The sequence below is a fragment of the Liolophura sinensis genome, chromosome 4 (genome assembly GCF_032854445.1).
Source record: "Liolophura sinensis isolate JHLJ2023 chromosome 4, CUHK_Ljap_v2, whole genome shotgun sequence".
Classification (NCBI taxonomy): domain Eukaryota; kingdom Metazoa; phylum Mollusca; class Polyplacophora; order Chitonida; family Chitonidae; genus Liolophura; species Liolophura sinensis.
Window position 1 is genome coordinate 11,635,862 of NC_088298.1, and position 144,179 is coordinate 11,780,040.

General features: G+C 39.9%; 4 protein-coding genes and 1 long non-coding RNA gene across 7 annotated transcripts in view; 3 read left to right on the forward strand and 2 right to left on the reverse strand.

Annotated features, from left to right (window-relative positions):
- Positions 1–8,352, forward strand: part of LOC135464345 (microtubule-actin cross-linking factor 1, isoforms 6/7-like) — a 49,235-nt gene extending 40,883 nt beyond the window's left edge. The window contains exons 35-41 of the mRNA XM_064741770.1: positions 200–362; positions 669–781; positions 1,275–1,406; positions 1,599–1,713; positions 3,252–3,422; positions 4,843–4,950; positions 5,926–8,352. Coding sequence (XP_064597840.1) covers positions 200–362; positions 669–781; positions 1,275–1,406; positions 1,599–1,713; positions 3,252–3,422; positions 4,843–4,950; positions 5,926–6,197 — 1,074 coding nt within the window. The 3' untranslated portion in view covers positions 6,198–8,352. The remainder of the gene's footprint in view (positions 1–199; positions 363–668; positions 782–1,274; positions 1,407–1,598; positions 1,714–3,251; positions 3,423–4,842; positions 4,951–5,925) is intronic.
- Positions 8,353–9,458: 1,106 nt separating this feature from the next.
- LOC135464631 (inositol-trisphosphate 3-kinase homolog) lies at positions 9,459–59,241 on the reverse strand. Of its 3 annotated transcripts, none has more exons than XM_064742089.1 (11): positions 59,181–59,241; positions 53,026–53,168; positions 31,209–31,293; positions 22,132–22,281; positions 19,867–19,939; positions 19,215–19,350; positions 18,760–18,816; positions 16,680–16,733; positions 15,407–15,526; positions 13,616–13,786; positions 9,459–13,028 (listed from the first exon to the last, which is right to left on the reverse strand). In XM_064742089.1, the coding sequence occupies exons 2-11, from the start codon at positions 53,062–53,064 to the stop codon at positions 12,939–12,941; spliced, it is 975 nt and encodes a 324-aa protein (XP_064598159.1). In that variant the 5' UTR covers positions 53,065–53,168; positions 59,181–59,241; the 3' UTR covers positions 9,459–12,938. The 3 variants fall into 3 exon arrangements, with proteins under 3 accessions (XP_064598159.1, XP_064598160.1, XP_064598158.1); XM_064742090.1 differs by lacking the exon at positions 59,181–59,241 and adding an exon at positions 54,201–54,283; XM_064742088.1 differs by lacking the exons at positions 53,026–53,168; positions 59,181–59,241 and adding an exon at positions 46,184–48,447.
- Positions 59,242–63,202: 3,961 nt separating this feature from the next.
- On the reverse strand, positions 63,203–84,982 carry LOC135464779 (DNA primase small subunit-like). The gene is given in 14 exon segments (XM_064742325.1): positions 63,203–63,810; positions 65,611–65,709; positions 68,106–68,170; positions 68,930–68,999; positions 69,745–69,877; positions 70,211–70,311; positions 71,217–71,329; positions 74,914–74,972; positions 77,590–77,697; positions 77,699–77,727; positions 78,594–78,667; positions 81,092–81,198; positions 82,488–82,645; positions 84,640–84,982. Coding segments are annotated over 14 exon segments (1,239 nt in total). The 5' UTR covers positions 84,743–84,982; the 3' UTR covers positions 63,203–63,790.
- Positions 84,983–98,173: 13,191 nt separating this feature from the next.
- LOC135464421 (WSCD family member CG9164-like) lies at positions 98,174–107,076 on the forward strand. Its single transcript, XM_064741848.1, has 3 exons — positions 98,174–98,291; positions 99,989–100,237; positions 106,763–107,076. Exons 1-3 carry the CDS (start codon positions 98,174–98,176, stop codon positions 107,074–107,076), a joined length of 681 nt encoding a protein of 226 aa, XP_064597918.1.
- Positions 107,077–136,741: 29,665 nt separating this feature from the next.
- LOC135464587 (uncharacterized) lies at positions 136,742–140,078 on the forward strand. The gene is made up of 3 exons (XR_010443667.1): positions 136,742–136,807; positions 137,779–138,027; positions 140,039–140,078. It is a non-coding gene; the product is annotated as an uncharacterized LOC135464587 (long non-coding RNA).
- The last annotated feature ends 4,101 nt before the right edge of the window (positions 140,079–144,179 follow it).

Genomic DNA, 144,179 nt, shown 5'->3' on the forward strand with positions numbered 1-144,179 from the left:
AATAATTTTTGGTCATCAGCAACCATATATATATTCTAGCAATTTTGTCGCGTGCATACACATAAAATATACATACAATAACGGTTCTGTTGAAATGCGGGTTACACAATCTTTAAGAGGGATAAGAAAAAATATTCCCATTATTGATATTATGAAAAAGAATGTTTCATTAACCTGATTTGGTTTTCTTTTCAAACAGTTGGAGAGTTTTAAGACATTTGATTTCGACCTGTGGAGACAGCGTTACATGAACTGGATAACTGCCAAGAAACTGAGGATCACGGACTTCTTTCGGCGGCAGGATAAGGACTGTGATGGGGCACTCACCAGAGAAGAATTTGTGTTTGGAATGTTACAAGCGAGTAAGTGCATTAGTTGGGTTTCTTGTTAATATTAGCCTGTGTATCATGAATAAACATCTGTTTTCTTGCACTATCGTGAGGCAAGCTACTAGTTAGCTGTTTGCATCTTGTTGGTTATCTGATAGGTGCGATGGCTTCAAAGTAAATCAGGCTGGGTTCTGCTTCTCTGTAAATGATCACAGGCTAAACAAAGAAAAAATATTTGATTCAGTATGGTGAAAAAATCCAAATGCGGTAAAGCATCTGGTTATTTTAAACGTTTTTCATGTGGGTAATGTTTTTATTTATTTGTTTTTTTCCTTTCAGAATTCCCTACTAACCGCACAGAGCTGAATGCGGTTTTTGACATTTTTGATCGTAATAACACGGGTTATATTGAGTATAAGGAATTTGTTGAAGCCCTGAGACCAGAAAAACACGTAAGTAAACATGTTTTACGCCAAACTTCGCTTATATTACGGTGACATTATTATGGTTGGAGGGGACATAGTTGAGGGAAAAGCCTATCAAAAATAAAAAATCCTCTAAAAATGAAATCTCTCAAAGTTTTTAATACTTTAGCAGCAACATTTGAATAATTGATGTGGGAATTCAATGTATACTGGTAGTAGTTGCCATTTATGGTACAGTCTGATGTCCGTGATACACTGTAAAAACTAATTGGTGACATTGACAGAATACTACATCAAAGTCATTGTTACATACGACAGATTTGGACACTGAGTCGTCAACAACAAACTATTATAGGACAGATTTCTGTCGGCCTTGCTTCACTCAGAAAAAATATGTTAAATTTAACAGATAAGAATTCACAGTGTAACGTGAAAAAAAAACAGTTTGTTTCTTGTTAAATGTTTGTTGCCGTCCTGATTTGCTTGTGAATTCAAGAAGACATCTCTGTAATCATTTCAGCGACGTGGTCAAAGGGGCAAAAAACCGAAGACGGAATCGGAGCTAATCCACGACGACATTGAGAGAAATGTCTCCCAGTGCCAGTGTCGAAGACAGTTTAGGGCAGAAAAGATAGATCAGGGAAAATATAAAGTGAGTGTGCTTTTCACATTAAACTTATTTTATTTGGCAGACCATCCAACATATTTTGGAAATATTTAACTTTGATCTATTTCCATCTTATATGTTGTATTGAAACCATGTTTGAACTTCATGTAGAAAGTTTGAAAACGTTAACATCGAACTGTATTTTAATCAGATACGTCTGTTCTCTTTCTTACTAAGTTTGGAGAAAATCAAATCAAGTTGGTCCGATTTTTGAACACGACGGTGATGGTGCGAGTGGGCGGTGGCTGGGTGACGCTCTCCCAGTTCCTAGAGCAGAATGATCCTTGTCGTGGTGAGTTAACTCTGTCTTAACTAGCGCCTACCTGTAGCATACCTAGTACACATGCACACTTCATCCTTTCCTTAGCACACTGCACTCACCTAGGCAGCACAAAAGGTATCCAACAAGGAGTCCTATTAGGACATCAAGTTTTCTTAACCTTTATGCCTCACTAATGGGTTAGTGTTCATAAATGTTTCATTATTTCATTTTTGGAATTTATTTTTAGGTGACCGTGAAATACAGTAAAATTTTAGTACCTTGATGAATTACGCATATAATGGTATACGTGAGATTCAAAGTTTTCTTTTCTATTCCACGAAAACTGTGTACATGTTTCTGACTGCATCGTAAGTACAAGTAGACAAAGTCCCCAGTATTTGGTCATTTGAGCATTGATCTATGTATCACTCTGTAAATATCTGGAATGAGCCATAGAACCTAGTGGCCAAAAGTAGATATCTGAATCGGTAACGGATAGATACTGTGAACAAAAACACTTATAATTTCAAATATTTTGGACTTAAGACTATTGTGTAGACATGGCAAAATTTTATTTGCATTTGTTGTTTCACTGAGACCGATTCACGACCATGTGTCCATTAAGTCAGTTTGGCAGAAAGCATTCTTGTTTATGGTGTTTATTTTACTTTACTCATTTTTATTTCGTTTTTGTTGCGACGTATTACCGCTATATATCTTGTATCGTCAGCCTTCATGATTACCCAGATGCCCTGTACTCTTGTTCCATATGAAATACACATAATCTGTGGACATTATTGGACATCAGTTATTGCATATCCTTCTGAAGTATATTATCAGTTAAGACACGTATCACCTAGTAATTAGCCCAGCAAATAACACATACTCATTGTCTTTAGCTTCTGTCACTTTAGAAACATAGAGAACTCCGTACTTAAATAGCTGTTTCATCACAAACAAGCTGGATAGATACAGGTCTTCACCACTCTGGGATAAACGCAAAAAACGCAAGATAAAAGAAACATATCGTTATGCAGTTAGAGACATATCTAGTCGATAAAAGAAACATATCGTTATGCAGTTAGAGACATATCTAGTCGATGCATTGATATTATTCACAAGACCACTAGTGTGATATGGAAAAAAGCTTACTGTTGTATTTATTGACAACAAAATATTGTTTATCCAGGTCAGGTGTAAGAGATTAAATTTCCTTCTTAGATACGTCCGAGTATGAATAACCATACAAGTGTTCTTTTGCCCTCAAAAATCTCTGTGAAAATAGCCCCTAATTCCAATCTGGGTCAAAACTGGACCACATCTGATGTTTCGTTCTGGACTCGTTTTTCAAACTTCTATACATGTGCCTTGAGTTATTGAGAGGAGTACCTTGGATATGATGTGCACAGCACCGGACTGGTTGGTAACAGACATACTAAAGAGCAATGTGCTATCAGGAAAATTTCATCTCTTAATTAGGTTTCATGGCCTAATTCTTTATGTCAGTGAACATAGATCAAATAAATGAATAAATTCAATTTCCTTCTTCCTTTCTCGCTGATGAATAGCTAAAGGTCGGACAAACCTAGATTTAAGAGATCAACTTCAGCTTCCCGATGGCACGGGCGAGAGAGGTACTCCGCGGAGGTACGGGGCACCCCGCAGTGTCACCCCGTCCTCCACACGATCTCATAAGAAACACACCACAGACACAGGCTACGCCTCCTCCAATTCCTCAGGTATTACGTCATTTCCTGTATTCTCCCCGAGCATGCGTACTAACCTATCTCTAAATTGTTTTAGAGCTCGTGTGTGCCAAGTTTCCGTTTCCCAATGTATGGGTACTCACGTGACTCTCTACAGTGATCGTGTGTGTCTAGTTTTCGTCTTCTCTGAGCATGTGTTCTGGTTAGGTATCATAACTGGAGGCCAGGATTTGAAGATTTATGGCTGAAGTTTTGTAGAAGCGATAAACCATAATTGTGGTAATACGGTCCAGCGACAGGAACCGATTCCCAAACGTTAACCCCTTCTGATGATTGCAGAATCAAAGTTACTGGAACATCACGCGAGAAAACTGTGTTTGGGTGCCAGATGTTACTAACTTCCGTCTCTTCTGGTATATATATATATACATATATATACACGTCACTTCCTGGTCTCCACAAGCATGAGTGCACACTGAGCTATATCCGAATATGTGTTAAATAGTTGATGAGTTTGCTTTTCTGCATGGTGTGTTTAGCTCCCTTTTAATTGTACTAAAACCATTGAAAGACACTGATTACTTTAATCCTTTGGGATATCAACTAGTTTTTAATCTTAGGGATGTCTGCTTTGTTGGCTTGATGTTTTATTTTTTTGTTTGGTTGCGGTTTTATTATTTTGTTATCTTGCTGTTTTATTGTTATCTTGCTGTTTTATTGTTTTCTTGCTGTTGTATTATTTGTTTGCTATTTTATTTTGCTTGCTGGTTTATCTTGCTTGACGTTTTCCTATTGTTTTCTTAGACTATCTGTTGTTCTGACCATGTCGCATAGTTATATGTAGTTGGTCATAACCTTCTGTTATGTCTAATCAAGAAGGAAGTGTTTATATTTATATCCTAACGGTGTTTGATGTACTGTACACATGATTTGCATAAATCCTGAACTTGAATGAAGTACTTTTCTGGTCTAGCGATAAAACACGTCTTTACTCAAGGGCACAGAGCGTCGACCAATGAGGCAATGGCTGATATGACTGAAGCAGCAGGGAACATCCTGGAGCAATCAATGGATGAATCAGCTAGTATTGTGGGGCAATCACTGGCATATTCTATCGAAGCTAAAACAATCGTTCCCTACCAGCGAAGTCACAGATTCAAATCTATCTCTCGCTGTTTCGCTTCTGATTAACACCAAAGGAAATTCATTAAGTACATGTACATGGTAAAGTGGGTTTTTTTACAACGGGCATTGCGGCTTCCTCCGCCCATAAACCTCGTCAAAGGCCGTCGTATAAGTGAAAAGTCGTGTGGAGTTAATCGAGTGAAGAAAACCAGTGTTGTCTTATTCAAGAGAAATGCAATTCAGAATATTCACTGTTGGTCACACTGGATATTTGTCCTAAGTTAGAGAGGCTGTAACCGTAAATGTGTCGATTTTTTTTTCTTCTCAGCTGGTAGTTCAGGAAATCTGTCAACATCTAGGAGAAACAAAACGACCACTTCTATGATTAACTTGACGGACATGGGCGGTTCCACGCCGAGGCGGAAAACAGAATTCGGTAAGTATAAGAGAATCGGGAAGAAGATGTGCGTTCAAAACCGGAATTGAACATTTAAATTTGTAAATTCCCCTTTGACCACAGTCTGTGGGCCTTGGTAACAATAAGCGATCGACCACGTTAGTGTGGGCGTTGCTGCGTTCTAACGTTCGTTGAAGGGCACTTTTCCTTTATCAGTATGATGAGCATATTTGTATTTGTGAAAAGGTCGTCAGTCACTTGTCGAAAGTGGACAGTGTATCCCGAGCAGTCCCATTTATTCCAACCATGAAGTCGGTTAGCGCGCTAGCGCAGCGTAATGACCCAGGAGCCTCTCACCAATGCGGTCGCTGTGAGTTCAAGTCCAGCTCATGTTGGCTTCCTCTCCGGCCGTAAGTGGGAAGGTCTGGCAGCAACCTGTGGATGGTCGTGGGTTTCCCCCGGGCTCTGCCCGGTTTCCACCCACCATAATGCTGGCCGCCGTGGTATAAGTGAAATATTCTTAAGTACGGCGTAAAACACCAATCAAAAAAAAAAAAAAAAAAAAAAAAAAAAAAAAATCCAACCATGAAACTGCCAGCATCGTATAAGAGAAAACTTCTTGAGTACGCAGGAAACAGCAGTCAAATAAAACCGTAAACAGATGCTGCCTTATGGAATAACCCTTTAGATGGGGACAGCAAGACGAGTGAGAAAGAACAAATCTGTCTTTTGCTCAATCTTTAAATGACTACCATCACCAGTACCTTAACGGCTATGGCAATTTTGTGGCCAGCTAGACTAGGACAAGATGAATTGCAGTAGTCACCGAAGATGTAAGAGACGATCATAATGATACTGATTGGGCACGGGTGCAATTACAGCTATAAAAGTAACTATTTAGTTGAAGCGAAGTAACACTAGTTATGTCTCCCCGAAGTTTCTTTACCCAAAACCATAATTTTATTGTGCAATATTCGTTCTGGTTATCAATCTATTTCTTCTTTCTGTCATTAGGATCTACTAGTGATCTTAACAGGACTCGTCGGCTGAGCGATTCCTCATCAAGTCTGGCTTCAGGAGTGGGGAGACCAGCTAGGAACATAAAGTCGCCGGCACCTTCCTCTAACAGGCCGAAGACTCCGAACTACATGAGTCCACGGTCGACTGCAGCCAGCCCAAGTCCAAGAACGAGCACTCCGAACAGGCCGAATACGCCGTCTAGTGGCAAAACAGGACGAAGATCAAGGCCGACAACTCCTGTACAGCACCATTATGGCTGGAGGTGATAGCTCACGGCTGTGTTCATAGACATCTTCAGAAGTGTTCCTTCCGCGGGATTTTTTAATTAGGTGAACATGTACAAATTTTGCTTTCAGGGCTTGTGAGAATTCATATGATGTGTGGATGTTACCCAAAGGAATAAAAAACTGTGAAAATGTTGAAGTGTGGAAACCCTGCGGTTCAGTAAGTCACGCTGAATTTATTAAGGTGTAAATCACAGTGTAAAGCGAAACAGCACGATCGGTTCTTCTGTTATTGAAACTTTCCATGTGATTACCAATGTTAAGGAATCCCTTTTGTCCAAGAGAGTTTTCTATTTTTGTATGATTACCCATATAACATTCCTATGAAATAAGTGTATTTTTACGTATATTAATGTCTTAAATAACAAAAACACTGACACAAAATACGGAATTCGCTTTTTAACGCCGTTAAACTCTCGCCTATTTCTGTGTTTAGTTAGTGCTTATGGCTACGATACGAATATTGTATTCTTCTAAAATATGCTTTCGGTAATTTTATAATCACACATATCTATGAATACATTCCAGCGCGCCAGAAGTAAAATCGTCGGAAAATGTCCTTTTGGCATTCATAAAAAGGCGTTTCCAGCATGTCCTTTAACTGCTTATTTTATACCGTGCAACATGTATGTATACTACAAACAATGCGGGTCTGCCAGCAACATGCGGATGGTCGTGGGTTTCCCCCTGGGCTCTGCCGGGTTTCCTTCCACCATAATGCTGGCCGCCGTCGTGTGAGTGAAATATTCTTAAGATGGCGTAATAAACCAATCAAATAAATAAATAAATACAGACAATACGATGAATGACCAAGGACAATAATTTGGTAAGCGTGGATGTATCTCATGAAATATTCAGTGTATGAAACCTATTTGCTTTACATTTGGTGGGAATGTTGACAACGGCCACGTTGGAAAGTTTGCGAGTGCAAGGTGGGAATGTCATTCGATCCAAACTGGAAATGACCAGCACGGGCAATCAACCATTTGATATTATGCACAAAACTAAAAATCTGTGCAAAACGCTTATACCTCGGTTGTGACTTTGCAATATTTTTAAAAACTTCAAGCAACATTTTTGTTTAAATTTGATAGCTAAGGTTAGATTAGATGGATCTTACGTTCAGCGAATTTGGTTTAGGGTTTTTGTTATTATGGATGTTTAGTTATATTTTTCATTTCCACGTCTTCAGTGACAAGTATTTTATTTGCCATATTTAAGTTAGGACATAAAGGCAAATGTGTTCGTGGAAAGTCCGAATTTGTTTTAAAAGGTTTTGTTTCCCCAAACTGGACTATTGGTTATTCTCAACTTTTGCAAACAATGATGTATTGTTGGAAGCAAGTGTCCAAAAATTTTTAAAAGGATTTCAGTGTGGTAAAATTTTAATGATTTAAATTTATCAGTGATTCTTTTTTATTTTCCCACTATAACTTTTTTTTAGTAAAATCTGTTTTTCTTGTTTTCTGTTAAGATTATCGTTGCATATTGAACTATTGCATGCAGATCATTGTGCTGCGCCACTATATGATATGCAGGAATCAGCATAAAGGTGACTGATGTTGTTGTTTTACTTTTGGTTTCATTTTAGCAAATACTAGCCAAGTAAAAGAAAATATATCATATGGAATAACATGGTTACCTGGTTCATCTAGTAAGCATTGAAACGTATCCATTGTTTAGGCTGCCAAAAGATAGCAATCTCGATGATGTTATCGATGAGTGATTAGCATAATCCTGGTTATACCGAATTTAAGGATTTCAAGGCGAAAACTTCGAAATTAAGATTTTCTGAAGGTATCACACACTGTGCACAAGACGTAGATATAAATTTGAACCACAGTTTGTAGGTATGTCAAGCGCTGGCCGAAGTTCCTCATTTTTATTTTACACGAAATAGATATCAGTTACGCTTCGTAAGCATCGTATCACTATTTTATCTTCTGCGTTTATGTTCTTAATCATGCATATATCATATTGTACATATCAAGGCTGTATAGAATGTATTTATTAACACTATATATTTTTTCGTCTAGCTTTTAATCGTTTATCATATTATACGCTCATATCATTTCCAGTGTTAATAAGTATGAATTACGCACGCAAACTGTATCAGCAGTGCAAGGATGGACGCAAATAAATCATTTCATATTGATATCGTTGTTTTTGGCAAATGTCTTTTAACAGACCAAGCTGTTTACATGACTGAGATTGCCTCTTCTACCTTATCCCCAGCTCATGCTGGCTTCCTCTCCGCCCGTACGTGGGAAGGTCTTGCCATAATATAGATAAATAAATTTTACCTTATCCCCACCATGGATATAGACGCGTGCTTTAAAGGGAAGCACGAGGTGCGGGTTTTTTTTTTTTTTTTTTTTTTTAAAGTTATTAACAATTTAATGCCACCCGGTCACATCACACTGACACCGGGCCAACCAGTTTCTTTGCTATAACCCTTAGCGCCGAGCAAGGCAACAGCAAGTTTCATTTTCACTCTTGGGTAACACCCGATCCGGGAAGCTCGAACCATTAAGCCACCGAAGCGACAGAGAGTTTCGTTGGCTTTTAAGTAATTTATTTGCTTGCCAATGCCACTGCATGGTGCTTGTACAACAGTTATGCTTATTTTTTTTCCTTTTAAGTGAAATAATCCTGTGTACGGCGTAAAACACCAATAATATAAATAAATAAATTTTACCTTATCCCCACCATGGATATAGACGCGTGCTTTAAAGGGAAGCACGAGGTGCTGTACAACAGTTATACTTATTTTTTTTCTTTTGCCACTGGGGGTCTCCGTGGCTCAGTCGGTTAGCGCGCTAGCGCAGCGTAATGACTGAGGACTCACCAATGCGGTCGCTGTGAGTTCAAGTCCAGCTCATGCTGGCTTCCTCTCCGGCCGTACCTGGGAAGGTCTGCAGCAACCTGCGGATGGTTGTGGGTTTTCCTCCCACCATAATGCTGGCCGCCGTCGTATAAGTGAAATATTCTTGAGTACGGCGTAAAACACCAATCAAATAAATAAATAAATCTTTTGCCACTCATATTCTTCCATTGTGCGCATGTTAGCTCGAAAACGTTGTATATCCCAAACAAGCCTTTGGAAACCTTATCATAACGTAGGTAAAACAAAGCCAAGTTCGATACATTAGCAGCTAACCGCTTCTCTGGAAAGCGTCTATCGTAACTGAAAACACTGGAGTTTTGCACCTAACTCTCCTGTAACACAAGAAAATCCATATATGAAATATACTATATTTATTTGGTCTTAAGAACTTTTAAAAGCAGTCAAAAGGTTACCCTATAGAAATGACATACAACGTACACTGAAAGGTTTCTTTTGTGTTGAGGACCATAACAATATTCTGACGTAAATTACGTACAATTTTAGTCACAAAGAAACTGTTTTAAAGGAGGAGTAGTAATACGGCGGACCAAATTTAATACAGAATAATCAATTTCGTGAATCAACTTGTTCTTATCGGTAAATCCTATATCGACACTGATATCAAATCATTACAAAAAAAAAAATGATCTTTAGCCCTCTGCATTCATTTCTCTCCGAAACGAACAGAACATAATATACAAATAACAATTCAGGTAAAACAGACTTTTTGAAACAATTTTCGCTTGAAAACGCTTGTGTATTGTTACATTGGGTAAATCTCGGTCATTATGCAGCATTCTCGCTGTACCAAAGGTTATATCCCTTCATCTGTTCAAGGTTGATTCTACCATCTTTGGTGGGTTTCTCGAGTTCAGTCCAATTACAGGTAGCCCATTTCAACCAATGAAGTACTAGAGCGGTGCTGTGACCAATCAGCTTATCCGTCTTACGTGTACACGGCAGATTCGAGTTCACATGATCAACCCATTTGGGATTCTGTAGCAACATGCGACTGAAGATTTCGTTGATTACATATTTAGGATTCACTGAGGAATTGAGTAGAACTACCTGCAGTCAAGGGTCTTGCTGCAGTGACACCAGAGAACCACTGACACGCTGGAGGCGCTATAAATATGCACATGGTTAAAAAAAACGATCAAGAGTGTAAACTACTTGACATATAATGGGGACATTTCCTGACGCAACTGGCCACAGTTGTGACCAGGTTATCCATGGACACTGTGCAAATTCCCATGGCACAATACATGTAGTAATTACCCTTAGATTGTAACGGATCACAGATGTCACCTCGAACTGAAAATTTACTCCGTGAAAACTTTGGCCACAATTTCATCAGCCCTGTGTAAACATCAATTAAATCCTGCAAGCTGCAGCAGCTTTGACCACAGGCGTTACGCAAATATCAAATAAATCCTGCTATCTTCCATGGATACTGTGCAAATTCTCATGGCGCAATACATGTAGTTATTACCCTTAGATTGTAACGGATTACAGATGTCACCTCGAACTGAAAATTTACTCCGTGAAAACTTTGGCAACAATTTCATCAGCTCTGTGTAAACATCAATTAAATCCTGTAAGCTGCGGCAGCTTTGACCACAGGCGTTACGCAAATATCAAATAAATCCTGCTATCTTCCTCCTTTCAGGATCCCCCTTTTACCATATTGTTGCTAGAAATGGTTGAGTTGATAGGAAAGCAACACCGGGATACACTGAATTCGACAGTAGCAACCGTTAACCCACGTTCACATCACGCGAATTGTATCGAGTGAAATGAAAATGGGAGAAGTCTATTTTATAAGCCTCGTTCAGACGGTGTGATCTGCAACAATGCAATGTTGAAATGTGCTGAAATATGCAACAATGCAACAATAAAATATGCAACAATGCAACAATGAAATAGTTTGTTTAGATTAAAGAGGGCACCGAACCACCTCTGGTACACTTTTAAACAACCGTGTCCTGGCTTTTGGCTGACTTCAGTTCTTTACAACTTGAGAAGGTCTGATACTACTGCATAGTGTATAAGCACACCATGAAACATATTAAACAAAAACTAGAGATACATATATATATATATAGATACATATCGTTATGTAACTAAAACAGTCTCATTTAACATCTGACCTCGCACAAAAGTTGCAAACATGCTGGGAAATCTTAACAAACAAAGCTTATCCGCTAACAAAAAATAAATTTATGGCAAGGCTTGAGTTCGAAGTATGGCCCCAAATAAAAACATGGAAATAAATGTTAAACAAAGTTACCTCCCTTATTACTGTCAGAAGTTCGTTCCAGTCAAGTGGAAGTCAAAACCTCTTACTTCAAACAAGCATACGGTACTTAATAAATTTATGTCTCCGGTATATCGCTTTTGGTATTCCTGGATGCACATTTTTAAAATAAAATCTTCACAATTTCCGCTCAAACGACTCCCTTTCTTTAGTTATTTTTAGCGAAGGATAATGTTACGTCCCGCCCTTCCAGAAACATTACAAACAAACACACTCGACAAAACGAGGACATAAAATACTCAAATCCAGGCTAATCAAAAATACAGATTCAAAAGTTACAACTGAAGGTCTGGAGAAGGTACATCTCTCTGGATCTAGCCTTCCATCAGTTGGCCTGGGACTTGTGCTTTTCAGTTGCGTATCCTTGGTGAAAACTGTAACGTGATACAGTAACACCTTCCATCACGACTGTACAGATCCGTTCACATAGGTATCCAACTAACAATACCAGAAGTGCGAGGCTGTCATTTTCGTCATCTGACTGGGCCAGTTTGACCACACGACGATTTTGAACAAGACATACTAGTTCCTGCATTCAGAATTCCAGCCTCAAAAGCACAGTTGTCCTCGGTGATTTGTTTGGAACATATCTTTTGTGACAAAAGAAACGTGAGACCCCGTTTATATTCCGCTATCCAAATAGATTCTCTACGCAGGGAGCAAGATGTCCATCAGAGTAAGGTTCAATCATATTTTGTCCCAGTGCTCCGTGTGACGTTACTCCCAAGTTTTGGGACGTAAACATAAAATCAAGGATTTCATAATCTTAGAGATCTTCAGTGATGGGCATCTTAATAAGATGGCACTGGCAGCTGACTTTTCACGAAAATATAAAATTCTTTCCTCATCCATCTATTCAACTAACGAACATTGTCTGATTTCGCCTCCACGTCGAGACTTGTCAACAAAAGATAGTCAGAGTGACACTTATCTAAGGATTAAATACTGATAAACCTACATGGTTAGATGAAACAACCAAAGCTGAAACGACAGGGTAACAGCGTATATTTTTATACATAAAACACAGTACGACCGCTTCGAACAGCTTGAACCCACACGATTTTGAAGAACGCACGATCCGACTGTTCCTGATTGTCACATCACACAGAACACGGTTTGAAAGAAACACAGTCAACATGCAGGCGGCCAAAAGAAGAAACCATAATAAACCCTTCTTAATAAGAAAAATAACTTCTTTTTTGTACATCACCAAAGCTGCCTCCCATGGAAAGGTCTAAGTATCACACAGCACTGATGATGGTAGTTAAAACACCGGTTGTTCGTTTCGTCTTTCAATTTGCTGCTTAAAAATAGTATGGCTGTCACTTGTTTATCACTTCTGCTGTGATCACCTGGAAACCGGAGGCCTGCGGGGCGATATCTCGTGGTAAGTCCCACAAGGGAGATAAGCAGAAGCGGGTTGCCAAGCTACTTCACCGCCCAAACAGGATCTGGGTGAAATAGAAGACACCTAGTGTGTTGGATAGGGAAAGCTTTCGGCGTCAAGGCAACCGAGGTATCACGTGACATCGCTTGCTGTCGTCTGCTCCAGAATTGATAATTGATGTTCGTTATGGTTTTGGCAGGAAGAAGAGAGGTCCGTAAACACCTGTAAAACGACAATGTCTGGAAACTAAGAGATCATCAGCCAGTACAGGCATCTAAACAATAATGGTTTCCTCTCCCGTCGCAAGTGGGAAGGTCTGCAGCAACTTGCGGATGGTCGTGAGTTTCTTCCTGCCTCTGTCTTGTATCCTGCCCACCATAATGCTGGCCACCGTCGTACAAGTGAAATATTCTTGAGTACAGCGTAAAACACCAATCAAATAAATAAATACTTGGAAACGGTAAACAAACCTTCAATCGCCAAAGAATCACCAAAAAACTTATTAAGTGTATAAAGAACAACATTTGGTACGAAAATCTCTTTCTGAACCATGTACAGATTAATACGCGAGGAAGTGAATAGGCAAGCCAAAAAGAAGACATATACATGTATCTTCAATCCAATGAATACATAGCTATTTTAAATTTCAGTGTTCACCCTTCACCCTACAAGTGGGATTTCTCATTACCTGTTAAAATGAATTCAATTCTCTGCGCAGGAAACTTTATTGAAAAGACTACAAAACCCATAAAAATATGCACTGAACACACACAAAAATTTGCATAAAAATAAGGAATCAGGCACTTTACCTGTATTAAATTGTCCAGGCCCGTCAAATAGCCATCCTCGTGATTGCCTAGTACCCAGGGCTCCCTGTGAGTCACTGTGTGCTCTACCGAGAGCGTTTTGGCAAAATCGATCATCCACACTCCAGTAGTACCTCTGTTGTCGAACATAACTAACAAGGAGCTGCCTATCAACTGTTAAATACAACAAAATAACCTGATTTTATAAGTTATACCCTTCTCAACACGCGGATAACGATTTTGTCCACACAATATTTATCAAACAGAAAGCCGTTCTTGAGTATATGTAAAGCTGAGCTAATCGACGCCATATCGCATGCAGACAGCGCTGTATGGTGGCATGACGTCACAATGACGCGCCATGAATGTAGCATCACAAGGAAAAATGACTTCATTTGAGCTCGTCATGCTCATTTACTTCACCAGACACTTTCTCCAACCTGGAACGAATCCTCTGGGTAGGGCCAGAGCCTGTCCAGATCGGGTGCAGTTCAACGATGTAAGTTTGAATGAAGCCACCAGGCACATGGATGAGTCTGGTTCTTCTCGCATGAAACCAGAAACATTATCTTTGTCACAAGCTCTATGATTTTTGTCAGTTCGTCCACAGCCTTATATACGTATTTCAGTCCAGTGGTACTGTCCACTTTAATTGCAAATGTGGCCTTAGTAATCTTTTCCATGTTTTCAAGTCCTCGTTGACAAAAGTACAGTCTCATGTCAAACATAACCTTTAATTACCCGTAAGGGATTTTGGGACTGAGGTGAGTGGTGGAATAAATGTTCTTCCTGTCACCTTCACAAATGACCGGGTAATGGGTTGTTGTACCATTGCCAAGTTGTTTCAGTTCATTAATGGCTGCCTTGATCATTTCACTTGCATCGGTAAATGCCGGGTCTCTGATGATGTCAAATTTCTGGAGGGGGTGGGGGGGTGGGGGTGGGGGGTCAAATACAGTGGGCGGAGCTTTCAGATAGCGATTTGATCCATACCGGAATCTGTTCTGTAGTGAGCACCGTCTTCTTTGCGACAGCCAATGTAAAAGTGCGCTTAAGCTTCATTAAGACTCACGGGCTTGTATGCCTAGAAATCCACATCTTTGTTTTTCGAGGAGGTATTCGCGAAACATTCTTGACGCGGTTGAATAACACTTTTTTGTCGACCGTAGAAAAACTTTGGCCTTTTTTCCCACCAATTCTTCGGTGGTATGAGATGTAAATCGTTTCTTGCCACCCAAAGACACATCGACGCTATCCTCCATTTTTACCAACAAACAAGTCCAGCAGACGACAGTAGGCAGAGTTATCCCCCTTATTATAATCCTGTGCAGTAATTCTATTGCGCAGGGTATATGCCATTTAAAGCTCCGATGTGATTTATATAACCTGTGTGGGGGTGTCCTGCAGTGTATGTCAACAGTTTGACCCGTCTGATCAGCCAATGACAATCGAGAACCACGCATTATGTAGGTATAAACGTGTATATTGCAGCGACATTACAGTCAATGTCTGTGAAATGTCTCCAGAACAAGTCCAAAAACATAAAGCATTTGTTCCACAAAATACAGTGAGAAATCTACCTTATCTAAAAACATTTCTAAACAACAAGTTTTTCATATCCTTTTCTTTGTGGATCTTTACTGCTTAATGCTAAGAAATTAACACTACTCTAGAGAAACTCAAAGATGTAAACAAGTGTGTTTTGTGACTTGCGTCTCAAGGCTACTTTAAGTCAAACAAAAAAAGCAAGTCGATAAAAGCGTTAACTGTACGGAGAAAAGTAACAAAAACTACCTCGTGTGATTTGAAGAACTCTGATTTTTCAAAGCACTGTCGTAGATGTAGCAATTTATCTTCGATAGATTTTCGAATTCCTTCAGAGCTGTTGATGAACCTCTCTATGACAGCTCCAACCTGTTGGCAAAACAGAATCCATTCACTGATTCGCTGAAGTATTGATCGAAAGTCACCAAGACGAACCCCGGAGTAACTGTTTGCTTAAAACAGATTTGCTCGATCCATTTAATACACGAAATATTTGGATATGGTAGTTTAGGGAGAATAAATAAAATTCAGAGGGTGAAATGTTATCATGGGTCGCGTTTGTCATTTTACTCATCATTTGCATGACTTCTGCAGGACTTGCCTCCTGCACTTCTTTCAGACACCTTAATCACCCTGCCAAGGTGAATGAACGCAATTCGTATCACCACCTTCATATATATTACTGATTGACTTACTGGTCTTTGCATCCATTTAAGCATTTAAATGAACAGGCAAACTGTCAGGAGGCCGGTTCCGTGTGAAAATTTGCCAACTACCACAATGCTTTAGTTTTACACTTTATGCCGCATTTCTTTACGTTCACTTCCCGTATTCTAAACTATTCTACTGTTCATGTACTACCTTCATACACCGATAGTCCGTATAGCGATAGAAGAAACCGGAGAGCTCAGAACAAAACACCGGGTTGTGGTCGTTTTCCACCGGAAGCTCAACATGTGTACGTATGTCATATTTTATCGTAGACGGCATCTCCATTTAAACTTCATGCAAGACCACGCAAACTGCTCTACAAGCGATGTCATCCACTCTTCGCCACAAAGACCTCGCGAGCAGTTGGTTGACTTGTCCCTTTATTATTAGCCTTTATTATTATTATTACTGATGGTGGATGGCTTACCGCGTGTACTCCGATTGGTTCCATCCTCAAAACTGAACGCGATCATTTATTTTGATAAATTTTGATTTATTTGATTGATGTTTTACGCCGTACTCAGCGATGATTTAAGAGAAAATGCTTAAGTGTGGTGTTAAAGAATAAAAAAATGACTAAATAAATAAAGAAATCAACTGTTGCTTAAGGAGATACAATTCGATCTAACCAATCGTTTGTCGTAAAGCCAAGTTTGCTATACATTGGCTACTAACATATAAAACAGACTAAAATTATCCATTCCCAGATATGATAATCGCGAGATAAGTGAATCTGGTCTTTTGACAGGCAGGTATCAAATGATTAAACAAACACTTGCAGGGACTATCAGTTGTCAGAGAAACATCTTACCTCTTCCTTCGTCTTCACCTTCTTAAGGTCCGTGATTGGTGTTTGTCCAGATACCTATTGTTAATAAAACTATGTTAACGTACAAAAGCTAAAACACAAAGTCGAACATTTTAACGTATGTATGAGACTTCTCAAGCTAGTAACAGGACATTTTTTGGGAAACTATATATAATGTGTTTTTTTTTTTAAAGTAAAAGTGCGGCCCGCATTCATTACGCCAGATGCAACACATAAAGGTTAAATCAAGTGTGCAAAGTTGCAAGCTTTTCAAAGCAAACATGCGGCCCATATTCATTATGCGCGATGCAACAAATAAAGGTTAAATCAAGTGTTCCACGTAGCTAACTATTTCAATGAAACGGTAATAAAATGATGGAAAAAAGCGCCCCTGTCGTATTTTATATGACATGCAATACACCTGTCCCTCGAGGATTGTCCCCCACCTTGGTTAAACTATTTTCCCTCACTTAACACGTGTAGCCTCAGAACACACAACACGATGGCCCGGAACAAATAGTCCCCAAGGAGCAAATGATGATCCATGAATGATTCAGAGAGAGAAAACAAGTTTCAGTTCATATGTGGGAGTGCAAGCTCTCAGTTTGATCTTACCACACTTAAGTAATAAACAAACGGTCGTGGTGCTAACTTCACAGCGTTGGTCCGGAAGGCAGTTTCAATAAGGCATGAGTCATAGCCATAAATAGCAACGCATTCTAAGAGGCACCTAGGGACATTATATAAATCATTCACTAGTGCAATCCTCGCCAAAGCATAAACACCTCTTGAATTAGAGAACAAACGATAGCCCAGGAAAGGTATGCAATGCCTTTCGAGCAATTTTGTCTTGAGGCCAAACTACTTTATATCATCATAACGTTTCCAGCGAGCTGGTCCATATGTATCTAACTTTGATCAGCGACACTAAATCGAACGGCGAATCATCTAGACGCATTCATACCGTATCACTGTATTTAGTGGATATAGTTCCACGGTACATCTGTCCGCACAGCCCTCATTTGTAATTCAGATAAAGTTTAAATACTCATAGTTTCTATTTTTTGGCTTTTTTTTAGAGGCGTTGGGTGGGGGAGGGGATAAGGGCAAGTGAAACCATATTCCTTGATTATCTTTGCATTGTTTGTTTGCAGGTTCGTTTATAGGTCAGTAGTTTGATTCCATGAATTTAACATGGGGGGGGGGGGGATAAGGGCAAGTGAAACCATATTCCTTGATTATCTTTGCATTGTTTGTTTGCAGGTTCGTTTATAGGTCAGTAGTTTGATTCCATGAATTTACTCAAATTAACACCTGAGTCGTCAAATCAAAGCGTCGAAACAATCACATACCAGCCGTTAAGCAGACTATTTCTGAGCAATTCCGTATATACTGTTGAGTTATGTAAGGCATAATTTTATTAATTAAAAATTTGAAGGGTCAACCTCGTTTGATCGATTTGGGATGTCATTGTATTAACAAATGAAAACCACAGTATTAAACCTGTCAGGCCATACGTTGCTAAGATACTTTATCATCTACCAAATCTTTCCATTTTGATGATTTCCAAACGAAAAGGACCGTCAACTATTGGCGCTAAATAATGAAAAAAAAAAATAACAACAGAAATGGGAAAAATGCACGTAAGAACACACACAAGAAAACAACAAATGTATGCTGTTAGGTCAAGTTCTGTGTTTGAATATCTTGCACGGTCGATACAAAACGTTGTGTTAATTGCAAATTGAGGATTTCGTATATGTTGTAAATACTTATGATGTGGATATACTTAAGACATAGATAACCTTGAGTCGATACAGTCGGTAGTTTGTATATCTAAAGCTTTCATATCTTTGTGTAAAGCAAAACCTTCGTTAAAGTACAAGGCTTCAAAATATAAATAGAACAGTTTTCTAAAATACTGAATGAAAATATGAAATTTTATTTCGGTACGGGAACACCTTATTTCACATTACCATTTAACATTCGCCTGAATCACTCACACCGACTCCTCCCTCCCTCCAACACACACACACACACACACCAAGATGTGTATTTAACAATTCTTAATGTTGCCACTTACTCTGATAGCCTCAATCCGAAATCCTAAAGAGGCAGTTGAGCTCTCCTGTTCTCTGAACTGATGGAAAAAAACAACAACACACGTCACACTGAAATAGTTTCGACCAGGAAGCATCTCAGACTAGTGTAAATACAAAGGCAATGATAATGAAATGTAGACACATTGCCATGCATATATTTGTACTTTCGTCAAATCTACATCACTCACATTTTACACACAATAAGATATGATTATCCGTGATAAGTGGCGACCAACAGAATTTCATCCAAACTGGTACGTGACACGATTCTAATAACATGCAAGTCTCGATCTAAAGCGTGATTTCGCCTTAAATGAATGCCAAGCCCCAAAATTATATCGTAACAGTGATTTTACCACCTTTTCTCACTAGTCATTTGGTGCAGGTACAGACTTTGTGTCCATGATTCGTGAACCACACAGCGGCGCACACTCACCTGCATGTATCTCAACTTGGTTATCGCCCTTTCGTCGTGCTCCTCCGGCGTAGGCGCGTCAGGATCCAACCTGATCATCTTCTCGTAAAGATCCTTCCGCATCACAGGGTTCTTTACCTCGGCCTCCAAAAAAGTTCTGAATAAAATTGGAACCAACCTCCTTGTTTTTTCTCATTCATGATTGGCATACATGTACTGGCGTCAGACATATAGCGTGTATTCGCCGTTTTTGTTATGAATTCACCTAACGAAGTTGTCAAGTTATGGGCTGTGTAAGCTCACTGCCCAGCTTGTCAAGAAACCCCCTGGCGTAAGCGACGACACCGGCTGGATTCTGACTCATTAATGGGGCTACGTGCCTCGAACAAAGTGTTTATGGATTTGTCTAATAACACTGCAGTGACGGTGCGATTTATGCTACAATCAGTGAAAACAAAACTTTCGTGAAGTAGTCAATCATACAAGACACAAAACCATAATTTCGAACTCCCTGAAAACCAAAGGATTGATGACAGGACCGGACAATTCCCATTTCATCAGGTTGCTCCAGACGTTAAGTTGCACGGCAAACTATGTGATTTATTCTGACTTCATCACTCGGTTTGCGGTCCAATTCATTCAGGTAACAAATAAGGCAAGAGAAGGAACTCACCTGCATCCCATCTTGATGTCCATTATATTGGGATCGTGAAAGTTGTGTAAAAGATCTTCCATCTCTATAAAAACTGTTAAAATGGGTTAAGAACAATTCCGTAGAACAAGTATTGTACGAAGAGATTACATGTCAAGTGTGTTTGAAAGTCAAGTTGAGTGTTTTAACTACCATATTAAAATCAAGAAAGGTTTTAACTACAATATTATCATCACCGTGTTTACTTAAGAACGAAATGACTGTTTCTATATTCCCTTATCCACAAGGTGTGTTTGGCACAGGTCCACTTTGGGCACTGAGATTAAAGGCATTGAGATTCATGGGCAATGATTTACTAGATATTGAAATTACTGGTTTTTGCATTCTTAGACCGAGAGATTGTGCATCAGTATTATTGGGCATTGGCATTCATTGACAGCGAGGTGATTAAACTTTACCATTACTGGACACTAATATTCAAGAACAGTAAAACGGCTTGTCATCATCATTTCCGCATGGGCATTAACGTGACTGGACAGTGATATTAGCTGACCGAGACAGTCTCCAGGGATCACCCCCACCCGAGACCCACATTAAGCTGCTCCCTGAAGATTACTTCAAACAACATAATTTATTACTGACTTGTTTCCAACACCTTTCTCGTTTCAATTAGTTAACATAAGGAATGCTTGCATTTGTTATTCCTGGGAGATACTGGGAGTCAAATCTTCCTAATGGACAAGACGGGTATTTCGAGGTGATGAAAACGAGTATCTATGAATAATACATTACAATGTTTCTGCCGCTAAGGACACCACTTAGAGAGTCCATTAGCATCTCACACATCTCCAGGAAACCTCTTTCAAGTTGTCACCTGGCATTAAAATGTGGGTAAATGATGAAAATGCCATTCCCCCCAAAAAATCCTTGTTCTAACGTTTACTAGCTGCAGTAACATTGCACAATTTATTGTTAACTGCTATTCTAAGGCATTTCTGAGCAATGCTTCCAACTATTCCCAGTAATCACACTAATATTGAACATACAAGAACAATACACCTGTCTGTAATCCACGATTCATTGTGGTTTAAGACAACCGGGGTTGATCAGTACATCGAGTATATCCCTTGCGCTACATACCTATCGGAGATTACAATGGCGTCGTATAACACTGAGGGTGAATTATAACAAAGCCACCATCGGTCAAGTGTCGTATCTATTGGGCTCAGTATGCTTTACCTGACTGTCATTTCTGTACTTTCCAGTACATTATTTGTTTGTTTTATTCATCTGATTGGTGCTTTACGCCATATTGGAGAATATTTAGTTGTCCCTATTGTCTCCCTTACTTTTGATACCGGATCCAAGACAAGATGAAAGATAGAGCGAGTCAGCCCAATCAATACAGCATTACATATGCAAGATACCCATATCACATTTCGCACTCGTTGGTCTGTGTCTTCATACATCACAGCAGCATTGCTCTATGTTTCTCTATAATATTCCGGGGCCTCCGTGGCTCAGTTGGTTAGCGCGCTAATGCAGCGCAATGACCCAGAAGTCTCTCACCAATGCGGTCGCTGTGAGTTCAAGTGCAGCTCATGCTGGCTTCCTCTCCGGCCGCACGTGGGAAGGTCTGCCAACAACCTCTGTGCTCTGCCCGGTTTCCACCCACAATAATGCTGGTCGCCGTCGTATAAGTGAAATATTCTTGAGTACGGCGTAAAACACCAATCAAATAAATAAATAAATAAATAACTATAATATTCCATATCTTTTCAACCGTAACACGTTTAACCACCTGATACTTTATAGACAATCCATAAAGCCGACAGGCCGCGCCATACCAATATTCACTGCGACACTGTCATTACACAAATTCTTCTATTCAACCTGGCTGAAAGAAAAGACGGCAGTATCTACTTAACTATTTCCGACAAAGCGTGGGAACAGACATAAAGAGCAGCAGTCATTTTGTCTAACGTGACAAAGCTCTGAAATTAGATTTTTAATCTCGAATTACGAAGCTAAGGAAACGTCATTTTGGAGAAACCAGAAACACGATATCGCTTCACACGTACCATATGGCCTTTATGTCTACAGGGCAGGAAAGCCAGCGCTGGGATCGCGTAGCGTCACTGAAATGGCTCGCACCTGATTAGTAAAAATTGATAACATTTACTCATATGTCCGCGTTTTTCCGTGAACGACCAACTTTGGATGGGATACGTTATCAATACACATGTGGTCTATTAATGTCTTTTTTTAAAGCATCATAAAGGATACAGTCTCCATTGAACTCCACCTCTCTGTAGAACGCAGGGACAACATCTTTCGCCGCATCATTCATCAGAGCCTGATAGGCCTTCACTTCACTGTTATCCTTCGTCAGCCGTTTCTTCCAAATAGTGTCTGGCCCGGCTGGAGCAAAAGACCCTAAAAACAGAGAAATTATGAATAAAAATTTATAAGGTACATATATATGGTGTTTAATTCCCACAGAACTTGATTGCCTGCGCTTTATCGGTTGTTTCAACATAAAGGCTGAAAGATCCATCACGACAATGCAAATGGAGAGTTTTGAAGTCGAACTCTTTTATCGCTGGAGGTTAAAAAAAAAGTCAATAGGCAGCTATTTTTATATGATTACATTTTTATAACATGATCATCTCAAAAAATTTCACAAATTTCACAGAGTATTTTAGTGTAGACCAAGGACAGAGGGAATTTAGCGACTAAACAGTTCGATCTCTAACCTCCCCTCTTCAAAGAAATTATGACCATACCAATAGAAACAGTAAAATAGAACATGTGTCTAATTGTGTCTAATTCCACTTAACCCGGGGCCAGAGGCCTTGTATACATCGTGTTGAATCAAATGTGAGATTGGTTGTGACGTTAGATATACGAAGAGTGCAATCAAAACGCAACTGATATACATATATTGACCATAGACAACTTATATACTAGCATGATACACGGTTTAGATACTGATTAAATACAGTGGACCAAAAACATTTCTTGCCTCTTACCCTAATCATTGAAAATCTTTCACAGCTTCTTTTTGCATTTATCCGTAAAAATTTCTTACTTTATACACTGTCTTTAGTTCTTTGGTGGCTTGTGTTGAACGTTGTTTTGAAAACTGGTCTCGCAATTTTTGACTCGGAACGTCCATTTTGGCAGACGGCTGGTATACGAATATCTGTTTTGATGCCTAGATTTTAGATGTGTAGTATACACTTTGTACACATTTTAACTGTGTACTAAAATATCACTTCACACATGAAATAATTCAGTTTGCATGGACATCATTCGCCGATAAATCTCAAGTACACACTATAACCTCATTCATTTGTTTGACATCGATCAGGGTTTAACATTGTATACTTAGAAAAACAATAAAACGTTTCACTTATATATAACACCAAGGCTGATTCAGATTCAGATTCAAATCTGAATGTTTCCGAAAACAAATCCCACACTTTATTTCATCAGGTAAATGTACCTAAGAAACTGAAGTCCGAACAGCAAAAGGTGGATTTGAACACCCGACCTTATTGGTCTAGGGAAAGATGAAGTATAACATAAGCGGATACTGTTAGCAAGAAAGAATACTAAAAGTACAGCTTAGCAATGCATGTGCCTTAATGATTTGAGCCGTCATTTCATGAAGCCTTATGAAGCAAAATCCTGAAAACAATTTCGTGATCCCCCCCCCCCTCCCAAGCAGCCCCCCTCCCGACACACACACCACAGCAACCCTTCTACTACCCGGGGTGCGGGTAGGTAATAATAATACGTGTCACAGACATCAAGATATTTTTCCGTGATCATAAAATATAGGTTGTCAGAAAACAAATACAACAGGGTGATACTTGATATTCGAACACAGATAAGCGATCAGTGTACTTGTAAACTTCCTGTTCAGCCGTTAATAAAGAGCTGTCGTTAGGAAATTTGATAATACTGTTAAAAAAAAATGTCCTTATATTTACTGCATATCCCTGGTACAGATAAAAGGGGCTTTGTGACAACGCAGTCATTTAGGAAGTGTGAACGCCACTTAGCTAAAGCTAATTCCGCAAGTACACCTTCAAGTTGTACACATACGTTTTACTACAACTTTAGGTGACGCCCGCCTTCTAAAGCTTTTGTTGTTCTTTTCAAAAACGAAATAATTCTTTGCAATTATTGTTCAGTCTGTAGCATTATAATGCAACAACATCAGTTTCGGAAGTGGATTGAGAAACTCATATCCGCACTTAATACAGTATATAAGGAATGTGAGCTAACCATTGCCTTCCAAGGACTAGAAGTATGACAGCCTGTGCTTTAAGGAGCTATATGCCATCGTGTCCGCCATACAATTCAGGCTCTTCTGACAAATAACTCTGTTCAATTATTGTTCAGTCTGTAGCATTATACTGCAACAACATCAGTTTCGGAAGTGGATTGAAAAACTCATATCCGCCCTTACTCTAGTATATAAGGAAGGTGAGCTAACCATTGCCTTCCAAGGACTAGAAGAAAGGTAGCCTGTGCTGTAAGGAACCATATGTCACCATGTACGGCATACAAATCAGGTTCTTCTGACGAAAGCTGGGTCTATACAGCTTACTGCGAGATAACAAACTCCTCTCGAAAGCGACTACAAACAGATTATATTCAAAAAAATTCTATGGCAGCCATGATGGCTGCATGCGAAAGTACAATTTCTGCATTAACCAAGATGAGTTCCGAAATCTTATATATCGATCCAAAACTCGAGGTAGGTATACCGTGGTAGTAGTTTGATTAGGCGTTGGTTTTGTAATCTTCTTTGCCATTTAAATACATTGCACTACTTGAGGCACAAACACACTGATCCACATTTAGTCATTTAACCTTTGATTACTTCTTTCGATCCATTAGGCAACTAAAGCCTTGCATGGTCAGCTTGGGCTAATCGGTGTTTAAGTCTCAGTTTTGTATAGCTATACAAACGTGAGTTAAAACTGGTCCGGCATTTTTTTTTCTAATATTGCAGTAATTTAATGAGGGTAGAGAATGGATGCAGATTGGTTGGTTGTTCAGATGTGATTTCCTAGATTAAATCCGTCAGCCTTGGGTACTCTTGTATTAACGTACCATGCCTAAAATTCAGCCTAAGCTGGGCATAACCTGTGCTTGCCTATCTCTCACCACAGCCAATAAGCGACGATTCTGTAACACTCTAAGTTATACCAAAGTCATGGAGACCTTAATTTCATCTCCATGAAGAGGAAAAGGTACTTCAAATTCGAAGACTTTTGAGGTTTTCAAGGCCTCGTATGAACCCTGCTGATGACAAGTAATAATAATATACACCTCAGACTTGGTAACAACGCTACCAAAGAGCTCGCCTGTAAGAGACACATGAATACAAAACTTTAGCTCAATAAATAAAGTACTAACTTGGTAATTTACAGTACTTAATATGCACAGAGCATCAGCGATGGAACATCCCCCTTGTGTCATTGTCCTTAATATACATGTAAAACTTCAAGTCAATACATGCTGGACTTTTTGAAAAATCACCCGTAACATTTTGTTTAACTTTGATTCTAAGTCACGAATTGGGTGTTTCATAGGCACACACCCTTTCAAAGATGGAATATCTCCCTCGGCTTTCATGTGTGCAAACAATGAGCTCAATAAATGCAGTACAATCATAACTCTTAACATTTTGTTTAACACTGATTTTAATACACAATGCACTAAGTCGGGAATTCAGTAATTTATGATATTTAATATGTACATACCGAATCAAGGATGGCATGTCCCCCTTGCGCTATTATGTGCAAACCCTGAGCTCAATATATGCAGTGCTTTTGGAGATACCACCCCTAACATTTTGTTTAACATTGATTCTAATGCACAATACACTAAGTGATTTCAGGAATTCAATAATTTACGGTATTTAATATCTATACACCGCATAAACGATCGAATATCCCCCTTGTGTTATTGTGCTCTACATGTGTGCAAACCCTGATCTCAATACTGGCAGTACTTTTTAAAATACCACCATTAAGGTTTTGTTTAACATTGCCTTCCCAGTTATTGGGCGCCGATGCTCTGGCTATGACATAAGCTGCAGGCGAGCTAAAAATGTCCTGATGATCTGATGAACTTGTGTTCTTGTGCTCCGTACATCTGTTTGTATTCCGGGCCCTGAGCGGCCTGTGGACACTCGCCTATGATTGACTGGGATAGTTGTTCCGCATGCCTACGTACGACCCCAACACCTCTCCACCTCGCTGTCTACAGGCCTAATTACTCTAGCCAATGTATAACAAACACTGTTCAGTTTATCCGCATGCGGTATGAGAGTAAATATTTCACTCACATAGGGCGTATCAGTATTTTAATGGAGTGACTGAGTGAGTGAATGCTGGAGGTTTAACGTCGTACTTTTTCTGTCATATGACGACGAAGGAATCCTTAGAGTGTATGTAATGTGCCTTCTTGTTGCAGGACGGATTTCCACCGTTCTTTTATCCAGTGCTGCTTCTCTGAGACGCTTTACCGGAGGAAAGTAAGCCGCCCCGCCCAAGCCAATATACTGATACGGGTCAACCAGTCGTTGCACTATCCCCTTCAGGCTGAACGCCAAGCGAGGAAGTTACAACTTCCTATTTTTTTAAAGTCTTAGGTGTGACTCGACCCAGGATAGACCCTGAATCCACCGCTCCCGAAGCGGACGCTCTACCAACTATCGGGGCCGGTACATTTCAAGTAAGTATATACATGTAAAATATGGGAGCGATCCGAAAACTAAATCTGTACCAAAATGTGCAGTATAGGCCTTCTTCATCACATCCTTGAGAATGGATACTTTTATCTCTTAAAACACGAATGCGGCTATTAGGGCCCAAGAGCTTCCGGGGACTTGGCGGCCCCTGGACCCTCGCCTCAATGCTTGGGATAATGGCCCCCGTTACTTTCCATTTGCTTCCTACGTCCCTGGAACATGTTTAAACCAAGGGACAGTAAACGGTTTTCCATGCGATGATACAAATGACTGTTCAGATGTTCCTGCCTATTTATCTCGCGTTAAGCAAAACATTCACCTCTACAATTTATTAAGAGTTCGGAAGAAATGACTCGGTACGGCGATCAGTCGGGGCGCGAAAATTGACTTTTTAATAATCTAATCAAATTGGCCGCCTGTACAAATGGTTGGTAAGTTCATTGCAAATCACAAAGATCACGATCGCAGCTTTAGCCGTTGTTGTTAGCATCTGAATATTATGATGTAGAACTCTTTTGAAAATGAAAGCAAGACAATGCTACTCACTTGCACGTTTCAATGCCAAATTTTGCGTATGATCGCGTTCATAGCTTCGAAAAGCTACAACTGTCCCACAGTTCTCACAGTGATTTATTTCTTTATTTGATTGGTGTTTACGCCGAACTCAAGACGACGGCGGCCAGTATTATGGTGGGAGGAAACCGGGCACAGCGAGGACACAGCTCCTTTGTGTTATTATTTTTACAGTCAATTGTAAATTCCGTTGTTTACAATGTTTACAATCGATAGTAGCTACCATCTCTTTGTGCATGCAGATCCGGAAAATTTGTCTGTCCACGAGAACCTTGGTAGGTCGTCAACAACTGACAGCTGGAAGTATGATCCAGCTACACGCCTCGGAAGGTAATTCCCCAACCCCAGCAAATCACTGAACATACCATATACATCATCCATACACAATCGAATCTCTAGAACTAACTGACCTTATGTGTCAGTCACGTGAATTTGCCTTGCATTGTGTCTGATGCTTAGGCACATCGATTAGATCGTTAACGCCATAATTAATTGATACATCGATGCAAACAGGCCTATTTCGTATAAATGTTGAGATAGAAGAATCGATGATGATGTACATCCAGCAACAGGTTTGGTCTTTGAATCAAAAAGCGAAACAAAACAAAAAACAAATGAAGAGACATACACGTAGACATATAGAGAAATGGACAAAGTGAATCAAGACATCAAGTCACTAGTTTTCATTGTGGAGTGCGGCCCTAATACAGTTTTCAAATACGACACCCATTCTGTTGTAAGCCCCTAAAAACGTTTTAAAATATATAACCCATACCGCTGTACGTCTCTAATTCAAAGTTTCAAATTTGTTGCAGAAGCCTTCGTAGCCAAGGTGATTAGCGTGCCAGCCTTTCACCAATGTGATCAACTCCAACTCATGCTGGCTTCATCCCCGGCCGTACGTGGGGAAGGTCCTGCGAACAATCTGCAGATGGTTGTGGGTTTCCCCCGGGCTCTGTCGGGTTTCCTCCCACCGTAATACTGATCGCCGTCGTATAAGTGAAATATTCAGCGAAGCAGTACAAATATGATGAAAAAAAGGCAAACAACAACAATTTTTCCCCCATAAAATAACAATAATAAAAACATCAGATAAAATATTAGGCCATGTATACCGATTTTCAAAGGATTTCATTCTTCAAAAGCGCTCCTCGAGGATATATTGATTATCTGGTAAAACGCCTTTGATCTGTAGTATTGTCTATGGCTGTGGGAGAACTGACTGAACTGATGACAATGATAATCATGAATCAGACTGTCTGTATACGTCGGTGGAAATCCATATATACCATCGATCACTATGGAGATATAAGACAGGGTATACGCGTGTTCTATATACAAATGCCATAAGTACAATCACCCCCTAGGTCCATGTCAGACAGGATCCATCCTATTTAAATACTTCAAGTGAATTGAAAAAAATTTGGAATTATCTTCCCTCATCACAACATCCGGAGTAAAGCAATGGTGCCAAACAAAGTGTTATTGATATCACTGCAATATTTTTCCTTACCTAATTTTGCTTCAGCCATAGTGATTAAGGGCGTGTAAATGGGTACCATTTCTCAATTGGCATTGACAGATAGAATAAAAACCCTACCTGAGCTAAACTGGCAAAAGGACGACTCTCACTCGTTAAGTGTGACCATTTGCCAACCATCATTTCTCCACTGACATTAACAGATAGAATAAAAACACTACCTGAGCTAAACTGACAAAAGGACGACTCCCACTCGTTAAGTGTGACCATTTGCCAACCATCACACTGTCGTCTCTGCCCTGGTTTTACTCTTCATGATGTAGTCTTATATTCGTTTTGAAATTTACATTTTATCATGTCTGTACTTAACGATGTGGCTTATATTGCCTATGATCTGCTACAATTTAAGAATTTGCACGAACAGTTAAAATAAACCCCTACTTGAGGTTAACTGACAAGAGTAGGATTTTACGGATTACATGTGAGCATTTGTCAACTATCACGCTGTCGTTACTGCTATAATTTCAGTCTTCAGGCTATAATTTCAGTCTTCAGGCTGTAGTCTTTATAACACAGGTGTCATTGTTGCACGTAAGGCGAAGAGAACGTCATATCTGGGGATGTTCACGATACCGCTACACTTTCTATATCATGGTCGCCATACAGACAGAGGTCTTTCAGACCTGTATCTGTCTCACAGCTGCAAACTTCAGACAGGTATGCGTATGCCATTTCTTAAATCTTTTGGAATGTAAAATGCTTACGACTTTGCAGGACCGATATCAGGGGGTTTGCTAAGTGGCTACAATAACAATGCAATATTACAATACTTTATGACTTCCAGTGCTAAAAGTACTGTAGTTTCACTAGAATTCATAAAAAGTTGTCTTTATTGTCAATGGGATAATGTCAATATGCACAGTCCAACATGAACTACTGATTTCAGCAGAAAAGCGATTGTCTGGCAAATTCCCGCTACCGATAGGCGATCCAACAATTTACTGATCAAATGACAGGAACAGGTCATTTGCTAATTAACTTCGAATTGTATTCTCCAAGCTCCGACGGTCAGTCGCGCAGGGAAAGTGTAAAACATGTCAATGACATTGATGGATGCTAGATGTATGCCTTACACCTTGCATGCTCACGGTTTCCCACGAGACCAGGGAATGACGATGTCGTACTTAGTGAAATCGATGGCTGATCGGAAAGCGACTATGACGACAATTGCCCAGCACAGATAATTCTATTCACACTTGTTTTGTCTGACACGTGCATTACCAAACATGAGTATTACGAATTTCAAACAACCGCAGTCCAACATGAGGACAGTTCTTAGACACAAATCATCGTCTGAATGTTGGAAAAATTTGTAAGAAAAATTTTCAGGTATTCAGTCCAATATCACTTGGCCTAAAAGCCTCAAGGTCATCAACTTCTCAAGAGAAGACAGATTCATAGTCTAGAGATCTGAGTGTTTTGTGTGACAATTTTGTCAAGCTATTATTCCGTCACTCTAGGTTTCTTCGGTTTTAAAAAGAGTTACCGTTACCTTTTAGGTGAATATGGACAGAGTGTCCAGAATCTCTGGAGCTCCGCTTAATATGTGAGTCTAATTCCGCTTTGACTCCAGGAACACTACCAACAATACGGGTAACTGCGTGAGATTGCGTGTTCGTTGAGCAGGAGACAGGAGATTTGTTAAGAACCTTGTGAGGTGCAGTACTTTTCTGTTAAGTGTGGTGCAGTGATTTTCTGCTAAGTGTGGTAGAGTACTTTTGTGTACTGTTATGTATGTACACGTATGTGGTCCATTATCACCTGCTGTTAACACACAGAATACAGAATGTGCATGTGTGTAGCCCATTATCACCTGCTGTTAACATACAGAATACAGAATTTATGTAGCTCATCACCACCTTCTGTTAACATCAGAATACAGAATGTACATGTGTGTACCCATTATCACCCCGTTAACATACACAATAGAGAATGTACATTTGTGTAGCCCGTTATAACCTCCTGTTACACAAAATACAGAATGTACATGTATGTAGCTCATTATCACGACCTGATAATATACAGAATGTACATGTATGTAGCCCATTATCACCTGCTGTTGACATACAGAATGTACATGTATGCAACCCATTATCACCTCCTGCTAATATACAGAATACAGAATGTGCATGTATAGATCATTATCACCTTCGCCAAAATTTTTACTGTCACCCAATCTTGAATTTTTCCTGCACGGACCGCTACGCGAGTAGGCATCCACGTATGAACCTAGACGTCATCCAGAGGAGGAAACTTTTAATTTAGTACAATATGCTATGTACAATGCTTCTACCAATTTCGTCCGTGTAGTAGCTAGGCGAAGAGAGGACGTTCTATTGATCGTATTACTGTGGCAATAACAATATATTAAAATGCGGTAAGAGGGGAAACCTTTTCGATGAGACCCAAGGATAAAAGGAAGAGGAAAAGGTGTTTCCTGAGCAGGAATCTCCATAAAGACCCCTTTAGGCTTACCCGGATGTCCGGCCAATTGTACCCAGGCATTCTTCCGGTTCTTCAGGAGGGCATCACTGGCTGGTGCAGTCAGGTCCAAAGCATTCTGTGGAGACAAAACACAAGCGGTCGCATAACACAAGTCCGACATTCGTATACCACTCGTATATACCAAAAAAGGACGTCCCACCTCCACAGCTGCAAGACCCATTTCCAAAGCATCTCAAAACACCAGTTCCCAAAGAGATATGTAAGAATATATTAATAGTAGGCATGGTCGAAATTTACTAATATCCATTTAAATTACGAAAGCACACATGAATGTTAGCCAGTATTAAAGTATATCTCACCATGGAATGTTTAATTTTTCACTTTAAAATCAGTATCGAAGCTCCCATGCAGACAAAGAAGGCAAAACTTAACACATAACATCCTGAACATGATGAAAGGGGTGTCTCACAACTGTTACAAGATATATATATATATATATATATATATATATATATATATATATATATATATATATATATATATATATAAATATAAAACCACAAAGTGTCTTCACCGATTTTAAATGTAAATTAATTCTCCCATCCAATGTTACTTCATCTCTCAAACGTCTCAAGATAACGATGTTAAGATGAAACACCTATCAGCATCGATTTGTCAACAGTACAAACGTGGTGGTCAGGAGTAAATACTCCTATTTAGAATTTCTCAGATTTCTCTTTGAGTCCCTTTTTGCGATCAGGATCTATTTAAATACTCCTCTTTAGAATTTCTCAGATTTCTCTCTGAGTCCCTTTTTGGGATCAGGATCTATTTAAATACTCCTCTTTAGAATTTCTCAGATTTCTCTCTGAGTCCCTTTTTGGGATCAGGATCTATTTAAATACTCCTCTTTAGAATTTCTCAGATTTCTCTCTGAGTCCCTTTTGGGATCAGGATCTATTTAAATACTCCTCTTTAGAATTTCTCAGATTTCTCTCTGAGTCCCTTTTTGGGATCAGGATCTATTTAAATACTCCTCTTTAGAATTTCTCAGATTTCTCTCTGAGTCCCTTTTTGGGATCAGGGTCTATTTAAATACTCCTCTTTAGAATTTCTCAGATTTCTCTCTGAGTCCCTTTTTTTGAATCAGGATCTATTTAAATACTCCTCTTTAGAATTTCTCACATTTCTCTCTGAGTCCCTTTTTTTGAATCAGGATCTATTTAAGGTTCACTGTGAGACATACCTGAACATATGAAATGGAACTGATAAAATATATTATGTGAATGATTCGATGATGTCCAACGATCTCAGCTGTTCTTCGCTCAAACACAGCCTGTTTCCATGGATTTTAACGTGTCTAGAGACTAAAAGATAAGTTCTGTCCATGCTTACGTTTCCACTTGAAAGTAAAATATTTTCTAACATGTTTAGGCGTGTTCCAGACATTGGTATAAAAGTGGACAGCCGCAAAATGCTAAGTGAGTAGATAGGCCTATATTAAAAATGATCGGTGTACAAAGAAATACATGTACAATCGATATTCCAGACGCTTCAATTCTGCTTAGTTTTTCAGTCGTATATATTGATCAGGTTGTGTTTGAACATGGATATAAGTCTTTAGGTGTATACAACCCAGAAAAAGGTCAAAAGAGATCCAGGGTGTACTTGTCATTTTTTTTTTATCCTTTATTTGTTCAGGGAAACCGAAGAAATAGTTCAACTTTTTGGTCTTAAACGCCGCACTCAAAAATCGATGGTGTTTATTTTGCAGGTCCATCTTTTAACATGTAGGTGACAAACCTACTGACTTAAAACCACAGTAGAATATTCTCGACCCTAGGGCTTAATTAAGCACGGGGCCATGCATAATCTGTGCCGAGAACAACGCGTTAGTCAACTGAACCAGCGATGGATGAAATAAACATTTAAATGAACTCAAATTTCGTATGGTATTAAATCACTCAATTATCTACCTTCATTTCCTTTACGATTCCAGCAGACCACCTCACAAGAATACCCTTATTTGTGTCCTAAGAACAAGACTACCAGGAATAAATTAACGACTTATCCAAACAGACGTTCTCGCAACTCTTAACAAGGCTTATTCCCCGCCAGACGATCTCCTGCTGACAGCACGGTGACACGGAAAGCCGGATACCTCCAACCACCATTTGTACAAAATCGTCCCTTCGGTTTATCCACAGAGCACGAAAAAGTTACTGTAGGAGCAGCTTAACAGAGTAAGCTCTATGTCATGTCGACTCTTCAGTTAATGGCTGAGCAGACAAAGAACTGTTTCCACGCAAATGGTTTTAGGGCTCAACATGAATAATACATTGCTGGAATGGTCTTTACTCTGCCTTCTGTAGTCTTTTTAACTGTTTATCTACATAAAGTGGGATTATGCTGGTGGACAAAACATACCCGAAGCCGAATCGCTGTGCATCGTTTTCAGGTTACTGTTTATTTCATGTGACGCCAACGCAGCAGTTTGAGTAATTCTAGACTAGCGACGTATAATAAATTGCTATTAACATCGCTGTATGTTTTTTTAACTAACAAATTGTGCTAGGGGGCGTGTAAGTCCTACTTTTAGCATTTACATGAAGAGTTAGAAAAAAAACCTAACTCAGGTAAGCACACGAGAAGTAGGATTTCCATGGATACGTGTGACCATTTGCCAGCTATCACGCTAATGTCGTTGCCATGGTTTCACTAGCGGAGCTGTAGTCTATGTTTTCTAAAATCATTTAAAGAAATCTTCATAGATCTTCTCTGTATGAAAAGCATTTCTGTTGGTATTTTCCACCTGAGCATCTGTCAAGAACGCCACAAAATTAAGGAGCTTAAACAGCAAGGAAAATCGTATATAACACGCGCGGGGGCTCTATCTTGCTCAATGTATGACGGTTTTGAATTTGGATCAAATAAGTAAAGACGTTTTACAGCTTACACCGTGCCATTTCACAGGGTATGTAAAAGCCACTTCAATATTTCAGCTAGATACAGCAACCATATGACGGTCTAGCCAGCAAGAAGATTACCCATTTACACACTTTGTTGGGCTAATAATAACGTACTTCATACCACATTCCTCAGCAATTGCAAGTCGCAATAGGACACGCTACAAAATTCGACAAACATCGATAATATACAACACACTGCCCTTTCTAATTCAAACAACTCGATATATAATAAACCAACACTGAGGTTACTGTAACTGCTATCAAACTTTGGAGGGCAAAGTCTCTAATATACTTCTCAGACTTAACTGTCCGCCGAATCCTGAAATACACAGCCTCGGTCAACTGCCCATCGAATCCTGAAGTATACACAATCTCGATTATACTTTTCAGACGGTCAAACGCTACCAAGCTTCGAAATAAACAATTTCGATGGCATTTCCAAGAGAGACAACTGCCACCTAAGGCTGGATGACAGTCTCTAGTATACTTCCGATCCACTGTTACCAAACCCCGAAATACAAACTCTCGATTATACTTCTTGAGGAGTCAATGGCGGCTAAACTCTAGAAGACACCGAGAAATTGACCTGTTACCAAACCCTAATCGACAGGGTCAGGATTATACTATTCACGTTGTCAACTGATACCAAACTCTGTTGGATACAGTCTAGATTATACTTCTCAGACAGCTAACTCCTGCCAGACTATGGATGACACGGTCTCCACTACACTTCTCAGAGCGTTTACTGGTTCTAAACTCTGCAGGACAAGTCTTGATTATACATCTTGGAAAGTCCACTACTGCCAAATTGTGGTGGACACAGTCTCGACAATACTTCTCAGAAATTCGGGTAAGTCAATTTCTAAACGACACAAGGCAAGGGTTCAAGCGCTGAGGAAAAGACACAGTAACTTTCCCTTTCTTGTCATTCGTAGAAAGCTTTCAAACCGAACTAGGCCGAGGTTAGATGAACGAGAACGGAAACATAACGGTAGTGCAGTAAATGCTCTGAAGATCCGAGCAATGCCACAATCCTGATGTGTGTATGTTGGACTCTGGCGTGACCTTACTATCACTGAATCCGATAAACACGACTTAAAGAAAGTTAAGAAGCCAGCACGTGACTAAGGTAAACATAGTTGTCAAATATTTACATAAACATGGCAGATGTGTCGTCCGCTGTGAACGCTGTCGTTCAAGTATGAGTAGAAGTTTGATAGGCTTATTTGGGAGGCCTATTTCGTGTCAAGGGTGAGATGTATGTCCTCTATTAATCGAACGCCATGACAACTTTCATGCAACGCGTATAGTGAAGCTTTCTAAAAGAGGCAATATCAAATTCCCTATGTTCCTGCAGGAACACCGTGGGTAAATTAGCCACGCTGAAGACAAGGTCGTTCAAGGTCGTTTATCTTTATATATTGTACAGGTCTTGAGCTTGGCGTCAAAAGAGACATTCGTATACCAACCGTCAACCAAAATGGACGGTCCAGAAGGCCAGACAAATTAAAAAAAAACAAACCAAAACATCGTTCTATACAAACCACGAAAGTATATACAGTATGGAATTATTTATTTATTTATTTGATTGGTGTTTTACGCCGTACTCAAGAATATTTCACTCATACGACGGCGGCGAGCATTATGGTGGGAGGAAACCCACGACCATTCGCAGGTTGCTTGCAGACCTTCCCACGTACGGCCGGAGCGAAAGCCAGCCTGAACTGGAGTTGAACTCATAGCGACCGCAGCATGGATTCATACAAAAAGAAGCAGTCAACAGTTTACAATGATGTTGGTACGCCGCAAGGAATATTCCAGGCGAATGAATGAGCTCTGTATAGAATCGTGTACCATGTCAGTTTACAGGTTGTCCATGATCAAAATATGCATCTTAGTTGCGCTTTGTTCGCAGCAGTTCATGTATGAACAGCCAATGTGACCGTTTAATTCAACACGACGAACAGTATGGTCACTAGCCCAGAATCCCTGGCTTTTCGGCAACTCTATATCCAAATTTTAAATTTACTGATTTAATCAGCATTAGGAACAGCTCAACAACGCCACATACAATTATATCCAAAGTTTAAAACGCCGACGAGAGTGACTGTAAATTATTTAGTCCAGATATGTTTATGACATCCGCGTTAATGTAGGCTGATCTTATTTGCTGTGCGCTTCCAAGTATAAATATCTTGTCCTAACCTTAAGCAATTCCAACAAGTGTTAATGCAATACAACATGGCGGCTACAGCAGACATGAGGTCGTGAGTTCCGAACATTTTTAGGTGTTTAATGTAGTTTAAAGCAGAACAGCTGTTGCTAATGATTGGAGTCGAGTTCTGAAGTACTATCGAGGATCCTGATAGAAAATCTGGCTTCAACACATAAAAGCTTTAACAACGTGGAGCAAAAATTCTTCTGGGCATTGACTTGCAAGCTAAGGATACTGCTAAAATGGCGACGATTCATAACCCACCGCCCCCAGTTAGTCCCGTGCAAGTGATTGGAGAGTTGAGATGCACGAGATCATCAACAGGCGGTAAGGGCTCCAGTTCCATCGGTCGAGCACACACAAAGCGTATGTCAACAAAACCTCTACATAACCCAAACTGAAACGACATTCCAGCCATTTCTCAATCTCTGTGCAATCCATCCGAGATGACTGCAAATCTAGAATCTCTGACTGATGAACGTATTCAACACAGACTAGAACAAGCGGTGACACGGGCTGTTGTTGCTGTAATGAAACACTAAGCCGAGCTAATCATGGTGAGTGACTCAAAAATAACTAGTCTTTCATCAGACTTGAAAGCCGCCATACAGAAGATCAATGAGATGGACGCACTTTTAGAGACTTATTCAAAAATGGTCGATAATCTTTCTGACGAAGTGTCATCTATGAAACTCCAATTACGCGAATCTCAAGTTGAGATTGCAAACTTAGAAAAGGAGAGCGATCGAGCCGAACAGTATAGCCGACGAGACAGCCTCAGAATTACTGGACTACAACTACTCGATGGTGAAACAACTGACGATGCTGTTTGTAGATTGGCAAAAGCTGCAAATGTACGCATAACGCAATGTAACATTGCTCGTTCTCACTTTGTCGGCAGAGAAAGGCAACAAATTATCGTTAAATTTGCAACTTACCGACAAAGGAAAGAATTTATTTCTGCGCGTAAGAGGCTGGGAGAAACGATTCTTTATCCAGGATATATGTGAACGAAGATCTCACAAAGGCCCGCTACACCTTGTTCAAGTCAGCTCTCGCCCAGAAAAGGATAGGGAAAATTCACAGAGTATGGACATTTGATGGCAATATTTTTGTGCGGAAAACTGAAAATGGAGAGAAAACTCAAATCATTGTGAAGATGACCTCCTTTTCTGAACAGTGCGATTTGACCTATTTATGCGTTCTTCTATCTGAATGCTGGTTTTATTTATTTATTTATTTATTTATTTGATTGGTGTTTCACGCCGTACTCAAGACGGCGGCCAGTATTATGGTGGGTGGAAACCGGGCAGAGTCCGGGGGAAACCCACGACCATCCGCAGGTTGTTGGCATACCTCCCCACGTATGGCCGGAGAGGAAGCCAGCATGAGCTGGTCTTGAACTCACAGCGACCGTATTGGTGAGAGACGAATGCTGGTTTTAAGTCTGCTTACTACATGTAACTTCCCACATTTACCTTGTACTTGTCAGTGAGTGTTACTGCAGTCTTCAGAGTTTGCCTAGCCATGCGAACTAATGGGCAGTGCTCTAGAGAAGCAGTTATATAATACAGACTTGACTGTTGTGAAAACATCAAGTTCTAAATTTACACAACACATGCCTTGAACGCTTTTCAAGGTGCCCTCTTTAACATCCTGGAGTAAACCTTCACCAGCTTTATTCGACATCTCTTGTGGATAACCCCTAAGCTCAAAATACTACGAGGCTTGTGTATGATGCAAGATCTACATATATTCTATCATCCGGTCGAATATCAATGTATTTCACGAATAAGGCAAGTAGTCTGTTTCACTGATGTCTTAATAACAATGCCTTCCTTGTAAACCCTTTCAACATATGTGTACATTTTCCTGTACATATACATGTATACTACTCTCCATTACATTACCTCATAAAGATAGTTTGCTAACTTACAGGAAAGGACATATTTATTTATTTATTTTATTCATTTATTTATCCTCGTATCTTTTGATGTATATTGTGATGTGTCCTCATAAAAACTCACATCTACAGAATCAGATTCGTTCTTGTATGTATATTTACACCTTCATCAACTGTCCTAATCACTTCCATACCCATGCTACTTATCTTCACTGCACCTATGCACATGCGCATATCGGCAGAATTTTTAAAATTGCTTTTTTATTTTATGATAGTTGTCGAATTCGCTCAAATGTGTAATTCGGCTTTGTTGTTTTTTTTCCGTATTTTCTCACAACACTTGTATGTTTTATCAAAGACTAGGCCGTCTTGAACCTGCTACTGCCTGCACTTAACAGTGAATTGTCAAGACATATTGACAATGGGTAATGAACTCATGCAGTACCGTGCGGCAATTGGCCTTTTCCAGCGCCTCTTTTTAAGGTCTGTAACGTTCACCTCCTTGTGAAACAAACGAAGTTATACCTGATACGAAATTTGCACTGCTTAACGCTACAGAACACTAACTTGCTCCGTTTTATCCACTGCGTTTTCTTAATATCTTTAGCGCTGAACTGAATATCGAACTGAACCCGGGTCCGCCAAACGCACCCTGTTTCACGGACCTGTCCATTGTACACCTTAATATATGCGGCCTCAAAAACAAATTGGACTTAGTTTTTGCTAATCTCAACAACTTCGACGTTATAGCTTTAACCCATACCCATTTTACTTCTCTTGTTCCAATAGTTGTCTTTTAATGCCCGGGTTTAAAGGGCCTCTAAGGCGTGACCGTGACCAAGCTTGGGGATGAGTCTGTGTTTATGTGTCCGACAGGATATCTTTTTCTCGTCACTCTGATCTGGAGCAAAATGACATGGAAATAATATGGCTGGAGCTATTCGACAAACCGCCCACAGCCATTGACGTCATATATAGACCTCCGAAAACAGAAGTAGGTTTACGGGAAGTTCTAAGAAACAATTTAGAATGTGTTATCAGTTAATTAACGAACCCACGAGACCTTCTTCTAACACGTTATTGGATCCGATCATTTTCGATAAACGTAGACTGGTATAGGAGTCTGGGACCATATCCAACTTCTGCAGTGACCATTGTCCTGTTTTTGCATGTTTAAGATCTTCAATTCCGAAGTTGCAAGAATATAAGAGATTAATCTGGCATTATAATACAGCAAATTGGAAGGGGTACAGTAATTTTCTATCCAATGTCGACTGGAAGGAAATTACCTCGGTTGATAATGTCGACGAAATGTGCTCACTACTTCAAATACTATCTTAGACTCAGCACATATGCATATTTCAAATCGTACAATCAAAATTAATCCTAACGATAAACCATGGCTATTAATCACGGCTATTAAGACAGAAATAAAACTCAGAAACAGACTCTACAAAAAATCACGTAAATTTCCGTCTGAAGTCAATCGGAATGCTTTCAAAACACAAAGGAATTAGGTACATTCTCTGATTAAGAAAGCAAAACAACTCCATGAACAAAACGTAACTGAGAAAATAGAATCGGGAAATGCTGGGAGTAAGTTCTGGTGGAACTCTGCAAATCTCACCTAAAAAATAGCAGCACGAATGTTGGTCCAATCCCTCCTCTAGTCACGGAAAATAACACCTGTGAATATGATGATGTGAATAAGACAAACTTACTGAACGACTTCTTTTCTAGTGTATGCTCTCTGCACGACTCAGATGTGGAAACCCCCGAAATTGCACCTAAGACCAATAACGAATTAGTAGGTATTACCGTGGAACTCCGTGATGTACATGAGGTGCTGGAGTCTATTGATACGAACAAGGCTACAGGACCAGACGGGATCAGCCCCAAAATCCTTTCTGAAGCCAGACTGGAAATTTCTCCAATCCTGAGGACCCTTTTTACTTGTCGTTAACAACAGGAAAATATCCTTCCTCTTGGAAAACTGCTAACATTACACCTATATTCAAAACTATCGAAAGTCGCAAACCAATTTCTTTGCTTAACTGTATTAGCAAGCTATATTGAACGCGTTGTGTTTCGAGCAGTTTTTAGCCATCTTCGTCCTGAAATATCTCCAAATCAGTATAGCTTCTTACCATCAAAGTCAACAACAGCACAACTCGCTGACCTCTACTTTGGCATTGTTAAAGCCCTGGACGATGCGAAAGAAGTATTTTTCATATTTTTTGACGTTTCCAAGGCTTTTGATCGAGTCTGGCACAAAGGCATCTTAGCTAAGCTAATGTCACTTGGAATAAAATGTGGAATGCTCAACTGGTTTGCGGACTATTTACAACATCGACAACAAAGGGTTGTACTGAACGGTTTCCAGTCAGGTCTCAGAGCATTGAAAGCTGGAGTCCCACAGGGCTCTGTACCAGGCCCTTTACTGTTTCTTGTTTTTATTAATGACCTTCCGCATGAAATTATTAATTAAGTTATTTGCTGACGACACCTGTCTTTACGTTACATCCGACGAACTGACATCGTAATACATCAATAGCTCTATAAATGATGACCTAGAAAAAAAATTTTTGTTTGGGCCAGAACTTGGCTTGTTGAGTTAAACGCGAAAAAAAATGTAGCGCTTACCGTTTCAAGACGCATACAACCGTCACAGTTAGTATTTAACTTTTAAGGTGAAAGTATAAACCATTCTACATCACATAAACATTTAGGACTAGTTTTTGGTAATAATGGAAACTGGACCCATCACATAGACAAACTCATAGAAGCTGCCAGTAATAAACTATCCACGTTCAGAGCGCTTAAATATCGTCTGAATCGAAAGTGCCTAAAAATTATGTACCCAAGTTTTATAAGACCATCATTGGAATATGCAGATATAATTTGGGACAATATTACTGAAGGTCAAATAAGTACCATAGAAAACAAGCAAAAGAACACACTACGGGTCATTACTAGTTAAACCAAAAGTGTTGCCTCTAGCCTGCTCTAGGAAGAATCGGGCTTTATACAGTTGCGTAAGAGACGCTACATGCATCGCCTGCTGTTCTTCCAACGTAACCTCCAGGACGCATCTAGCAATGTATTTGAAAACAAGCTTCCACTACCAACACACCAGGGTAATCGGTACCAAATTAGATCAACAGACCAATTAACAACTTTTCGATGTAGAACAGCCACCTTTAGTAAATCTTTTTTCCACAAAATGTGCGTGACTGGAACAGCTTGCCATATTAGATTAGAGGAATTAAAAATTATCAAGAATTCAAAATAGCTCTAGAAAAAATGTTATATCCGCCAGTTCAACCAGCATAGTATTATGCTGGAAACCGATGTTTAAATATTATATTGTGTAGATTAAGAAATGGATGTATCTCGCTAAATGCCAATTTGTATAACAATTATATTACTGACTCTCCCAAATGTATCTGTGGCAAACCGCTAGAAACGGCAGCTCATTTCTTTTTAAAGTGTAGCAGATATGTTGTCCAGAGGGAGAACATGCTTAAAAATATCAGACAATCTGGTTATTCCATCAACATTTCTGCTACCACTCTCCTTTATGGCTGTAGCCTTCTATCCACTGAACTGAATATAATGATTTGTTTAGAAGTCTGGTTCTACATTAACAATACCAAAAAGGTTTTAATGTTTAAAATTTTCACCCTGTTTCCTCTATTTGTGCATATATATATATATATATATATATATATATATATATATATATATTGTATAATATATATTATATTATATATATATATATATATATATATATATATATATATATATATATATATATATATATATATATATATATATATATATATGCTCACGGGATAGCTACTTTGTTATATATACTTACATTGTAAAAGCTCTCGATTAGACCTTGTAGCACGTCATGACGGCCACCCAGCTACGGTTGTGTAATAGGTTCGTGCAAACACGTGGCTGCGCGCGCGCATATATACGTGCTTTTAGATGTATATGTGCTTATTTGTGAGTATATACACACAGGCACGTGCGAACGCGCATGTGTGTGTATGTACGGGTTATTTATAAATATTCATATATGCGTATGAGTTTATGATTTGTGCGTATGTATACACAGATCAGTATACATGTTTCTGTGTGTATATATAAATACAATGTTTGTGCACGATCTTGTAAACAATTCCTGTCAACTTTCATACAAATAACAAAATGCCATTTTTGCTTTTTTACAAAACTTTACAATGTATATATTATTACGAATATTACACGATATAAGCCTATGACTTCCTGTGTAAGCAATTGAAATAAATACGTTTAAACCAATTATTAATTCAATATTTTAATACACTTAATTCATAATAATTTGACATAACGTATTTCAGTCTAGAGGCACATCGCAGAAATTATAAATTAACCTGTGAAGATCAGAAAACATTACTTTGTAATGCAGGGTATCAGTGATTGTAAATGGCTGAGGATTGAGGGTTACTATTCTATGCAAGGCAAGAACTTGTACATGGGCTTGTACAGGCCTTGAATGACAACAAAGCGTGACTTTGAAGATTTTAAAGTGTAAATTCACAGAAGACCGTAATAACTGTAAGAATGACTGTGACTAGACTCAATATATGCAATGTCCCCAGCTATATTGTGGCGCAATATGGTAATACAGAATGTATGTGCATTATATCAAACATAGAAATAGCGAGCATCAGACTGGGTAATAACGAAAAAAGTTTGACCCTCGAGTCACATTATACTAGTATTAAGTTACTGTAAAGAAGTAGAGAAATAATGCAAGCCTCAAAATTGTAAAAGATGAAATGCTTCCAGGGGCCTTCATACATTACATCAGGTAAAAACCATCATTAATTGCCTGAAAACTTACACCAATACGGTAACCTATTTCAGGAAAAAAAAAAACCACCACACTTAGTGACTTCTCCAAACTGGTGCCATATTATCGAACAAGGTATAGAACCAGAGAGAGCTGGATATGCATAAATACAAAAATAAATATTGAGACCGAAATAAACTGTACGGTTTTGAAACTGTTGCAAAGAATGGATCTGCTGCAAAGCTACCTAACAGCTCATCTGTAGGAGACACATATATGCAAAACTTCTGCTCAATACCTGAAGTATTGAGTAGTGGCCTTGATAATTTAAGGTAATAAACACACAGAGCTTTAGCGATGAACATACGGTGTTTAAATAAAAATCTGTTACCACTAGTACCCAATACATCAGAACTTGTGGAGAACAAGTATAAGAGAAAAATTAAACAAGAAAACCACCTCAAATTTCTACACCGGTAGACTGCAGTTTCGAGTTTTCGTTCTCATCACGGATACTCAGTGCTAGTCTCAAAAAAATAATTTGTTAAACTTAACAAAAAAGTCAGTTGATTGAGTGATGCAAGAATGTATTATGCTATTGGACAGGCTACTCTTTTGAATGTAGTACATACATTCTATGAACTGAACACAATGATTTATCTAAACTAACAGGATATCTTGAATATAACATATTATCAGGTTAAAACAACAGAATACATTCCAGCTTCGCTCGGACAAGGTACTTTCTGTTAAAATTAACAGATCATTTTTTTTAGGTGTAGCAGGGTAAATCATGATTACATACAGTACGATCAGTTTACATATTGTATGTTTAACACAAACATATATACGTATGTATATGAACACACTAGCCGTTAATATAGGTTATACATGAACGAAAGATCTATGGCTGCAATTCTCCGAGGAGGCGGTAAGCTATAATCATTCGTTCATTAATAATCTATATTTAAACGGCTGGTGTGTTGTTATACATGTATATATACATAAAGTGACGTAAACTTAATATCATAAATGTCTGACTACGGTGTAAAACACCAAGTAAAGAAATAATATAATAACGGCCATAGAGATTCTATCAGCAACAGGTACGTAGGCTTATACCATCCCACGACTTCAACCACAAACCATCGAAAAGGTCTTCTTCAATCAGCTACTTTAGAATCTATGGAAGGTCGGTCCGTAACACAATTTAGTTCGTCAGTAAAGAGCGATTACTTTTCTATGCGAAAATTAAATGGATATTAATACAGACTTGGAAACTGCAATTATGTACACCAAACTTGTGCAATTAAATGATTTATTAAGGGTAAACAAACGAGCGAAAAGGGGAAAGGTTGTACGGTTTGTCGACACCTAACAAAGAGGTAATAATGCTACATACACGTAGTGCGGAGATCCAGGTGACGTTGGATCGTGATGAGTGGATCTAAATTTAAGCAATGTATCTAAATTTAATCCTTATGGACATTATCGATGGCATAATAAAAGAAAACCGACAAACCGTCTCACTGGGTTAAATTTGACGTTACAAATATTACAAATAACAAATATTCAGCAATAAAAAAGCATTACCATGTATTCCGCAAAATAAAACCCCATAAATATGTCGAAAAATGTGAAACAACAAAAAAAAAAACAAACATTATTCACAACATCAATCCTTACCAGTAAGCTATTGATTGATTTTAGGGCAATAATTCACAATTCCAGACATAATTCCTTGCATCTGCACTAATAATATAAATCAGCTTGGATCGGACTAGCCGAGACTAGCACAAATATTGTTTGCAGAGTATTCTGGGTTACCAGTTTGTCAATAGGATCTCAGATATCAGTTTGGCATTTTAATGAATTAAGTTTAAAAGTACACGAAGAGACCTTGCCTGAGGTAATCACACCAACAACCTCTGCTCATGGCGAAAAGAGATGTTTTATATATGTTTGAATAAAATTAACCTTTTCATTTAACCATGAACATGGATTAAAGGCAGCTTCAGGTAACAGCTTTAAGCGGGCCATCCCTGGATGCTAACAGCAATTATTTTCCTCCAAGTGCTGAGCGTGGAACTGAACAAAATGGATTACATCTTGAAGGACGAACGCTCTTCCTGTTGTCTTGAACAAAGGTACTAATACAAACACAAAAATCAAATCACCCCCCCCCCCCCCTTTCCCCCGTTATGACGACTTGGCTCAAAGCCCGACAGACCATTGTTCTCTTGCAATACATTAATACTGTGATACCATTTTTTCCTCAAATCATCATAGCAAAGGCATAAAGGAACAGTACACTACACAGTTTGGGCATGCATTATTTTATGCCGATAAGGTTCTGCGTATGAAGAACATTGCTGTTACAATATACACCATGCTTAAGTCGTTAATCTCGCGCCAGTACGACTTCGAAGAGTTAAGCTGACGTTGTGCCATTTCGCCCCACAAGCTGTAACCGGGGTTACATATATAGGCTAGCGGATGAATCCTTGCTAAAAGGATCGAATCCTACTTTTCACCGTCGCCGAAGCATGGCAAAGTCGGTGAATATACACCACTTGATTTCATTGCAGTGTAGTGTGAAATCTGTCAAATGTTATTTATAGAAAACGAAAAACAGACACATAAATTTGGGATTGCTAAAGGCCTATTGCAGCGATGTCTTGACGAAGACATGAACAGAAATTATATGCATGCATAATTCTTGTGTCATTTATTTAACTTATACTTTGCCTTTAGCTAATTTACATTTCTGTGCACATATATAAAATTTATTCATTTATTTAATTGGTGTTTAACGCGGTACTCAAGAATATTTCGCTTATACGATGACGACCAGGTGGAAGGAAATACTGGATGAAGTTATCGAGAGTTGGACTCCCTCCATCATACCGCCACATCTCTCACCAAAAACTTAAGAGATCTGAATCAGACGTAATACGCCGAGAATATTTTGTATTGAGAAATCCGATTACCGTTACTTTTTCTTGCCTTCTCTCTTCGTGAAGATAAGATGTAAAAGCAATGATAAATACAAAGAAGAGAAATCCCACTTACCATAGCCAAAAGGTTTATGTATCTGGACGTATGCAGTTCCGATTGGACATTATTTGGGACATTGTTTTTCAAGGGCTCCTCTCTTTTCAGCTTGGTGCTGCAGTTTCTACAGCTGTTCCGAGAAGGAAGTCCCCTTGGTACCATTTGGCCCTTTCGCTTCTTGCGTTTCTCGGTAGGTTTGCAAAGCTGGTCCGTACTTGACGCCTCGCTTTTCGCTTCGAAACTGACGCTGTCGCAAATCGACATGAACAACGAAGGTAAGCTCTCTTCGTCCGTACAGTATTTGCATTTTCGATAGCCGTGCCATTTTGGAAATTTCTTCTTCCGGTATGTCTCCAAATCGGCCAATGACAGAGAACTCCCCGTGTTTACAGAATCGGAACTTTTCAATATATTCGTTTGATACATTAGAGATCTTTCTTTGTCTTCGCCAAATGCAGTTTCTTGAAGCGCTTTCAACTTCAATGACGCCACGTTGACGTTAACGTCACTTTGAGGGACGTCGTTGTGTATTTTGCACAATCGAGGACTGTGGCTTATGCCGTTGGAGGATTCCTTGTCCTGATTTGTAGTTTCCTCGCGCATCTCTACGGTTGTGTGCATACACCCCATGATTGAAGCCAACAGTCTACAATCTTCGGACACCCGAACGTTAGGCCGGGATTGTGAATTCTGGGCAGTAGTAGAACTTAAGCTTTAGTCAGTTCAAACCTTCAACATTGCGGTGAAAGATGGCAAGGTACGACCACAATTCTTACCAAGCAACGAGCGTGAGTGATTGCTTTAAGTGCCCCTCCCCTTGTCAAAATGTGTAATGCATTCATCACGATACGGGCAGGGTCAGAGGGCGAACCTATCTTCAAGTGACAATATATATGTCTCGCGTCAATTGAAAACAAAAACAGTTATGTATGTAAGCACAGAAACAGCATCAATCAGGAAAATTGAAACAGACTCAGAAATATCCCGTGGCATACGACAACGAATGAATAGCTCGTGACTCGAATATTCAGGACAAAATCGATTAGGTCACAGACACATGGTTACACCTGCAATGAAAACAAATTTACACATGCCAATCTTCAGATGACGTTATATGTCAATTTGTCAAACATAGCACATTTTATCAAACATAGCATAAACTCGGCTCTCTGTTGGACAAAGCACACTCCAATCAAATAAACACCAATCAAATAAACAAACGTAGCACAACTGTTACAAAGTTACCGCGATTGAGGAAATCGACCCTGGATAACAGCGATGATTGGAAGGCGACAAGAGCAATCCCTCATTAACTGTAGCTCCAAACCATCGACATCTGCACAGAAAAACGAAATCGCGCGGGCAGCATATAGCACGTGACCGATTAGGTCTAAAGATAGCTTCGGGAGAGTCACGAGCGTACTTAAAACAGATTCTGCAATGTCCACACCCCTATATGGTTAGAAGTCTCGATCAAAACAGAATTGGCGAACTCTTCAGCGATATTAACACAATGCCAACACAATGTGAATCCAGCGACCTCACGCCCAGTCGATAAAGCCTTTTCGGACAGTTGACAAGATAAAAACTGGTAACCGTGCAAAGAAATGTCTCCAATCAGAATAAAAGGGCGGGAGATCTGGTATCGCTCGGGAATGCGATGAAATCTTTCTTCAAGGAAGAACCTTATCTTACCTAGAAGCCTCTCCCCAACAGTTGTGACCAGTTGTGACAATGACAGTTTCTGACACAGGCTAAGTGCGTATCAACCAGCAACTGGCTCCAGCCTATTTAGTAGTGGAGCACCGACCATCAACTCGCTGACGCTCGGAAGAATATTCTATAGCTGCTGACAGCGGTCGATCGGAGATAAGGTCTAGCATCCTGTGATGATGATGGTGTTGTCTATGAGCCTGCAGGTGTGGTGATGCACCAAAGCCTATGTCGTTGGGGAGCTCGATTTGCTATCCTCTCACCTGGCTAGACATCCACATTGCCAAATCCGAAGACGGCTTTCACGTAAGCAAGCCAGGAAGCAAACAAATCCCACCCGTCAATACTGTACGTTTTGATTTACAAACACACTTCGTGAGCTCAGGACCCCGTGAAAATTCATTACCAATAATAAACGCTTCTTCTCCGCCGTCCGTAAGCGATTTAGCTTGTGTAGAGCAGAAAACCAATTCCGAACACTCAATACAATGTTTTTGTAGATAACACGATTATTCCACAATTGATTGATCTCCCACAGGTGAGACAGGCGTATCCTTCATATCACACCACTTCATTATTAATGATCAAACATTATTGGAGTTTGCAAAAATGGTCACCAATACTCCTTGGGCGGGCTAAAATGTATACCAGGTGTATAGGGCAAAATTCCAGTGCAGATCGAATGTATAAACATAGACCATGGAGTGCACAAGATGTTGGTTATGAATGTGTCAACAGCGAATGATTGACCTCACAACACTATGAAGCTTTCATACACCTCGATGAGGTCCAGTTACGACAGTATCGCCATGACATTCGCGGCCATTAGCTGCCTCTAGCCTAGTAATTACCCAGCCTCGAGTAGGAGACAGTAAATGTTATTACACGGCTCCAATCACACGTTCTGCAGACGCTACAGCTCTATTTACAGCTCCAGATGTAGACACCTTTGTGCGCATCGTCTCACCCTGGCCAGATTTGACCATTTATCGTCTAAATCCGCCTAAATCATTCACTGCAGGGCTGAACAACTGAATAGGAAGCTAGCAACTGTTGAGTCTAGATTGGACACGGGCACCCCTCCTTGCAGTGGATACAGTGTGGCCTGTTATCAGCGTAATGATTAATGCTCTTACTCTAAGCAGAAGCGTGAGATCACATGTGATCCAGATATAAGTCTACGTGAAGCTAGTCCCTGCTGACCTCCGCTTCAACTAACCCTTTGTCTGTGTCACCACAACGCAGATGATAATGGGTGTCAGGCGTATACTAGACTTCTGGGTAATTAAAGTAGCTTCCTCCGCGCAGTAAACTCTGATGTCATTCTGGTCGAGCATATAATTTGTGATTACGTCATAGAATTGTCACTCAATGTACACCTGTGTGTTTACATTGTATATGTGGCAAAAATGGACTTCTATCTACCTATGAGCCACAGGTATACGCAGCTACAGCTCAATGTTCTCCAATGAGATATTCACAGATTTGGAAACTTTGTTCCTCGTCGTGCCTTATAAATATACTGTTGCTTTATCCAATGAAAACACCTTCATTGTATGTAAGTAAGTAGACTCTTCCACAGGTACTGTAATGTGCTCTCAAAGAACCGTATTACATCAACACTATCCGTTTAACGCATACGATATCATATGACTCCATTCCTGGATATATACTTCGAGGACAACTACGGTTAGTGTGGATCAAGTGTGTTCTTTAGTACATATACCTGCTGTTGATTACATTACACAAGGGCATCATATAGATGTATTGCCGGTATCCGATTCATAGATCATAGACACAGAGGGAAACTTGAGCCCCGTTCGACTCACTGGAGAGTCCGCTGATCCAATCCAGCGATTTTCACACATCACATATAACAATACGTACATGACCAATGATAACGGAAAGGAGCAATATCCACAATGGTCTCCATCGTTGACTTCAAAAACGTTAAATGTCACACGTACGGTACGGTTAACACAGCCTTTGAGAAATTCAGGTGCAGACTGCTTCAAGTGCTACTGGTGCATACACTGTAACAGGTACATACACTGTACATATATATGCTTTGTGTATCAACCCTGTACAAAACACCATACAACCGAGGCACACAGAGCCGTACATCTACTAACACCGCCGATAAAGTATGAGGACAAACCCAGCTTTACATAGGACCGAGATGTATACATAGACGTATATCAGTACAGGCCTGTAAGTCGGTCGTGTGTGTCACAACGATAGAACCAGTTCACCGGCAGACAGGATAACACATGTATGGTATAAATCGTGCTAATAAGGCTCCTCGATCTACGTCACGAAACGCGGACACACCCATTTGTAAATGTAGGTTCAGCCAGGAAAGCTTATTTATAAGGCGCAGACGCACATACCTGTAATCCAGGGTTGGATGTCCATATACATGTACACAATGACAGCTCATTGACAGCTGTGCCTGTCATGCCGTCATATTTAGAGCATGTGTCAACTTTTCGGGTCCCTTAAAAATGTCTCCGTCAAGCTCACGAGTCTACATATGGTCATTTAAGTTTCACCTTTTCAAAATGGGGAACCCTCGCCTGAAACAAGACCGTCCAAGCGGTGCGTTGATGTATAATATGTCATTCTTTCCCTTTAGCTGCGCGCCCGTACAAGGAAAAGAAGTAGTTCATAAGCACTGCACAGCGTAACAGCAAAGATGTGTTTTCATGAAGCTTGGACCTGAACGTGTAAGTGAGGAAATGGTTAGCGATAACGTCCACTGTCGCTATGAATCCTGCATTTCATCAGAACATACGTGTACACGTGAGCAGTTATGTGTCACCAGTTAACATCATGCAGTCGGATGACGGATGAACGCACATGTGTAAAACTCATTCCAGCCTTTAACAAACCTGCCCACAGCAACATGTATTTACTTTTAGGCTTCTTTCTTGTAGTATTTATTTATTTATTTATTTATTTAATTATTCGAATGGTGTTTAACGCCGAGCTCAAGACGTTTCACTGTATAGGACTAAGGTGGACGTCTGCCGAAAACGCAAGCTGGATTCGAGTGAGTGAGAGAGTGCTTGGGGTTTAACATCGTGCGTAACAAACCCCATAGTACGTAACAATTTTTCAGTCACATGACGACGAAGGAATCCTTAGAGTGCATGTAATATGCCTCCTTGATGCAGGACGTATTTCCAACGCTCTTTCATCTAGTGCTGCTGCACTGAGATGAATTACCGAATGCAAATAAGACACCCCGCCCGAGCCATTACACTGATACGGGTCAACCAGTAGTTGCACTATCCCCTTCGTGCTGAACGCCAAGCGAGGAAGTTACAACTCCCTCTTTTAAGGTCTTAGGTGTGACTCGACCCAGGAATGATCCTGGATCAACCGCTCCCGAAGCGGCAGCTGGATCTGAACACATGACCTCACTGGTCAAGAGCCTGACAACTGCAGAAAGCCAGCGAAATTCGCTACACCAATGAGTGAAACGCAAATAAAGCACATCCTAGCTAAATGCTCCTCAAAGTTACATGTATATCAAAAAACACTATTGTTAGGAAAGGGGACTGTAGCTTCACCAAACTATATACCTATTAAAACAATAATCACGAACCTATATTATCGAACAATGTTGAGGAAAAATTCCATTTACCCAGTCAAATGTAAATAAGGACATCTTAGTTCCTTCATAAAACGATATCGTAAAACATGGTTCTTGAGAAATGAGAAACGTTACCAAGTAATAGGTCAAGTATATAAGTATATTTAAGTATATATCATCATTCAATGTGTTGGGATATGGCACCAGTGGCTTCACCAAATTATATTATTTAACCACGTTGTGGAGAAATTTGCTTTACTAAGTCAAACGCAAATAGGACAACCTAGTTTCTTCATCAAAATATGTTATAAATTTCTTTTATATGTTGTTTGGAAATGGCACTACTGGCTTCACGAAACTACAGCTCTAAACAATGCTGTTGGGAAATGGGATAAGTAGTTTCACTTAAATATATTACACTTTAATTGGGAAATGAAAAGCAGTCCTTTAATGATGAGATCATCAAAACGCATTTTCTTGGTGAACGAGACTATTCTTTTAAATAAGATGATACAAAAACATTTCGTTATTTATGCTGTTCCTTACTTATCACTGTAACAGTTTCATATTTTATTACGGTACATATATTATGTGTAAATTAGTCTGTGGGGCACTTCTTAAATGGATAGTAAGTAAGGTTGTGCTCAGTGAACATATTCTTAAGTACGGCCCAAGCATACAAGATTAATGTGGTACACCGAAAGATGTAACAGCAACAAGCATACAAGATTAATGTGGTACACCGAAAGATGTAACAGCAACAAGCATACAAGATTAATGTGGTTACACCGAAAGATGTAACAACAACTGGCAATTAGAGACATGGAGCAGTGTGAAATAATACTATTACAACCTTATTACAAAACCAAATTTCAGGTTTACCTGATGTTTTCTAATCTCTGCCTAGGTGTAGCACCCGTAAACCAGACAGGTGTATTATTTATTTATTTGATTCGTGTTTTACGACGTATTCAAGAATATTTTACTTGTAGAAAGGCAGCCAGCATTATTATCATGGGAAGTAACCGAACAGAGCCTGGGGGAACCCCACGACCATCCATGACCAGGTTGCTGGAAAACCTTCCCACATACAGGTATGATCGGAAAGGAAGACTTGAACTCACAGCGATTGCATTGGTGAAACAGAGTGGCTCCTGCTCCGTGCTGGCACGCTAACCACCTCAGCCACCAAGGATCCTGACAATTGTTTTATATAAGTGAAACCTTAGCGCCACATGAAATGCACAAAATAAACACAATACTGAGTAATATAGTCCTCTGAAAAAATAAAACACATCAGCTGTTGGATGAGTATTTCACACTTGGTTGTTCCTCAGGCCAACATCATGCTGGTCTACATGGGTGGGCCAAGTGTAAAGTGTGTTTTGGATAAAATCTGCATTTCCTGAAGAATGCAATCAATACGGCATTGTACAGGTGTGTACAGGTGTTGTCATGGCAACAGCCGCACGCCCATTACATTTCAATTATGTTCGTTAATAACCAATCTACCTACAGATTAGATGTACACATACAGGGTAATACTTACATTGAGGATGAAGCTGACAATGGGAGAAAATGTTTCCATGGTAACTGATGAGACTCTCCTTGCAGAGAACAGGGTCAGTCCATACTGGGTGACATTATCCAGAATGCTTGTGATTTGAGCCAAAGTGGCTCACAGACGTCTGTCTGCATAAACGAGAAAAAGAAATTACAATTTACAAATTTATAATAAACACAGAGGATTTTAGGCGGGAGACGAAGGACTAGAACCGGTTAATCTTTTAATTTTGCAACCCGGCATAGAAAACTGTTCATGTCATATTTTGGAAAGTATTTTCAGGGAACAGCATATTTTCAAAAGAACAGACAAAAGCAGAAGAACAAAAATTATGTTACTATTCATGCTAATCAACAAGAGTTCAGGTGAACTCAATATACATCTCAACGAATATAATTAACCTTTTCAACTGAATTTGCTACCAATATTTTGAAACATCCTGAGAAAACTAAGGGGTGTAGAGAATTTGTGCAGTTTTATGAAGCTTGCATCTTAAGTGACACGACTACATCATTTTAGCACCATTTTCATAATAATGGTATGCATAAATTCCACTGAAAAAGCGTTTCAGAGGTCATAAAGGTTGAGAATTTCCACTAGTAAATTTGTAGATTTATTTTTTTATTTGTTTGGTGTTTTATGCCGTACTCAAAAATATTTCACTTATACCACGGTGGCCAGCATTTTAGTGGGGGGAACCCGGGCAGAGATCCCTGGTTTCCAAGCACCATAATGCTGGCCGCCGTCGTATAAGTGAAATATTCTTGAGTACGGCGTAAAACACCAATCAAATAAATAAATAGATAGTGGGGATGCAGTTTGGAAATTTGCAGCAGGACATTTGTGGAAACAGGGTAGATAGTGGTAATGCAGTTTGAAACTTTACAGCACAACATTTGTAGAAACAGGGTAGATAGTGGCGATGCAGCTTGGAAATTTACAATAGGACATTTGTAGAAACAGGGTAGATAGTGGCGATGCAGCTTGGAAATTTACAGGAGGACATTTGTACAAACAGGGTAGATAGTGGCGATGCAGCTTGGAAATTTACAGCACAACATTTGTAGAAACAGGGTAGATAGTGCGATGCAGGTTGAAAATTTACAACAGGACATTTGCAGAAACAGGCTACATAGTGGTGATGCAGTGTGAAAATTTACAGCAGGACATTTGTAGAAACAGGCTAGGTAGTGGTGATGCAGTTTAGTACTATAACAACCACAGAAAGGCCCAACAGATCATCACCTCTGTATGTACAAACAGCATATATTCAGGAACACCCCAAAACTGGGAGTAGTAGATTTGACTCAGTTACAGTTACGGACTCAGTCACAGTTACGGAACCACAGAAATGGATGTTACACATCATCGCTTCTATATCTGTACCCATCTGCACACTGCATACATACAAAACAATGCCAGCTGTACCTCGGACACAAAGTTCATATCTATGTTTAATATATCGTAGATATCATGGAAATGGCAATCTGATTTCCATAGAAACTGCGGAAATGGTCTAATGTCAGCTGCGACAGATCGTCACCTCTGTATCTATTTATCAACCAAAAATTAATATGACTGCAAATGGAAATACTTTTCAATTTAATGTGGCCTTGTTGTCAACCTCATAATATCTTCATCACTATGCAATTAGAAGTTACATGTACATCATCATAAAACCCTATAGTCCCAATCAGTGACGTATCATCTACTTTCCAAATGAATATGGAACAATGAGTTTGAGAATAATGTAGCTTCTAATTGCCCAGTGATAATTTGATTTTTGGTGACCTTGAGAATGATATAACATCTAAATGCCCAGCGATAATTTGTCTTTTTATGACCTTGACAATGATGTAACATCTAATTGCACAGTGATAAGGGGGACTTACCATGAGTTTGACAATGATGAAACATCTAATTGCCCAGTGATAATTTGACTTTTAATGACCTTGACAATGATGTAACATCTAATTGCCCAGTGAAAATTTGACTTTTTATGAGTTTGACAATGATGTAACATCTAACTGCACACTGATAATGAGACTTACCATGGGTTTGACAATGATGTAACATCTAAGTGTCCACTGATAATGGCACTGTGAGTTTGATGATAATGTAACATCTAATTGCACACTGATGATGAGATATGAGTTTGTCATTGATGACGGACCTACAAATGTATAAGTATAACAATGATGTAACATCTAACTGCCCATCCAGTGATGACAGAACTGTGTTAAACAATGACGTAACATCTAATTGCGCAGTGTTGATGGGTCTTACTATGAGGTAGACAATGATGTAACATCTAACTGCCATGTGATGGTAGAACTAGGAGTTTGACAATGATGTAACATATAACTGCCCAGTGATAATGGCACTTACTACGAGTTTGACAATGATGTAACATCTAACTGCCCAGTGATGATAGAACTAGGAGTTTGACAATGATGTAACATATAACTGCCCAGTGATAATGGGACTTACTACGAGTTTGACAATGATGTAACATCTAACTGCCCAGTGATGGTAGAACTAGGAGTTTGACAATGATGTAACATATAACTGCCCAGTGATAATGGCACTTACTACGAGTTTGACAATGATGTAACATCTAACTGCCCAGTGATAATGGCACTTACTACGAGTTTGACAATGATGTAACATCTAACTGCCCAGTGATGATAGAACTAGGAGTTTGACAATGATGTAACATATAACTGCCCAGTGATAATGGCACTTACTACGAGTTTGACAATGATGTAACATCTAACTGCCCAGTGATGATAGAACTAGGAGTTTGACAATGATGTAACATATAACTGCCCAGTGATAATGGCACTTACTACGAGTTTGACAATGATGTAACATCTAACTGCCCAGTGATGATAGAACTAGGAGTTTGACAATGATGTAACATCTAACTGCCCAGTGATAATGGGACTTACTATGAGTTTGACAATGATGTAACATCTAACTGCCCAGTGACGATAGAACGAGGAGTTTGACAATGATGTAACATATAACTGCCCAGTGACGATAGAACGAGGAGTTTGACAATGATGTAACATCTAACTGCCCAGTGATAATGGCACTTACTATGAGTTTGACAATGATGTAACATCTAACTGCCCAGTGACGATAGAACGAGGAGTTTTACAATGATGTAACATCTAACTGCCCAGTGACGATAGAACGAGGAGTTTGACAATGATGTAACATCTAACTGCCCAGTGACGATAGAACTAGGAGTTTGACAATGATGTAACATCTAACTGCCCAGTGATAATGGGACTTACTATGAGTTTGACAATGATGTAACATCTAACTGCCCAGTGATAATAGCACTTACTACGAGCTTGACAATGATGTAACATCTAACTGCCCAGTGACGATAGAACTAGGAGTTTGACAATGATGTAACATCTAACTGCCCAGTGACGATAGAACTAGGAGTTTGACAATGATGTAACATCTAACTGCCATGTGATGGTAGAACTAGGAGTTTGACAATGATGTAACATATAACTGCCCAGTGATAATGGCACTTACTACGAGTTTGACAATGATGTAACATCTAACTGCCCAGTGACGATAGAACGAGGAGTTTGACAATGATGTAACATATAACTGCCCAGTGATAATAGCACTTACTACGAGCTTGACAATGACGTAACATCTAACTGCCATGTGATGTAGAACTAGGAGTTTGACAATGACGTAACATCTAACTGCCATGTGATGGTAGAACGAGGAGTTTGACAATGATGTAACATCTAACTGCCCGGTGATAATGGGACTTACTACGAGTTTGACAATGACGTAACATCTAACTGCCATGTGATGGTAGAACTAGGAGTTTGACAGTGACGTAACATCTAACTGCCATGTGATGGTAGATCTAGGAGTTTGACAATGATGTAACATATAACTGCCCAGTGATAATAGCACTTACTACGAGTTTGACAATGATGTAACATCTAACTGCCCAGTGACGATAGAACTAGGAGTTTGACAATGACGTAACATCTAACTGCCATGTGATGGTAGAACTAGGAGTTTGACAATGATGTAACATCTAACTGCCCAGTGACGATAGAACGAGGAGTTTGACAATGATGTAACATATAACTGCCCAGTGATAATGGCACTTACTACGAGTTTGACAATGATGTAACATCTAACTGCCCAGTGATGATAGAACTAGGAGTTTGACAATGATGTAACATATAACTGCCATGTGATGGTAGAACTAGGAGTTTGACAATGATGTAACATCTAACTGCCCAGTGATGATAGAACTAGGAGTTTGACAATGATGTAACATATAACTGCCCAGTGATAATGGCACTTACTACGAGTTTGACAATGATGTAACATCTAACTGCCCAGTGACGATAGAACTAGGAGTTTGACAATGATGTAACATATAACTGCCCAGTGATAATGGCACTTACTACGAGTTTGACAATGATGTAACATCTAACTGCCCAGTGATGATAGAACTATGAGTTTGACAATGACGTAACATATAACTGCCATGTGATTGTAGAACTAGGAGTTTGACAATGATGTAACATCCAACTGCCCAGTGATGATAGAACTAAGAGTTTGACAATGATGTAACATCTAACTGCCCAGTGATAATGGCACTTACTACGAGTTTGACAATGATGTAACATCTAACTGCCCAGTGATGACGAGGCAAAGATGTAAAATCTAATTAAACCGATAACACTATCTCCACTTGAAGAAAGATGAAGCTTAGAGTAAGCCCTCAATTTCAACCTGCTAGACATAAAATAATACATAACATTTCAATTTCAGACAGTTAACTCGGACATTTTCTCACCAGAGTTACCTCCCTTGTCTTTAACAAACCAGCTGGATGATGTGCTTGTATACACTTTTCCAGCACAGGTCGTACATAGTGGTGGCACCAGATCCCTAAATACTTGCACTTGTAACATACCTGGCGTCATCACTGAATAACCACCTGTGATTATCTTCTAATTATTGACATTCTGACTTGACGGACAATGACAACATTGGTACTATCTCATTACATTTCTCACAAAGGCAGAATTATCATGTAAGAATTCATGCATATATGCATTGTTATCAACTTTTTTGGAACTGACTCTACGGATACACATTTGGGTGTAAATCATCCATCTTAATGCTGATATCTAAACAAACAGCTTAATACATTCACATTCACAAAAAGATACAAACCAGATATGATATAATTACGTTTCTATTTAAAGCTTCTTTTAATCATCTGCCTGAAGTAAGAAAAAGAAGGGAATGCTAAAATATCATGTAGGCTATACTACACTTACTTCACATCCAATCAGGCTCTAAGAAAAAAAGAGAGACATCATACTGAAGTGGTTTAAGATGGCTTCAAACTTGAAAGCTAACTGATCCCACAATTTGGCAGAAATCTATTTGTGATTGCTTTCCACAAGTGAATAGTCCTGACTACATTTTCCCTCTCTATCCTACTCCTTATTGTTTTTCAAAAGAGAGGTCATGACTCTCTAGCGACGTCTTATGCACACCAAAATATATTATATAATATAGGTAAAAAGGCAGGACTTAGCAGGCAAAGCTAAAATAAGTACATATATTCCATGACCAATCAGTGTGGAGATATTTCAGATACTCTAGTACCGGTACCTAAAATAAAACCATCATCATCATGACCAAGTTTCCCTGTTATCAGTCATTAATTAAAGAAGTGTGTTAGCTAGACCTGCCCCTACATAACTTACAGGTGTATTAACACTACGGTAGTGTAAGCAAAGGAGGTACATGTAGAGCCTCACATAAGGCTTATCTCATGTGTTTTTCTGTCTCCATGGAGTATTTTTGATAAAACAGCCACTTCAGTCCGCAACTTTGATAAAGGGATCCGACAACACTTCTCGCCCGGTTAGGCTTATTTGCGTGTAACGTGCAATATGCATGTGTACGTCCGCAAATGCCAACTGAGGCCTTTCTAACTCGACACTGTCAGCAGCTATGGCATAAATGAAGCCCTAGGTTTCCAAACTCCCCAACCAATGGTTAAAGGTTAAGTATCTTTTTTTCTCCAAACTTGTACAGACGAACCGCAGTTAAACTTGCCTTACCATGATGATCTTTGTCGCGAAGTTTAAAACGTCAACCAACAGCTTAGCAGACAACCGATTGCGACAATGGGCTAAAAACATCCCCAGAGTGCAGGACTTAGCCTATATACGGAAACGGACTGCTTTATCAGCAGGTCCATGTTTCACGATAACTGTTCTCGGCTAATAGTACATTTCAATATGTTAACAGTGTGTTGACACCATTAAGACACACTTGCTATATACAAGGAACACTCTTGCAAACGACAATCCTAGAAACTGTTATCTACGGTGACCAGTTTGTGCCACACAAACATAACAACGTGTCAAATACAGCACGTGCACACAGGCCTATACACAGAGGTTTAGTGTTAGTACAGCGGCTTATCAAACAGTTTATCAAGGTTGTCAATCAGTTTTTCATCGAAAATGTTCTGTTCAACGGAAAATTACTTTGTTTTACAAAGAAAATAACTTGTTTACACTGAAAATTTCCTTCTACGAAGAAAAATACTTTTGTTTTTACAATTAAACTCGCACATTGATTTAACAAAAGAAATTATTTTTTCACAGGAATTTGTGTGTGTGTGATACTTAATATTCAAATGAAAATGCATACCGGATATGCCACAAATAAACCACTATATTTGTCTGGTGCATGGCGCGTCTAAAGGCATTTAAATAACGAATAAATATAGCGGTAGATGTACTGTAAGCGGACCACGTATTGTTTGAACAATTTGGTTTCACCTTACAGTCGGGCTGTGTATTGACCGCTCTCTTCCATCCATGCAGCACAAAGGTAGAGCAGTGGATTTACTCTACGTTTGATACGCTTTTGCAGTCTTCCCAACCATCAACGCCATCAAGTGGCCTGCAGGTATATTTAAACTCATGTGAACATTTGTAGGTTAGAATGAACAAAATATATGTACGAAATAGTTAGTATATAGTTAAGAATCATTTGAGTGAGTGAGTGAGTGAGTGCTTGGAGCTTAACGTTGTCCTAACAATTTTTCAGCCATATGACGATGAAGGAATTTTTAGAGTGCATGTAGTGTGCCTCCTTGTTGCAGGGCGGATTTCCACCGCTCTTTTCTCTACTGCTGCTTCACTGAGACGCCTTACCGAAGGCAAGTACAATTCATTGGTCTTCTCCTCCCGCAAAGGGCCAATCAGTTATTCCTTCTGTAATGGAGGACCCGGCCACACCTCATGATGACATGACTTTAAAGAGAATCCATTGCACCAGAACGTCATATTGTGATATACTGTAAGATTGTAGACATTTTCCAGAATTTTTTTTTCGCAACTTAGTAGTTAACGTTTCTATTTGTTTGGTTAGTGTGAGCATGGAATCTTCATTATTTGTACCACTGCCATACGAGGCAACAGGTCAAGGCAACTTATCTAGGCACCACCTATCGTAATACAATACATGTTTTGGTCCTTACATTGTATAGTTGTATCTCAAGAATACAAATATATGTACAATCTGGGAACCTTTTTTCGATATTTTCCGGATTGTATCCAAATATTCATCACATATAGCAAACGTAACTAACAGCTCATTCCGCAGTTTAACAGATAATGCATTCAACCGACCACGAAAAACTTTGCATAATAAGTGTGTTGGCATTCAGGCAATTGGGAAGATCAACTATTGGGCACTAACCCAAGGGGTCAAGGGGGGCTCGAAACTGGGTAAGCCTACCGCAGTACACATTTTTCCAAAATACTCAACACTTTTTATGGGTCCCCAGCAATACACCTAGAAAGTGTGAAGTTGATTGAGTGAAAGGGGTCAAGAAAGTCGAAAGGCATACATGTGTATACATGTATAGGCCTACACAGACCTACTGGTACAGAGATTCTTGTAGTTACATATAGGATTACAAGTATATGTATATACATGTCGATTGTCGGGAATTACGACTTGTCATAACATTCTAGAATTAATTACTTCAGCTCTTCCTCATGGGGAATGAATCTAAATGACGCTCATAGGCCTACATTTGTTTATTACACCTCAACCTGTAGGCCTACTGGGTTTATTCAAATAACGCACTCAATGAAAACTTTACCTTTTCATTCTGCTTTGATAGCAGGGTTTGCAGTATTATTTCATTCTGTGGTAACTTGCCTAATGCGACTGGTAATTTTTTTACCTGTCGAAACATTTCTGTATACACGAACAACTGCCGTTTTGTGGTCAAAACATGATACGCTTGTTATGCTAAATTCAAATGTAGGTCTACATTAGAACACAAAAATTTATAATTTGTGCTTTATTTATTGGCAGTATATAGTATAAATCCAAGTGTTTCTGAACACAAGCTGTTCTCGTGATCGGCGTATTTGATTGCATTAGCTTCTCTCCTCAGAAATCACCGATACTTGTACACGTTAGAAACTGAACCCTCGATGACACTTTAACATAGAACAAATAACCGACGACTGGTGTAGAATTAACACTATACAGCACGCGGGAAGGTCTAGCAGCAACCTACAGACGGTCGTGGATTCCCCCCCTGGTTTCCTCCCACCATAATGCTGGCCGCCGTCGTGTGAGTGAAATATTCTTGAGTAAGGCGTACAACACCAATCAAAGAAATAAATAAATAAAACTATAAATTGGGAGCGGCCTTCGGATGATTTAATGCAGCTCTGTAGCAGAACTTGCTGTACAGTAACCCAAATGACCAAATCGAAGTGGAGCGCGCAATTTGAGAAGGATGCACCCTGGAAAATACCGGCAAATGCACGTATTCTAGTGGCATGGTTTACATTGTGTGAGAAAATCTGTGAAACAAACAAAAAATCATTCTACCGTGTAGAAGATGATTGGAACGTCAATTTCTGTTGATGTTCTGGGTTGGGTGGTGGGGGGGTGGGGGAGTTAAGCTCGTAGCGAAAGGCTGTGTCACTGGTGCATTTGAAATGATGTGGCTCGTCTTTTCCTGCATACCATGAGAAGCAACAGCGTAATTACTCATATTTGCCACTTTTTTGTGGCCACTGAGTTGCACAATAGTCGTGGGAGGTACGCCAGCATGAAGGAGGACTAGTACATGTTGTTTTGCGGGCACTGTGGTTTGTCAAACGGCCAGGTAAGTTCGATCGTTTTGCCATGGTTTTCATAATTGATTTTAGGGTGTGCTCTCCCATTGGTTGGCATTTGTACCATTATTGCAAGCTTTTCTTTTGTAATTGATGCCGAGGTAAAATGGAAATCCAGAAATAATTGAGAAAGGAGAACTTTGAAAGGAGAACGAACAGGAAAAAGGTGAATTTAAATATTTACAGGAGAACACTTAATGTACAGATGACTTGCAAACGTCTCGAGCTGGAATCTGACCTGAATTGACATCGACAGCTACCAGCGTTGCGAAAAGGTAATTTGACGCCAAAACTCACGAAGCAAACGACACAAAAAATGACGAAAATATTTGAAAATAGCCTTTTTGCCCATAATGTGTAGACAGTGTAGAAAAAATTTTATTAGTATTTCTGGGTCTTAATTTTAGGGAGAATAAATCGCATGTTCGTGTAAGTAGGCCAGCACTGCATGGAAATCCCCGTCAAGGACCGCAGGGCTTTCAAAGGGAAAGGTCACTCGGTGCGAAAGTAGTTCCGCACGTGAAAAATGTTCAAAGGATGGTGATACGAAAAGATATCACGGGGCTCTGTATCAGGCGGGTAACACGCATAGGTATATGATAAAACCTGAGAACACTGCTGTCTCTGCGGACGTCAGGCCAACCAGTCTTGGCCTTAAACCATATGTACACGGTGTTGGGGTGACTCAACGTGTTTCACATTGCTTTCACACGGCATGTATCCCATGCTATGGCATTGTGCCAATTCCTAATTAAAATGCAATTCCGTTACCAAGTACATCTGAAAATTGACAATTAACACCAGAAGAGTTAACACTCCATCTCAAAATGTGGACCACAAACTGATAAGATCAGTAGAGAAACAACACACACAATTAAAATGGAACTTTTTTATATCACAAATTATGTTACATATGTACTCCTATATGTGTTAACATGTGTAACAAGCTTTCTTGAAGTATTGTTTTCAAAATACATGTTAGGCTACATGTCCACTACTAGTCATGTTTTTTAAACAGGTGTGAAACTGCCTGTAACTTGAGCTTGCATTGGGAAACCCAAATCCTGAAACTGCTCTTGCAATTAAGTTACACACTAAGTAACTGTTGTGAAGTTAGCCCCTAGTCGCCGCCAGTAGCCTTTGCAGCGCAAGGCTGAAGCTGCCTGCTATGGCTAATACAACAACATCTTCTACTTTTTCATTTTCTTGAATGTTTATGCCACAAGTTTATACTAAGGATGTGAAAACCAATTGTACTGTAGAATTCTAATGAATGTGATATGTCACATAAAAATATGCGTTCCCCAAGGTAAGTTTTATTTATAGAGATAAAATTAGTACCTAGACATAGAGTACAGCGAAAGAAAAAAATGGCAGCCATTTGAAATGTTCAAGTGGGATGTTGACTGATGGATTGCAGCACTGTTCATTGATGGATGATCCAAGTCTCCCACACCTGGTAGGAGGAGAATGAAGGAAGTGTATCCATGGCTCACCAACCTAATTCCTCTTCAGAATTCTTTCTTGAGGTCTGGAAAGACAAATAATTTCTATAGATAACAAAAAGGATTGGTTCTATATACTACCGGTCATCCACTGCATGGATAGGGAAAAATATGGTGTGCATAACCCTCGTGTAGAGGATGGCCTCCTAACAACATATATTTTCGAATTATGTCACTGAGTAACCATGTAAAGAATTTATCCTGCAAAAGCACAGAAGGGTGAATTGCTTCAACTTTGTCATTGTTTTCACTTCCGAACCAAGGGAGATAACCTAGTTAACAGACACATATGGTACCGGCTGCAGGATACCAGAACATCACATCCCCGACATGATGGTTGCTGTCCAATGAAATCCAGAGCATTTAGTCTGGTGTGGGAAAATTTTGATATACTCTAAATTCAACTTAACATCAAAAAGTTACAACACACAAAATGACATTTTACAGCTGTTTTGACACTACAGTAGAACACACATTCTGCACATAACCTAAACTTTCACCCTTGATCAAGTCACTCATTTTGTCAGTTTCTGATCATGGAAAAGTGTATTAAAGTTTGTTTGGAAGGTAGGCTTTTAGGGTTTTCATCAAAATTAATATTTTATGACATATAATTGCCTTATGAGTCTGACACGAATGGAGTCCGTCAGCCCTTTTTAAACCAAAACAAATCCTATAACTCACAAAAACAGCAGTGCCCTGCCTACTGGAATAACAATGCCTGCTCTGATTATTCAGGGTCAAATTAATCAAGGGCACTGCCATTTGTGAGTTAATAATTTAATTTTCCCAAATTTAAGCTGGTAAGGTGCAATCCGATTGGCCAAATTTTTGAGTTTATGTTCCAATAAACCGAAAAAAATGAAGCAACGCCCAAGCAGGACTACTTTTTCTAAGAATAGAACTGAAAGATACTGAGAACAAGTCATGTAAAATGACAAACAGAATACAGTAAATATATCTCCTTTCGTCTGTATTATATTCACATTCATAAACAGGAGGATCACAAATACACAGGAGTACAAATTCTGTGGACAGTCTAGGATGAACTAAGGCTGGTTAAACAGTATTGCCCACCTCAGTATAAGCTTGATCACAAACACCCATGGAAGTGCTGGGTCAGTGAGTGCATAGGCACAGCCGAGTGCCTGTGCTCATCAAAACAAGCCAGTTTGATCAAAATTACTTTCCCACTGATGTTTAAAGTACACAGTTGTTTCTGGACAACCAGTATGTTTGAATACTAAGATATCATCCCTATGTCGGCATGGCAAAGTCCCCTGTGTAGCCCCCACACACCTGCATATCCTTAGCATACAACAACAACAACAGTATTAGTTTGCTATGAAAATGCAACAATGCTTCTCATTAAATAATTTCAATTCCCTGGGCATCTTCTGCGCGCAAAGTTCTCTAGCTCGAAATTCACCTTCTAAACGTTAAGTTATTCACAATTCGTTTTGAAACGAGCTATAAACTTTGCCTTGTCATTTCGCTCACTTTGTATGTGACCTTGATTAGTACCAGTTCACCAATTTCATTGGCCCAAAGAATCTCATTTATAAAATGTGTATTCCGGAGCCTGCGGCATTCCCTTCTTCAAAACAATTGACTAACATCTCTCAGAGTTTGGAGTGAAAGTAAAACATTAGATAACATCCTTTTATTCCTTAAATTAAATTAAAAGGATTAATTGTAATGTGTTTATTAGGGTATAAACGAAAAAAACCGCTGTGCACTTTTGTATCAACGGCTTTGTACCATGTCAGTGACACCGTGAGTGACACACACACCTAGAGGTACAATTTAAAGCTTCGAGCACTTACCACTCTGTTCTATAAGCTTCCCCTTCCAGGTTTTCTCCATATTTTTTACAAACTTATTGAAGGTTTCCATACAACCACTCAAGGACGTTTTCTTATAATCTGAAAGTAACAGAATTTACATACTTTAGTCATTTATTCGATTGCTATTAAACACCACATTCAATAATTTTTCGCTTCTTTTTTTTTTTTTTGCTTGTCTGCAGGAACCCAATCCCTGGCTTCACACGGATCCAAGCCAGTTCCACTTTGGGAGCGGTGGATCCAGGATCAATCCTGGGTCGAGTCACACCTAAGACTTTAAAAGAGGAAGTTGTACCTTCCACGCTTGGCCTTCATCATGAAGGGGATAGTGCAACTACTGGTTGACCCGTATCAGCATAATGGCTCGGGCGGGGCGGCTTACTTACCTTCGGTAAGTCGTCTCAGTGAAGCAGCACTAGATAAAAGAGCAGTGGAAATCTGTCCTGCGACAAGGAGGCACATTACATACACCCTAAGGATTCCTTCATCGTCATATGACTGAAAAATTGTTAAGTACGACGTTAAACCCCAAGCACTCACTCACTCACTCCTGACAGTTAAGATTCCTGTATATTTTAATTGTTTTCTATTCCTTTCCACAGGCAAATAAGGGATAAAATAGATTTGGTGGCATAGGTACCCAAGAGTTTGCCTGAATGCAATACCAGAGCAATATACTGTATCCAAGAAATGAACGTTTACTTATGCAAGGATTCTTACACATAATAAAGTTTATAATGCACTGCAATAAACAAACACGCAGGGCGTCAACAAGCGAATATCTCCTTTATGTTTTTGTACTTCACATGTACCCAGAACCTGAGCTCAACACTTGCAGTGTCAGTTGAGATGTTACTCTTAACGTTTACTCTTAACACTTTTTTCAATTATACATTAGCATATGTCATGCATATTGTCATTTCTGATCATTAATATGCACTAAGAGTATTAACAATACTGAAAGAACATTGCCCTCATGTTATCGTGTCTTACATGAAAGTAAACACTAAGCTGAATACATGCTGTACTTTTTGAGATTCTGCCATTAAATTTATTTATTTGATTGATTTTTACACCGTACTCAAGAATATTTCACTCATACGACGATGGCCAGCATTATGGTGGGTGGAAACCGGGACCATCCGCAGGTTGCAGACATACCTTCCCACATACGGCCGGAGAGGAAGCCAGCATGAGCTGGATTTGATCTCACAGCGACTGTATTGGGGAGAGACTTCTGGGTCATTACGCTGCGCTAGCGTGCTAACCAACTGAGCCATGGAGGCCCCACTCCGCCATTAAAGGGTTATGTTATACATGTATGTACAAACATCTAATGACTCCTTGACGTCATATGACTGAAAAATTGCTAAGTAGGACGTAAAACCTCAAGTATATGTACTTACATGTACACAGGTGTGGTGAATTTACAGTAATTAATACACACAAAGGGCATCAATTATGGAACATCCCCCCTCATATCAATGTGAGTGAATGAGTGAGTGCTTGGGGTTTAACGTTGTACTCAACAATTTTTCAGTCATATGACGACAAAGGAATCCTTATAGGGTGCAGGTAATGTGCCTCCTTGTTGCAGGACGGATTTCCACTACTGTTTTATCTAGTGCTGCTTCACTGAGACACCTTACCGAAAGCAGGTAAGCCGCCCCGTTGGAGCCATTATACTGATACGGGTCAATCAGTCGTTGCACTATCCCCTTCATGCTACTTACTTCATTTTTCGGACAGGTGATAATGTTGCTAATCACTTAGGTAATTAGTGTTATTTTTTTTAATAACCATAATGCTCTGAAGGTATATTTGCCACTGAAATATCAGCCTCACCCAATTGTGACAAAGATATGCTTACCATACTGCTGGAAGATGTGTGGTCTGCAACAACCGTTAGACTGTGCAAAAAGAATGTCCAAGAATGGCTACTTCTGCTTTAAATAGTTTGTTTTCCTGATACTGGTTGTTAAATATTTTTGATGCATTCTGATGCACTTTGTTACCTAATTAATTACACTTAAGCCTAGTGGCAACTGCTAAAAAGAGTATTCGAAACTAAAATGTATACCATCAGCGAATGTCACCAGGTTCATAGCTGGACCATAACTTTCAATTTAGCACATTAATGTAGTATCGCTCCTGCTGCGTTGTGTGTGAAGCAGAAGGACACAGCATGCCCTGCTCTCTAAACATACTTTCCCCACTTCGCTGCGGTGAGGTGGGGGGAAATATGATTAGACAGCCGACTTCTCTAGTGTTTCTGCTGGGCGTGGAGTGCAGTTGTAGAGACGTCCGGGCTAAAACGAAGACTGGGGTTACGAACTTCGAATTTTGAATAATGTCTGTTAGTTCAGTGACAATCACAGCTGTGGCTGCTACATTTTGAAATAAAATCTTTGGAAAATCCTGCTAGATTTTCCATGCCAGAAGATTTATCTTATCAAATAGAAATACTGTCATACCTCTGATTTTCTTGCCATCTTCATTTGTAGTTGTCTCCACTTGATTCAGCTCTTCGCAAATTTGGCTAAAGAAGGTAAAAAACACCATGAAATACAAAGCCTAACACAACTGATGCACAATTATGCAGTTAAAAAGGGAATATGCTCAAGTTCAAGCGAGAGTTCTAAGCCCATTACAGGAGGTTCAAAACTCCAACACACAAAATTCAATTACAGCTGGTTCACAATCCAATACAGCTGGTTCACAACCCAATACAGCAGGTTCACAATTCATTACACGTGGCTTCAGTGGTCAGAGGTAAACCACTGAATTGCAGTGCTCAAAGTTCTACCTATTATACACATGCATGTAAATAGTGCACTAGTATATATTTGAACATGGGGACCTCCATGGCTGGGTTGGTTAACGTTCTAGAGCAGCGTAATAACCCAGAAGCCTCTTCAAGTCCAGCACATGCTGGCTTCCTCTCCGGCTATACGTGGGGAATGTCTGCCAGCAGTCTGCGGATGGTCATGGGTTTCCCCCGGATTTCTCCCACCATAATGCTTGCCGTCGTCGTATAAGCGAAATATTCTTGAGTACGGCGTAAAACACCAATCAAATAAATAAAGAAATATATTTGAATGTTAACTATACTGAATAATGTACTCTCAATGAGACTTGTTATTTTATATTAGTAAATTTGTGAAGTTTTCATGTGTAACTTTTCACACACACACACACACAGATTTGTCAGAGATGGGTTTCCCCACATGACCGTTATTCATGGAAAGTGAAATATACTTGTGTAAAGAAGAAAATAAATGAATGAATACCACAATACCTGACAGTGGGCGCCTTGAATGGGTCAAATTTATCCACATTTTGATGGTCTATAGGAACACACACCCGACCTACAAATGGAACAAATGGAATAGAAACTGCTTGGTGCTTCACAATCTCTCACAAACCAGAGTTATCTCCCTTCAAGTATCCACACATGAATACAAGGTCATCTTTTCAAAGAGAGAAGAGAGACATTTTGGCAGTTCAGGTCTTGTTTCCTAATTTGGTTTCAAATCCGAGATGTGGGGATCTTAGGGGACATCTTGATACTTATCATCCCAAATCAGCTCCACACTCAAAATACTTTCAGCGGGACATTAACTTGTACAATTCTTGAAGCCCATGGAAATTTAATAAGCTTCAAACAAAAATTGCAAATGGCCTTGTGCTTTTGAGGTACATTGCACACAAGCTTGGTCTTCATGAACAGCAAAACAAAGCCCTTCTTACTCTGGAGTCAACTCAATGCAGCTGGTCACAGTCCCCGTCGCCCTTGGTCAGAAGTGTCACACTCGGCTGCATACAATGTATGCACATGTCATGACCGGATACAACCTACAGCAACTTTGTCTTTCTTGTTCCTCAGCAGCCATAAACTTTCTCCCCTTTTGATGAATTAGTGTATGCATTACTCTATGCACCATTCAATGTGGAGTGGGCATGTCTAGATGAGGAATCCTATAAAGAGAGTGTGGCACACTTCTCTCCACACACGCACTTCCGATAGTATTTGTTAGCTTTACACTACCAGTCCCAGCCCGCACACCCCAGGGCAAATCAGACACATACTCTGCGTACCTGACCTCTACTCACCTGTTTTGGGGTGGATACAGAATGGAGACTTGAGCAGATGGTTCACACCTTTACTGACATTGACATCCAGTCTGGGATAACAAAACTGTAACTGTATCTCTTCCACCACGCGCTTACACTTCCCAGCCGTGTTCTGAACAATGTCAAAACAATTTGAGATTTACATGTATCATGTCTTTATAGATTAAAAAGTGCCCTCTTTCTTTTCTTTCTTTCTGATATAATGTTACAAAAAAATCAAGTCCTTTAAAATGAAAGAGAAATCTCTATTTTCAGCTACGTGTATGTCAACTTTCTGCTTTTTTCAGTCAAACCATAATTCTTTCTTTACTGTATTCTGATAGAAATATGACTGACAGGAATATTCTGGGAATCAAATTCCTAGCAAAAAATGAGCTCCACATGGTTGAAGTGAAGCACTAAAATATGTCAAAGCTCACAGATGCAACAGTAAATGTAGACTTACTGAGCTGACAGCGTTGTTGACAATCCCTTTCAGTAATTCCCACTTTTCCAGAGAGTTATTCCCTAGTTTGCTGATGTCACTCTCCACGTTAGATCTCAACTCTTAACAGTGTTAAGGTGAACAAACACAAAGAAAACAGTCTTCAATTTGAAAGAGAGTTACTACAGCAAAGTGAGTGAGTGCTTGGGGGTTTAACGTTGTACTAAACAATTTTTCAGACAACGAAGGAGTCCTTAGGGTGCATGTATGTGTAATGTGCCTCCTTATTGCAGGACAGATTTCCACCGCTGTTTTATCTAGTGCTGCTTCACCAAGCGACTCGCCGAAGGCAAGTAAACCGCCCTGCCCAAGCCATCATACTGATACGGGTCTACCAACCGCTGCACTATCCCCTTCATGCTGAACACTTAGCGATTACAGCAAAGTAACATTTATCAGAAGAACTGTAAATTAAATGTATACACTGAAGAAAGTTTTAATTTTGTTTATTTTCTGGGACTTTTTTTTTTCATTTTCTAACCCTTTCTGCAGAACCAAAGAATAACCTAGAAATGTATAGGACTAAGCCTGCTTCTACAAATAGACTTGAGCAGATGGTTCACACCTTTACTGACAGCTGTAATTGTAGCTTTTCTTTTTGAAAGTGAATGCAACAGAAGTTATTGACCTGTATACTGTCCATTTATACAGGTCACCTTTGTGTACGAAACAAATCTGGCCTAAAATCAAGATTGTAACTTCAAAAGCTTACTATCGCCTTACGATTCCTTTGTGCAAGTGGTGTAAATTATTTTTACCATCTACTGTAAACTCAGTTGGAGGGTCTCTTTGCACTGAATTTAAAAATATGTTTACTTATGTGTCTCCTGTAACCCTGCCTACCCAGTAAAACCCCCATACTTTAATGTTTTTATTACACATTTATTTAAAAAAAAATATGAAACTTTAAAGGCTGATAGAGCTGCATAACTTTGCACAAGTCTTCACAGCTATATATAAAGGATACTTTCGTCAGTAATCAGGGCTAGAACTTTGCTCCACTTGTCTTCATCTCCCAGCAAGTCTTGTTTGTCCAGACAGTAGGATTTAAAATAGTTTTGGATAATATCTAAACTGCGCCTGTAAATCAGAAAATTCAAAATATGCCATGTTTGATCAAACAAGATAAATACAAAACCTGAAAGCCTGCAAAAAAAAAAAAAAAGAAAAAAACACACACACACACACAGACAGACAGACACACAACCGATTTGGAGAAAGTTTTCTGTATTTCAGCTAGCCTGGTATGTAAAAGTCCTCTTCAGAAGCACAGAAAAGCCTGTGGTATTTTTGCCTCCAAACTTTTTCTGATAAGTAATTGAACTTCTTAAATTGCCTTTAATTCAAGATTAGATGATTCAATCAGAATGAAGCAAAATGATTCACCTCAGAAATTCTTAACTTTAGTCTCATACCATTTACAGTATATTATTCTTGGTCCAAGTATGCTTTCTTTTAAAAATTTCATCTGCATTGATTTATTTATTTATTGATTGGTGTTTTATGCCGTATGCAAGAATAATTCACTTATTCTTGTGGCGACCAACATTATGGTGGGAGCAAAGAGGGCAGAGTCTGGGGGAACCTGAGACCATTTGCAGGTTGCTGGCAGACCTTCCCATGACACAAATATAATGCCATGATGGTAATACATGTATTTCAGTTGTATATTAGCAAACTCGTGGCGACAAATTGAATGATATGAAGGCAGTCCTATTACCATTTTAACAGGTAAAATACAACAAAAACACAACCGCATGAATGCAGTCTCATACTGAGGCTCAATCCTGACAAACACATAGTATAAACCACCAGCAGGATCTCATATTGAAGCTCAATCCTGCCAAACACACATTATACACCACCAACAGGATCTCATATTGAAGCTCAATCCTGCCAAACACATATTATAAACCACCAGCAGGATCTCATACTGAGGCTCAATCCTGCCAAACACATAGTATAAACCACCAGCAGGATCTCATAATGCGGCTCAATCATGCCAAACACACATTATAAACCACCAGCAGGATCTCATATTGAAGCTCAATCCTGCCAAACACACATTATAAACCACCAGCAGGATCTCATATTGAAGCTCAATCCTGCCAAACACATATTATACACCACCAACAGGATCTCATATTGAAGCTCAATCCTGCCAAACACACATTATAAACCACCAGCAGGATCTCATATTGAGGCTCAATCCTGCCAAACACACATTATAAACCACCAGCAGGATCTCATATTGAGGCTCAATCCCGCCAAACACACATTATAAACCACCAGCAGGATCTCATATTGAGGCTCAATCCTGCCAAACACACATTATACACCACCAACAGGATCTCATACTGAGGCTCAATCCTGCCAAACACACATTATACACCACCAACAGGATCTCATACTGAGGCTCAATCCTGCCAAACACATATTATAAATCACCAGCAGGATCTCATATTGAAGCTCAATCCTGCCAAACACATATTATAAACCACCAGCAGGATCTCATATTGAGGCTCAATCCTGCCAAACACACATTATAAACCACCAACAGGATCTCATACTGAGGCTCAATCCTGCCAAACACACATTATAAACCACCAGCAGGATCTCATATTGAGGCTCAATCCTGCCAAACACACATTATAAACCACCAGCAGGATCTCATATTGAGGCTCAATCCCGCCAAACACACATTATAAACCACCAGCAGGATCTCATATTGAGGCTCAATCCTGCCAAACACACATTATACACCACCAACAGGATCTCATACTGAGGCTCAATCCTGCCAAACACACATTATACACCACCAACAGGATCTCATACTGAGGCTCAATCCTGCCAAACACATATTATAAATCACCAGCAGGATCTCATATTGAAGCTCAATCCTGCCAAACACATATTATAAACCACCAGCAGGATCTCATATTGAGGCTCAATCCTGCCAAACACACATTATAAACCACCAGCAGGATCTCATATTGAGGCTCAATCCTGCCAAACACATATTATAAACCACCAGCAGGATCTCATATTGAGGCTCAATCTTGCCAAACACACATTATAAACCACCAACAGGATCTCATACTGAGGCTCAATCCTGCCAAACACACATTATACACCACCAACAGGATCTCATACTGAGGCTCAATCCTGCCAAACACATATTATAAACCACCAGCAGGATCTCATATTGAGACTCAATCTTGCCAAACACACATTATCAACCACCAACAGGATCTCATACTGAGGCTCAATCCTGCCAAACACACATTATAAACCACCAACAGGATCTCATACTGAGGCTCAATCCTGCCAAACACACATTATACACCACCAGCAGGATCTCATACTGAGGCTCAATCCTGCCAAACACATATTATAAACCACCAGCAGGATTTCATATTGAAGCTCAATCCTGCCAAACACATAGTATAAACCACAAGCAGGATCTCATACTGAGGCTCAATCCTGCCAAACACATATTATAAACCACCAGCAGGATCTCATATTGAAGCTCAATCCTGCCAAACACATAGTATAAACCACAAGCAGGATCTCATACTGGGGCTCAATCCTGCCAAACACATATTATAAACCACCAGCAGGATTTCGTATTGTGGCTCAATCCTGCCAAACACATATTATAAACCACCAGCAGGATTTCGTATTGTGGCTCAATCCTGCCAAACACATAGTATAAACCACAAGCAAGATCTCATACTGAGGCTCAATCCTGCCAAACACACATTATACACCACCAACAGGATCTCATACTGAGGCTCAATCCTGCCAAACACACATTATAAACCACCAGCAGGATTTCGTATTGTGGCTCAATCCTGCCAAACACATAGTATAAACCACCAGCAGGATCTCATACTGAGGCTCAATCCTGACAAACACATATTATAAACCACCAGCAGGATCTCATATTGAAGCTCAATCCTGCCAAACACATAGTATAAACCACCAGCAGGATCTCATACTGGGGCTCAATCCTGCCAAACACATATTATTAATTTTTCTCGTTAATCTAAGGGCAGAAATTTTAATAAAATCCTCATTGAGAACTTTAGTAAGAACTTGCATCAAAATCCCAACAAAAATGTTCAAGAAGAGTACCTTTTTTGAGAGTGCCACAAACTTTAAATGATGGCCTGTGGGCTAAAAAGAACAGAATATGTACTCCTTTCTGGTATTACAATGGGCATTTCTACCTGAACACATCCTATTACTACATAAAAACCTCCTATACCTACCTCAATACATCCTATTACTACCTGAACACTTCCTATATCTACTTGAATACACTGCTTCCTCGAATTTATTCGGACAGATTTACCGCAAAATAGGAATTAATGCGATGTTGTGGTGTCCACTATTTTAAAATTTTTTTTGTACCAGTATCAAACTGTTCACGGGAAAAGGGGCAAAATTGTTGTCACAAGTACGACTCTAGGCATCACTTTTGGCCAGATTTCACTGTAAATTCATTGCACGATAAATAAAAACTGTACTGACAATTCCTATTTCTACCCGAATACTCACTATTTCTACTTGAATACCTGTACTTGCTAATTCTACCTGAATACCTGTACTTCCTATTTCTACCTGAATACCTCTACTTACTATTTATCCTGAATACTTACTCAACTGAGGGATGTATGAATTCTCCTAAGTTCACTTTCTTTGTCTGATTTTCACCTCCCTGTACATAGAAAATTTCGGAAATCCATCATAAATTTTGGGTTTATCTACTTCATCCAGTTTCAAGTATTTAAATATTTAAGCGAACATTCAGAATTAATCAGGAAAGGTACTGTGCAGCAGTTCACGAGATGACACTGACAACAGTACATGCAACAGGCCTATTAAATTCCTCAACCATTTCGCATATGAAAGAGCAAATTTCAGTGCAATTATGGCACTATATTGATTGGACTGATCGATTTCTGGGCTACACAAAAAAGTATGATTTTATCGGTCTACACAAACTCATGCCCTATGGTTAAATAAACACCTTGCAAACACGAAAAGGTTGAGGAAGAACAGCAGCCAAAAAAAAAAAATTATTTATTTGATTACTGTTTACTGCCTGATTCAAGAATTTTTGTCTCATATGTATACATTGGTGTTCAGTTATATAGGCGGACAAAACGGGTGTACCCCGAGTGTATAAACCATCAACCTTTGGCAAGTTACAGACGAACTTTCCCACATGTGATGTACAAGTACAGAGATGCAGAGCACATTCATTGAAAACTAGTGGTCAAACAGGTAAGAAGTGTAGACTGCTTTTTGTCACCAAGGCCCCGTGTACAGCGACGGCTGGGTTTGAACTCACATGCACTTGAATTTGGATCACTGATGTAAGCTTTCAAGAGTTTATGTTTTAGTTGCTCAAGCAATATAGACCATCATGAAATATTTGACTGTGTGCAGGGACATTTGACAGATGGAATATTTGTCGACTTGTATCGCTCTACACAAGTGATCCAGGCTGTAGAATTCAAGACAGAAAGCTTTGCCACTGTAAGTTAGGAATTTATTTCTTTATCAGGGCTTCAAGCCTCTGGCTGGAAGCCCTATTGTTTTTTTTTTTAGGATTATTTTTATTATTCTACGCAACATTGTGTCACGTTTTAGCAAAAACTGTCGGGCAGAAATTCACGAAACTTCAGTATGTTGTAGGGGCGGACTTCAAGTAGTGCACCATAGCTGATTCTGTCACATGACTTGGTGGCCATGTTTCACTTTAATGAAAACTCTTTAATTTAAATTTAAACTCCTCTTACACAAGTAAATGTATCTACATAAGACTGGTTCAGCTCTGATTCTCCATGACCTTCTCCAAAATTTGTTGGAATTCGATTTTTGATTTTTATGCAAACTAGTCTTTGGCTATAAAAATAGCGTTAAACTATGTTTACTCCAATAACCGTTTTAAACAACTGCAGTTGGAAACAAAATGTGGGAAATAGTGCAAATGATGCAGTTTTGAACGCTGATCCAAACTATGCAATGTTTGCAAAACCGGAAGTGATGATCCTAAAACCGGAAGGGATGAACCCAAAACCGAAAGTGATGACCCCAAAACTGGAAGTGGGTATTTCTCCTTAACCAATGAAGCTAGAGACTCAGCCTTAACAATAGTCCTAACAAGGCAAGGAGGCAAATTCTGCATAACCGGAAGTGACATCAGCACACAGTAGGGCATGCCAAAAATATTCACCATTTTTGCAAGTTTCAAAATTTAAAAACTTATGCAGCTAAAATGGCATGGTAAAAATTTGTGAAACTTTTGCAGGTAGGCCTGGGGATTGTATTTTGAGAGTAAAATTCTGCTTTTTCTCAGTCAGGTGACCTAGCTGCCATATTGAATGATAGATAAACTTTTGCAGAGTCATTTTCTTTAGAACCCCAAATCTGACTGAGTTGAAATTTAACATATGTAACAACCATTGCCTCTTGATTATTTCAACTGAAAAAGAATGCAAGTAACCGGAACGTAATGCGAAAACAAAATTCTGGTATATTAAATATGTTAACCAACATAGGTTGACGTCTTAATCACGAATCTGGTCTTTTTTCCTGTCCTTTGATGCATACTTTTGTTGTAAATTGAGGTCAAAGTGAGAAAAAGCACAATCCTCACCCCTCTATTTGCAGGTCATTTGACAGAAAACTGTTACAACTGTAAAAGCCTGAAGCCTGGAAATGCTGTTTACTACCAGCCTTAATTTTGTATTTCACGCCATGATCAAAAACTTTTCATTTAGATGACAGCGGCCTCATTTATAGTGGGAATAAACCGGGTGGCCCATGTCCATCCGCAAATTGCTGACATGCCTCTCATATGTAAGATTGGAGAGGAAGCCAGCATGACCTGGACTTGAACTCAAAGGTATCATATTGGTGATGCGCTTGCCGTCTGTGCTGTGCTATGCTGTGCTAGAACGTTAAGGACTATGCCACTGTGGCCCCCCACTTCCTCAGTCAGTAAAGAGATATCAATCTGCATGCATAGACCAGTTGTTCGGGCTATCTTATGCTCTTTTCTGCGGAGGGTTTCAGAGTAAACGAGCACTCAACATGTTATTACCACAGTGCTCCACTCTCTTCAAACATTACTGTATTATATATTTTCGCATATTCATGGAAATAGTCTTATCAACACACGTATCATCTTTTTGGAAAGGCTTGATATTGAACAACTTTCTAGTGCTTCTGCACACTAAGATTTCCTGCATAGGTAAATACCACAAACACTACACAACCTTTCCTCTGAACAGGTATACACAGGCTGAAGTATCAAAGCACGTTACCTTGACAACACTGAGGTATTCAGCTATGGCTGTGCGGGCATTCTGGGATAGCTTCCTGGCCGATTCGTCACAGACCCAACAATGGATACCTCGTCTCCCGGAGTATACCCCACAGCAGATGCTCATATCCAAAGTCCTCTGACAACAACAACAAGCACTGGTTACAGAGGGCAGTGCTCTACAGTTCTTTGTCAACAACACAAAAATATGTATTGTATTTGATCTAAATGCTTAGTCCATGACCACAGAGTTACTCCCTTGGCTGATTCTGATGGTTCTACTGATGTCTGACACATATTTTGAGTGTTATTTGGATTGTACATGCAGAATGCTTTCATTCTGGAAAATTATAAGTAACGGAAAAATAAGGTAATGTTTCAAAGAGGCTAAGGTGGAGATTTTTTTGTCAGCATATCCATATTCCCTAATCTCATTAAGTTTTCTGTATTTACCAAGACTAGCTCAAATTATTATCTTTCAGTAAATGTCAATAGTAAATAATATAGTGTCTCAAAAAGATTCTGTAATTTCAAAAAAGATTCATGTGACTAAAATCTTGTTACCAATGAGGAACATGTACATAGATGAGGCTGTTATTTTGTGACAGGTAAATTAAGTGCTATTCTAAAATAATCGGAAATTTGTGCTAAATGATTTTATTCAAAAATCTCCTGTTGGGCTACAAAAACCCAACCAAACAAGTCAACTTAAAGATTTCACCCTTCATATTCTGCATCACAAGTCCAGCTCATCCTGGCTTCCTCTCCAGCCATATGTGGGAAGGTCTTCCAGCAACCTGCAGATGGTCATGGGTTTCCCCCGGGCTCTGCCCGGTTTCCTCCTACCATAATGCTGGCCGCCGTGGTATAAGTGAAATATTCCTGAACATGGCGTAAAACATCAATCAAATAATAAATGAATATTCTGCATTACTTTAAAGACACAAATACACCTTCTTTTCTGGAGAAATCAATTCCCCTCCGATATCACATGGAGAAACTTACCTCTTAATGCTCTGTCCACTATCTTCAGAGCAATCACCATGAGAGGCCAGCACTGAGGGCAAATGTCAGCTCCTCTGGTCAAAGAAATTTATTTACTTATTTATTTGATTGGTGTTTTAAGCCGTACTAAAGAATATTTCACTTATACGACAGCAGCCAGCATTATTGTGGGAGGAAACCGGACAGTCCCTGGGGGAAACACAGCCATCCACAGGCTGCTGGCTGACCTTCCCACGTATGGCCGTAGAGCAAAGAAAAACACAGCAAACAGTGAAATCCCAGGCTTTCACAATGGAGTCCTTCTGAAGGACTCCGCACTTAAAAAAATCATCTGAACACAAAATTTATTCTTAGATATAGCAGCAAAGCTACCAAAGATCTCGCCCTGAGGTGACAGGAATACCAAACTTCATCTCAATACATGAAGTACTAAATCCTGATAGTTCATAATTTATAATAATTGTTATTAAGACATGTATGCAAGCAGAGCAAGACTAGCATTTACTTTATTGGACGCTGGCACTTGGGCTACTTTTTTTAGGCAAGGTAAAAACAATTAATAAATGGCAATTTGTATTTGGAAATTATAATTTGATGGATTTGGGCTTTCAAAGTGACTAACTGTGAAAAAATCAACTTAATGATCTTTAAGTTGTTTACAAATGTTTAAACTTCAATTGGCCTGTTCAATCCATTTAAACTAAACCTAATGCGACACATTCTTTGACCCAGCCTGGGCTCATTAAAAAAAAACAATGAACGCCATATATCAGTATGCAGGGCTTCCTCTGGGTCAGTATTTTTCTAAGCCAGTCACTTCAACCACTAATCAGATTTTGTAGTAAACACTATTTTTCTTTAGCCCATACTTCTTTAGCGGACATGACTCTTGTAGGTCTCCTTCTGTAATTTGTTTTTATCTGCCTTGGTGTAGCAGCTAGAATCAGTTTGGTCTCTTCCAGCTATATCTGGAGCTTATCAAACGTTATATTTAGAACAATTGCCCTCAAAATAATGGACCAGTGCTTGGCAGCATGTTTTTGTTTTTTGAAAAAAAAAAAAAATCAATCCTTTTTTCAACCTGTCTGTAGGCATCCTAGTAAAATGTAATTTCCTCTATCAGAAAAATTTGTTACGAAATTAATTTGTGAATTCAGTTTATTAAATGCAGTCTGGCAGGAGAAAACCAGACGGTGCTCACATTTATGTAATGGCACATATTCTGAAACATTCGGATCCCAAAAAAAATAGTTTATGAAGTGGAAAAGATTAAATGCTTCATGGGAGGTAACTTCATTTACAGGTGTAACTCTACCTTGATTTATTTACCTTGATAATTTTTTTTTTTTTTTTTACAATTGGCTATGAAAGGCATCCCCAAAAAATGCCATGGTTCTTATTCGTTATTTAACAAAAATGATTTCAAGCGTTATTTAATGTAAGTCAGCTTGCAAAAATGCTGACCCCCTCTAGATTTCTGTCAAGTAATCGCCATACAACTGTGTTGTTGTTGTATCGCTGAGATGAGGCCGTTTGAAATGAAAGTAAGTCCATTATTTTCAAAAGAAAAATTGCGAAATCTGCTAAAACCCCCAGAAAACTTTCATGGAAGATTATGTATAACGTTTGTATTTTTTCTTAAGTAAATAAATTTGTCGCCAAAAACATTCGCATGTTTTCACATTTTATAGCCAATTCAAAAAATTGTTCTAAATTGGTGGCGAGTGCCAGCGGAAGCCCTGATTATGGGACCTGATTATGGGAGAATTATCAGCGAACTCCCGATATACAGACTCAGCAGTCAGCAGACAATATTTAAGTTCTGGACAAACTAAGATTTTCAATCAGTTTCCAGGAGCATTTGTCTTTTTTAAGGACTTTCAAGTACTTGAAAATGAAATTGTATTTTTTAAGAACTTTCAAGGAGTTTCAAGGACTGTGCGCACCCTGTATCAATAATTGTTCTCAATAATCCAATAAAGGGCTTCACAAAAACTGCTGGATTAAACTCTTAATAGTTCTCAATAATCCAATAAAGGGCTTCACAAAAACTGCTGGATTAAACTCTTAATAGTTCTCAATAATCCAATAAAGGGCTTCACAAAAACTGCTGGATTACACTCTTAATAGTTCTCATGCACTTGGAAGTAAAGCCTTTTTCCTTCTGGAAATAAAAAGAAGCACATAACATCTTGACGTGTGATAAAGAAGCTACCAATTTTTCAAGATTTATGTAAAATGGCCAGTCTATCAAATGTATATCCTTGCAGCAAGCATTTTTGATAACGTGATTAAAGTGTAGAAACCAAACTTTTGCTCTTGTACGTTGTTATAATGATATAGGGAAGCATTATTATTTAAGTCATGTAAGGGTACCATGACGGCAAACTGTTGTTCTTTGGGGGGAAAATCTCCAGCATGCAAATCTGTCATCATTTAACTGTTTAAATGACGAAATGGCTTATTTAAGAGTTTAGAGCAAATCATGAATGACATACGAGCAGCAAAATCGGACTTCGTCATAGTCTGTCATGTCGATGTCGAAAACAAGTTCTTTTTCCTGAGCTTGAAATGCAGCCGCTTTGACTGTCTTGTGTTCCTTTGGCTGAAAAAAATACAGAAAAAATTATTACTAAAATTTACAAGCAAAAACCATTCCCTCGCATATCTACAGCAAATTCATTTGTTCTAACTTAGCAGACATGTAGATATAATCCGTGAGATGTTACAGACAGTATCAATTTGGTACACAAGAGAAAAGGATGCCTCAGTTTTAAGTATTTACTTGAATAATGTTTAATGTCATAATTCAGAATAGTGGATTTTTCAGAGAGAACTCTTTTGTGGTGAAAGGTAAAAAAAAAAATACCCTGCTGTATCATGTGAGTTGTGAAAAATGCTGGTCAACTTTTAGTGACATTATCTTACTGATTAGCTGACACACTGCGTTTGAGAGGCACAAATGACATCCTTTCTCTTCAACAACTTGTAATGATCACTAAGTTCACAAAAATCAATTTTCTCCATTGTTTGTTTACTCCCCCAAAAAAAACATATTGTGAAACTTTTTTTCAGACACTCATGTTATAGTACTATATTTAATTAAAAATAGTTACATATCGTTTCTGACAGGTCACCTGGCACAGTGAGCCTTTTTTTACCCTTTAACATAGTAATAAGAGTTGCAACTATGGCACTGTCAGGTTGTTGGGAATAATAGGTAACCATAGCAGAATAATCGTACTTCACCCAGTGATGAGACACACACACATGGATAAAAAAGAGATAACTACATCACAACTCTGAGAATTTTGCCATTTTTAATACTTGAGTTTCAGTGTTTATTAAATTTGTCCACGTCATATGGACACAGACCCCCATACAACTTCTGTTTTTTGGAAGGGACGAATGTAATTCGGTGTATTTTAGGGTGTACAGTCTTTTTTTGCTGCCAGACTGCTGTTTTTGGTGTACAGGTTCATGCTTGGTATCAAAATGATGGAAATTGTCTAAGCTTTAGGCAGGTATGGGTTTTTACTGATGAAAGTTTGAAATTCTGGGTGAGAGGACACAAGGAGATAGGTGGTGATGAGGCTGCGAGTGACGTCCCCTTGGCGTTCCTAGGCACCCCTCCCAGCTGCCGGCATAGAAAGATCCAGATTTTGACAGTCAACCTATGTCAAGATTTTCATGGCTTCTTTCTCACAGGCTGGGTCAGCTATGCACCAAAGCTTATTGGCCACGGAATGTTTGGGGATGAGCTACAGCACTAAATGTCACTTATGGAAAATTAATTGGGGTCTGTGGCCATAAAGGCTAAGTATCAGGCAGAAAACTTACAGACACTTAGCCAGGGGAGGTAACTTTCTGTGCCATTCCAGTTACCACACCTACCTTATGGGTGAAGACTGCGCCAATATCTATCTTGTATGGACATCTCTTCTGTACTTCTTTCTCCAGTTCTTGTTGATCAGAGAAGGACTGATAACGTATGTAAACGTCATCCTTCAATGTAAAGGAGAACTCTCGGTTTGTAAAGTAGTTCTTTTGAACTGTAAAGAAACAAAAAGCCGCACATCTTACAAATTAAAGCTATTACCCATTCTACCCCACTGTTTGTTGCAGGCCGTGTGCAAATATACATATTAAGTAGAGATGACCTTTTAAACAACATCAAGTATCTCATGTAACATATCAGTCCGTACATTTACCTGCCCGAGTAATATCATTTTAGGGCCTCCATGGTTCAGCTGGTTAGCGCAGTAGTGCAGCGTAATGACCCAGGAGTCTCGCACCAATACGGTCGCTGTGAGTTCAAGCCGAGCTCATGCTGGTTTCCTCTCCGGACATACGTGGGAAGGTCTGTCAGCAACCTGCGGATGGTCGTGGGTTTCCCCCGGGCTCTGCCCGGTTTCCTTTCACCATAATGCTGGCCGCCGACATATAAGTGAAAATATTCTTAAGTATGGCGTAAAACACTAATCAAATAAATAAATAAATATCATTTTATGCTGTTTATGTCTACAAATAAAAGAATTTGAGTTTGTTTACTTCGTGAGATTTGCTTCGTAATATACATATATATATATATATATATATATATATATATATATATATATGGAAATAGAAACATTTGTTTCAAGCCATTCCAACCTGAGCTCAGTGGGACCGTATGACATCATAGTACATGTACAGTTAACTTTTACACTTCCACGTCACGCAACAATAAGACATAATGTTTTACATATGCAGCTTTGACATATATAGACGCATGCTTGAAGTTGACTTGTCTAAAATGCATGACCACTGTGGAGGGAGTAAAACAGAATGCCAGCATGAAATATGCAGGTTTTGCTACATTTTATTCATTTTTGGAGTAGAATAGACGTTGAACACCTTCGTCTTGTTGTGTATCTTGATACCGCTGAACCTTGTCCCACACCGAGTCAAATCCCTCGAATGCGGATTTGACGAGGTACGAAAAACATGGCTGCTGGTTCAAAATTTTGCCTGCTTTCTGGTCTACAAATGACAAAGCAGACATTGCAGAAGACAAACCAATTATGGTCGAGCAAAGTGTCATCCCCTTGGGTAAGGATAGCTGATTGTGAAACTCTCAGGTAGCAAACGTTACACAGGCCGAATGTGTGGATAGGAAAATATCCTGGGTTTTGAGAATGGACCACTGTTACCGTTGGTATACAATGTCTAATTCATAGCCCCTGGTGGCTATTTCATCTCCTCTCTGTATACTTAGTTGGCAACGATATACATATACACAGTCATGACAATAACAGCCTAAGATAAAGCATACACCGTTTCATGCCAGCTACTTTCTAATCAATGGCTGCAATTCAAAACAAGTGTGGAGGTCTTATACCTTTCAGCTTAACCGCACACTCCAGACCTAAATTCATCCCTAGGTAAACTATTTCAAAACAAATTGACCATCTGGCTCCTTTTTATATGGTTACAAAGATGTGGTGACGGCAAAATGGTTGCTGTTTCAGCCTTGGTTGTGTCATGAATTTGTGTCTCTCCCGCCCTTACCCAGAGGAAAGAACGTGGGTGGGGGGGGGGGGGGGGGGGGGGAGTATGAGGGTAGGCTGAGAAGCAAGAGCCAAATGGTTGACACCTGTTTTGGACTGCAGCCATCGTTTAGAAAGGATTTATGGATTTAAGAACTTGCCTTGAAATGGTGTACGCTTAACCATATCATCGCGCTGTCGCTATAAAACTCCACCAACCATTTATAAAGAGAGGAGCTGAAATTACAAGCTGGGGCTATCTAATTCATTTGCCTAATGTTGAAGGCCTACATACACGCAAGAAATTTAAGGCATAAATCTGGAGACAACAATTAAAACTGTGCGTATTACATCCTCAGAAGTCCAAAAAATAAAACAGAACCAGGCCATATGAGTCCCCCGGTCTAGCTGGATAACTTGCTGTTCCACATCAAATCCCTGCTACCATACTATTGTGTTGTTGTTGTTTTACTTTCACTATAACACTTTCCGTTTAGGAATTCGTTTTCACAACTCACTTCCTCCATAACTCAGCCATCTGAAGTAGGGTCCGTACGGGAACAGCCTTTTGTAGTAAATCGGCAGGAGATCGGGCAAACTTGCAGGATCATACTCCTCCATTTCCACGATATCAAAACTTTCTTTCGTCGCAAATTTGGCGCGTATATGTATACCCCCTTACAGCGCATGTGCCGCGGGACGGCGTAAAAGAGGGCCTAACTGGCGGCATGTCAGTTTAGTATATAAGGGCGGGGCAAATCGATATAAAACCGCTTCCTGTGTCCGTTGATATAGTTAGCCAGTCTATGCATACCTTCCATGTCAAAGTTGGAGCATTATTTGCGAGAATTATTCGCCAAATTTCTATCACCGGCTGGCAGCGGCCGGTTGATACAAAAAAAGGATCGGATCGTTCACGAAGACGGAAACGGACTTCAACGACAAATGTATTAATAATGTGACATTTACATTGCTGATTTCAGTTATAATATTAAATATTATACTGAACTCCCTGTCACAGCACTACCTGTCGCCACATAAATACATACATACTGGTATGGAAATAATACCCATCAAACAGTAATCACGTGCTAAACAGTATGCTATTTCTGATCCGTCACATAATTATGAAGACATTGAAAGATAAACACAAAGGCTATGAATACGGCTATTAAATAAATTTATTATGAACATTTCTTTTAAGTTATGGATTTCACGTAAGTCTACATATGTTTCGGTTATTCTAAAACCAGGCTATATACAGGCTGATCTATGTATCAGCGGGGGTGGGGTGGGGGCAGGGGGGGGGGGCATGCACCACCCCCACCCCCCAATTTTCAAAAAGTGTATGCATACATGTGAATGACATTGATTTCAATCGAAAGCATGCCAGCGCTAATAGGCCGGCAAGTTTACCACCAAGGCCCAGTAAAAACATGGATGTTTCTTTCCGCCGATTCTCCTCCATCGGAGTTAAATGCTTGTACTAGTCAATCTACACCAACCTTTCTCCGACATGCATAAATTTAATGTTGAATTCTGGATAAATTGTTCTTTGTTGACCCGTGATTCTCCAGGCAAAAGCTTCAACATTATTTATGATTAATGATTTGCCATCCGTAATTAACCCTCGTTTCGCAACTATTAAATCAGCAGAAGTTGTGATTTGTACAAGAAAACGAGTGGTATCGGATCTAATTTGAAGTTAAAAGATATTCTGTTAAAGATTTCGTCGGTATTCAAGGATCTTGGGATCTCATTTGATGTGAGCCTATTGTGGAATAAACACGTCGATGCTCTCGTGGCAAAGTGTTCCCAAGCAATAAAGTTAATGCACTCTGTTTCAGGAACGTCGCAGGGAGCTGACAAAACGTCCTTGAGATTGTTGTCTATTTTGTCTAGTCCACTGTTATGAAGTATTCGATTCAGGATCCGTTTCTTTACTGTAGAATGTAGCAGGTGATGGTAGATTTTTATTGTGACTTGCAACCGTGTAATGCTTTTAATCAACTAGTAAATCGCAAGGCTGATATGCTCCTGTTTAGGATTTTTTCCGGAATATATCCATGACATGCATAGATTAAATGTAAACGTTACAGGACCATGTGACCGGCCCCAACTGAAAATTCCACTTCGGATGAGTCCCTTTCCAACCGCACTTGAAAAAACTTTACAATTTCCAAATTTTCCCCTCATCACTTTGCTGACTGACATTAGCTACAATATAGTGTGTAGGACTGGTTATTTCTGTGTTAAATTTTCAGCTAAAAGTAATGTGCCTATGGATAGCCCAGAAGATGTCAAATCTTTGGGCTAAGCGTATTTGAATTACCGAGCAAATTTTTTTCTTCCATGTCAAAGTAAAACACATTGCCTATATGTACTAATGTGCCACAGCTTTTGCATAGAGGAACCATAAGGCATTTAGGCCTAATATCGTCGGATCTAAAAGATATAATTTAAAACTGGGCCACTGGTTAGTGAACCAAGTGATGCGGAAAAAAGCAAGGCAACGGCACGTGGAAAATCTGGACAAAAGTTTTCCTGGTCTTCAGGGAGTACGAACCGTTACTGGGGATGACGTTTCACATCGTCGATGGTTTAAAAATCGCTACATCTAAAACTATTGCTTTGACACGAAAGTGGATTACACCGTTCAATTTCGCCAGATGAGCGAAAAAGTGCATTTTCAAAAAAATATACAATATTTCTATTTGCCTTATCACTTCGCTGATTGACTTAAGGTACAACGAGGCGCAGTGCCTTTAGTTGCATAAGAACGCAAGTGGTCGTTTCTATGTTAAACATTCCTCAAAAAGTAATTTGCCGTTCGGTAGCCCAGAACATGTTAAATCTTTGAGCCCAGCCCAAAGGTGCCAAACGATACGGAATAAGGGCCAACAATAGGCAGGGGTTGAAAAACTGCGAATTTGTTTTGTTTCCTAGGAACAAGGGTACGTCATCATGACATCATTCATGTTTGACGATGCGGTTTGCACCTTTGGATTTCTCGTCACAAATTACGTCGGATCAATGCCTTTGCAACAGCAATTGAACAATTTTACCATTTTCGAATTTTTGCCTGCATCAATTTGTTGACTGACGTCAGCTAAAATGTAATGTGTACCAACGCCACTGGTTATTTCTATATTAAACTTTCGGCTGTAAGTAATGTGCCGATGGGTAACTCAGAAGATGTCAAATCTTTTGGCTAAGCCCATTTGACTGACTCAGCAATTGTCTTACTTCCAAGTGTGACAGGTCAGGTAATATTTTTGGGATTGTAGGCTATGTACATGTAAACAGCATTATGTCAATGCAGGGGAGAGCACTTAGTAAATGGTGCTCTACAGTTCTCAAGCTGTCTCCCCTTTTATCGTGTTTCTGTATTGGAGTTTTGGGGATCTTTTGTTTTGGAGATAGTTTTCTCTGAGCCGAAACATCTAGCATCCGTCTGGAAAGTTGCATATTCAGGTAACAGAAATTTCTGGTATTTTTACATGGAAATGTCTTTTATGTCTAGAACTTTCATAACAGTTTGTTCATTGATTATGTAATAATTAGTGTGGACAGTTAAGGCGAAGGAAGTTTGTATGTTTTTTTTTTCGTGTAGATCAAACATTGCAAACGATATGTTAGAAATTAGGAACTTATCTGTATTGCTCGCATAAATAAGCAGGCTTTGGAATGTGACAAGTTAACACACGTGATAGGCCTTTAAGTGAGGTATGGTTATGTACAGGTTACCAATTTCAGGTAGATGATAACTCATTTACAAAAAAAGGTTACCACGCGTTGTCGTCCGTGCAGCCAAATAGGAAAACAAAATTTTATTGCCAGTAGCTGATCACAATCAAAAACCTGTACATCATATTTTGTATTCCGTATTATAATTCACCGCTGTGTGCTCTCTGTCTAGATGTGAAATCCCACAAAAAATTGAAACAATTTCTCCCTCTTTTATTTTGGTAACATGCATGGCTTGGTTGTTTTACTTCAACTTTCACTGACAATGCATAAAACTAAAAATATGCTGTTTGTAGTTTTCGTATGAGTTAGATAAGTAGGCTTATTCTTTGACCAAAACAAAGTAAACGTGTTCATTAGTTCATAATGATATGAATTCACTATTTAACATCAATGCTATTTTTAAGGAAATGTTTGTGTCAGCGTTGTTGTATAATTATAGCCTCTTAATTTACTATCCTCACCTATGAAACCAATTAACTTGTTGCTTGGTGGTCACAGTGACTGCTAGAACTACGATAGTACAGAGCACCTCGCCGTCTACAGCCATTTTAAAGTGTAGCGTGACCTACTTCAGGGTTTGAAATGCAATTGAGCTTTGGCATTGAAATCCTCGAGAGAGCTATTATATTTTGATTGTCGGCTGAAAGAACAACTTTGACCTCCTTAATTCAATCCAGAACGGCAGAGGACTTCACTGAAATTAGGCTCATATCGAGTTGAAGTTCGCAGATCAATGCGAGGTGATTTGTTTAAGAGGCATCAAAGGACTGAATCATAAAATACAATGAATGTTAGAATTTTAAATTAGCACACTGAGTCTATCTAGATGGACTAGTAGTGACCCTGACTGATGTGCCTCAATACTTCACTTTTGTGAATATAATTCACGCCAAGCACGTAATTTATCACCGCATGTTGTGACTGTTCCGAGATTCTTCCAAACTTCGCTTCATGGCAGATGTCGGCGATGCACTGAAGAGTCGTTAATTTATTCTTCTCGTTCATAAATATTTCATAAATATTTTTGAATCGTTGGTAATATCTGTTAGTGACATATTCAAGTCTTTGTCACGCTGATTGTCGCCATCTTAACAAGTAAAACGTGAATGTTGCCATGGTAATAAGGGGAACTCTTCTGTCTTTGGAGGTGGTTTCAATCAGTGCCCGTTATACGAGAATGTACGAAATTCGTAGATGTCGTCGTTTAACAGATTTTTAAAATATATTTATTTATTTTTATGGAGAACGGGGAATCCTTCTCGACATTTAGCATGAAGGCGACCGATGCGTAACCACTACGAGCGTTGGCCGATTATTTTAAGGCCTATGTTATATCATTGCTATCATACTTATTTGGAATTTATTCATTTTAAGGGTGTGTATGCGCCATACACAGCGCACGAGAGCTGTATTCCGTTTGGACGGACACATGGTGTGGTCAGCTGAGCTGAAACATGTGGTGAAAAGTCTGATGTCGTACGATTCGATGTACCATAGTACAGGTTTGTACATGTTTTTGTTATAAACTGTGCATATACAGGCTTATAGTTCAGACAGTTCATGTTGTTACAGGTGTTGTTGAATGTGACTGACATTGGGTACTGTATAATGTCATGAGAGAGAATAGATTATTCATAATCTATTATGGGTAATTGCATATAATAGTACATATATGCTGTGTTGCGGATAGTAATTTGGCGTATGCAGGGTAATGGTGACCAGAGGCATGTGTAAAACTTGTATACTAAGTTTAGTGATGTTACGATTGTCTCTATGCTGTGAGAAATGTATAGACATGTAAGTTATGCATGATAATATCAAGGTAATTCACACATGTAGCATAAGAGCACAGTAGGTTGTATGGTTGATACATGTTCAAAGTTGGATTAAGTACCTGTCATAACATTATAATGGTATGTGCGACACAATAGTTGGAGGATAGTTGTAGTTCCTTAATCTTTGATACTGTTAATGGTTACTACGGTTACTAAGCAAAATTGTTGCCACATGTTTGAGTTTTGATATTTTTTTCTAGTTGGTTGGGTTTGTACTGAGGAAGCTTATGCAGCTTATCTTATCTTGTCAGGACATGACCATTAAAGTATGGAGCATGTGATAGGAGCTGTTATTAAGCAGATAAAATTGTTCTAGTCAGCTAAGGGATTTTGACTAGTAAGGATAGGGTACTATGTGTGGTTTTAAAGACCTGCATTAATCCTAGTATTGTACTATATGCGTTCATGGCCAAGATATCAGAGTTGCTAATGGTCACAGTTTGTGTAGGAGGTATTAATAGCCATTGCTATATTGTATTAAAATCAAAATAGGAATGCCATTTTCGGCATGCTATACATGTGGAAGGGCTTATTGCAACAACATCATATGAATGCTGAATACTATGTGTACATGTAAGCTAATTGACTGTATTTCTTTGTATGTTACAGTGCTCTTCCCTGGTTATTTTTGGACATTGGAATAAACTTTGAACTTGCAATGCAGTGTTTGAGGATCAGTTGTTCTTAGCAAATGCTAATTCCGGGCTCCGCCCCCCTCCCGTCGTTACACAAGTCAAAAACAAACCCAGAGCCTTTATGTACATGTACCAGCATACCACAGCATTTGTATATAGGAGACATAAGTTAGTTGATGCCGTCCGTTCTCAAAAAAAACAAAAAACAATTTAACACTGACCCTTATAAATAAGATGCCAAACGATGATGAATAAGGCCAGCAATCGGCAGGTGTCGAAAAAATTGCAAATTTCTCTTGTTTCCAAGGAGTGAGGGTCGCCATTATGACGTCAACCATGTTTTAGTTGACGCTGCAGTTAAAAGTATTGGCCGGAGAGCAATGCAGTTTGCACCATTCTGCGACTAATCAAACGTGTGAAAACGGATCGTCTACACCAGCTAGACCTACCCTGTCTCTTCTGAGAGTCAAAGAAACCTGTCTCTTCCACGTATCCCCAACGGTTCATAAACCACAACAGGTAGATGATCTACATATCTATAAGCTAAGTGACGTGTGGAGAGCGTTTCAGGCTGCGTGGCCTCTAAGTCGCTGATACTAGCCTTATGATTGAGGTTTATACCACCACCTAATATGCCTAATTGCATGCTAAAACATCACGGAAAGTTTGGACGAAGACAGAGGTTGGACCCGACTCATATATGAAACATCTCGATGAAGAAACTTGTATCTAAATGTACCAGGTATATCCCGCTATTAACAAATAACTTTCTGAGTTTATCGTGAAACGGCCTATGTACCAGATTCGGCACAATTAACCAATTAAGAGTCCACCTCTTAACAGCATTCTACCGTTTACCTGCGATGTGACGTCACTTAATACCAATTTGTCATTCAATGAAATATTGGTTGAAATAAAAAATTAATGGTAAAACTACAGCTGAATTAGCTGAATCATCAGGATATGCATTGTTCGCAAAGATCGCCACTTCGGTACCTTACAATGAAAACTTTATCCTTGCTATGTGCAAAACAACCTTGTTTGTTATGAAATTTCACAGTGGCTTTAAAAATGAGAATAAATCTCCCACTTATAACACGCTTTCATCTAAAGGTTTCCACAAAGTTGTAAGTACATCCGCATGGAACACTTCCAACAAGCATATTATCTTGCGTTTGGGAAAAGTTGTAAATACAACGCCCATATAAATGTATTATAGAATGAAAGTTAAAACTCTTCTGTTTGCCGCCACTCTCTGTTTTTTTTTTTACTGTTATTCATTGCCTATAATACAGTATAAAGTAGGTCTATGTATGTTTGGGGTTTTACATCGTACAATAGTCCCAAATGTATACGCTGCTTACTGGTAGGGTCCAACTTGCACCTAAATGAAGGTGATTGATACCAAAAGTCTGGATCTGTATCAGATTGAATTCTATTCTGTCAAAACAAAACATTTAATATTCCAAATTCTGTCATGCATGTTTATCACGGATTTCATCCACTATACCTCTCCATTTTCTGGTAATTGACTCCATTGTCACACCTTGTTTAGCGGTGAATAAGCGTGTAATTTCCAAGAGTTCGCCTTACTTCGTAGTCATTACAAACCCACATATGCAGCTTATATATAAGCTTTAGACTCTCGAACATCATGCCTGTGATATACCACTGTTAAAACCTTGAATTTTTTCACATACAAAAAACCACACACAGATTTCCACACCAAACCACACCCTTTCATTTAATACTAAACCTCATGATTATTAGTTCGACACAAATGCTCAAACATGCGATACCTTTATTGGCAATAGAGGGCTTTATTCTTTGTAAAAGGTGGCTACAGTTATACATATACAGTGCCTACAGCATGTACAAAATAGCACTGCCTGTCCCAAAGACCACAAAAGTTCCCATTTAGCAATAAGAAAACTTTATAATTTCAGACTCGAAGGGCTGTACAATGTATGCCTGCCTGCAACCTAATCGCTGCTCCTAACCCTAGTTCACTGACGCATGCATTTCCCACTAAATTTAACCACTGACCCGATTTTAGTGTCGACGTACACAGTATGTAAAGACACCTGACAGGAAGAAAGGCCTGAGCGTGTCTTACCCTGAGTCCCGCTTGTGCGACTTAATAACGTGACCTGTCTTGTGATGTTGGGTGTTGTCTATATTTAATATTCATTGCGTGTATTTTATGTCCACTTCTGTATATCGGCTGGGTGGGTATGCCCAAATGTGCACTAGACAGATGAACTAGTTAGATACAGAGTTGCCCGATCTCAGTGTTTTCAGTCAGCCAGCGAGTTTCCTGTAAGTTTCGTCATTATACTTACATGATTGTGTATTGGATATACCTCATCAGCTGGCCACGGGTTGCGTACAAACTACTGTGTTTTTCCCAACTGATTCTACTATAACCCATGTACTACTACTGCCAATAACTTTATATTAGAGCGTGTGCGTGCTTAGGTTTTTTTCAGATTAGTAGGAGTAGGCTTCACACAAGCAGAGAGGAAAAGTTGATTAATGTCACAGTATTTTCTACAGGTGTTCAGTTCAAGTTATAATCCATTTGTTGCATAGAAGCGTATCGCATCCAACATGTAATATATTATGAATTAAATTTGTCTCAAGTTTGCACGAAAAAGCAAAACATGCATAAATGATGTAAAGTATATTTGGCATTATAGGCTCATATGGGGCGACTAGGATTTGTCATGACAACTCTTTTTAAGGAACACTTGTGCCTTCAGTTTTATAAGAGCTATACAGAAAAAAATACATATTTTCAACCTGTTTGATGTGTGACCCGAATACACGTGTTTTCAGTAAAAATGTTTTTAATAGCAACAATTCTGCAAGTCATGATTCGTCAGTCTCGAACGTGCCTTTGTTTTAAATGCTTGATGAATTTGTCTCAAATGTTACTATAACTCTGAAAACAAGTCGGGGACATTGTATTTTATCTGTGGTGGAAATTCATTCAAGAATACTCTAAATAAACCAGTTCACTATCGTAAACTTACAGACAGAAGTTTTATGTATTATTCAGATCTCAGATTAGAACTATTTGTTTAATTTTGCTTCTTAGCCATCCTTATACATTCAAAATGCATGTAGTCAAATAATAAATGTGTGAAGCTGGAATGCCAGCTTGACACTGTAAGGACAACCGAGCACAACAGAGCTTACACGACCGTCACGTTCCGTACAAGTTCCTCCATTCGATGGCGTTCGACTTTGCTTTACCGCTGAAACGATCCGTGTGCTCAGTCTGCGGTTCTTTCTGGTTCGCTGAAGGGGAAATGCCTTGCGGTTTTAGTGATATATAAACTGTGGGTAACGAATTCCCCACTGTAGTTTGCTGGGTCCAGTTCTATAGATAAGGTCGATTAAGACGAATACTCAGCACGATCAGTGTGCCATTGAAATAGTTTTGTGTATTGGTAGACAGGTTCTTCTCTAAATATATATTTACGTATGTATAAAAGTATTTCCTCGCACGTATGCACAGACTGGACATGTATCAAACACCCAGACCCTAACCACACTCACCACACGCAACAGGGCTGGTGCAGTCGCCTAAGTGTGCTTTACATTTCTTTATTCTCTTGTCTGGACAGAGCTTACTTCACGGGCCAAGTGAGACTGGTTGACATAAACAGTTCTTTCCAGCACGTTGTCTAGCGCTGTACCGTCGGCCTTAATTTTACACACTGTTTAATGTTAGGGCCAAGCATATATCTCATTTACGTTGTCCAGCCTTCGTACCGAGAGTCTACATAAACATCCGATATACAAAAGTGAGTTGTACTATGTCAAAAGACAATACGCAGTTTCCCCAATTGTAGCATGCATGTTTATACTGGATTGTATGTAATTTCATCTATACTGAAAATCCATTTGTGGTAACTATCTCCACTGTCACATCGTGATGAACAGAAAATCAGCCTAAAAGCAAAGCAAGCCCCATACCTCTCCGATGACCTTAACTAACCAACAACGCGCTCAGTTCCGTCACAGTAACTCACACCGTTATTATATCGTTTTGTAGTATTAAACCAATCTCGCACATTGGCCTTACAACACGCAGCAAGACTTAAAAATAACATATGGCAAGATTGGAATTTACAGACAAAAAAGCATTCTACTCTACTATACAGGTCAAACTTGCACAATTAGTCATGTTCTTGCGGACTTGCATAGAATTTCAAATAAAAGTGTTTACTCGCTCAACAAAAAACTCTGCATGGGCATGTAACCTTCAAAAGTATTCAAACTCTATATGCCACTGTTACATGGTTTACACGTGACTTCTTCATTGTTTTGTTGAACTTTCATACCACCATGCATCAGTCTGGAACAGTTTATATTGCTGTTTGAAAAACCACTCGTCTTATTTGAAATCTATTTAAAAACTTCCTTGCTTGGCGTTCAGCGTGAAGGGGATAGTGCAACGACTGGTTGACCCTTATCAGTATAATGACTCAGGCGTCTTACTTGCCTTCGGTAAGTCGTTTCAGTGAAGCAACACTGGATAAAAGAGCGTGGAAATCCGTCCTGCAACAAGGAGGCACATTACTTACACTCTAAGGATTCTTTCGTCGTCATATGACAGAAAAATTGTTGAGTACGACGTTAAACCCCAAGCACTCACTCACTCACTCCTATAGGGCCCGATTCATACCCGAACCGCTTATTTCGACAGTATTCACCACAGACTGTATCTTTTTTGAAAAGCACTTAAATTTATGCCTGCAAAAACAATTGCTCGATTTGCTCCTGTAACAGTTAACGGTCTTTTTTTTTCTATTTGCACAGTTAGCGTTAAAATTTTATACAGCTCATCCGGTTACCATTTGTTTGCCTACGTAAGTGATTTCCTTCCTGTATTAGAACTGTGTACTATCGTTATCTAGATTATTTTTTTCCAAAGTGTCTGTTAGTATTCTAAATGTACGCTAAAGCATAAGGCGCTTAAGGCCTCGGGGGGTGGGGGGGGGGGGTGGTATTTTTGACACAAGCGGCGCCTCCATGGCTCAGTTGGTTAGCGGGCTAGCGCAGCGTAATGACCCAGGAGCCTCTCACCAATGGGGTCGCTGTGAGTTCAAGTCCAGCTCATGCTGGATTCCTCTCCGGCCGTAATTGAAAAGGTCTTCAAGCAACCTGCGGATGGTCGTGGGTTTCCCCCGGGGTCTGCCGGTTTCCCGCACCATAATGCTGGCCGCCGTCGTATAAGTGAAACATTCTTGAGTACGGCGTAAAACACCAATCAAATAAATAATAAATTGACACACGCTAAAACAATTGTAATGCTAAAATTCTCTGTTACAACGCACTACCGTTTTTATCAATACGATTCCTTCTCAGCAATTCTTTCTCCTAATTTTACGTTGGTTAGTGTGTTCGTTAAGAGTTTGTACATAACCGAATTTGTGTTGGTTATCATAACGTAAAAAGACTAGGCAGTTTTATTGGTTAAGCTGTCCTACGGCGCATTGGTAGATATGGTAGTCATCGCGGCCTACTTAATGCTTAATGAGTACACAGCCTAATTGAAAACTGACTAGGCAGGACTCTGAACTTCATTTTAATGTGTTGGCCGCTCACGATTCGCCAACTATTTTCTTCTTACCTACCGTTATGAAACAGGAGACCTCGAATAGGAGTCATCATATCAATTTAATTGATGGACTGCACGTCCAGGATAACGCGCTCCTAATTGCATATGATATAACTTCGCTTTACACCTATTTCTCTATCTCAGATATACTGAGTGCAGTTGAAGCCGACCTGTCCCTAAAACCTATACATGAAGCCGATATCAATCGCCTCTCTGATTAGTCACTCTTGGAAATTGCTGACCTTATTCTAAACTAGTTTAACTTTAAGGACAAACACTACAAGCAGTTAGTGGGTGCGCCCCAGGGTGCAGGCTCCTCCCCTGAACTGTGTGACATTGCCATTGTCAGGCACATCAATCAGATCCTGATGAAATTTCCGCCTTGGTATAGCATAATCTTTCACAAACGATTCAGAGATGATTGACGTATTACTATAAAATCTAACAGACTTAGATTTTCTGTTTTCTTCCCACAGTTCTGAGAGTTCAAATTTAGAAATGAACTTTCTGGACATCTCTATCTTCAAGAGAGAAAGATTCAAGCGGGATTCGATCCTTGATCTGAAATGCCATTCAAAGCCCATCGAAACGTACCAATATCTACACAGGGGGTCGGCTCACCATCCGTCCTGCTTTAAATCTTTTATCAGCGGTAAAATCACCAGGTACTGAACCCCCACCCCACCACCACCCCCCACCCCCAACAAAACAAGGTCTTATCTCAACAAAATTATTGTCCCACAGATGCCGTTGACTGCTAATTGCCATTATTTTCCAAGGACCAATACGAGCATGAAAATCAATAAATTCTCTTTCTAAGGCTGTGGTTCTCACCGATAAGCCATGCCCAACACAGTTTAAGACAACTTAATACAATGTTCACTAAGTAATAGAGAGCGTTCAAACCTGCCAACACCATGCAAATTGTGTTCACGACACGACGTGAAGCCTTCAGCTACATATACAAAGATGCATAAGTATCTGGTTGAAGACCACAACCACAGCCCTTTTCAGGGCTTCAAACGACCTTTCTAAAGGACAGCCATATCTGAGCAGTTTCTGGTATTTTATTTTTTGCTGTCTGCTATTAATTTATTTGATTAGTGTTTTGCGACGGCGGCCAGCATTATGGTGGCGGGAAACCGGGCAGACCCCGGGGAAACCCACGACCATCCGAAGGTTGCTCGCACACCTTCCCACATACGGCCGGAGAGGAAGCCAGCATGAGCTGGACTTGAACTCACAGCGACCGCATTGGTGAGTGGCTCCTGGGTCATTACGCTGCGCTAGCGCGCTAACCACCTGAGCCACGGAGGCCCCGTCTGCTATTAAAATGATATTAAAACATTTTCTGCAATTTTAACATATTATTCTGTCAAACATAACACATGTATTCTATTAATTCAACATACAGATTCTATTAGGCTAACAGGATGTTCTGTTGAATATGTCAGAATATTGCGTAATAATAACAATACGTTCTAGCATCACTCAGAAAACAGATTCATTTTGAGCGTATATGATAATCGTAAACTCGCAATGGCTACTTTCAGATAATATTTATTTATTTATTTGATTGGTGTTTTACGCCGTACTCAAGAATATTTCACTTGTACGACGGCGGCCAGCATTATGGTGGGAGGAAACCGGGCGGAGCCCAGGGGAAACCAACGACCATCTTTCAGATTATATCCCCGGACTTATGCATCTGAATAGGTAGCATCAGGGTATCATACAGATAAAATTAGAGCTCGAAGAATAGGTGCGGTGAGCTGTGGCTCAGACGTCATTTTTGCTCCCAGGATACGCTATGCCCTACTTTCCCTATTGACACTCATATGAAGCCAGTTCTGTCTAATATGAAAATGGCTTTATGTTTGGGACACCACGAGCTCCACAGGTCGATAGGTTCGACTTCAATATTATTGAAAGGAAAATGCAGTTAGAACCTAAGCTGTCCCTTAAACTTAAGCCAGCGACTTGCACAGATAAGACAAACTGGATGGTTGATGTATCAGAGCGTCATAGCGTAGTGATTAATGGGAGCTAAAGCTGAGAATAGCGCATTATTTAGGCTATAATGAGGCCTGTACTTTCACACGTTTGGCGCTCAAAACTTACCAAAACTTGTTTAGTATTCTTCCCTTTTCTCATCAGCGCGTTTCTCTTGTATGGGTTGGATGTTGTTGCTGTGTTTTGTATGAGGTGTTCTCCAGTGGAGGTAAAGCTGTCACCAAATCCGTTACCGCTGACAGCTTTGGTTAGCTTTCCCGGATCGGGTAATACATGGGTGCGCCATATTGTTCAACAAGCAACAGGTGAGTTTAGGGGCTACAAATAAGGCCCGTTTAACCAGTACAAAGTACATCTACTTTTATAAATGCAAATATGTGACAACGCTATATTTGTTTTTTGTTTTTGTTGTTGATTTACACTGTGCTCAAGAATATTTTGTTTATACGACGCCGGGACACGTGATGGTGGGAGGAAACCGGTTAAAGACCCGAAGGAATCCGTGAACCATCCGCAGGTTGCTGACATACCCCAACACAACATAACTTATTAAACTGCAATGATGTAATTTTACTCAGGTCCAGATTAGGTCTTTGCTGTGGGATACATAAGCTTGAACACCAAGCCTAGAAATGGCCGCTGGCTCAATGAACCACATACAGTTAGTTGTCACACCAAATCCGTTACCGCTGACAGCTTTGGTTAGCTTTCCCGGATCGGGTAATACATGGGTGCGCCATATTGTTCAACAAGCAACAGGTGAGTTTAGGGGCTACAAATAAGGCCCGTTTAACCAGTACAAAGTACATCTACTTTTATAAATGCAAATATGTGACAACGCTATATTTGTTTTTTGTTTTTGTTGTTGATTTACACTGTGCTCAAGAATATTTTGTTTATACGACGCCGGGACACGTGATGGTGGGAGGAAACCGGTTAAAGACCCGAAGGAATCCGTGAACATCCACAGGTTGCTGACATACCCCAACACAACATAACTTATTAAACTGCAATGATGTAATTTTACTCAGGTCCAGATTAGGTCTTTGCTGTGGGATACATAAGCTTGAACACCAAGCCTAGAAATGGCCGCTGGCTCAATGAACCCACATACAGTTAGTTGTCACACTCAAGCAGCGAGTGATAATCGAGCATGATACTGCATTTATTGCCCGGCGGAGACACAAAACGTGCTTCCTCTCGATAGGCTTTATTCCTACAAGCAAATGATAATTAGCTCCAGCTAATCTAGTTCTAACCTTCTTCGGTGCGCTCCTCCAGGCTTTGGTCGGTTTCGACTCAACCTAGTGCTGTCTGCGTCGTATAAATATTTCTTGACTATGGCGAAAGAGAAATTCGGCGCGCGCTTGAAAATATTGTGGTATTCAGAAAAATGCGTATGCCTATCCTGGACATATTGTCTTTGTATGCAATCTGATTTCAGGTTTGTAATATATTTTATTAACATCTTGACAGTAAGTTAAATTCTGCACAATTGAACTGAAACCTGAATTGTGTCATATCTCAGAAAATTGGTAATCTTAATACCTTGCCTGTTCATCCTCATGATCCTCAAGTATTGGCCTCTAAATAACAGTCAACTAACTTTCGTGATTATCATTGCTTTGTGTTGAATTTAACACCAGATTGTGAACTTGTAGTTTCGGCACAAACGACTGGTTATATTTGGATACATGTGGTTAATGCATGTGCAGCAAACAGTATGTTTTATACGGCTTGGATCAAAGCTGATTTGAGAATTAGCTCGTGCAATGAATGCATTCAACTTGTTCTGACAAAGTACGTTTTACGCCAATGTTCACGGCTTTTTTGTGGTCTCAAATTTTATTGTCCATGAATTTTGCAACATTCCTTCACCGGTGGGGAAGTGGTAAATGAAGAAAGCCATGCAAATCTACAGAACCCAAAACCGACATTTAACCATAGATTTATACACACAATCTATTCATTTTGATGTTGTTTTTTTCTTGTCTGACCACAGGTATTGGAACTGGAAGCGTGTATTGTGACAAATTTCTACGGGATCATGGATTTCCCTTTGAATGTATCAAAAACGGCTCTGTAGTTTTGATAAAAACACATGAAGAAAAGATTTCCGAACCAAACCTTCGATTTTCCCGTATAGTTCTCCTACTTCGAAACCCATTTGATGCAATTCGGGCGGAATTCAATCGACGTTTTTCTAAGGAAAATCACACAGGATTCGCATCCGAAACCAGTGTTAAGAAAGGTAAGAAGAAGATCGGATCTTTACACATGATAAAAGGATAAAATTGGATTTATGAAGTGCTAGTCTTAAATTGGAAGTTTTATATTCACAATTTAAAAGGAAGTAAATCATCAAAATCTTACAAATCCTTTTATTTGAAGCACACATGTAAACAGTAAAGCGAGGTATCCAGATCACAATTCAGGCCACAACCCGTAACACATTATCCAACGTCAAATTCCCCAAGACCAGTTTCATTAATGGACAAGGCAGCATCTGGCTAAAACATATTTCAGCCGAAAGCAGGATACTCCATCTTAAGAATTCTATCCAAACAAACACATTGCCATCAAATTACGCGGCCAAAGCTGTGGCCTAACCTTTACTCATTCACTCCATGAAGAAGCACATGATAACACAAAACTACTGCATTTTGAGAACGTTTACAACGATTAAGTTGCGTGTAGCCAAAGGGCCCGTTCACAAATGTTGTAGGGCAGGTCTGTATTATTTACGGACCGCCACAGATGTACAATCAGTTGATTTACAAACCGTGTAATGTTCAACGACGGTGTCAAAATTATATCAGACAGTAAAATACCGTCTCGAACCAAACCACATTCATCTCCCCAAATACATTTTGCCATTCATGTTAGCGTTTATTTATTTATTTATTTATTTATTTGATTGGTTAGCAGTTTCTTAATAACAAATATTACAGTTTGGGATGATGAGAAGACGGCATGTCACCGGACAACGCTTAAAAAATAAATCTTACGATATAATTCTTTTTTCTCTGAGTTACAACTGAAGATTTTAAATTTTTATCCGTCGTCTTTCTCGCACACAAGTTATGTATTTCTGTTTTCTTTTATAAAAATTATTTGAAAACGCCGTGTCCAAGCCGAAGTGCTACCCCTGACGTACGCGATAACTAGATCAGCACTACTTTCGACGTCACCCGCTACAAAACTGACGCATAACATCCATAAAATAGAATGCCCAGTTCAGCCTCAGTGGTGCTTAGATTTATTTCCATTTATTTGTTTCAGAATTGAGCATGATTCTAGTTGTACAACAATCCCATTGTGCTTTTGTAAACATTTACGACCTGAACCAGGAATACCCCGGTCATGCATCTGCAGCTAGGCTAGGCTAGGCTATTTAATCAGGGCCGCTTGAGTTCCATAGTAAGACATAGTAGTCCTACTCTATCAACAGGCCAAGCAGTGAAAGAAGTATTCTTCCAGTATGTTCAATTTCCGAGAAAACTATCTTTATCACCTTGGCCTTCACCACCGAATTCCACAACTTTTAACTACCGTAGGCTTAGATTATTATACGGAAATTAACTTCGACATTACAGAGCTAGAGTGAACGTGACGTAACCTTACTCTTGATAATGGAGACGTGCTCAAGCTGTGTCAAAGCGAAGTTTCGCTAAACTTTTGTGGAGATGTGGGGAATAGGTATGAGACAAAAACAAGGAAAATTTGTACATCGTTAAAATCCAATTGAAGTTTTAAACTGTCGTACTCACTGCATTAATGGCTGTGTTCGAAAACTTCGAGTTGACAGAATATATGGTGATGAAGGATGTGTCGGGAGAAGTTAATTGCAAACATATGTGGCTGTTATTGTGGTGTTAATCCAAGTTATGTTCCATGTTAGATTTTTAGCGTGCTAAAACAAAAAGAAATCAAAACAAAACTTATACATTCAAGATTTTATAACATATGCGTCGCTTATGGAGTTGTTAGAACTATATAAATCAATTTTTTATCTAGAATTCTCACAAAGCCATGGGACACTGTGAAAGCGGAAACAAATCGTCGTGTTCATCGTACCGTTAAGGACTTGTGACGTCAGAAGAAACAACTAATTATAGAAATAATTAGCACCTGATTGCTCAAAATGTATAACATTGACATAACGAAACTTGTTGAAATTTACGACTTGTAATAGAAAAAACAAACAATGGAAATTATTATAAATTAAAGCTTTAATATATACGGTGTTTTATCACAAGTACTTTTTTTATTCAGACTGGCCAGGTTTTTCAAGGGAAATGATTACTAACTGGACGAGAAGTATCTTAAAATGGACGAGTTTCCAAGGACCCATCCATGTGACAAAATATGAGGACTGGAAAGCAAAACTAGATCAAGAACTACCCCGGCTTCTCCAGTTTATGGACATTTCTGTATCGAAGCGTGAATTGTTGTGTGCAGTCCGGTTTTCAGAAGGATTGTTTCATAGGAAAGGCGGTGGATCTTCTTTAGAATTTGACAAAGCAAGTCGCGACATACTCAACGCAAAAATTCAGTTCATTTTTCGCAAAACAAAAATAAAGGTTTGAACTTAATGTTCTTTTTAAGTCATCTTATGAAATATGCATGTAGCTGTGAATAATGGGCAGTTGCAAAGAGGAAATCCTGTGTCGTAGGTCAACGTCTGCTTAATCGATTGTGCCAGGGGACGTGTAACGTGAAGAGTCACGCCACACTACCTGAGGTAAATTGACAAAAGGCCGTATTTACCCGTTACATGTGGCCAGTTACCAACTCTCACACTGTTTACTCTGCTCTAGTGTTATTCTCCACGTGGTAGTCTTGTATACTACATGCCTGAATATTTTAGTTTTTTTGCTTGGAGAAAACGTGAAGATACTGCATAGGATGTGTTTGTTCGATTGGAGTTGAAACAGGTGATATTTGGGTTCAGATTATAGTTAAGCCCAAATCATAACTATTCGGATATAAAACTAAAACGGTTTGGTATCAGTGGCATATGTGCGTTTAGGTTACTTGGAAGAGATATGCACAATTTCATTAGTACAAAGCACTGAATTCAACATGTTTTAAACTCATTTCACCACAAAACTACCACTCTCAGCAATAAGGTAAAGTAAAGGGCAGTTAATGGTCTATCTACTGACCAATTTTCACCTTCACAGCACCAACGGTTTCCGGCCAGATGACCTTCGAAATTGATAAAAAAAAAAAACGCACATATGCGAACTTTCATTGTAGTTTAGAGGAGACCTGTACGTTGTAGGAAAAAATAAAACTGGATTGATTTTCAGCAGGCCTAGCTACATCTAACTGCAATCTTGCTTTCAATATTCAAAAATAAAAGACCATGTGAATCTAACGACCAATAGAGTGCTTTCGCACTTCCTAACCGACATGAGCAATATTTCCAAACGTATTACATTTGTCATATTTGGTCCTTCGGGTGTGAGGAATCCATCTAGCAAATGTGAGACAATTTACACTAAATTAGCCAGTGAATATGTTGAATAATTTTGCAAAAGCAATTATTACATAGAGCAAATAACTCAACTTTTACAAATATATCCACGTATCAGTGTATTGTCGGCGTTTCTTAATTTTTGACCAAAACCTTTAAATCTTTTCTTTTCAAAAGCTAATAAACGGATAATTCTTTTATAATTTCATATCCACGTAATCTGAATTACTTTGCGGAAATCATGGTACAAATGATCCAATCTCATTAATGCTCAGGAATATGAAGATATATAGAAAAATTTATGTTTCACTTTTGATGTAACTTCTACATATTAGGACCAGTGATTAGGAATCTGTTTTTGTTCTTTTTTTAAATAACTCTTTTTGTCAATTCCCCCCCACCTTTCCAAAAAAATAAACAAATAAATTATTATTAGCTACTTGAATTTTGTGGTTTGTAAATCGAAAACTATGAGAGCTAGAATGTTGCATTAAATAGTGGTCCAACAAATGCACTGGAAGGTGCATGCCAAACGTCACACGTCACGGGCGCGCCAACGTAGCAATAAGCAACACGCGTAACGTCACGTGAGAGAGCAGCTCCTTCAGCTCCAGTTCGCCCCAAAACTAACAAATGGGTGAGCTCCATTTTGCGCCAAACTGCTCTTTTGCGCCAAAAATGACCAATGAGGCGCTTGACATCATGCGTCACATCATGCGCGAGAGCAGATCCTCAGTTCCTTGGCGCCCAAACAGGCCCATGGGTGATCACGTGGCCTTGGCGCTCAACGGACCAATGAGCGCAGCTCTTACCTCCTATGCGCCCAAACGGACAATGAGTGACCACGCCGTCTTTGCGCCTAATAATGCGTGAGTGACCAATATGCAACCACGCGGTCTTGGTATGTTGGAGTTGATCAGCTTCTTCAGCTCTTTGGAGCCCAAACTGACCCATGGTTGATTTGGGATATAATATGTATCCGCTGTCTGGGATAGGTTCATTCACTAAATACGGACACAGGTACGGCATTATTTATGGACCGCCACAGATGTACAATCAGTTGATTTACAAACCGTGTAATGTTCAACGACGGAATCACAAATTATGTCAGACAGTAAAATACCGTCTCGAATCAAACCGCATTCACCTCCCCAAATACATTTTGCCGTTCATGTTAACGTTTAGTTAGCAGTTTCTTAATAACAAATATCACAGTTTATGGTAATGAGAAGACGGCATGTCAACGCACAACTAAAAAACTAAATAAATCTTACGATATAATTCCCTTTTCTCTGAGTTACAACTGATGAATTTGAATTTTTTCTCCTTCGTCTTTCTCACACAAGGGAAGTTTTTTCTGTTTTCTTTTATAAAATACAGTAAAATTATTGAAACGCCGTGTCCAAGCCAAAGTGCTACCTCTGACGTCCGCGATAACTAGATCAGCACTACTTTCGACGCCACCCGCTACAAAACTGACGCATAAAATCCATAAAATAGAGTGCCCAGTTCAGCCTCAGTGGTGCTTAGATTTATTTTCATTTATTTGTATGAGAATTGAGCATGATTCTAGTTGTACAACAATCCCATTGTGCTTTTGAAAACATTTACGACCTGAACCAGGAATACCCCGGTCATGCATCTGCAGCTAGGCTAGGCTATTTAATCAGGGCCGCTTGGGTTCCTTCTATAAGACATAGTAGTCCTACTCTATCAACAGGTCAAACAGAGAAAGAAGTATTCTTCCAGTATGTCCAATTTCCGAGAAAACTATCTTTATCACATTGGCCTTCATCACCGAAGTCCACAACTTTTAGGCTTAGATTATTATACGGAAAATAACTTTGACTTTAGAGAGCAACGTGACGTCACCTTACTCTTGATAATGGAGACGTGCTCAAGCTGTTTCGAAGCGAATTTTCACTAAACTTTTGTGGAGATGTGTAGAATAGGTATGGAACAAAAACAATGGCAATCCTCTCAAATGTCTACATTGTTATATTCCAAATGAAGTTTTGAACTTTCGTACTCACTGCTTTAATGGCAGTGTTGGAAAACCTCCAGTTGACAGAATATATGGTGATGAAGGATGTGTCGGGAGCAGTTAATTGCATACATATATGGTTGTTATTATGGTGGTAATCCAAGTTATGTTCCATGTTAGATTTTTAGCGTGCTAAGTGATCAATGTGGTTAAATGACCCGGACGTAATTGTGTGACATTCGACAGGTCTTGCATTTCTTGATTGATACTTTGTTTACATACATAAAGCAGATGTGTCATGCTATTTCATGTTGTTTATTTTTATGGAATTGTGGTTGTTTGGAATAAATGGGCAAAGTGGTATGTAATGAACCTATAGACATCCAAGCAGACATTTGTATGCTTAACAATAATGGACGTTCCAAGTCAATAGTCGCAATGCCAAATTCCTAAAGCAACTTTCAACATAAACCACCAAAACCACCATATAAGAAATCAGGACGGTGTGTAGAGACGTAGTGAATAGATCTGAATGGTATCGGCAGGACACAGTGAATTTTCTAGGGGAGCAGGTTTATTCAGTATTCAATCGTACAACATAAAGAGTAAATTCTCGCCAATCAAGGGTAATTGTTAATGAAGAGTACGTATTATTTCAGTACAGATTTATTCATGCTTTTAATCAAGATTTATTTGTATTGACTTTTTAAAACATAGAACCTGAGCTCGATGGCTTATTTCATCATTGAGACAATAATCCATAGCTGTACTCTCAAATGGTTTTGATGTGTAGATCAAACTGTTGATTTCATGCCTTCAAGTTTACTTTACTTTGGAAAATTGAGCCATATATTAAAGTGAAATGTTGCTTTAGACAAATGTGTAACCTGTAAAAGTGGAAGTGTTTTTTTTCGATACTGTAAGAATCATTAAAAGTAAAGAAATAAGAATTAAAATCAACAAAAAGAAAAAAAAAAACAAAACCAAAAAGAAATCAAAACAAACGTAAAAGTTGGTCAAACTATATAAATCAATATTTAATCTATAATTCTTACATGGGATACGGTGAAAGCGGAAACAAATCGTCGTGTTCATCGTAGCGTTAAGGACAAAATAGGGTTCTTGTGACGTCAGAAGAAACAACTAATTATAGAAATAGTTAGCACCTGATTGCTCAAAATGCATAACACTGACATAACGAAACTTGTTGAAATTTACGACTTGTAATAGAATAAACAAACAATGGAAATTATTATAAATTAAAGCTTCAATATATAAGATGTTTTATTACAAGTACTTTTTTTATTCAGACTGGCCACGTGTTTCAAGGGAAATGATTACTACCTGGACGAGAAGTATCGTAAAATGGACGAGTTTCCAAGGACCCATCCATGTGACAAAATATGAGGACTGGAGAGCAAAACTAGATCAAGAACTACCCCGGCTTCTCCAGTTTATGGACATTTCTGTATCGAGGCGCCAATTGTTGTGTGCAGTCCGGAATTCTGAAGGATTGTTTCATAGGAAGGCCGGTGGATCTTCTTTAGAATTTGACAAAGCAAGTCGCGACATACTCAACGCAAAAATTCAGTTCATTTTTCGCAAAACAAAGATAAAGTTTTAAACTTAATGTTCTTTTTAAGTCATCTTATGAAATATGCATGTAGCTGTGAATAACGGGCAGTTGCAAATAGCAACTCCTGTGTCGTATGTCTATGTGTGCTTAATCCATTGTGCCAGGGGACGTGTAAAATGAAGAGTCACACTACACTATCTGAGGTAAATTGACAAAAGGCCGTATTTACCCGTAGCGTGTGACCAGTTCCCAACTCTCACACTGTTGGCTCTGCTCTAGTGTTATTCTCTACGTGGTAGTCTTCTATGCTACACGCCTGAATATTTTCCCTTGTTGCATGGAAGAAAACGTGAAGACATTCTTAGCCACATATTGCATAGGATGTGTTTGTTCGATTGAGGTTGAAACAGGCTGTATTTGGGTTTAGATTATAGTTAAGCCCAATCATAATTATTAGGATATAAAACTAAAACGGTTTGGTATCAGTGGCATATGTGGGTTTAGGTTACTTGGAAGAGATATACACAATTTCATTAGTACAAAGCACTGAGTACAACATGTTTTAAGCTCATTTCACCACAAAACTACCACTCTTAGCAATAAGGTAAAGTAAAGGGCAGTTAATGGTATATCTACTGACCAATTTTCACCTTCACAGCACCAACGGTTTCCGGCCAGATGAACTTCGAAAATGATGAAAAAAAAAGGCACATATGCGAACTTTAATTGAAGTTTAGAGGAGACCTGTACGTCGTAGGAAAAAATAAAACTGGATTGATTTTCAGCAGGGTTAACTACATCTAACTGCAATCTTGCTTTCAATATTCAAAAATAAAAGACCATGTGACTTTAGCGACCAATAGAGTGTTTTCACACTTCCTAACCGACATGAGCAATATTTGAGAGCGTATTACATTTGTCTTATTTAGTCCTTCGGGTGTGAGGAATCCATCTAGCAAATGTGAGACAATTTACACTAAATCAGCCAGTGAATATGTTGAATAATTTTGCAAAAGCAATTATTACATAGAGCAAATAACTCATCTTCTACAAATATATCCATTGATTAGTGTATTGTCGGCGTTTCTTGATTTTTGACCAAACACCTTTAAATCTCTTCTTCTGAGGAACTAATAAAAGAATCATTCTTTTATAATTTCATATCCACGTAATTTGATCTTACATGTAGATGCAATTACTTTGAGGAAATCATCGTACAAATCGTCCAATCTCTTCAATGTTCGAGAATATGAAGATATATAGAAAACTTTCGTTTCAACTTTGATGTAACTTCTATATATTAGGACCAGTGATTAGGAATCGGTTTTTGTTCTTTGTTTATATAATTTTAAAAAATAGAAATAAACTATTATTAGATACATGAATTTTGTGGTTTGTAAATCGAAAACTATGAGAGCTGGAATGTTGCATTAAATAGTGGTCCAAGAAATGTACCTTCTAGTGCATGCCAATGATTTCACTTTTATACAGTAGTTTTCTCGGTGAACATAGTGTTTAACTGAAAGTAGTATAGAAGGGGCCGAACGTCTCATTGCAGAGGGAGGGATTGGGGAGGAGGGAGTAAGGGTGGGCGGTGGTTGAGCGAGGCGCATGCGCGGTACGTCACACGGAACGTGGGGCGCGCCAACGGAACAATAAGCAACACGCGTGACGCCACGCGAGAGAGCAGCTCCTTCAGCTCCAGTTTGCCCCAAAACTAACCAATGGGTGAGCTCCATTTTGCGCCCAAACTGCTCTTTCACGCCAAACAGACCAATGAGGCGCTTGACATCACGCGTCACATCATTCGCAAGAGCAGATCCTCAGCTCCTCGGCGCCCAAACAGACCCATGGGTGATCACGTGGTTTTGGCGCTCAACGGACCAATGAAAGCAGCTCTTTTACCTCCTTTGCGCCCAAACGGACCATGGGTGACCACGCCGTCTTTGCGCCTAATAATGTTTGAGTGACCAATATGCAACCACGCGGTCTAGGACCATGAGCTCCTTGGAGCCCAAACTGACCCATGGTTGATTTGGGATATAATACGTATGCACTGTCTGGGATAGGTTCACTCACTATATACGAACACAGGTACGACGCCGGAGTGTGCCTCGTAGCGGCCGCCAGGCATCTTAACGGCAGCATCAGTAGCCGTGGCGGGGACGGAAGCCAGGGTTAGAGAACCCCCGCCGGCAGAGGCTCAGACCCGGTCGATACCGCTCTTCATGCACTATACTACGGCCCTGACAGTCCAGCGGCTTACAGCGGCATTCAGCTCTTACTCAAGGCAGCCCGGCAACTTGGGCTTAAAGTGAATCGGGCCAGCATGTCGACTCGTTTTACCCCGCAGGACACGCATAACCTGCACCGTCCCGCTCTAAGGCGCCACCCTCGTGACCCAGTTGTGGTTAGGAGTATAGACAGTGGTAGGCGGACCTGGTCGACACGGCAGCGTTTGCCAAGAGAACGACGACAACCGTTACCAACCTAATGTCCTCTCCACGTACGCTTGGCTGGTTCCACTGCTCACCAAAACCGGTGCTCGCCTGATCGAGGCGTTTTAACGCAATTTAAAGACGGGACGTCGACCGTTGTAGATACAAACGGAAGAGGGCAGGGAGTTTCTGAACAGACCGTTCCAGGCAGTTTTAAAGAACAACGGGTTTTTTTTCTTTCACACGTTTAAAGAGACCAAAGCGTCCGTGGTAGAAATGTTTAACCGTATTTTGAAAGGACGCATGTACAAATATTTCACCGCTCACAACACTCGGCAATACCTGTACGCCTTACCAGCTCTGGCCCGCGGCTACAATCGAGCGTATCATCGGAGTATACGGCGCCCCCCCCCCCCCACGAAGTCACCACCCAGAACCAGAAAGAAGTGCGTCAAGCCTTGTTGTACAGTCCACCCACGTCCAAACGACGTTATTGCACTGGTGATTTCGTAAAAGGGAAATTCGGAAAAGCGTGCCTCACGAATTAGAGAACGGAAATGATCCGCATCGTCCGTGCCCACCCTCGTCAGCCTTTCACACTGGAGGACTTAAACGGGGAACGGTTGCTCGGGACTGTTTACAAAGCCAAATTGCACCCGGTGACGGCCGCGGCAGAAAAGATTTATCAGGTGGAGAAGATCTTATAAAGGGAACGTCGCCCAAGAAAACTGTACTATTGGGTGAAGTGGGTCGAATATCTACCCTGACGTCAAATGTATTTAACACCGAGAATGACGGGGCTGACTGTCACTCCCTATCGACCTACCTCAAGGGATGGATCAGTGGGTACAAGACTTGCGCGAGAATAAAGGCACCGTGACAGCCGTGCTCGGAGTTTTCTTGTACATCGGATTTCTAGTGGGTGGATAGGCCGCGGAAATCAGTGTGCAGCTCCTCCAAGATCAGTCGACCATTCAATATCTACAAGGGCAACAAAACGCTCCTCCGTTGGTCCAGGAAGCCTTTGTCCCCGCCTCCGCCGTCACCACCATCAACTCCGAGCTCTCATTTACCCACCCCCGCAGCGTGTCGTCTGGCGTTACAAGGAGTGGCAGCCGTTGTACACCACGTTACTCAATGGTCGTTTTGAAGAAGGTGTGCTCGGCCCGTCAGCATTCCACCTTCCGAAGCGGACGAACGCGTGACAAAACTCTTTACCAAAGTCAGCCACCACCGCAAATATGTAGTGGTATACATCGTGCAGAACCTTTTCAAAAAAAACAAAGATCATGCACCATCAGTCTGAACGCACACCACTTGGTGTTGTTTAAAAACCCGCGAGACTCGTCTCAAATTACCACGATCGCTAAAAAGATGGCTCCGGGGCGGACGCAGTTCGTGCCGAAGCGTTTGAGGATGCCGCCGCCGAACCTCCCAGGTATTTGCTGGTGGATTTGAAGCAAGCCACACCCGACCACCTGCAACTTTGCACCCTCATCTTTCCCGGGGAGATTGAGCACGCCTACCTCCCCAAGTCAGAAAACTTTGTACGCACGATCTGCCGAATCAGTTTGTTTCCACGTCATTCACCCGCGATGTCACGCCGGCTCCAACGTTACGGCTCCTTGCTGTCCCTGTTGTAACTTCTGGCTCGAACCACCCCGCCATTGGATTCGCTGTGCTCTGCTGCAACAACCCCGGTTTACTTTGGTGTTTATTTGAATGTGACTGGATTGTGTTAAATGGAAACGTTCCACTATCATGGGCTCAGAAAGGGAAGTTACAGCGGCGCAAGACGGGTCTTCGCATCTTGGTCAAGAAAAGTGTTCCTCTGCATAAGAAAGGACGGATTGTTCAACGCGGTGGGCTCCTCACCACTGCACCAGCCCTCATCGGCGGCATCATTAAGATCATAGGTAGGAGGTAATCCAGCACGCCAAGAAAATGACCTTGGTCGAGCTGCGGCTCTTGGACACGCTTTCGCGGCCACCACCCCCGTACCCCGTCTTCCCGTACCCCGTGCCCAGTACTGGACACTCAGGGCGCTCGACCAAAAGATGGCATTGATCTTCTATGACACGATCCTCTCGGACGATGAGAAAATACAGCGGTATCCCAACACCGTTCAACGGTACCTTGCGTTTCAAGATCAATACCAAGCCACGCAGCAGCCAAGTCTGACGACGAACAAGCCCTCCTCCAACCTTGTCGGTCGTTTAAGCGAGGGGAAGGTTTTAGAAAGCGTTCCCGTCGCTTTAAGGCGAAAGGCTGCTCTGCTCTTGAGCGACACCGAGCGATTGGGTGAGAGAAAAGATGGACTCACCAGCCCAGACGAAAAAACCCGTTACCGCATCACGATCTCTGCCCGCCCTGTCCTCAACTTCCTCCTCCTCCTCCCGCTAAAACCACTACCACCAAAACCACTACCAACACCACAACACCCAAGGGACGAAAACAGCGGCGACCTCCTTCACCAGCCATCGAGCCCCCGGTAAAGTGGAGTCTGTATAAAATACCGGTGCTAGATGGAAAAACAGTAAGTCCTCCCGGAGGACATCACCTCATCAACATGTTTTACGTTACACTGCCCAGTAAGAGCTCGCGCGACCACTCCCCGAGCAATACCTTCAAGGATTTCACAATCCAACTACCACAGGCCATGCATTTGACTGGTGACTGGGAATGTGGGTTGGTAGAAATACAGTACCCCTGTACCTGGTTCAACGTGCGGCAAGACGAAATGTGGTATGTCTTAGACTAAAAAGAGAACCCGCTCCGCGCTACGGATAAGTTAACATTGCCAGCAGGCTATTACCATTCACCCAAGGCCCTCCCCAAGCGACACACACATTCCTTTTCTCAAGGCTCACGACGTTGATTTGACTTTTAATATCAATGATGTGCAGGGGAAATACAGCCTGCGGTTTCATAAACAACTGGGGCTCATTTTCAGTCCACGTCTAAAGTAGGTCATGAAATTTCCGTACGATTGGATCATGGGGCCGGCGGATCTGCTGCATGTCGGTGCCGAGGATTAAGATGACACCACACCCACGCTGTACGTGTACACGGACATTGTCGATCCGCGTGTGGTGGGAGACACGCTGACGCCGCTGCTGCGGATGGTTTCCACGACAGGGAAGTACAAGCAGCACATCTGCAAGACCTTCCAACACGTGTAATGCGTCCTTGTACGGTGCAAGCATTTCTCGACGGTGGAAATTGATATTAGGGACGCCACGGGCCAACCCGTCCCATTTATACGCGTTAAAATGCTACTGACATTTCACTTTCGACAGGGGTGCGCATTACCTTTGCAATGAACGTCGTAGACGACCCCAACATGTGCGGATCCTATATCGACTATTACACCAAGCAAGTCGGTGGAGGTGGGTTACCTGTGTTTCCGGGGTGGTTGTACCTGTGGTTGTACAGCGCGGTCACGGCTTGCTTGGCAGTTCTATCAAAATGGCGCAGCCCTTGTTAAAGCCAGGTGTTAAAGCGTTGGGTAAAAGTGCGCTATGTTTCGAACTGAAAGTCATGGGCGGCGTGTGAGACGAGAGAGTGCCGGTGTGAGCCAGGCCTAGAAAAGACGCGCTCTGGAGAGGGGAAAACAGGTGGTGGTGAAAGCCGGTCGCTACGCCCAGCACTGGATGGGGTGGGAGACACGTCTATTAAACGGAGGGTCCAACGCACCGCTCCCACTCGACACCTGCACGCAGGACCAAAAAGACGCGCCACCCGCACTGGTCCTCGCCTGGCCGTTGGGCACAGAAGACGTACGATCCCCCGTCAACTTCGACTCACCAAACCCCGCTCCGCACCAGATATTTTTCGCTAACGCCCTGGCTCTTCCCCACGCCAAGTGTTGCCCTTCGGTCAGTAGTGACTTTGATTTGTGGACCCTCTGCCGACACCAGCGTAGGAGAAGGTCGCTGGGATGCCACCAGTCCGATCGCCAGCCTGAGCGACTCGTGCCTGTGGAATTTCTAATCACCAATGCGGACGGTGACACTTACTTGGACTTGGCCAACACCATGTTTTACGTAAAGGCAAAAAGCCTCGACGGGGAGGGGAGGGATTTTAGAGGCTGGCAAAAGTGCAGGTCCGACTAACCTGTGGCTGCATTCCCTGTGGGAACAGGTCGACGTCTCCCTGAACGACAAAGTCATCACCAATTCCACCAACATGTACCCGTACCGTGCCTACTTGGAGGCGTTGTTGTCTTAATGCGCAGAGGCTAAGAACACCCAGCTGTCCTCCGCCTTGTGGTACACGGACACACCAGATATGTTTGACAGGACGGACGTGGGATTTTACAAACGGCTGCAGCTCACGTCCCAAAGTCGATCGGTTGACATGCTGGGACGCCTGCTGTGCGACATGTTCCTGCAACGGCGTCACCTGCTAAACATGTTGGCGTCTGCATCCGACTCACCCGTCGAAGAACACGTTTACGTTGATGTCCGGTGTGGAGGGTCCCGACTACAAGACCCGCTTGGAGGAGGTGTCGATCTTTGTGCGCAAAGTCAAAGTCACCAGCAGCGTTTAACTGGGGAATTTGAAAGCGTTGGCCAAAACACCTGCCAAGTACCCTATCCGTCGCGAGCTTTGAGACCGGGAATATCGTCGGAACGTACATGAACCTCTTTACCAACACAGGGAAAGTGTTTCACGACGGGGGAACTCGATCCTTCGCATCGGGTTCGCCAAAGGCAACACGCTGCTTTGTTTCGATTTGACCCCCAAACTCCACCACGATCACCAACCTGAACTTGGTCCAGAAAGGTGAATTGCGCCTGGAGATGCAGTTTGCCAGACCATTAACGTGGTGTGCTACGCCGATTTCAACAGCATCATAGAAACAGACAAAAGCCGAAACTTGCTCTGTGACTTCGCCAGTTGAAATAACAAAACATGGGCACGGTGCAATTGCGACGTATGCTACAGGCGGGCGTGTTCACCCGCGCCGTGCTAGGAGATGTCTACGCTGGAGACCGCCTCCCTCACCAAGTGACCAACCGTCTCGTGGCTCACACTGGCACTGCTAGGCAGGAGTCTAGGGGGTTGGGTTGGGTCGGATTGGAAGTGGCTCGCTGGGGATCTTCCACTCTTTTCTTGTTCGACTCATCCGTCTATAAAAAATAGCATAGTATAACTTTAGTAGAGGATAGGATAATATAGTACAGTATAACTATAGTAGAGTTGAACTATAGCATCGTAGAGTATAATTATTGTAGAATATAACTATAATATTGTATAGATATAATATAGTAAAACGGTGGCTGGATGTAAAAGGTCTGGGGCGTGTGATGTCGCAAGACCCTGCGCACCGTGTCAGCCTGCGTCCGTGAGCCTTGCCGAGGACGTCATAGATTTTGTTTGTCTAACGGGCCAGGCGGGAGTTTTGCCGGATTCCCTGTCAGGGTAAGACCCCCGATATCTGAGGGAGGATATCAACAGACGGATATCCAGAGCGTTTATGGCAGCTTATAACAGAAGTGACAGCTATCAACATAGCTATACATCTATATATCTATCCATTCTTGCTATAAGGAGGCTACATATGTATGTCATTGGAAATACAAGGTCTACGGGACCAATATTACGGCATGTGAGCGGCATATGACTGTCGGGGTGTGACCCCGAAGAGGATATTAACAGACGGATATCCAGAGCGTTTATGACGGCTGATAATATATACTGTTGAACAATGCAGAAGAGACAGCTATCAATATAGCTATATATCTACATATCTATTCACCCACATTATAAGGTGGCTACACATCTATTCCCCCCACCCCCCCCACCCCCACCCCCACCCCCAACATAAGGAGTGCATATTTAACTGGAAATATGAGGTCTGTGGGACTATTACGGCATGTGAGCGGCTTATGATAATACTTATTATATATAATACGAGGTCTACGGGACCATTATTACTCGCTTTGCTTAGTATAGTATAGTATAGTATAGTATAGTATAGTATAGTACAGTATAACTGTAGTAGAATATAACTATAGTACAGTACAGTATAGTATAGTATAGTATAACTATAGTAGACTCACATTCCGTTTAACACACGTGGGCTTAGATTAACCATACAGCGCCAAAGGCTGTTCCCCGTCTATAGCGGTGTCAACAAGCGGAACAGAGTTATTTCCCCTTGAAATTCTCTCTCACAACTGGTATTGCTTATTTTGATGTACGAAATACGGCATCGTATGATAAATACATCAGTTTTAGTCGACGGCCTTCAGGTTTGGCGTTATATTGTACAAAAACCAAAAAACATTACATGAGTTCTGCAACAACAACTAGGATACCTGTAAAGCTGAAAATGATACAAATCCAACGAATACAATATCCCTAACATTGATTTGACAACAGATATTCCTATGTAATATATATTTTTTTGCGGGACGAATTTCTTCACCCACCCTGGTCTCTAGCTTCTAGAGCTGATTGTCTCATAGAATAAATTGTCATATCATACAATTATCTGTTTGTATCGGCAGACATACATTTTCATGTATGTGTAGAAGCGAATAGCTTTGGGCGATGACGTAGCGAGCATGATGGCAAGTGGGCTTAGATTAGCCATACAGCGCCATCTGTGATGTCTCAATATTATAATATTCAATTTTACATTAATCCGTTTAAACAGGTGGGCTTAGATTAGCCATACAGGGTCAAAGGCTGTTCTCCGTCTATAGCCGTGCCAGAGAATATGACCACAGAAATGTATTAGAGAACATTTACCTAAAAAAAATAAGCTGATAACTTGGAAGCACTCACGGTTATGTAACATTCACCGTGCCACTGCCCACTGCAACCAGGGAAATCACGTGGTCTCCAGCTTCTGGATTATCTGACAGAATAGCTTATCACATCACACAATTATCTGTTGGTATCGGCAGTCATACATTTTCATGTATGCTCCGGCCGTACGTGGGGAGGTCTCTGACCAACCTGCAGGTAGTCGTGGGCTTCCTCCGGGTGCTGCTCGGTTTCCCTCCACCATAATGCTGGCCGCTGTCGTATAAGTGAAATATTCTTGTGTACGGCGTAGAACACCAATCAAATAAATAAATAAATAAATTTTCATGTATGTGCAGAAGTGAATAGCTTTGGGCGATAACCTAACGAGCATGATGGCAAGTGGGCTTAGATAAGCCTTACAGCGCTATCAGTGATGTCCCAATAATTTTTTTTTTATTTAATTTTACATAAATTCGTTTAAACGGGGTTCCCCGTCTATATAGCCGTGTCAACAGGCGGCCCAGTGTTATTCCCCACTAAAATTCTCTCTACAAAATACGGCATATGTTTATATTGCATGATCGTATAATACATATGTCAGTTTTAGTCGACGGCCTTCAAGTCTAGCGATATGTTGTTCAAAAAACATCACATGAGTTCTGTAAAAACACCTAGCTGAAAATTACACAAATCCAACGAGCACACTATCGCTGACATCGATTTGACAACATGCATTTTCCTGTGTAACATTCTGCTGGACGAATTTGTTCTTGTGATCTCTAGCGTCTGGATTGTCTTATAGAGTAGCTTATAATTTCACATAATTATCTGTTGGTATCGGCAGTTATACCTTTTTATGTATGTGCAGAAGCCAATAGAGGCGGGTGATTACCTAGGAAGCATTATGGCAAGTGGGCATAGATTAGCCCTACATCGCCATCTATGATGTCCAATAATAATTATTTTATTCAGTTTTACAAACACCAAGTCCAGAGAATATGGCCACAGAAAAGAGTTAGGCAAGATATAGGTAAAAAAAAAAGCTTATAAGTTTTAAAGCATACGGTTATGTAACACTCGCTGTGTCACTTCAAAAGTAGTTCACCAGTAAATTTCAAGTACTGAAAATTGGACCATTTATAGTACGAAATACGGCATAATCGTGCTGCATGATCGTGTCGCGTAGTCGAGTTGTTCAAACTGTTCGGCTTTTACCAACAGTGTGTGGGTGTGTGTGTGACTTACCTTTCCGTGTTCAGCACGTCGATGCACTTGCATATTCCATAACCTGTGAAAGGTCTTGTCACACCCCTCGCATTTCCACGCCGGGAAAACCGAATGGCAAACGTGCTTCACGTAGACTGGGACCTCTCCCGCTAGGCGTGCTCTGCTCATGCCTCAACCAATTGTCCAGCCGGAAAAACCGCCTGGCGCCAACAAGAAAAATCTCCTTCACGTCCTCCTCCTCCTCCTCCTTTTGGCTCGAAATGGAGCTCACCCATGGGTCAGTTTTGGCGCGAAATGGAACTGAAGGAGCTGCTCTCGCGCGTGACGTCATGCGTGGCGTCACGCGCCTCTCTTGCACGTGATGTCAGGCCTGCTGCAGGAGCTGAAAGAGCTGCGCTCATTGGTCCAATGGAGTGCCTCGCGCGTAGTGTGACGTTACGCGCATGCGCCTCGCTCATGGGAGCGCGGAGTCAACGACACACCCTCACCCCCTCCTCCCGGACCCCTCCTCCCCAATACTAGACGATCGGCCCCTTTCTCTGCTAGCCGTGGCGGCTGCTGCTGCTGCTGCTGGCGAGGTGGCTAGCGGTCGGTGCGAGGCCTAGTCTGGTGTCGTCCCTGTGTTTGTGTATTGTGAGTGAACCTATCCCAGACAGCGGAAATATATTATCCACTGTACAAGCATTTGTCAACAAAATTCTGGCGCCAAGACCGACCGCGTGATCAAACATGGGTCAGTTTGGGCGCCAAAAAGCTGAAAGAGCTGCTCAACCCCAACATACCAAGACCACGTGGCTGCTCATTGGTCCGGCACCCATTATCAGGCCAAGAGGGCGTGGTCACCAATGGGTCCCTTTGCGCGCCAAGGAGCTCCTCTCGGGCATGACATCATGTGTGACGTCACGCGCCTCATTGGTCAGTTTTGGCGCAAAAGAAAAGTTCTGGCGCGGAATGCAGCTCACCCATTTGTCAGATTTGGCGTGAAATGAAGCTGAAGGAGCTGCTCTCGCGCATGACCTTGCAGGTGTTGCTTATTCGGCCCCCTTTATACTACTATTGACAGTACAGTTTTGCAGAAATTAATATGTAGCCTGGGACCCTCCAGACGGAGGCCCATAGTTGCAAATAGGAATTTAGATTTTCAGACATCCAGGATAGTATACTATAAAAGATAACACTTTAAACTGTTCTACTGGACAATATATATTATTATTTCATATTATGTTGTTTAACACCTTAATCTGTTGAAGGCGATAGGTTGTCGCCGCAACGTCAGTAAATAATATACATTGTCCAGTAGAACAGTTTTATAGTGTTATCTTTTATAGCACAGTGGCAAAGTTAAGCAGATATGAAGACAGGGAACAAGTGCGACAACAAGCCAGGGAGAGATAATTTGAAAAAAAACCCCAGAATAAATAAACAGTTCCCAGTGGAGATCGTGAAGAGGAGGAGATCGTTGTTTCCCATCATGAGACGGCTAAGCAGGAGGGGCACATGGCCCGCCTTGTGATAGACAAGCTGTACATAAACAACAAACAGTACGATACGGGACAGCCCGTGAGCACGTCCCTGTCACCTAACACGTACTCCTTTCGCCCGGCTTTGCTGGTGTTTGATTTCCTCCAATCACTGATCATTCCGCCCCAATCAGCCCAACACCGGAGTATGATCACCCAGCGGCCTGCCGGTCAGCCAGGGCTTTCCTCTGCGAAACAGTCGCCGGTTCAGTGCACGTTCGCACAGCCCGAGCCTATCACCCAACAAGTCCCTGTTCCCCATCTCGAGACGCAGTCAGGACGTACCTGTGCTATCCAACTGTCTGACGGAGGAGAGAATTCTCCGATGGAGCATCCAGAAGTGCCTATGGATCCGGACAACAGTGATGAATACTACTAACGGCGCGAGGGTGATACCGATTCAGACGTTCTCGAAGCAGATCTCTTTAATATCTGTGCGTAAAATGTTTGTGGCTTGAAGTCAAATCTGTTATCACCTAGAGGTGCTCTTCAGTAAGTATGATATGCTATGTCTCTAGGAAACGAAACTGAAGAAATCTGATGTAACTGGGGTTGACGGCTTTGGATTATGGTCAAACTATTCCCAACGTAAAGAGAAAATTGCAGTTATTTCAGTTGCAATCGGTAAAAAAGTTTATGAAGTACTTTAAACAAATAATGAATGACAACCCTTATGTGTTATGGATCCACGGATGAGGTGATCTCTTTGGTCGCGATATTTTGTTTGGGCCTGTATACATTCCTTCAGAATCAGTAACTAAGTATGTTGACCAAAACTGTTTCAGCGATATGAAAAACGACATATTACGTATATCTGCAATTTTCTCACATTTATGTTGAATGGGTGATTTTAACTCTCGTGCTACTCTTAGATTACATACTTTACCGATAAAATATTAACTGACTTTGATGATGACGTTGCTAAATTTATTTTAATACCTCAGATTTTAAAACAGTGAGGTGTGCCATTACTCCGGAATTCAAAGGATAGTGGAGAAGTAAATAACTGGGGTTATACGTTTTTAGACTTGTGTGGAACCACACATATGTTTATTGTAAATGGAAGAATAGGTAATGATGCTGGAATAAGCCAAAACACTTCTAAAAGAGTCAGTCTAATAGATTACGTCGTTGTCAGCTGGTATCTATTTAGGATTTTAGAAAACTTGGCAGTTCTGGAATTTGATGAGCTTATCTCCGACCACTGTCCTATAGCTTTGTCAATAAATGTATACAAAAATGTGTACAAAATGGCTGAACCCAATCCAACTGCTGATGTCAAACTGGAAATAAGACGATGGGTTCCATCTCTGTGTGCTGAATTCGAATCAAATTTTGGTACTCACAAATTAAAAAATGTCCATGACATGCTATCAAACTTAACACGTGAAATTACAGCCGTCGAGTCGGATTGCGTAATGAAAATCGACGACGCAGTGAAGGTAATAGCAGAATGTTTTCTTGAATGTGCTGTAAAAACTTTCGGTTACCGTAATTATTACAATAAGAAAGATCAACCTTCCAGTAAATATTGGTATAATGCGAAATTTAAAGCAAAGAGAAGGGAACTCATGTGCATGGGGAAGATAAGAAAAAACTAAAAGCTTGCAGTAAGGTTTATAAAAGAATCTTGAAGTAGAGTTCTGACACAAATGTAGAAAACAATATATCCAAATTACGGAAATTAGAAAAATTTTCCCCACGAGAGTATTGGGAAATAATAAATAGTTTAGATAAAAAGGGCACTTCTGAAGAAAATAATGTAAATAAATCATGCATATTTTAAAACTGTAAATCAATTAGGTTATGATGATGCGAAACAAAATGATCCCATGGAAAACTACCCTTCACGCCCAGTGATGAAAATGACATGCCGATTCAAATGAAAGAAATAGAGAGTGCTATAATTAAGTTAAAAAATAACAAAGCATCTGGTTATGATAAAATAATGAATGTATTAATTTCACAAAAACATTATGATTCCTATATACTATAAGCCTTTTAATATGTTGTCTTTGACACTGGATGCATGCCAGAAAACCGGTTGGTTGAAATGATACGTCCTATTTATAAAAACTAAGGGAACATTAGACGATCCTGCGAACTACAGACCGATAACTATATTAAACTGATTTGGAAAGCTCTTTACTGCTGTTATAGATAATAAGTTAAATGATTGTTGTGAGAAATATAAGAAACATAGTGAGAATCAGATCGGGTTTAGGAAAGGTTACTCGGTTACCGATAGTATTTTTGTTCTACATCATCTTATAGATTGCATTATGTTTTGCCGTGGCAAGCTCTGTTGTACATTTGTAGATTTCTCCGAAGCATTAGACAAGGTGTAGAGTGGAGGGCTTTTGTATAAACTTGTTTCAGAAAGGATTGATGGAAAATGTTTAAAACTTGTATCCATGAAGAAGGTCTTGTGTCACTCTTGGAAAAAAAGTGACTTTTTCCCATGCGAAGTTGGAGTGAAGCAAGGTGAAAATCTCTCACCCATCTTTTTGCATTTTACTTAAATGATCTTGAATCATTTCTGAATCAGAAGAATATCTCTGTAATCAGATCCTTAACCGATAAAATTGCTACCATTTTGGATATTTTTATACCTATCCTGTTATTATTGCATGCTGATGACACAAATATTCTAGCCGAGACGTATAGTGGACTGTAGGATGCCTTGCTGGCTTTTGAAAATTATTGTAATTTATGGGAACTAAAAGTAATAATCAAGACAAATATTAATAAAAAATATATTTCAATAAATCTAGCAATGTTTTATCTTAATGGTCACGAAATTGAAATAGTAGACGAATATTGATAAAATACACTGGGAAATATACTTCCGCCAAAAATCAATTGATATCTCAAGCTAACAAGGCACAGTTCGGTCTATTTAGGAAAACCAATTAATTGAAATTACCAATCGATATTCAACTTAAAATATTTAAGTAAATGGTCCAGCCCATTGTACTCTACGGCTGTGAAATCTGGGGATTTGAAAGTGTTGATTAAATAGAAAGATTTCACTTAAAACATTGCAAAACTCTATTGGGAGATAAAAACATTACTCCAAACTTTGCAATTTACGTTGAATTGGGAGAATTCCCACTTTATATTGACGTTAGTATAAAGATGCTGTCGTGAGTTTCCCCCTTGCTCTGCCCGGTTTCCACCCACCATAATGCTGGCCGCCGTCGTATAAGTGAAATATCCTTGAGTACGCAATAAAATACCAAATAAATAAATAAAGATGCTGTCATATTGGACAAAGGTTTTGCAGGGTAAAAATAGCAAGATTTCATCAATACTGTACAAATTTTTGTTTAATAATAGACACTTATATAACTTGAAAAGGTTAAACTTTATTAAAGATACTCTAGAGAAGACGGGTCTAAATCACGTATGGGAAAACCAACATGTGAACAACGCTGCATGTCGGTTGAATGTTGTGGAGCAAACCTTAAAAGTCCAGTTCATTTAGAAATGACAATCTGAAATTTTAGGGGAAGAATATATAGAATATTTAAAAAAGAGTATCTAAAAATGAAAAAAGTCGAAAAACAGTAACGCGATTTCGAGTATCTCGTTATATATTACCCACAGAAACAGGAAGATGGATTAACATAAATCGAAACAGACGTTTGTGTAGCCTCTGTCAGACAAACAGCATTGGCGACGAATTTCATTTCTTACACACATGTACAAGTCTCAGTTCTATTCGACTGAAATACCTACCAAGATACAGCTATACTAGACTAAGCACAATTAAAACTCGGGAATGATTTAGCACTACAAATAAACAGCTGCTAAAATTTAGTTTCCTATACTGATATGGGATTTAAATTATTCATTATTGCTTGGTCTTGTTATATACTGCTCCAAATAAATATACATGTTCAATACATATACATAAATATATATTCAGGAACATGTTCTGTATTAATCTTAATTCTATTGATTAGCCGTTGTGTTAATCTATGTGTAATACTTGTATCCTGCAACCCTTTGTGGTCTGAGTGTAAATTAATAAATGAATGAAAGAATGAACCTTACTAGGACTTCTGCATAGTTACGCACATGCAGTGACTTCTACATAATCACGCACATGCAGTGACTTGTACATAATCACGCACATGCAGTGATTTCTACATAATCACGCACATGCAGTGACTCTACAAAGTAACGCACAGGGGCCTCCGTGGGTTGGTTGGTTAGCACGCTAGCACAGCGTAATGACCCAGGAGTCTCTCACCAATGCGGTCGCTGTGTGTTGAAGTCCAGCTCATGCTGGCTTCCTCTCCGGGCGTACGTGGGAAGGTTTCAGCAACCTGCGGATGGTCGTGGGTTTCACCCGGGCTGTGCCCAGTTTCCACCTACCATAATGCTGACCGCCGTCGTATAAGTGAAATATTCTTAAGTACAGCTTAAAACACCAATCAAATAAATAAATGGTCACGCACATGTAGTGACGTCTGTATTGTCACGCACATGTAGTTTTGAAAGTAATCTGATCAGCGGTTCTGTGAAAGAATTATTTTTAAATTTCCATTCTTCTCCAACACTGGTCGACAATTGTCGGGATCATGTAATCTTCCAGACTTCGACTTTACAATGGGCACAAGTTGAAGACCACATGTTTTCTATCAATATGGTGTGCATACATGCATCACATTCTGATTAGGTTTGTTTGCGGCAGCCGTTTGGATTGCCGAGATAATCCAAATTCATTTATTATCTACAGTACGGACTATTTGGTCATGTTTGTTGACATTGTTATCTTTACTTGTAAACAGTGTTCACATAAGTTACTGGCCCATGAGAGTTGTCTTCTCTAAGTGAGAGTTGCCCAGGACATATTTGTCAGTGAGAGTTATCTCCCTTGAAGCTGTGGGATTTGGGTGGCAGTTTATTGGAACTGTTATGGCTCATCTCCCATATCAGTTATCTTAGTGAAAATATAAGCTCTTAATGTCATTGGTCAAAGCGAGAATCGTCACTGGTGGATAAATATTTGACAAAGATGGGTGTTTTGTGTGCTGCTCCTAGCAGTCTTTATACATATGGAGAAAAAACGGCCATTCTAAGATGTCACGTGGCCTTTAACACGTATGGCTTCCGCAGTTGTCGTACATTATTCATTTGTTGAACTTTAATAACTAAAGCTTTTTGTTCTCTTAATTTGTTTTAAAAATACTTACTGATGAGTTTAAGACAAATGGCCATGAGGCTGATCATTGTGATGCGCAGGGATTTCCCTGGGATTACTTTACATTTACGAATGGCATGAGTTTGGCGCTTGAGAAGCATTAGCCACTTTAAACGTATTTGATACCTATCATTATCTGCCAAGAACATATCTAAAGAGCGTTTAGATCGTTGTATGGAAATCCGTTTAAAATGAACATTTAAAAGAACAGTTGGTGTACAACTTCCATTGTTGCGCGCATGCGCACAAAGCACATGCAAATGGGACCGACAAATAGAATAAATGAAATACTACAATATATGGTGCCCTAGGATAGTATAATAACCTAAATGTCTCTGACACGACATCTTCAAAGTCACAAAAGGCGCAAACCCGCCTTTCGTACATCAGTAATACTTCACCGAATTTTCCAAACCGAACACCAGTATATATCTGGACGGTTCCAGAAATGTTGGTTCATACATCGCAACCATCCTTGGCGGCATACTCGCCTGGGACAAGCGTTAATCAGTCCTAGACGTACTGGACACTGGTCACACCATATAAAATGTTTTAAGAACTGGAACTTATTATCTTTTGTGTGAACATACATCTGTGAATTGAGCCTTTGATGTCATATTGCGCCCTAGATTGAAAATAAACTCACAATATCAGTGAAACTTATTTAACCAGTTGGCCTTTATATGTTTTATTTTTATTTTTATAGCACCACTTTTCAACTATTTATTTTCAAATAAAAAATTGGTCTGTAATACTGAAGGCACTCAAATCACTTGCTGAATACAAACAAGTGAGAGCTCCGTCAAAGCTCACATCAAATGTACAACGGCAGCCAGATCTAACACGCCAATAACATTACATGCTGAATATGGTAAGTATTGTTAGGTGTGGTATGGAAGGACAAATCAAATGCAACAAAATCAAAACAGTGTGGAACATAATCATCAGTTTTCCTACCTTTTACACTGTACATCCTATACATTTTTCACATTTATGCTTAAACTCTCTGAGTTCTGCCAAACATTACAGCATACAATAAGACACCCAAAGCTTAAAATTCTGAAATAAACTCAATTTTACCAAAGACAAAACTCAGCATATGTGGAAGGGTCTTGAACACTTGACTTGAATAATCTGCTGTTAACTAATAATAACATAACAGACTCATGGAAACCATTACAGTTGGAATTAATGCTGCCTGTCGCTAAAATCAGACATATTATATCCACCCACTTACAGCATGGTGGCTGCCACTTCAATGTTAAATCAAAACTGTAAATAACTCAAGTGAACCTAATTCTATTATGAATAAGTTTAAATTACCTAGTACACATAGATCACTTGCTTGCTGGTAAGATGGAGAATGGCCTGGAAAGAGCTGGATTTGAACTCACTACCCCAGGATTCCCTCTCTGTTCCTGGTAATCATAAGCCTTTTTCACATACAGAGTTAAATCATCAGCATATGTTATTTTGAAAAAAATTTTGATGAATGTATGATTGAGGGTATTTCCCAACACTAACATTCATTTTCAACCTCCATCAATTACAATGTTCCAACTCACAGTTCATGACTAGATGATCTTTATGACTTTTGCCTACTTTCCTTATTGTTCTGCCAGTCTTGGTCAATAAAAAAGTATAGAAATACAGATTGCTTTAACTGATATTTGATCATAGTCTGAAGTTTACTTTGTACAAATTCTTAAACAATGTTAATCAGTTATCTTGTTATATAAGATATTTAAGCACATTGTCATGTATACACATGAATAAGATATTTATATTTTTCATTTTACAACAGGCTTCATCGAAACTTTGAAGAACATTCTCCACCTTTTTTTTTCTTGCACACTATATACCATAAGTTTACAGAAACATTTAGTGGAAAATCAAAGAATGAACTGGGAAAATATATAGCCAAAGCCTTTTCATGTGTGAAGCCATCCCAAATCAAAAACAAAGAAAACTGGAAAAGTTACTCTAAAGTTTACCATGGTTCATCATCCATACAGAAAACCCCACATCTGTCTCACTGGAACGGCTTAGTGACTTAATTCCATCAAACTTTGTCTTGAAGAAATCTACTGACAGTATCACTTGGGAAGTGATATAAATTTACTCAAGAACGGAAACAATATGTGAAATTAAACCAGGTGGTAAAATGGACATAAAAGTAAGAAACAGTCAGCGGTGCTTGTTCTGCTTGCAAAAAACTAAGAACTTTGAATTTAAAAAACCAAAACACTACTGTTAAGAAAACCAATGACTCTGAGCAAGCTGCCCGTTGTAGGCCTACGCAAACACCATCAACAAGTCATCATGCTAGGCCAGATCATCTGAGGCAACTCTTGCAATCTACTGCGCCATTCCTAAGAGAGGAACAGATTCAAATGATGATTGGTCAGATTATGCTATCATTCACTTCACCCCGATGTCATCGCTGGGATGATACATCTACGATACAACTATGCATGGCAATGTGGACAAGAAGCCCAAGAGCTTGAGAACAGCTACGTCATAATGGTATGATGGTTCTACAAGGATCGTCAACATTTTCTCAGTATAAAAATCAGTTATTCAAAACCCAGGAGTAAACCCAGATATGTTTAAATCGATGTACATGAATATCATGGACAAAAATTCCCGACACCGGCTTCTATGGGAGAGTTGTCTTGTGAAAAAGAAAAAAATGTTGCAAATTTCTCTGGTTTTCGAGGAGTAAGGGCTTTTGCAGGGCACGGAATTATAATATCAACAGCTAAAAGTATTGGTCGCCGAGCAATGCGCTTTAAACCTTTTCATTTCTCGTCAGAAATTACGTCGTATCAGCCCATTTCCAACCGCATTTGAACAATATTTATATTTTCGAATTTTTCCCTGGTCACTTTGGTGAAATGTAATGTGTACCAACTTTCGACAATGAATAATTATAGCACAGAACATGTCAAATCTCTGGGCCAAGCCCATTTGACTGACCCAGCAATTTGCTAACTTCCAAGTCAATTAGAAACCTATTGCCTTTATTTACATGTACTACCACACTACAGCATTTGTATATGGGGGACATAAGTTAGTTTATACCGTCCATTCTAAAAATTACAATGTAACACTGACCCACATAAATAAGATGACAAACGATTCGGAATAATGCCAGAATATGGCAGGTGTGGGAAAAAAAACAAATTTCTCTAGTTTTCAAAGAGTAATGACCGTTGCTGGGAAGGCCATTATGACGTCAACCTATTTTAATCGACTCTGCAGCTAAGACCGGTTATTTGTATATTAAATGTTCGGTTATGAGTAATGTGCCGATCGGTAGCCAAGAACATGTCAAGTCTTTATCTCAAGCCCATTTTACTGACCCAGCAATTGTCCTACTTCCAAGTCGAGGACAAATCCAATGGCTGTATGTACAGACAATCTTGCAACAGCATTTGTGTATAAAAGAACAAAAGGCAGTTGATACCCTCCGTTCCAAAAAAACAATACGATTTAACTTTCACCCACATTATTAAGGTGCCAAACGATGCGGAATAAAGTCAGTAAAAGGCAGGTATCGAAACAATTACAAATTTATCTGGTTTCCATGGAGTAAGGAGCGTTGATGTGTACGCCATTATGACATCAATCATGCTTTTACTGACGCTACAGCTACCAGTATTGGTCGTAGAGCATTGCGGTTTGCACCATTTAATTTCTCGTCACAATTAAAGACGTATCAGCCTCTTTCCAACAACATTTAAACAGTTTTACCATTTTCAAATATTTCTCTCCTCACTTTACGGACTGACATGACCAAAAATGTAACGTGTGCCTTTGCGACTGGTGATTTCTACATTAAACGTTCGGCTATAAGTAATGTGCCTACATCCAAGTCAAAGACAAACCCAATGCCTTCATTTACATGTACTACCAATCCACAGCAATTGCATATGGGAGCCATAAGTTAGTTGATACCGTCCGTTTTACAAATTCCAATTTAACACTGATTCACATACATAAGGTAACAAACGATGCGAAAAAAGGCCAGCAATCGGCAGATGTTGAAAACATTACAAATTCCTCTGGTTTCCAATGAGAAAAGTGAACAGTGACTTACATGAAGGTCCTTCAATTCTTTCAGCTATTGTTCTGATCCCTGGCTGAACGTCGTCTTGTGAAAATTATTCTAGGCGTTTCTAAGGGAGGTAACTCCACCAGACGTTAATCAGTAGCCAAAAACCAAGCTGCCGCTGGTCAAAAAGGCAATGAAAAATTACCTCATAATAAAGTCTAACAACTCTTGTTAACTCTGACCCAGGAATTTTCCTACATCCAAGTCAAAGACAAACCCAATGCCTTCATTTACATGTACTACCAATCCACAGCAATTGTATATGGGAGCCATAAGTTAGCTCACAATAAAGTCTAACAACTCTTGTTAACTCTTTCATTATACTGCAAATTTGGAAGAGTTATTACATGACAAAAGGTAATCGGAACAATGTAGCCGGTCACAGGTGGATTCAGTCGAATCTCCAAGACTGACATACATGTTATGACGTTCATGTTCAACAAAACCAAGCAAGTTAATTTTACCTTCGTTTTAAGCATTCCTGTGAAGCTTCCAGTAAAACCTCACTCCTCAAAAGTTCTTCATCAGACAGTTTCTAATTCACATTTTGCGATAGTGGTTTGACTCTGATCCGGTAATATCTCTAAGATGACCTTAATTATCCTCATGCTGGACCGATACAGCGGCCTGGGTTGTCTCCCCTTTTATATGTTTGAACTTGCTAGCCGTAACCTTTATCAACACTGGTCTCTCAGCTTACTCCTGTTACTCCTGATATGTCACATCAGAGGTGAACGTCAGCACGACCTGTTCAATCACAATCAATATAGCAATATATACATGCACTCATCAACTTCTGCAAATTCTATGCATAAAACCAATCTTCAAACATAGTTCTACAGAAAATAGGCCAGATTTTTGTATGTCCGAAATATACTTAGTATAGACTTGAAAACAATGTTCCAGTACTTATGACGTCACGTACTACTAAAAGTCTTGTAACCATCCAGGTTAACTGAAAAACAGATGTGTACTTTACATTCACTAAACTGGAACTCCGAAAGGACCGACTGCCTGGTTCCGAATGCAACGAGATTGAAATATGGTAAACCGATTACAAAGGTAAAAAACATGTTGGTAAAACAATGGCATCCGATAGCATGACCTTACGTGGTCAGAGCGAATGACTGAGCATGTTTATAACTTCATAATTCATATGGGGATATACATTATATTAAACAAAGAGCTATGGAAGACGGATGCAGCCACTCGCATTCTGGAGCCGCGTCGTTTAATACACGCGGATCGAGAACTCGAGAGTCGAGTTTCACACAAACCGTGCGCAAAAACTCGTGAGGTTTTGCCTAATGTCAATCCACGGGTTTCGTAACGGGACGCGCAACTCGAGAACGCGAGAATACGAGGTTAAAAAAACCAAGTAATATTATTACTAATCTTGCGCAGATTATAAAATTGAGCTTGAATAGCTAAAAAAACACAGCGTAGTTTTCGCTAATTTGACATTCTCGAGTTTTTGACTTGTATGTAACAAACTTCTCGAGATTAGCAGTAATATCGCACAGTTTCACTAATCTCGCATTCTCGAGTTTTCAACTGGCCGTCGTCTCATGAAACCCGCGGGTCGAGATAAGGTATACACCGCGCGATTTTTGACGGCCGATTTTTTTTAACCTCGACTTTTGAGTTCTCCAGATTAAGGACACAGCTACAGAACGCGAGTGGCCGCTTCCGTTTTCCATAAGAGCTCCTGAAAACTGAAGACTAAAAGCATGATTGACCTGTCGAACATCAGATGTAGATAGGCGTGTCTTTTTTGGTTGGTGTAGCGTGACATGCTGATAGAGAGTGAAATGGAAGCTGACTCGTGGGCCGACTGATCATTCCCATAAATGGTTCTACTAAACTGGGGAAACACAATGTAAAATTTCATCACATACTTGTCGTTTCAGAAGGTACATGCTGTGTTGTAAACATACACAAGTTAAACTATGTACATGTGTAAGTTAAATCGCCAAACACAGCTAAAGGGTTCCTGATCCTGAAATTTTTTTCAGTGTTCAGGATGTACGGATTATGTACTACACTCACTATAAAACACTAATAAAAATAATAAATCATATATGCATATTGTCCACAGAAGATTTTGGAATTTGAACCTTTCAATAATCGGTTTAAAATAACAGCAATGTCATTGTCACAAACTGTGAGAAATTTACACGGGGATCCATGTACTTTCATAACAGATTTTCATATGATTAGAATGCCCTTCAATTTCTGTCTCTACCGTTTTTGGGGCTGCTCTTAGACGAATTTGATTTCCCAAGGGCAGATAATTCAGTAGATTTCTTGTGTTGGCTTTTTGTGGCATTTTTCTCCAATCTGTTTTTCTCACAGTATTCTCTTTTTTAAGAATCGATTTATTCTTCTTTGTGCTTTGCTTTATGTTGTAAGAGAATGAAAAGGAAACGCATTTGTTGGGTAGCCTTTCATACAGATGACTAAGATTTGCATTACCACATAAATATGTTGGTGAATTTAAGGTAGTATAGGGGAATATAATTCACGTAAAACAAATCAGTTCAAACGTACTGTTGTTCTTTTCAGTAAAATGGCACTGCTTTTGTATAGCTATACTCATAAAGCAAAGACCTATTTCACAAGCACTGCCCCATGACAGCAAAACAGCAAAAAATGGTTTGTTGCAATATGGCTCGTGACCGGCGTGTTTAAGTGGTAAATATTCTCCACTGGATCAAAATAAGAAGTTTTGCTGACTGCAGGAGACACTGATTAGCAAGAAAAAGTTTAATCACCTTTAACATGACAAGTAAGATGATTTTAGACGATGACTCCGCATTCCAGCTTTCGCTCATTTTCTCACTGTCCTTGTCTCCTTCTTCCACTTTCTCAGCTGCATAACGTTTCGCTGTGTTTCTCAGTATGGGATCCACAAATTACTCGATTTAGACCCTCACAACCAAACTCAGCTGGAAAAAAGTATCCACACCATGTACAGCAATACACACTTCCACTTCAGCCTAAATCAGAAAAAAATTCTATATTGTCAAGAACATTTCATGAATGGAAAGATTTGTTCTCCAGCACTAAAAAGCTTTTAAATTCCGACATACATGTAGCTAATGTCAAAATGAAACTTGATCTGCAATCATGATTTACGTCACATCTGATGACAAACCTGAAACGTGTTTCTGCGCCAATGCCTGCGCCTAATTAAATACATTGCTGTTTATTGTCACATCACTTTAATACTGAAACCACTGCACTCAAGTGTGATTAAGGACCTATACTGAAATGAAAATCAAACATCATTTAACGTCGCAGAAGTGCAGCCACAAGTTAAAATGTTTGGATTAATCACTGTCTACCAGGGAAGTGGAAAGCATGTACTGGTAAGATTTACTTATCTATTTGATTGGTGTTTTACGCCGTACTCAAGAATATTTCACTTATGCGACGGCGGTCAGCATTATGGTGGGTGGAAACCCACGACCATCCGCAGGTTGCTTGCAGAGTACGGCCGGACAGGAAGCCAGAATGAGCTGGACTTGAGCTCACAGCGACCGCATTCTGGTAAGAATGAAGAACGATGGAAACATGTGACTAAATGGGAAGAACGATTCGTGCATAAACTTTTTCAATATTAAGTTCTAGTTATATTTAAAAATTATGTAAATGCACATATCTTCAAATTTCCTCTACCTATATTATACAGAGGACGATTGCTATAGACATCTACATGTACCAGTACCATTATAAAGCATTTTTTATGGATGGACATTGAACATAAATCTGTTAATTAACATGGTGGCCAGAGGTGATGACTCAAAGCAGAAATAATGTACCCTTCAAGAGAACCGTCCATTTGTGGTGGTGTTGTAAAGGGGAGGCAGCAAATAGAGTATTAATTAAGCATGGAGTCATTCGTGTTTAGTCATATTAGACAGTGCATGTGAATGTGGAGACCCATATTTCGTACCATCCTCCTTGCCGTTCCAGTAATGTGTGAAGCAGCAGGCACAGCTACCGGACGAGGAACGGGCCCTGGTACGATCACAAACCACTGTCCTGCAACAACCGAACACTCTCATAGAATCAGAATATTTATTTTCATTGATATGTGTATTTAATCTCTGATAATAAAGTTTTACTTACACAATGGCGGTCAGTGTTTTATGGGTGGAGGAGGCCGTAGTGCCCAGGGTAAGCCATTAACTTGATTTGCAAAGGATAACATACACACTTGCACAACTTACTAGTACTTGTCTTTAACAAGGTCTTCATTGCAACAAAAGGATTGTCCCACAAATGCCGTTGAATGTTAATTACCATTATTTCCCAAGGATCAATAAGAGCAGGAAAATCAATAAATTCTCTTTCCAAGGCTGTGGTTCTGACTGCTAAGCCATGTCCAACATAGTTTAAGACAACATAGTTTAAGACAACTTAATACAATGCTCACTAAGTAATAGAGATCGTTCAAACCTGCCAACACCATGCAAATTGTGTTCACGACACGACGAGTAGCCTTCAGCTATACAAACAGAGATGCATACGTATCTGGTTGAAGACCACAACCACAGCCCTTTTCAGTGCTTCAAACGACCTTTCTAAAGGACAGCCATATCTGAGCAGTTTCTGGTATTTTATATTTTGTTGCCTGTTATCAAAGTGATGGTAGAACAAATTCTGTTATTGCAACAGATTGTTCTATTAAATATTACGCAGATGCTCTATTAATTATAGAGATTTTATTAGACTAACAGGGTGTTATGTTGAATATGCCAGAATATTGCGTGATAATAACAATACATTCTAGCATCACTCATAAAACAGATTCATTTTTGAGCGTATATGATTATTGTAAACCCTCAATGGCCACTTTCAGAATTTAGTCTCAGACTTTACAGTTGTACACCCGAATAGGTGGTCTCAGGGTAACACACAGATAAATTAGAGATCGAGGAAATAACCAGTGGCAAATTAAGACAAATCTACAATCAAGGTCTTCACTTGTATAAAATATTTTTACTAACATTTCTCACATTACTCGCAGCTCAATTTTAATTGCCGTATGTTTTATTCCAATGTATCAGAAAAGAATTAGAAAAGTTACAAGTGATGAAGAAATCATTACACATATACGACACAAATTTTATTGTGTTTTACAGAGTTTCACTTTCATTTCATGATTTCTCGAAACAGTTGTACAATGACATACAATTATGCTGTCTTGTATTTGATGGCGTAGAATGATAACTACAACAACAACCGACGTGAATCCGGGGCTCAAGACTGATAGTAATTTACATGTAGCTGTGTTTATATTGGTCCGATTATCTTCCTTTGACTGATGTTAGACGTTATTTACTGGATTCAACAGACGCAAATTGCACTATATGAGCGAGTTTCCCCGTTGTGAATTGATAGAGGCAGAAATCTTAGCGTTAGTGTAGAAATATGTTTTTGTTCACAAAAAATTGCATGCCACCTGTGTTTGTCTAGAACAAGTCTGAGTTCAGGTCAGACAGATAATGCAAGGGCCGGCCGCTGTAATTTTAGCCCTGAAGTACATAAAGGCCTTTTCTCTACAAACCACCCTTTTGACTCTTTTCGGTTGCCTGGATACCAATCCCTATGGGCCTACCTACTATATGGCTTCACGTCTTATCTATTGCTTAGCAGTCACGAATCACAGTGTCAATTCCAGTACCTGTGATAATAACCAGGTTGTATGTGCTCCTATATCTTCACTATATATAAGTATGTACTAATAACAAACAAGTTAAATGCCTTATCTTGCTTCCATGTTGTTTTACTCTGTGTTTGACTATCTTCATACTTTACACTTAAACCCTTCATAGCCTAGTAGTTTATAACATACTATCGCAGCGCAATGACTCTAAAGCCTCTCAACAATGCAATCACTGCGCGTTCAACTGCAGTACATGCTAATTTCCTCTCCAGCTTACATAATAAAGTCTTTCAGCAACCTGCACATGGCCATGGGTTTCCATGTGACAATATCTACATGTCGCGTAGTTTTCTTTCACTGTAGTTCTGACCTTCATCGTATAAATAAAATAATCTTGCGTACAACATAAAACACCAATCAAATCCCCTTACAAGTAAATATAATTTGTATATTCAGTAGACCTATAGTCTAAAAATTATTTTCACGTTTTGTTAAATGTCACTTCAGCAGACGCTCGTTGTATTAATTCTTGGTTTCGCAAATCCACATTCCTCAAATATAATGCTGATTTTTCCCGAATCCAATAAAATAAAGTACTAAAGGATCGTAGAATGACAACCAACGACGTGGACCCCGGCCAAAACTACGTTGCAGTTCTAGTTATATTTGAAATACATGTACGTGCACATATGTTCAAATTGTCTCCACCTATATTATACAGAGGACGACTGCTATAGAAACCTACATGTACCACCACCATTATAAAGCATCTCTTTTATGGATGGACATTGAACATAGATCTGTTCACGGACATGGTGGCCAAAGGTGATGACTTAAAGCAGAAATAATGCACCCTTCAAGAGAACGGTCTACTTGTGGTGGTGTTGTAAAGGGAAGGCAGCAAATAGAGTATTAATTAAGCATGGGGTCATTCGTGTGTAGTCATATCAGACAATGTATGTGTATGTGGAGACTCACATATCAGGTGTGTTATCATTCTCCTTGCGGTCCCAGTAATGTGTGAAGCAGCAGGCACAGCTACCGGACGAGGAACTGGCCCTGGTACGATCACAAACCACTGTCAGAATCAGAATATTTATTTTCATTGATTTGTGTATTTAATCTCTGATAATAAAGTTTTACTTACACAATGGCGGTCAGTGTTTTATGGGTGGAGGAGGCCGTAGTGCCCAGGGTAAGCCATTAACTTGATTTGCAAAGGATAACATACACACTTGCACAACTTACTAGTACTTGTCTTTAACAAGGTCTTCATTGGAACAAAAGGATTGTCTCACAGATGTCGCTGACTGCTAATTGCCATTATTTTCCAAGGACCAATAAGAGCAGGAAAATCAATAACTTCTCTTTCCAAGGCTGTGGTTCTGACCGCTAAGCCATGCCCAACACAGTTTAAGACAACTTAATACAATGTTCACTAAGTAATAGAGAGCGTTCAAACCTGCCTACACCATGTAAATTGTGTTCACGACACGACGAGTAGGCTACTGCTGCATATACAAAGATGTATACGTATCTGGTTGAACACCACAACACCACAGCCCTTTTCAGGGCTTCAAACGACCTTTCTAAGGGCCAGCCATATATGAGCATTTTGTGGTATTTTATATTTTGTTGCCTGTTATCAAAGTGATGGTAGAACAAATTCTGTTTTTGCAGCAGATTATTCTGTTAAATATTACACAGATGCTCTATTAATTATAGAGATTTTATTAGACTAACAGGGTGTTATGTTGAATATGTCAGAATACTGCGTTATAATAACAATACATTCTAGCATCACTCAGAAAACAGTATCATTTTTGAGCGTATATGATTGTTGTAAACTATCAATGGTTACTTTCAGATTATAACGTTAGATTTTACAGTTGTACACCCAAATAGATGGTCTCAGGGTATCACACAGATAAATTAGAGATCGAGGAAATAACCAGTGGCAAATTAAGGCAAATCTACAAACAAGGTTTTCACTTCTATCAAATATTTTCAATAACATTCCTCACATTACATTCGCAGCTGAATTCTAATTGTCGTATATTTGATTCTAATGTATCAGAAAAGAATTAGAAAGGTTACAAATGATGAAGAAATCATTACACATATAAGACACAAATTTTATAGTGCGTGACAAAGTTCCAGTTTCATTCACGATGAACATCATCAAAGTTTCCGAGTACTGACCATAATAACATGCTTACATCTAAACTGTAAAGCGGCTGAAATTCGTCAGGCGTCTAGAACCATGCATTAGGTAGGGTCGTTTCCATTGATCGGCCGGGAGTATGTTAAATAGCTATGTTTACGTCACCGTATGCGAGATGTGCAGGCTTTTCAGCACAGGTTGAGTAGACTTACGGCTATGGTCCTCTGCATAAAGAGAGTACCCTCAATACATAGGATGAATACAATTTTGTAATCTTGCAGATCGTGAAGAGGGCGTGTGCTTTAAGCCTTATTTGTAGGCCAGCGACTTGCACAGATAAGACATACTGGATGGTTGATGTATTAGAGCGTCATAGCGTCGTGCTTAATGGGAGCTTAAGCTGAGAATAGCGCATTATTATGCTATAATGAGGCCTTTACTTTCACATGTATGGGGCTCAAACCGTACCAAAATTTATTTAGTCTTCTTCCCTTTTCTCATCTGGGCGTTTCTCCTGTATGGGTGGGATGTTCTACCTGTGTTTCGAATGAAGTGTTCTCCAGTGGAGGTTAAGCTGTCACCAAATTCGTTACCGCTGACAGCTTTGGTTAGCTTTCCCGGATCGGGTAATACATGGGTGCGCCATATTGTTCAACAAGCAACAGGTGAGTTTAGAGGCAACAAATAAGGCCCGTTTAACCAGTACAAAGTACATCTACTTTTATAAATGCAAATATGTGACAACGTTATATTTGTTTTTTGTTTTTGTTGTTGTTGCTGTTGTTATTGATTTACACTATGCTCAAAAATATTTTATTTATACGACGGCGGGAAACATGATGGTGGGAGGAAACCGGGTAAAGACCTGACGGAATCCGTGAACCATCCACAGGCTGCTGCCATACGGCAACACAACCTAACTAACACAATTAAACTGTAATGATGTAATTTTACACAGGCCCAGATAGGTCTTTGCTGTGGGATACATAAGTTTGAACACTAAGCCTAGAAATGGCCGCTGAATCAGTGAACCACATGAGGTTAGTTGTCACAACCCAAGAAGCGAGTGATCACCGAGCAAGATACTGCATTTATTACCCGGCGGACATACAAAAACGTGCTTCCTCTCGATTAGCTTTATTCCTACAAGCAAATGATAATTAGCTCCAGCTAATCTAGTTTTAACATTCTTCGGTGATCGTCTTCCATTCTTTGGCCGGTTTCATGTCATATCTAAGAAAATATCGTGATTATCATTGTTTTGTGTTGAATTTAGCACCAGATTGTGAACTTGTAGCTTCGACACAAACGACTGGTTATATCTGGATACATGTGGTTGGTGCATGTGCAGCAAACAGTGTGTTTTATACGGCTTGGATCAAAGCTGATTTGAAGAATTAGCTCGAACAATGAATACATTAAACTTGTTCTGACAAAGTACGTTTTACACCACTGTTCACGGCTTTTCTGTGGTCTCATGAATTCATGAATTTGCAACATTCCTTCACCTTTTTTATGACAGTGGTAAATGAAGAAAGCCATGCAAATCTACAGAACTCAAAACCGACATTTAACCATAGATTTTTACACACAATCTATTCATTTTTTGATTTTGTTTTTTCTTGTCTGACCACAGGTATTGGAACTGGAAGCGTGTATTGTGACAAATTTCTACGGGATCATGGATTTCCCTTTGAATGTATCAAAAACGGCTCTGTAGTTTTGATAAAAACACATCGAGAAAAGATTTCCGAACCAAACCTACGATTTTCCCGTATAGTTCTCCTACTTCGAAACCCATTTGATGCAATTCGGGCGGAATTCAATCGACGTTTTTCTAAGGAAAATCACATAGGATTCGCATCCGAAACCAGTGTTAAGAAAGGTAAGATAAAGAGTGGATCTTTACACGTGATAAACGGATAAAATTGGATTTATGAAGTGCTAGTCTTAAATTGGAAGTTTTTATATTCATAATTTAAAAGGAAGTAAATAATCGAAATCTTACAATCCTTTTATTTGAAGCACACATGTAAACAGTAAAGGGAGATATCCAGATCACAATTCAGGCCGACAACCAGTAAAACATTATCCAAAGTCAAATTCCCAAGACCAATTTCATTAATGGACAAGGCAGCATCTGGCTAAAACATATTTCAGCCGAAAGCAGGATACTCCATCTTAAGAATTCTATCCAAACAAACACATTGCCATCAAATTACGCAACCAAAGCTGTGGCCTAACTTTTACTCATTCACTCCATGAAGTAGCACATTATAACACAAAACTACTGCATTTTAAGAACGTTTACAACGATTTAGTTACGTGTAGCCGAAGGGCCCGTTCACAAATGTTGTGGGGCAGGTCTGTATTATTTTACGGACCGCCACAGATGTAAAATCAGTTGATTTACAAACCGTGTAATGTTCAACGACGGTATCACAAATTATATCAGAGAGTAAAATACGTCTCGAACCAAACCGCATTCATCTCCCCAAATACATTTTGCCGTTCATGTTAGCGTTTATTTATTTATTTATTTAATTGGTTAGCAGTTTCTTAATAACAAATATCACAGTTTGGGATGATAAGAAGACGACATGTCACCGGACAACGCTTAAAAAATAAATCTTACGATATAATTCTTTTTTCTCTGAGTTACAACTGAAGATTTTAAATTTTTATCCGTCGTCTTTCTCGCACACAAGGGATGTTTTTTCTGTTTTCTTTTATAAAAATTATTTGAAAACGCCGTGTCCAAGCCGAAGTGCTATCCCTGACGTACGCGATCAGCACTACTTTCGACGTCACCCGCTACAAAACTGACGCATAACATCCATAAAAAAGAATACCCAGTTCAGCCTCAGTGGTGCTTAGATTTATTTTCATTTATTTGTATCAGAATTGAGCATGATTCTAGTTGTACAACAATCCCATTGTGCTTTTGTAAACATTTACGACCTGAACCAGGAATACCCCGGTCATGCATCTGCAGCTAGTCTAGGCTAGGCTATTTAATCAGGGCCGCTTGAGTTCCTTCTATAAGACATAGTAGTCCTACTCTATCAACAGGTCAAGCAGTGAAAGGGGTATTCTTCCAGTATGTTCAATTTCCGAGAAAACTATCTTTATCACCTTGGCCTTCACCACCGAAGTCCACAACTTTTAACTACCGTAGGCTTAGATTATTATACGGAAAATAACTTCGACATTAGAGAGCTAGAGTGAACGTGACGTAACCTTACTCTTGATAGTGAAGACGTGCTCAAGCTGTGTCAAAGCGAAGTTTCGCTAAACTTTTGTGGAGATGTGGAGAATAGGTATGAGACAAAAACAAGGAAAATTTCGACATCGTTAAAATCCAATTGAAGTTTTAAACTGTCGTACTCACTGCTTTAATGGCAGTGTTCGAAAACTTCCAGTTGACAGAATATATGGTGATGAAGGATGTGTCGGGAGAAGTTAATTGCAAACATATGTGGCTGTTATTGCGGTGTTAATCCAAGTTATGTTCCATGTTAGATTTTTAGCGTGCTAAAACAAAAAGAAATCAAAACAAAACTTATACATTAAAGATTTTATAAAATATGCGTCGCCTATGGAGTTGTTAGAACTATATAAATCAATTTTTTATCTAGAATTCTCACAAAGACATGGGACACTGTGAAAGCGGAAACAAATCGTCGTGTTCATCGTACCGTTAAGGACTTGTGACGTCAGAAGAAACAACTAATTATAGAAATAATTAGCACCTGATTGGTCAAAATGTATAACACTGACATAACGAAACTTGTTGAAATTTACGACTTGTAATAGAAAAAACAAACAATGGAAATTATTATAAATTAAAGCTTTAATATATACGGTGTTTTATTACAAGTACTTTTTTTATTCAGACTGGCCACGTGTTTCAAGGGAAATGATTACTAACTGGACGGAAAGTATCTTAAAATGGACGAGTTTCCAAGGACCCATCCACGTGACAAAATATGAGGACTGGAAAGCAAAACTAGATCAAGAACTACACCGGCTTCTCCAGTTTATGGACATTTCTGTATCGAGGCGCCAATTGTTGTGTGCAGTCCGGTTTTCAGAAGGATTGTTACACAGGAAAGGCGGTGGACCTTCATTAGAATTTGACAAAGCAAGTCGCGACATGCTCAACGCAAAAATTCAGTTCATTTTTCGCAAAACAAAAATAAAGGTTTGAACTTAATGTTCTTTTTAAGTCATCTTATGAAATATGCATGTAGCTGTGAATAATGGGCAGTTGCAAAGAGGAAATCCTGTGTCGTAGGTCAACGTCTGCTTAATTGATTGTACCAGGGGGCGTGTAACGTAAAGAGTCACGCTACACTATTTGAGGTAAATTGACAAAAGGCCGTATTTACCCGTTACGTGTGGCCAGTTCCCAACTCTCACACTGTTTGCATGGAGAAAACGTGAACATACTGCATAGGATGTGTTTGTTCGATTGAGGTTGAAACAGGCGATATTTGGGTTCAGATTATAGTTAAGCCCAAATCATAACTATTCGGATATAAAACTAAAACGGTTTGGTATCAGTGGCATGTGTGCGTTTAGGTTACTTGGATGAGATCTGCACAATTTCATCAGTACAAAGCACTGAGTTCAACATGTTTTAAACTCATTTCACCATAAAACTACCACTCTCAGCAATAAGATAAAGTAAAGGGCAGTTAATAGTCTATCTACTGACCAATTTTCACCTTCACAGCACCAACGGTTTCCGGCCAGATGAACTTCGAAAATGATGAAAAAAAAAGGCACATATGCGAACTTTAATTGAAGTTTAGAGGAGACCTGTACGTCGTAGGAAAAAATAAAACTGGATTCATTTTCAGCAGGGTTAACTACATCTAACTGCAATCTTGCTTTCAATATTCAAAAATAAAAGACCATGTGACTTTAACGACCAATAGAGTGTTTTCACACTTCCTAACCGACATGAGCAATATTTGAGAGCGTATTACATTTGTCTTATTTAGTCCTTCGGGTGTGAGGAATCCATCTAGCAAATGTGAGACAATTTACACTAAATCAGCCAGTGAATATGTTGAATAATTTTGCAAAAGCAATTATTACATAGAGCAAATAACTCATCTTCTACAAATATATCCATTCATTAGTGTATTGTCGGCCTTTTTTTGATTTTTGACCAAACACCTTTAAATCTCTTCTTCTGAGGAACTAATAAAAGAATCATTCTTTTATAATTTCATATCCACGTAATTTGATCTTACATGTAGATGCAATTACTTTGAGGAAATCATGGTACAAATCGTCCAATCTCTTCAATGTTCGAGAATATGAAGATATATAGAAAACTTTCGTTTCAACTTTGATGTAACTTCTATATATTAGGACCAGTGATTAGGAATCTGTTTTTGTTCTTTGTTTATATAATTTTAAAAAATAGAAATAAACTATTATTAGATACATGAATTTTGTGGTTTGTAAATCGAAAACTATGAGGGCTGGAATGTTGCATTAAATAGTGGTCCAAGAAATATACCTTCTAGTGCATGCCAATGATTTCACTTTTATACAGTAGTTTTCTCGGTGAACATAGTGTTTAACTGAAAGTAGTATAGAAGGGGCCGAACGTCTCATTGCAGAGGGAGGGATTGGGGAGGAGGGAGTAAGGGTGGGCGGTGGTTGAGCGAGGCGCATGCGCGGTACGTCACACGGAACGTGGGGCGCGCCAACGGAACAATAAGCAACACGCGTGACGCCACGCGAGAGAGCAGCTCCTTCAGCTCCAGTTTGCCCCAAAACTAACCAATGGGTGAGCTCCATTTTGCGCCCAAACTGCTCTTTCACGCCAAACAGACCAATGAGGCGCTTGACATCACGCGTCACATCATTCGGAAGAGCAGATCCTCAGCTCCTCGGCGCCCAAACAGACCCATGGGTGATCACGTGGTTTTGGCGCTCAACGGACCAATGAAAGCAGCTCTTTTACCTCCTTTGCGCCCAAACGGACCATGGGTGACCACGCCGTCTTTGCGCCTAATAATGTTTGAGTGACCAATATGCAACCACGCGGTCTAGGACCATGAGCTCCTTGGAGCCCAAACTGACCCATGGTTGATTTGGGATATAATACGTATGCACTGTCTGGGATAGGTTCACTCACTATATACGAACACAGGTACGACGCCGGAGTGTGCCTCGTAGCGGCCGCCAGGCATCTTAACGGCAGCATCAGTAGCCGTGGCGGGGACGGAAGCCAGGGTCAGAGAACCCCCGCCGGCAGAGGCTCAGACCCGGTCGATACCGCTCTTCATGCACTATACTACGGCCCTGACAGTCCAGCGGCTTACAGCGGCATTCAGCTCTTACTCAATGCAGCCCGGCAACTTGGGCTTAAAGTGAATCGGGCCAGCATGTCGACTCGTTTTACCCCGCAGGACACGCATAACCTGCACCGTCCCGCTCTAAGGCGCCACCCTCGTGACCGAGTTGTGGTTAGGAGTATAGACAGTGGTAGGCGGACCTGGTCGACACGGCAGCGTTTGCCAAGAGAACGACGACAACCGTTACCAACCTAATGTCCTCTCCACGTACGCTTGGTTGGTTCCACTGCTCACCAAAACCGGTGCTCGCCTGATCGAGGCGTTTTAACGCATTTTCAAGACGGGACGTCGACCGTTGTAGATACAAACGGAAGAGGGCAGGGAGTTTCTGAACAGACCGTTCCAGGCAGTTTTAAAGAACAACGGGTTTTTTTTCTTTCACACGTTTAAAGAGACCAAAGCGTCCGTGGTAGAAATGTTTAACCGTATTTTGAAAGGACGCATGTACAAATATTTCACCGCTCACAACACTCGGCAATACCTGTACGCCTTACCAGCTCTGGCCCGCGGCTACAATCGAGCGTATCATCGGAGTATACGGCGCCCCCCCCCCCCCCCCCCACGAAGTCACCACCCAGAACCAGAAAGAAGTGCGTCAAGCCTTGTTGTACAGTCCACCCACGTCCAAACGACGTTATTGCACTGGTGATTTCGTAAAAGGGAAATTCGGAAAAGCGTGCCTCACGAATTAGAGAACGGAAATGATCCGCATCGTCCGTGCCCACCCTCGTCAGCCTTTCACACTGGAGGACTTAAACGGGGAACGGTTGCTCGGGACTGTTTACAAAGCCAAATTGCACCCGGTGACGGCCGCGGCAGAAAAGTTTTATCAGGTGGAGAAGATCTTATAAAGGGAACGTCGCCCAAGAAAACTGTACTATTGGGTGAAGTGGGTCGAATATCTACCCTGACGTCAAATGTATTTAACACCGAGAATGACGGGGCTGACTGTCACTCCCTATCGACCTACCTCAAGGGATGGATCAGTGGGTACAAGACTTGCGCGAGAATAAAGGCACCGTGACAGCCGTGCTCGGAGTTTTCTTGTACATCGGATTTCTAGTGGGTGGATAGGCCGCGGAAATCAGTGTGCAGTTCCTCCAAGATCAGTCGACCATTCAATATCTACAAGGGCAACAAAACGCTCCTCCGTTGGTCCAGGAAGCCTTTGTCCCCGCCTCCGCCGTCACCACCATCAACTCCGAGCTCTCATTTACCCACCCCCGCAGCGTGTCGTCTGGCGTTACAAGGAGTGGCAGCCGTTGTACACCACGTTACTCAATGGTCGTTTTGAAGAAGGTGTGCTCGGCCCGTCAGCATTCCACCTTCCGAAGCGGACGAACGCGTGACAAAACTCTTTACCAAAGTCAGCCACCACCGCAAATATGTAGTGGTATACATCGTGCAGAACCTTTTTAAAAAAACAAAGATCATGCACCATCAGTCTGAACGCACACCACTTGGTGTTGTTTAAAAACCCGCGAGACTCGTCTCAAATTACCACGATCGCTAAAAAGATGGCTCCGGGGCGGACGCAGTTCGTGCCGAAGCGTTTGAGGATGCCGCCGCCGAACCTCCCAGGTATTTGCTGGTGGATTTGAAGCAAGCCACACCCGACCACCTGCAACTTTGCACCCTCACCTTTCCCGGGGAGATT

Bases quoted from the DNA above. Each gene is read 5' to 3' on its own strand.
- LOC135464631 (XM_064742088.1), bottom strand. From the start codon at position 46,795: ATGGGGTGTATGCACACAACCGTAGAGATGCGCGAGGAAACTACAAAT. The intron at 19,351-19,866 runs GTGAGTTCCTTC...AATTTTATTCAG, and splicing joins GACATCAAGATGGGATGCAG to AACTTTTTTGGAGGCCGAGG. The intron at 13,787-15,406 runs GTAGTTTTTGTT...TGTATTTAACAG, and splicing joins AGTTCTTCAAATCACACGAG to TTGATAGGCAGCTCCTTGTT.
- LOC135464421 (XM_064741848.1), top strand. From the start codon at position 98,174: ATGAGGTGTTCTCCAGTGGAGGTAAAGCTGTCACCAAATCCGTTACCG. The intron at 98,292-99,988 runs GTGAGTTTAGGG...GTCTGACCACAG, and splicing joins TATTGTTCAACAAGCAACAG to GTATTGGAACTGGAAGCGTG. The intron at 100,238-106,762 runs GTAAGAAGAAGA...TTTTTTATTCAG, and splicing joins CGAAACCAGTGTTAAGAAAG to ACTGGCCACGTGTTTCAAGG.